Source organism: Pagrus major, chromosome 5 (assembly GCF_040436345.1).
Source record: "Pagrus major chromosome 5, Pma_NU_1.0".
Lineage (NCBI taxonomy): Eukaryota > Metazoa > Chordata > Actinopteri > Spariformes > Sparidae > Pagrus > Pagrus major.
Window position 1 is genome coordinate 6,864,183 of NC_133219.1, and position 144,179 is coordinate 7,008,361.

The 144,179-nt window shown below is 41.0% G+C and overlaps 2 protein-coding genes across 4 annotated transcripts; both read right to left on the minus strand.

Annotated features, from left to right (window-relative positions):
- Positions 1-24,525: 24,525 nt before the first annotated feature.
- Positions 24,526-76,208, minus strand: lmx1bb (LIM homeobox transcription factor 1, beta b). Its single transcript, XM_073466884.1, has 8 exons — positions 76,070-76,208; positions 75,410-75,596; positions 32,142-32,374; positions 28,986-29,161; positions 28,441-28,518; positions 27,999-28,065; positions 25,759-25,920; positions 24,526-24,680 (listed from the first exon to the last, which is right to left on the minus strand). The coding sequence occupies exons 1-8, from the start codon at positions 76,206-76,208 to the stop codon at positions 24,526-24,528; spliced, it is 1,197 nt and encodes a 398-aa protein (XP_073322985.1).
- Positions 76,209-93,157: 16,949 nt separating this feature from the next.
- Positions 93,158-131,883, minus strand: LOC140996117 (multivesicular body subunit 12B-like). 3 transcript variants are annotated; one of them, XM_073466378.1, is made up of 10 exons: positions 131,845-131,883; positions 128,970-129,069; positions 122,717-122,812; positions 120,827-120,917; positions 119,667-119,796; positions 118,813-118,923; positions 112,048-112,106; positions 98,670-98,725; positions 97,980-98,039; positions 93,158-93,459 (listed from the first exon to the last, which is right to left on the minus strand). In XM_073466378.1, the coding sequence occupies exons 2-10, from the start codon at positions 129,060-129,062 to the stop codon at positions 93,418-93,420; spliced, it is 738 nt and encodes a 245-aa protein (XP_073322479.1). In that variant the 5' UTR covers positions 129,063-129,069; positions 131,845-131,883; the 3' UTR covers positions 93,158-93,417. The 3 variants fall into 3 exon arrangements, with proteins under 3 accessions (XP_073322479.1, XP_073322480.1, XP_073322481.1); XM_073466379.1 differs by lacking the exon at positions 131,845-131,883 and adding an exon at positions 131,776-131,794; XM_073466380.1 differs by lacking the exon at positions 118,813-118,923.
- Positions 131,884-144,179: the final 12,296 nt, after the last annotated feature.

The window sequence follows — 144,179 nt, forward strand, 5'->3', positions numbered from 1 at the left end:
GCAAACTCTTGTGGAATTCACAAGCATTCATAGGCGGAGTGCAGGGGGGGCGAGGGTTGCTACGAGAGAGCTGCAGCGTTCTCTGAAGTATTTTTTGGTAATGTAAATTTCATCACAAAATGTCAATAGTAATGATTGAGTACGTTTTGCTGTGGGGAAAATTACATTTCTGGGAAGATCTGAAAGGTTAAATATGCTTTTCAGATGACAAAGTTCTCCAGGGAGCACAACAGATCGCTGACAATCTCTCTCTGGTTTGAACTGTTATGAAATCACGTCCTGCGTGTGTGTGTGTGTGTGTGTGTGTGTGAGTGAGTGTGCGTGTGACCACAAACCCAGAACACCACCAGTCACACCACTGACAACACTGATATTAATACCAAAAATGATGTCTTACAAATTACAGCTTGTGCTCAGGATATTCTTGTGCGTGTGTGTCATATGTCTTTTCTGGTGTTATGGCTGTGCAGGAATGTGCTTTCCAGTGTGTTTCTTCCCCCGCGGATTCTAGCTGTGGTGGTCCCGCGGCACCAGCCATTCGTCCTTCCACAGACACGCTGACTAGGCCAGCCCGGGCTCAGGTATCTCCACTAACCTCCCCTTTGTCCCGCTTTAAAATAGACTCTTTTGTCTGCTGTTTTCTGCAGGTCATTGTGAGGAGCGCTTCTTAGTGTCAGCTTTAATTCACACTGTAACCCAAGCCGTGATGCCTCCCAACTATCCACGCTGCCTGCCTGGCATTCAGCTGCTCCTTGGAGAGCTGAGGCTGCATTACCACCACCCTCCCCTCCCCTCCAATAACTGCACCCAAGGGACGACTTGCAAACTTTGTTGCTTAAATATTTAAATAGCCCTTTAATTGACATCCGTCAGACCTCACCCAGAGCACCACCTGAATGCTGCTCTGTGAACATAAAAGAAAATGCTGGTGCTGTTTTTCAGTCAGTGTCTCTTTGTGCTGTAGAGATTAGATTATACTCCATTTTTTCCCCCAAGATCATAGATCGAATATCCAAAGCTGCAATTTATCACTGCAAATTGATCGTTGTCTGCTTCTTTCTTCTTTTAAGGCAATCGTTTTAAAATGGTAGCGTGCAGAAAAAACTGGCAGTTACACCTACATGTTATTCCTCTGAATGACACTAACTGGGCGCAGCTCAGCAGCCTGCATCGACAGTGTTTCTCTAACCTCTGACCTTAGAATGAACTGGCGTCAAAACAACTGCTTAAATTAAAGGAACCTCAGTCCAAATTACAACAACAAAACCATGTGATGAGAAATGCGCAGTGGATGATGTGAAATAGAGTTGCGATGGAGGAAATGCACCAAAAAAAGTCAACAACGGTGGTATTTTTCTCTTTGGAGCTTAACGTAAGATCCCAGCTGGGGAGATACAGCCCCGGGCTCTGTCTGTCTGTCTACCCTTGAAGAGGAGAAGAAACAACAGGAAAAAAGAGAAAAGAGGCTCATGTTAAAACAGCAAACATCATAACCTGATATCGACACTCAGCTGGGGTTCGCTTCACTTCTGCAGTCTCTGTTTTTCTCTCCTGGGAGGGTGCAATCTATATGGGCTTCCTCAAACTATCTCCATGGCTAAAAATAAATCCGACACACAGTACAGTTGGTGTTAAGAGTTTAAAAAGTGATCTGGTGAAAATACAGACAGTATTATGATATCAGTGGCACAGATGATTAACTGGGCTTTCGATCATACGTATTTTTTCACAGTATAATATATAATATTCTTATCAGCAATATATATAAACAATTTGTTTTTCAATTGACTGATTTATTTATTTTATTTCATCCATTTTATATAACTAGAATTAGTCAAGTTACAACTTCTGTTCAATCTTTAAATGTACCCATATTTCAGAGACTTCATCAGTCTAAACAGGATAAGTCTTGCTATGGTCCAGGGGTGCCCACATTTTTCTCTCTTGGAGAACCAAAACTGAAAGTTAATGGTGGACCAGGGGCCAAGCACCTGTTATGTTGAATTGTTAAGATGCTAAATAGTACTATACAGGTATGTGCTATACAGAAGCACAGAGAGGCAAATGAGGAAAAAAAAAGTCTTATCTTAAGTGTTATCTCTCCTGTGTTTATGACTAAAGAACAGGTGAAAAATAAATGTTTTGCCAGAATAATCTCTTGAAGATCCTTAATTTTTCTCTTTTGCCTTGCATCTCAGAGCTTCTGCAGGAGGATCCCAAGTTCCTTTAAAGGGGCATTATGTGGTTTTGGAGAGGAAGTTCAAACCCAGAATTTGAATATTTACAATATTAATGAAGAAATAATACAAACACAGAAATATTTATTTTCCCATAACTGAATAAACAAGCTGTTCTCAGAGGAAACTAAGGTCCCCAGAACACTGATGAATCTAGAAAGGTGGCAGGGTCCGCCACATATAAAGAAAGTAAAACAGTATGACATTGTGTTGTCCTTAAAGGTCAGTTTGTTTATTCAGTCATGAAAACAAAGAGAGTTTGTTTATTTAGTTTGTTTAGGTATAAAACAAAACAGTCAATGAAGATCTTTCTCTCCTGATTAAAATATCTTCCCCAAAACTACACAGTGCACCTTTAATGGACTGACTTCATGCACAAATTGTCACTCTGGCTGCTTTGGCCTATTTAAAGAGTGTTTTATCAACATACAAAAAATATACAAGCATGAACAGCAGTTAATAGAATATTTTTCTTTTCATTATTTGTACTTTAATTTTTGCTAGAGAACTCTGGACGGCCAAATGACACGGCCCCACTTTGGGCCGCCCTGCAATAGTCTATGTTTTTGTCATTGTCAACAAATTGAGCAACTAACAGTTATTTTCATTTTCCATTAATCTGCTGATTCTTTTCATGGTTAATGGATTAATCTTTTAATCTATAAAATGTCAAAGATTGTGAAAAATGCTCACCAGAGCCCTAAGTGATGTCATCAAAATGCTATTTTTGTCCAACCAACAGTCCAAAACCAAAAGACTCTTCATTTACTGTCTTCAAAGACAAAGAAGAGCAGTAATGTTCATTCCATTTTTTTAGACTAACTATTCTCTGCAGTTGGAGAAGATGTACAGTGGCTATGGAGTCATGACAGAGTCGGCTGATATTAAATGTGCACCAAAAATGTGAAGAAACCATCTTTAAAACAACACAGAAATCGTGACAAAGACGGTAGATTTAGATGTAAATCAGATCCCAACGAGTGACCACAGAAAGGTAGAGTTTCCCTCTGACAAGCGGGAGCTGAGTCTTTCAGACGGGATTGCTGTCTTGAGGAATGGAGCGGAGGTTTGTGGGAGCCCGTCTCGGCCCAGTTCACCCGCTCAGCTCACATTCTCTGGGTGAACCCGTGTCCTGGGGCCAGTTGGGCGGCACAGTCTCATGTCTCAAGTCCTCACAGTTCACTGGGCCCTTTAAAGTGAGCACACCCACCAGGGGCCCTCAGGACTACAAAAACTACAAACACTGGGCTGTCCAGGCTCCTATCTGAGACACACAGATGCACACTTGCATGCACACACGCACACACACACCAACTGTTAACAGCCCATTTATCTTTGATACAATGGAGAGACAATAGCAAAGACAAAGATATTATCTCTGTGTGTTGTTAGTAGCACGGGTTTGTAATTTTGCCCTGAAAGTCAGAGTCAATTCTCTGAAATATTCATCTTTTTTTTTTTTCTGTGCAGTTTTTCCTCACAGAAGAGATATACATCCTGAGATGGTTATGGGAGGGAAATGTCAGAGAGCGGATCACTTTTCAGACACGGCACACTCCGGTGAACATACGCACCGAGATCAAAGCGAGCCCTTTGCCTACCGCAGTGCATCCCCAACAGATCTGACAAAGTGCCCCCATTGTGTGACCCTGACCCATTACTGATAATGGATCGCCTCCAGAACCGCCCCCTCAGAGGCCGAACTGGTCCTGCACACAGAGCTGCGGTCTGCGCTCCGAGGACAGCTGCGGCATGTTGATGAACACACACGATATGACATGTCAACTTTCATGCAGTGTGACAGCCTCAAACAGATTAGGAGCAATGTTAAGTTGTTCTTTCTCTTCAGCGTCTCCCTTCAAGAATGTGCCTGTTAGATCTCCACGTGTGTGAATTTGATCGTACCATGTGTTGTACCTTCATGAGTCATCCTAATCACTCCTCTGCTACAACTACACATTTATTCTAATTCAGGAATATGAAGAAGTTCAAAGACAAAGAACAATTGCCAAGTTTTGGCAGGTTCCTCCCAGTTGTTTGATATTTCTGCTGAAGCAGCAATGCACAGGATTTGGTTTTCAACTGAGCTTTTTCTTTCACTTGCAAGGAAAACTCACATCTGTGACCGCTCAGTGCTTTAAACTCTGCTTTGTTTCATTTGGTAACACAGCAGAGCCACAGATTGTACCAGAGCCAAATGTGGTGTCACTGTGCTGCATTATGTTTTTTTCTTCAAATGAGTCATTAGTTGAAAGAGTGCTGCACCTGGATAAGTCATTACATGACTTAACATTACACTGCAGCGTCAGTATGATCTGGCCCGATGTGTAAAATATTCAAAGGTGTAATTTGTAAGAAATGGCCAGAATTGGACGGTAACTCCAAAACTATAGGGGGCAGCATAACCGCTGACAGCTGCTGTAGCTAGCTTTGGAAATAGCATCCCTCGCTGTTAGCAAGTAGCTCAGTTAGCTGCAGCGCTAAGTGGCCCCGTTAGCTGACGGGAGTCTGCCCACATCGCACACTTGGATAACTGTTAAATAAGGAAAATAGGTGTAAAAATATTTCCTTTCTTGACATTTTGTAGGTTTATTTTATTCATTTGTTGGACAAAAAACTAAGTAACTCACCGCTTTAACATCTCCCAGCTGAAACTACGGGGGCTGTCAGGCTATCACCTCTTGAGGTACAAAGTGGTATTATGAGACAGGATGGGCCGGGGCTAGTTGGTTAGCGTGCTAACTTCAGTAGACATCTCGGCAACACACACTCTGTTGATAATGTTAGTTCATTCTTTGAATGTTTAAAACTAAAATTCTGGCCATATCTTACAAATTGGCCGTTTAAGTAGTGTGTCTGGGTGTTGCTTGTGTTCTGACAGCAAATATGTGCACACACCTACGCCATCCACGCATATAAACATTTACACACACACACACACACACACACACACACAGCCTCAGGCATGTTCTCAGTCCCTCCCTCCATAATTACTTTAGTGATCAAGGTTAGAGCAGTAGTAAAGCACACTAACCCTTTAACCTTCGCTGAACTCTCCCATTAGTCCACCTTGGAAGCTGATGCACGGTGTCAAACTCTGTCGCCCACAACAAGCCTGTGAATTAGTCTTGGCATGAATCTAAGAGACGGGTCTAAATGGCTGCCGATTCCTCCACGTGAATCAGACGCCGTGGCAGAGACAGCGGGAGCGTGAGGGGGTCAAAAATGCAGCGTTATCAAACACCCCCCTCCTCCGACCCCCTGCCTGGGCTTACAGAAACAGGACAGACTCCCACAACGCACCCTGCCATTCTGCCAGCCCCGAGGGCTCCTCCAGACAGCTCAGGAATTCGGGATAGGGATCCGACAAGGTCTACAGCTGGGAGGAGAATTTCTACCATCCTCCGTTTGGCTCTCTTATTGTCTGGGCACTGGCATCCCAGTGTTCCCTGTCTGGCTCAGTTGTCCTCCCAGCTCACTGTTTTGATATTGTTTTTTTCTCAAGGGCAGGGGTCATGTGGGTTGTGACATCTGAGTTTGACGGGAAATGAATTGCAAACAGTGATAATAATAAAGGTGAGAATTTCAACTGCAGTTGACTCCGACAGAAAAAACAGAGCGGATGAAGAGAAGATTTGTGATTAGCAAGAATGCTAATCACAGTGATATCATCCTCACAGTTATTAAAAATAATCTCCACAATGGACACGTGGTTAGTTTAATTCTGGCTTCGCATGTGTGGTCTAACAGACATCTTGATATTATTGTCAAAATGTCCCAAATTAAAGTGTTAACATTGCCGGTCCAGAACTTCATTGGAGGCAGATGGGAGGACTAAATGATCGGTCCAGGGGGCTGCCATCTTTTTACACCATGATCCAGCTTTATTGGCTGCAGTACACAAACTATTTTCCAGGGGGCAGTATTGAACTAAGAGAGAAACACACTTGAGACTGTTGAGCCAGAGAGAAACACTTGAGCTGTGTGGAGGCTGAACACATGGAAGGTTAATATAAGAAGCAAATAATCACACCCTTATTGATAACTCTCAGTCTGGATACTTTTCAAACACTTACACAGAATCTGCAGCTGAACTAAGTGTCAACCTTCACTTTGTCACACAACCTGTCAGTCTTTCATGAAGCACCTTACTTGTTAAATGAAATCCTGGGATGAGTTTGTTTATTTCTTGGACGACCGATCAGACAAACCGCCTTCATTACACAACTTAGGGATGCAAATGTGCGTACTTGAGCTTAATGCGATAATTGCTGTTTTGACAAGCATGTCTAAGTCGCTGTGATGAATTCTTTGGAACAGTTTTAAGCGCGCTGACATTTCTACTCTTTCAAGTTTTATCAGGCTAAAAGAAAAAGGGGCAGGGTTGGTGTTGGTGTTGGAAGACGATCAGATCAGATCCGAATCAGAAATGGCTTATTGTTCACGTACACAGAACTACTAGACATACAGCTAGAAATGAGGACAGCAAAAAAACTGAGCCAATAATGTAAAGAAGGATAAGATAAAGAATAAGAATAAGAATGTTTGGGACTGTACTGTACAATAGCATGTGAAAAGAAAGTAATTGTGTGTACAGTATATTAAAAACACCATTGCTGAAACCATAAAAGTGTACACTGAAGTCTGTGCACAAGTCAACTGTTCTGTGTGCTGTGAGCTGTACACGTGGCGCAGAGAAATACAGAATAATTCCTATATAAATATGTGACATAGTATAGAGAGATTATGTTCTTTATATGCATTTATACATGTCATTTTGTATTATATACAATGTGCAAGATACGTATTGACAGTGACTGTGCAAAATGATATGCACATGTGAAAAAACATGCATTTTAACCTGTAAAAAGGTATCTCTGATGAACAGAAATAAAATAAAATAGCAAAATTAGCCACCAACACCAAATCCTAATTTCTATTAAAATGTGACACGTGCAACAAAACTCTCGAATGTTTAAATTACAACCCGAGAGGAGATAAAAGATGGCACACATCATTGTCACTGCGCGATCTGAAAATCAGCTCGGTGACAGGATGAAAGGAGTGTTCACAGCTGAGGCCATAGTGTTGCTGTCACATAGAATTTAGGCTGCGTGATGGACAGATCAGATGGACTGGGCAGATATAAGGAGTGGGAGTAGGATATGACTGGGATGCAGATGAGGCTTGTCGGAGCAGGAGAGGGGGGTGGTGGAGGCAGGGGGAGAGAGGGGAGGGCGGGGGTTCATATCCAGGGAGACCGGGCCAGCAGCAGTATGCAGGTGGTGGCTGGCTGGTGCTCCTCAGCTGGGCCCGCCGCCAGCTTGGCCCCTGGGTGCCCTGCTTTGAATTCAGCCCTTTGTGCTGCCCCGGGGAGGTCAGACAAATTCACGTCTCATCATACAGCGAGATAGCAATGATACAGGGTAATGACTCAGCTGCAATTTCAACCCTGTCGCCTCTGCTGTAAAAAATGTTCATCAAAACAGCTTATCTCATGTGGCGCGATCAGCTAATATTGATTCTTTTTTCTTCGTGGGTGAAAGACATTTTGGTAACACTTTATAATAACCACCATTAGTAAATGGTACATTTATAGTTCTTTGACTTAAAGTTTATAGTTATTTGACTGTTAACAAACAATGACATGCTTTATAAACCATTTGTTAAGCAATTGTAAAGGTTTATGAACATCAGTTGCAGAATTATAAAGGCCATTCAAATAATATTTATAGATGAACTACACAGATTTATTAACAATTTACAAAGTATAAGTATTATAAACACCAGTTGTAACTTTACAATAAACAGTTGTTTAACAAAGCATTTCATTGTTTGTTAACAGTCAAATAACTCTTAGCTAAAGTTTAATTAACTCTAAATCTACCCTTTATTAATAGTGGTTATTATGTTACTGACATTTAGATGAACTTATCTGTTTAATATATTTGGTGGTTTGAAAACAAAATCTCTTGAATCATGTTACACACATACTGTGGACTCTACGTGTTTGTGTGTACTAGCGGCTTCACGATATACGGGTATTGATGATAACCACAATATTTAAAAATGAATTGATATCATGTTAATAATACACATCTAATAATAATAATATTGTGTAAATAATCTTGCCCTTTAAATCACTTTCATTTCTTTCTGTTCTCGCGTCGTCATAGTAGGTGGCGGTAATGCACCTTGACATGGGGTGCCACTCGTCATAAAGCAGAAAAAAGAAGAAGTGAGACACTCTACCAACAACCCCCCAAAAGTTTGCTAGCCAGTGTGGGAGATTTTTTTGAATTGCGTAAAACAAGCCTATTCAACTACACGTTTTTTAGAGGGGCCAGATTTGAAAAAAAAAAGTGAAGTACCAAGGGGCCAGAGTTTTACTTTCCCTATGTCTGATCTGTGAAGCTTGGAATTTAAAAGAAACTATATACAAAAGTACAGGCCAAAACATTCACCTTTTTAACCTTAGAGGTAATTCTGGTAAATTCCCCTTGCTTAAACGGTCTGGGTTAAAACTCTAATGAAGTAACAAGAATTTTTGTGCTTGGCAACAGGCATAACTGACAAATGGGCTAATTAACCTACCAAAAAAATGATCAAAGGGCCGGAATGAGGTTGTTAAAGGGCCGCTGGTTGAATAGGTCTACTGTGAAAGAAGAATTTGACGGATGGTGTTTTTTTTTTTTTTCTTCTGATTGTCTGTCGATATTGCAATACTATCATTATTGTGCATTCTTTTGGCCACGGTGATCATATAATGAAAATCTGATACATAACCCTTGTCTATACCTTGTCTATGTTATATTTAATGTAAAGTCAAAATGAATGCCATTTGAATCTATTCAGTGCTGTTCTGCTTGAGTTCAACTATTTGACAAATGGATATTTTTTGTATAAAAGCAGTAAAATATAAACTCAGCATTCTAAAGCTGCTGCATGCAAAAGTAAAGGGTTTATTTAAAATAATTCATACAATAAGGTAATTATAGTTTGTTAATTATCATTAATAAATGGCAAATAAATAGTTAATTCAAATTTAGTTTATTGTTATGCCACTGTTGACACAATGGAATGCATTATAAACCATTTATCAAACAATTGATTATTGTACAGTTTTAAGTGATGTTTATAAAACTTTGTATCTAGTTAATAAATACTGTGTTGTTCATCTAATAACATTATTTGGATGGCTATTATAAAGCTGATAAACCTTAACAATTGCTTAATAAATGCTGTATAAAGCATTTTATTGTTTTATTGTTAACAGTGAACATGACTGTTAACTACAGTTTATTCCATCCATTTATTATTGATGTCATTATATAGTGTTACCGACAGTAAATTGAGATTTCTATCAGAGTCAAATGCTGACATCTTAATCACTGATAAACACAGTCATACAGTGACTCTGCACACACACACACACACACACACACACACACACACACACACACACACACACACACACACACACAGTATTTTATGTTTTTTGGAGGTGCGTCAGTGGTCTGGGTGGCGGCCTACTTAGACCCAGTCAGACTAGTGGACATGCTCTAATGAGAAGCAGGAGCAGTGAGGTGGGAGTGGGACTGGCTCTAGGGAAGGGTCACATGGGGTTAACTATCAAAGATGAGTGCAAACCTATCCCTGTGGAAAAGACTCCGAAGAAAACATCACCCTGCACATGCTAAGCTCCCCAAACTGGGAGTTCCTCAGCTTAATTAATCCAAGACACAAACCCCTACACCCCTCCTCGAACCAAACATTTTTGCTTCACTACACAGAGGAGTGAACGCCAACACACTTTAATGTCATGGTCATTTAGCTTGAAGGCTGTGTTGTCCATTTTTATCAACTCTGATTGTGCCGGATTGGAAACAGGCTGCGTTTTAAAGCTTTAAAGTAATTCCATTATTAGCTGATGATAAGCTCATCACTGGTTTCCTGTCAGTGTAATTTATGGCACAAAAACAACTGACGCATATTTGTGTATTTAGATGTTTACTGAAAAAATATCTGGAAGAAAGGCCAGAGTATATATGGTTAACCGCAGAAAAACATATGAAAGTAAATTTCTAATCGGAGTTGGAAAGATTTGTGTGGGTACATTGAGAAACACCCAGCAAATTTTGGAAACCACATTGTGATAGACAGTTGAAACCCCATAGGAAAATAAAGACAGATGTGGAACTGTAGAATTAAGCTTGTCAGAAACAGCGGAGGCAATGAAGTTGTCTAGACGGCCAATTTTTACGATGAAAAACTGTCTACTGTACATTAATTCAGCACCAATTTGCAAAATCTGTACAGCAAGAATTATGCAGTTATTTAATTTTTTTAAGCTTCATCGCAATGACTTAAATCACAATTGGTTCTAGCTGTCAGCAGCTGTCAACCTTAGGCTGAATGTTTCTTCACTAAATTTTAATGCTTACAAGCTACTGAGTCAATCTGTATTCTCCAAAACATTCATCATAGACGCTAACATCTAAAGCACGTCAAACACATCTACGAGTCGTGAGATGTTCATTAGCAGTGCAAATGTTTCTGCAGATTCAGGTTTTTGCGACAAATGTGAACAAACACAGCTGTCGACACAATCTGCTGCATTAATGTGAGAGTAAACCAATTGGCACACACCTACAAAACAACTTTCTATTTTTTTAATGAGGCGAACTGCTGCTTTCTACACTCACAGCTACTAGCTTAATTGATCCTATCTCCCCTGATCGGCTCTTGCTGCAGCCCTCACAATGAGAACCTTTCGTCACAGTAACACATTAGTTTCCCTCCACTTGTCCAGACAAGGATTTCACTAGTAATGGCCCTGTAATGGCCTACGGGTCCTTGGGCATAGGCTGTAAAGGCTATATTATCGAACAGCCACTTCGTGATTGACAATTTGTGTACATCTGTAGAAATTGCCAGGCGGCAACTGGTCTGCTCAATCAGTCAAATTGAACACGAGAATGAAAGTGATGAAAGAGAAAATAAATGCCTCCCAAGGACGTGTCAGGAGGCCAGAACCCGCTCAGCAGACAGGACTCTGTCAGCTCCCACTATCTGGAACATGCAGTTGCCTCGGAGCAACAAGAGCTTTCTGTTCAGACATGCAGGATGTTTTTTACAACTCGTTGCATATCAAAGAAATATAACAGGAGGACAGACAATAATCATTAACTCATCTGATTTGTAAGACAGTATAAAACAGGACAAAATTGCTCAGTAGTTAGAGTTTACAATATACTTAATGATCTATAAGTTCTTCTCTATATCAGATTACTTTATCGTTTGGAAGCAGGCCTCCTCCTGCTGAGATCATTAACTGTTTTAGTTTGTTTTCAGCTGAAGTCGTGCTGAAATTCGACCTCCCAGACATCACGTATTAATCCGGTCTGATCACCGTGATGCCATTTGCTGGAGGATCTTTGTCGTAAACACTAAAGATGGCTGGCACCTGTCTCTGCAGATACAGCACAGCGGCGGCAACCCCTGTGTACTTTGCATATTTATGTTTTAATTGCATTACAACCCGCATGGTCTATTAATGTTGTTCTGTTCCAATTGCTGGAGTGACACAAATATGCCATGTTCGCCGTCAGCTCTGGTGTGTATCTGTTTGTTCAGGCAGGCAGGGTACAAGAGAGTGTCAAAGGCGGGGATAAATAAGATATTAGCAGTGTTTTGCATTGCATCATGTTTATTTTTCACTATGGATTGTGCATCATCTCACTTTGAAGCTCACCTCCAGACGTCAGACAGAAACATTTTTTATGGAGCGGTAATGACTTTGAAGATTAATGACTGCTTATCTCCATTGAAGTGGTTTATATCTCCTGCATCATCCCAGACAGTTTGAACACAAACTGTGGACCAGGAGGACGGGATCCAATCTTCCCAAGGCAAGTTGACAAGAAATGTCAAGAAGAGGCATGTATCTTCAAAGGGCCAGCCACAGGCAAGGGTTTGTGGGTAGGTTTCTGTTCTGCGCAATGGCAGCTCTCTGTCGGGGCTTGCTGCCTCCACCTGAGCCTCCAGTTCCAAAACACCCGAAGAAGAAAATCAGTCTGTTCTGTCAATCTGAAGGTTGACACCACCGCTGCGTGGCTTGAAATCCTCTCTTCCTGCTGGGATTCATATAAATAATGAAAACATTTTATCATCATGTATGCCAGGACACTCAGATCAACAACTTGGGGCAATAGTTTGAGATTTTGGCAATTGCGCTTGTTCGCTTTCTTTTCCAGAGTTTGATGAGAAGATTGATACCACTATCATATCTATCCATTAAATATAATGCAACCAACAGCTAGCTTAGCTTAGCATGAAGACTGGAAAAAAAGGGGAAACAACTAGCTCGGCCATGTCTGAAAGTTAAAAAATCTGCCTACTAGTGCCTGAAGTCGGTGCTGTTTATCTGGCAACCTCACGGTGACGACAACATTTCAGCTCTTGGCCAAGAAACAAACAAACACATAATATGCTAAGCTATGCTAACTGGCTGCTGTAGGTAGCCTTTTATTTACCATAAAGACACAAAACACAAAACGTTATGCCTTTACATCTTCCAGCTGAAACCACGGGGGCTATCAGACTATCTCCTCTTGAGGTACTAACTGGTTGAACGAGACATGACAGGCTGGAGCTAGCTGGTTAGCATGCTAACTTCAGTAAAAATCTCTGACACAGTACATAGACGTCTTTGACATAACATCAACACTGTTGTTTCTTCACACTCTGTTGATAATTGTTCATTTTTTGAATGTTTTAAACTAAAGTTCTGGCCATATCTGAAAAAACTGCCCCTTTGTATATAATGCTACTAGCAGCATGTCAGCCTAGCTTAGCACAAAGAGTGGAAGAGTTGCAGAGCAGCTCACCTTTGCCATGTCCAAAGGTAACAAAATCAGCCTACCAGTGACTGAAGCTTCTACTGATTGTCTGGCAACCTCACAGTGACGACAAGATTTCAAGCTCCTGCTCTTGGCCAAGGAATAGACCGACACATGGAGTTTATGTTTAGTTAAGCTAGCTGGCTGCTAGTGGTAGCCTTTATATTTACTATTAAGATTTAAGAGTGGTATCAATCTTCTCAGAAAATCTCAGAAAGAAAGCAAACAAGCGTATTTGTCCAAAATGTCAAACTATTCCTTGAAAAACACTCATTAAATCATATGAGGATCACTGTCGCACATGAATCAAACATCACTGGCTGCTCTCAAAAAGAGCCTTTTTAATACAGAAAGCCACATCATGAATTTGGCAACGTAAAGTATTTCATAACAGAGTTTTACTTATTCGATTTCAAGGCTCCTGCTCAGTGGTTAGCGCTCAACGCCATGGAGCTGGTCACGTCTCGCTTGTCAGCAGAGGAAGTCAACAGAGAGCTTTCATTGAGGCGGGCACAGCGAATCTGATGACATGTATGGAGGTGGGGGTGGAGAACATGTGAACTCAGATACTGCCGTACCATCTTGGGAGTCAGCCAGTCGGTGCCCCGAGGAAGCCGGAGCTGGAGGACTCAAAGTTTCAGGAGCCTATTCAGACGCACCGCCGCGAAGGTCTGCCTGCACCAAGCAGGAGCTCTGAGAAACCCGAGCCTGGCGCAGAGCCGCACATGCTGATATGCACAGCAGAGAGAAGTGCACCGGCTGGGGCGCGGGCAGGGCTGAGGCTGGGATTAGGCCAGATATTACTCCTTTCAAAAAACACCACAGTACATGGCTGTGTTCTGCTCGGGTGGCTCCACTTAGCTGACTGACTGTAGTGTAATCAATATTTACTCATAACGGCCACACTGGGAGGTCGCGACCTTTGGTGTTCGTGACTGGTTATAATCTTGAGTTAGAGCTCATAATCTGGATCTATTGAAGAGGGGAAAAATACTCTCACTGGACAATTACAGCATTCAATGAAGATCCCACAGGACAGCAAATATTAGGGGTGTGCATCTTTCCCTTACAAGACGATCCGATACGCATTCAGATAGATGAGCTTTGATACGATTCAAGGATGGTACATTCTTAATACGGGATGATTCTGTTTGATTGGATTAAATGCAGTCTTCAATTTTTGATAAATGAAAATAAACCAATTCTATTAAAGTGTCAATACTTGTGATTTTCTGGTCTTTATTGAAGTATATCAGATATCCTTCATAAAAGACCAGGGAAAAAGTATTTTTGTTACTTTACGGCTAAAGAAAAAAGACTTGCTGTTTATATAAACTAAACCTTACACTGTAAAATCTGACAGTGATCTTAATTTTAAAAAATCAAGGACCCCGATTTATCTCAGAATGACATATAAAGTAGACTAATCATTTTACGTTGTTAAAATGTTTTAGCTTGTACAGCGTAAATGTAACAGTCTACTTTACTTGGTAATAATGAGGTAATTGGTATCCTGACCTTTTAAAAGTAAAGTCAACTTTTAAAATGTGTAATGTACCTTGCCAAATTGTGTTGCAAAATGTTTTGGCTGGAGAAAGGGGTTAATATCCATGTCTTTGTCTTGGGTTTTATTGCTTGTGCTAGCTGTACTAGCATCCACATACTCTGTTTTGCTCGCTTGCTACCATTGTTAAGATTTGTCATGCTACCGCTGAACTTAACCGCTGTTCTACAGACTTACAAATTGCCAGTCTTTTGTCCAGTTTTTCTTCTTTCTTCTAAATTCTAATATCTTTAGATCACTGAAAATCGTGCTGGCGTCCTCGGACATGTTGTTCTTCCGGTTTGGCGCCCGGCTAAGTTGAATGGGGATAAGATGATTTAATTGTGCAGCTCTTCTATACTTTCCAAATGTTATTGGACTGAATGTCTCAAATTATGACAGTGAACCGATTCATTTTGAGGGGTTGTGATGCTCAAGATGTATGTATCCATCGTTATACAGTTGCTTCTTTCACAACTATGAAAGTTAACTCCAAAGTCTGGTGCTCTTCCTGAGACGTAAGAGACCCAGGTCAACGTGAGAGTCTCGCTCTGACCTTTTTTTAAGGTTAAAGGTCAGAGCTCAAGGTCAGATCTGTGCAGAAATACCAGCAAAGCTTCAGTCAACTGATTAGTTACTACTGGATCAGGCCATCGACCGGTTTATAGATCATTTAGATCTGCCCAGGGGCTTTCATATCCATGTACTTGTATCTTTAATGTTAAAACAGATTTTTTCGATTCATACTGGTGAATCGACGCCACACAGCAAATAAATGACCGATATATTTTGCTGATAAAATATCTTGTTGCTTCACTCAGTCGAATTCACAATCAGTGCAAACCTGTTCTTGAAGCGTTTCGTTTGTCCGTTCAAACTATCGTTATGTTTTGCTGCTTGTGTCAAGGCCTTAAAGGTCACGCTGTCTTTATTACACCCAACATTTCATCTCTAAATCCATCTTCATTAAACGCAGAAGAAGGACAATGGCCTTCCTTGCACTTTCAACACTTAACCTCGCCGGGCACAACAATATTGTAAAAGTGCAAATCTCTCTCCGAAATGGCCCCACGGTTAATAATTAAGCCATGACATTTGGGAGAGACACCAAAAAAATCCATATGGTGAAATTTACTAACCTTTTGAAAAGCTAGGCTGTTCATCCATGGTTTATTTGGGCCGTTTTAGTCCACATAATAAAACTGTCAGAAACACACAAAGGAAGACTATCTGCTGTTAACCGGAGGAGAGCACCAGGCTAATCAATGCGCTCCAAATCAAAGCTCTATTAGCTCCATCTCCAGGGGGGTTGGACAGAAAGACACGACTGACAAATGATATTCATATGTAACATTATGGATTATAATTGTCATGATGAACTGATCATCATTTTGGTTCTTGCTATAATGAAAAAGGTCACGTCAGGGCAGAGGAGCCGCGACCTCTGTCTTCTGAAAACACTGATTATCAAGTTAGAGCGGGTCACGCAGGAGGTCAGATGTGGCCCAGTGGTCATTAGAAGATCTCTGTGCAATAGCCAGTGTGGCACCCACTAGATTGTGATTTACAGTTTTATAAAGATCCTCAGGAATCACTAAATTGGATCTAATTTATATAAACAAACAAACTGTATATAACAGACTTCTTTTATAACTTTCCACCTGAAGGACAGAGGTCAAGCGTTATTTTCAGAGCAAATGTATGTCTTATAAGTCGTTGATGGCCTCCAGAAAGTCTCACTGGAGTCATTAGGGTATATAATAAATAGAGCATACATGACAGGAAATGTGCCAAATACAGAATTCCTAACAGTTTGGTTAAGCCCTCACCCGCTGTTGACTTTCAGATTTACTGTCCACGCTCGGCTCCGAGTGTACACTCCAGTGATTTATCAGCCTCACAGGTGAGTTCTGTCGAAACATCCAGGGCTTGAATATACGGCTCAGGGCTCACCTTGTCCTGCACCGTATCCCACATCCAGAGGCCATGTTTGCAAGAGCTGCTGTGAACAGCAACACTGAGGAGGCTGCTGCCTCTCCTCTTTAAGTTCATCCAGAGTTACTGTGAATTTAACAAGATTTCAGATTACACCGATAAAATTTCCTTTTTATATGCAAACATGTTTTCGGAAGAGGAGTAACACACATAAAAAGGGATCTTTATTGACACGATTAAATTGCTGAGTAACCTGAACTGCGTTGCGCACTCTCCTGCAACTCTTGTGGTTAACATGATTGCTGCCTTTATCTGCTCCAGTGACAGATTTAATTCTTTGCTGTGCTTTGACAAATGCGCATCCAATGCTCAGACGAACACAACTTTGCTTAGTCAATGCTGGTGTGGTCTGTTTGCCAGAAGGTAACTTAAGTCGAGGACTAATCAGAAATAAGCAGGTATCAGTGAGCTGTGCACGCCATGAAGTGGAAAACAAACCTATAACCAATCCATCACCAAATTATATGACTGAAACTCCAAAATGACATGCGTATGTGAGCCTGAACCATGCTCTGCTTGAGCTAGAGTTCAAGGACAGGATGATGATACTAATCGGCAGCATTACACCACTGCATGGCCTGCAGCAGAGACACTGATTATAAAGCAAAATTACTTTGTGGTCAATTAGAATGTTTGTTTCAACTTTAATTTCTTCCGGGCCTTGATATTACTTTGCTACTAGAAGTTCTGAATCGAGGACTCATCCAGAAACATCCCCCGACTACTTTTACAGGGTTTTTCATGATATTTAGCCGCTAGCATGGCTAGCATGGCTCCAGGGATGGTAATGTCTCTCTGTTGGTCCAGACTGAAATATCTTGAGAACTATTCAATGGATTTCCATCAAATTTGATACAGACATTCATGGTCCCCAGAGGATGAATCCTAATGACTGATGATCCATTGACTTTTCCTCTAGAGCCACTATAGCCCTTTTTTTCATCAAAGTCAAACAGAAAAGGTTGAGGGAAACAATAAAATCTCATAACTCGCTCTTTGCTTTTCTAAATTGTATAGTGGGGATGGGGACACTTTAATGAATATGTTCTGACATAGCTAACATATAACTCTGCTGCAAAGAAATATGGTATAATGTAGTATAATAGTTTTCCAACTGGAGAATTGGAGTGTCCTACTGATTAAATAGATTGAACCAACATACGCTGGTGGATGGTAAACAATTTTGCAATTTGCACTTTTTCTTTTGCACATTTTCTCAAAATTCAGTTCAAATTTGCAAAACATCTGGATGGAAACCAGTCTCATGAGATTTGGAGATGGTGTTTTGGAGATAAAAATCTAGACTATGGGAACAATTGTCATAAAATATACTACACACATTCTTGCTTTTTCCACTGATAAATCATCTCAACTCCAGTGATCCCTTCACTTTTTATAAAGTCACGCTTATTTTTCTCTGATACATTTTGAAAGATTACAAATGGCATGTGTGGTATTTTTATAATGGATCTGACTGAATGATTATGAGACTATAAATATTTAGAGGTTTTTAGCACCGCATCAGAAAATCTCATGACTATGATTTGGCAAAAGAAATGGTGAATTGCAAAGTCCAGGGCGAGGAAGGAGAGAGTGCAGCTCTTGGATTCCAACATCAAGGGAGAGGCTCCTGGAGGTTAGGAGTGCTGGCTTGTGTTAGACCTTAAGGTCATCATTCCTTCAACTAATGCCCCTGGCATCACCTTCCTCCTTGACTTCAAACACCCTGGCTAAATTCCTAGACCATGTACCAATAAGCACTAATAATGCAGAAAAATGAAAACCAAAACAGATGGGCTCCAATAGTGGTGAGGATTACTGAGCCCTATCCAGGGCTCTATCTGCACCCCTGGGCACTGAGAGATGAATCCTACACCATCTTTTTCTCAGCACTGGAACGGAGGAGGGAGGTCAAAAAGCAGTTGCAGCAATATGTTTACATGTCCCAGAAATGTCTACAGAGAGGTTCAAATGGTCATTTCTTTCTTAGACATGAGGAATGAAGGTAATGGATCCCACCTGAAGCTTCCTTTGAATTGTGGCTTTCTTGTATTTTTTTATAAGAATTTGTATACTCTCTCACTGAACAAGCATACATCGAGAACACTGGATGATAACCACCATTAATAAATAATACATTTATAGGTAGTTAAACTTTAGTTAATAGTTTGTTGATATTTGATAGTTAACAGTTAAATGTTATATAAATCATTTACTAAGTGTGTAAATGTTAATAATCATCTGCTGCAACTTTATAATGGCCATCCAAATAATGTTTATAGATGAAACTACACAGTGTTATAAATTAACTATTTACAAATTATTATAAACATCAGTTGCAACTTTACAATAAACAATTGCGTAATAAATGGCTAATAAATCATTTCATTATTTGTGAACAGGGAAAGTTAATTAACTCTGAATGATGACTATTACAAAGTAATGAATAGAACTGAATATTTTTTACAATATATGAAAACAGCAGTACTTGGTGGGATCACGTAACAATAAACCTGTGTTACTACATCTGTGTTGGACCTGTAGCATGCAAATAGTGCCTCATACTGTGCCAGCGGTGTTTTTGTGACTGACACAATAAAGCAACACACTGCTGTGAGGACATGCTTGCATGTTTGGCTGTGACCTCTCCTCTCCTCGGTCAAAACCACAGCATAGTCTCTCATTTGATTATGCACAAGCCCTCAAGGCTCAAAGAATATGTGTCAGACGCTGGTTAAAAGTCTCTCTTAACAATTAACCACACACCATGGAAAATGCCCAACGAAAACACCCAAAAGCTCCCCCCTGTTCCCACTGGGGACCCGCTGTGAACTCCTGTGAACTCTGTGAAATCATGAGAAGAAATCTAGACTGTACTGAAACCACAAACGTCTGAGTGTCTTTGGCTCGGCATAGCAACAATTAATTGGGCTTGGTTTGTTAAAATAAAAAATGTAATATTGGTCTGCTGTTGAGAAATGACAATTTAGGAATGCCAATTACAAGTACAGTAAATCCAAAACAATGGCTATGTCAAAATAAAAGTGTCACATGGTTGGAATGAGTCACTCCCTGACTGATTTAGTGTAATGAAGTGATGGTGGGACATGCAGCCTCGTTGCTTCAGCTACTGTCTTTGGTCACGCTGGGCTTTTATGGGGCAGCTGGTGAGAATCTTGCTTTAAATTACCCCGAATAACAAATCAAGCTCCATATGTTTTCCATGGGCCGGGCAGGAGAAGCTCACGGTTACAAGAGAAAATGAATCACAAACCTCCAATTGTGTCTCAGGTGGAAAATTTCAGGATTTTGGTTATCTAATGAAAATATTGTCACTGGGCTCATTTCCTATGTGGTGCCAGAACGGCAGAAGAGTAAATGTGTGAACAGTTTACTGAAGGCCGACTCTTAACTCTCCGTGAGTTTGTGTGTGCGTGTGTCCACAGCTCAGGTTTCAGCGCCACTGTTTTCATATCGAGGCCGCACTTACCTCAACCTCAAAGTGTCTTCATTGGCCGATTCACGTCCAAGTGCCAGAGAACAAGCAGTGACACAGGTTGTATTCACTCACTGCCTCTTACTGTTTGGCAGACTGGGGGTTGAACCGACGAAAAGTGGAGACAGGAGGTAAGAAAAAAAGCAGGGAGGGCACGAGGACGTAAAATGTGGAGGCAGAAATGGTCAATAAAATGCATCCTGGGCAAGTTGTAGCTCTCCTTTAACCCTTTCTACTCTCACTAATTATAAAGTAATTTCCTACAGTCTTATTCAGTTAAGGTCTATGTAATTCCCCACATATTTACCTAAATGTCCACAAGTCATCAATGAAGTATTTTAATTTCATCAGAGATTTTCATCATTATGAAACAAGACATATCTGAACTAATGTTATTCCTTTAAGCTTGAGGCAAAGATCAACAGACGGAGGGGGTTTCAACTTTAGGTAAAAAATGGTTCATAAGTGGTAAAACTGATCTGTTTGATTGTGAGTGTATTTTAACCTGTGTTACCCGACTTGATGATCTGCATTCTCACCATGAGGAAATCATATCTCGACCCTGATCTTTTTTTCATCTTCAACAATATCATTGTTTGTCAGGACTGCGTGGCTGCAGTCTCGAAATAACATGTTTTATTGTGACGTGTCTTTATTTCTACAGCTCTAACAATGACGTAATTGTGTAGTTTTGAACAGAAATGGTTACAAAGATATTGTAGCAAAATTATCATGTGGGAGAATTTATGGTTTTTGAGGGTTTACGCTCACATTTCCACCACAGTGTCAGCAGCTCCGTGTAAGCTCACCTGGCCTGCCCTGAAAAGGGAGAGGTTCAAACGTACTGTACTGTGTATCCAATGCAAACACAATGTGTGCTTGGCAGCCCCATCCATGTTTACTGTAAATGGAAGCCTTTGTCTTGCTGTTTACTCAGTCTCTCACAATTTAATCAACATACATGCTAGAAACCTGATGCAAACCTGTTCATGATCCACATAAGTCTGACTTATAGTTACATGAACACACACAGGAAGGCAGACAGACAGACAGACAGACTGACAGACTGACAGACAGACAGCGCTTCCTGTTCGACTTGATAATGTTTTCTGCAGTTATGGAGGAAAAGAAACGACAAACTCCTATTATTAGGTCAGTTGGCTTCAATCCACTTTGCACTGATTTGCATACTCGAACAATTTCATCCAATCAGGTTCCAGACTGAGATGATGTCACTGTGCGGTGTTTCCGGGGACGTTGGTCTACTGGTGTGACAAGTGAAGACAAATGGCAGTGTAACCTTGCCAACAAGTCCAACACCTGGCTGTCAGATTGAAGACTTGATAGTGGAGATATATATACACACCACACGGCGCTCACGCTCTAAATCCTCACAGATTTGACAATTTCATGTCCTCCCTCTACTCTGAAATAGCAGCCAGGATTATTAAACCCTGTCAAAAGTATGAGTCTGAATATATTGAGTCATAGTAGCACAGAAAATCATAAATGTACTGTTTATCTGTCTGGTCACATGACTACTCAGACAGTGGGTGGAAGCTTGCCTGACCACATTGAGGAGCTGTCAGAGAGATGAAGGAGCACCCAGGTGGCACTTCCAAGCAACCGCCCGATAAGCCCTGAGGTTGTAGGTGGGGTTCGCTCTCTAGTCTCGCAGCTGGATTGGTATGTCACCTGAACTCTTCTCCGACCTCACCCTCACTACTCGTATGTTTCTGCCTCAGCGTCGTTGTAAACACAATGCTTGCACTGTCTGGTGACATGATGCTTGGGGCCCAAAATACTTTTTTTCCCATTTGCTTATATTGTGCAAGAAGCTGTCGTAAATTTGTCTGAGCTTCACAACCTCCACGAAATGATGTGGAAATGATTGTTTCACTATCAGAATTTGATCCATTTGGTCCAATAACATTTGTAAAGTGTAGAAGAGCTGCATGATTAAATCATTGGAGTCCAATTCTAATTAGCTAGGACTGTAGAAGTCTCTGGTGTGCACTCTCTACTGGCCCCACAATGCAGAAGATCTGGGTTTTTATACTCATTATAGGTCTATATTATAGAGCGGCAGAGACCCTCAGAAGAGAGGTTATTTCAGAATAAAATACACGTCCAGGAGTTTTTTGATCCTGTTTGAATTGTGCCATGAATTACACATATGATGTTTTTCAATTTGGAAGATAATTTTGTAAGTTAATAAAGTCACAGTTGGTCAAGAAACCATTGCAGTAGACCCTTTAAGACATACAATACATAACTTAGACCCCAATAACACACATGCGTCTTGACATTGGCACGAATTACAGTGGAAAATGTAGTTTTGGGAGCATTTGCTGACATCTTGCCAACGTCTTCCCAATTAGCAAACGCTCCCCATGCTACATCTTTCCAAAGTACAATAAATTCTATCCGTCGGGCCAATGTCTTCAAAACGTATGTGTGTATCTGGGGAAAGGCTACACATCCAAAAGTCGCATAAGTGACATTTAACACTCACTGAAGCCTTGTAGAACGCTCCCCTCACATAGCTGCAGCTCTCATCAGGCCCAGCCGTGTTGTGATTTTCACCTCCTTTAATTACTTTTTCTGTGCTGAGGTGACGGCCATGTTTTTGTTGTATGTGACCAATATTGTGCGAGACGAGCGATGTAGTTCACTGAGCGTTGTCACACGAAACTAAATGGTACTTTACCATCTTCACGACTTTCTAGACTTTCATTATCTTTAAAATTGACATCATATGTGTAATCCAATGCACAATTTAAAATAAAAATATTTGTCTCTCACCATTAAATACCGTAGTTTTCCTAAACAAGGTTCCACGGATGATGTTTACCATGTTCACCATCTTAGTTTAGCATATCAGCATATTAACATTTGCTAATTACTGAAGCACTGAACATAATGCTGCGTTCCAGGTGCACAGTGCCAAATGTAAACAGAGAACTTGGCTGACCATAACAAATAGATGTCTCCTTGGCAAGTGCACACGCAATTATAGCCTAAATTTTATTGTACAGCACTTTTAAGCTTGGAAATGTAGCTAAAAATCCCATTCACTAGCCTGATCGAAACACTGTCATCTGCAGATATCCAATCCCTTCCCAATTACAACTGGGAATTATGACTTTGAATGGCGCTCCATTGTACTTTTTCATGTAGGTCACCAATTTTGGAGTTCTGAGTTGTCTGTAACACATCAGAAAAGTAGAGCTAATGGCTAGCATGGCTAAAAAAAATCCAAGTGTGATGAGGGAAGAAAACTTGTCAAAGGCTTGTTCACTGACGCAGCTGAATGTCACCATGTGAATGATCACTGAATGGCATTTATTTAATGTTACCAGGAGAAAGACATTGTTTATTCATCAAACCAGTCAACTTTGGTCAATTAGCAACTTTAACATTTTGAGAATGCACATATGACAATGACAACAAAAAGTTTATGGTTCTGTACGAAATAAATAGCAACATCGCTCATTTACAGCTTGGCTGAAGAAAAAAACGAAACAAAAAGGGTTAATCTTCATATTAAAAAGGCATACAGATGAGTTGTGATAACTCATGAACTCACTAATTGCTCAACAAAAAAAATGCTCTCCTTTTTAAATAAAGCTTTTCAGTTTTAATATGCACCTTCAAGAGCCTGTTATAGTTAAATAAATAGAATGCTTTCCATTTTTAACATGCACATCCAATTTGCCTGGGGAGAGTATTTACACTTCACTGATCCTACCTGTCCGACAAAGTCTCCACTTTTTTCTCCTCTAAACAATTCTTTCTCACCACAAACTCTCATACATACACAAATGTACAGTCACTCTTGCAGACATGCTGCACCTATTTACTATTAACACAATATCTAAACCTATTGAAAGTGATCAAAATGCTAACGGTGAACATGGAAATCCATGTAGTGTAAAGAAGAAACAGTCCAAACACCACATCTTAACCAGGGGGGGCTTACAAAAAGTTTTTAGTTTACAATTGATCATGCACTGTATAAATTCACTGTGTTATTTGGTTTGAGAGTGTGTAATAAGTGGCTTCAATATCTACTTGTTTTCTTTAAGTGAACAAAGAAAAGAGTAATATCTCCTGTGACAGATAAGCAATCCTACCAAATAATCTCTAACAATATTTAAGTCTTTTTCCCCAGGAGGTCTTCACTGTCCTACAACAAGTGGTTTCACTATCTTTGAGTAAGCTTCAGCACATAACCAGGAGCCGTTTCTTCTTCTTTCGTGTCCGTGTTGGTGTAGAAACTCCCGGCCATCGCGCTTCAGGTTGAGATGGGCAGTTTATTCTGTGCTGACGTTTTTTTCACAATCTTCTCTTTCATGACGCAAAGTAAGAGTTCTGCATGGAGTAGAGGCGGTCGATGGGGTTCCCCACGCGGGCCTGCATGGAGACTTCCGATGATGCCATGAAGCAGTCACTGAGGCTGGTTAAGGACGTGTCGCTGTCTATGTCATGGAATGCGGAATCATTACCTGCGGAGAGACGATAACGGAGAAATGCCGTCAGGATTTGGTGGCAGAGGCGTCATTCAAAAACACACCCCGCTCTGAAATCAATGCAATCTTATATTTGAGATTTATAGCAGCATTGGGAAATTATAATTACTAATAGTCACTTTGAGAAATTGCTGTTGTGTGTCATCACAACTGGGAGAAGTGTTTTGTTGGTTATCATCAAAGCTCACTTTTTGCAGCCCTCGCTGGGACAATTGCGGTCTGTGAGGGAGCATGTAAACAAGGGGCATCCTCCTAAAAGATCTGGTTAATAGCAACTGTTTCCGCCTTTCATAAAGCCTCAACATGTTATTTCTCTGGAGGGAATAGTTAACTTTATTACACTCTGGATCTTAATGATAGTGTTGCACAAAATGGGGACAGTGATTTGAGACACATCTTTTAATGCCTTGCCAATATTGTTCTTTTCCCCAAACCAAAGGAGAGTGATGAGACTGGGGATTTGGGTTCTTACTACCGAGAAGAACTAAATGGAGGCAAATTATAAGGAAGTTATGAACTTCAGGAAATGGTCCCTCTGGGGCTTGTTGAGGACATCACTTAGAAATGTGTTATTCCAGTTACATCCTGTGGACCAACACTTGATTGACTGATTTTTTTCCCCCTCCTTTCCTCCTTGTTTGCATTTTAATTCTATGCTGTATCGCACAGAAATCAGAGACTTGTTGTTTTCTCACTCTGATTCATGACCTCACACAACCCTCAATCACTGCATGGACTGCACTTTATCTCCACACTGACCACATGTTTTTACCACCATTGGAAAACATCATCAGTAACAAGACATGTCTCAGAACTGAAGGCGGGGAGTTAAAACCATATTAAACAGATTTGAAAATGGACTTCAAAACGCAGTCGTTTATGAGTGTGCTCGTGTTATCTCATGTGGGAGGAGAAGCTGCTCATACGGCTTAAACCAGACGAGTGTGGCCTGAGCACACGTCCCACACTGGAGAGCTATGAGGTTGATCAAGGGACAGGCATGTGTGTGTGTGTGTTTTAGGGCAGGAGTGGGTGTTTTTTGGTGGATGCTCACCATATGGGTTCATGTGGTCCCCGGGCATCTGTGGGGGGGTGAGCCCCTGTTGGAACGGGTCTGTGCTGTAACCGTTCTGATCCATGGCGACCAGCTGCTGCTGCGGCGGAGCCAGCGGTGTGAAGGAGTTCATCATCCCCTCCATCCGATTGGACATCACCTCTGCAGGGCAAAGAGAGCAAAAGGGGGAAAACTGTTAGAGAAAAGATCGAGAACAGCTCAGGATGAGTGTGCAGAATTGTAAAAAGTAAATGCAGCCACACACAATGAGTGCACACAGAAACATGGGCTCAAGAGGGAAAAACCCTGACTTCTTCCTTGTTCTTCCTTCCATTCATGCCTGGTAATTTTAGATCTTCCCAAGCTCATCTACATCTGACTTTGCACTTTTCTTAGACTCCCCGAGCACCAAATATAATACTGATAAAATTAAAGGGAGCCTGGTTATTGTTACACAGCTCCAAATACCTGGGTTGCCTGCCTGTATCTATTAGTATTTGCATGGAAACCTTACAGTAGTCCTCTCTGCGGCTTCCCCTCACAAACACTGCTCTTGGCTAACCGACTTGTGAGGTCACAAATCTCTTGTGGCTCCGTCGCTGCCGCCCATCCCCCCCTCACTTTCCTTTGCAGTGGCTTTGCAGAATGACGTCGGAATATCTGTCTTGCTTTTGATGTTTGTGTTCTGGTTTACACAGAGACATATTTGTAATCTGTTATCCAATGTAATTATCGAATTTGTGGACTATTTTCTCACAATACATTTGACTATACTGTAACATAAAGTAGAGAAGAGACGAAGATCATATTTTCTGATTCAGTGTTTTCCATGATAAAATGTGCCATACTGAAGCCTTGAATTCTGCATTATGGCCATCACCGTCTTGATTTCTTGGAGTCAGAAGTGACTATATTTGGACTAGATGGTGGAGCTTGGGAAAATACGCATTGCTATGCCTCTGTCCTGATTGGATCCAACTAAGGCCAGTTGTGTACATCCTCAGAAATTAACACTATGCGTTCTCAAAATGCAATAAGCACATGGATAATAGGGGCAGTGTAGGGCCAATATGGGGATGTGACAGGGTCAGGTGTCACTAAGCTCATCAGCAGCAGCAGGGACATCAATAACGGACTGAGTTCTCTGGTATGCCATCTAGTGGTATCCTCCAGTAACACGACAACTATGTGAACAACAACGTTCACGATACAGCCAGTTGTCTACACAAACATGGTGAAAGTTAAGTATGCTGAAGTAGCGACTTGTCATTCACAATGTAGCCAAGTCCTAAGCATACCCTGATTTATTGTCTTTTTTACTGTTAATGGTTTCTTTTTTTATCGTTTATATTCTTCTTACTGTTTTTATTTTCCTCTTGTTATTTATTGTTTTTTATTGATGCTTATCTCTGTTTTGCTATCCCCTTTGCTGCTGTAACAATGCAAATTTCCCCGTTGTGGGACTAATAAAGGATTATCTTATCTTAATTTACAAAATTAACGTCATGCTGTACTGAAGACAACTTGAAACTTGAGACCATAAACTCATTAGGATACTGAGGCAATAAATCAAGTGAGAAGTAGGGTCATTTTCTCATAAGCTTCCATACAATCAGACCTCTTTTAAAACCAGCGGGGTCGCCCCCTGCTGGCACTTTAGCATTGGTTTCACTTTTCAAACCGTGCAGCTCCGTACATATTTATTAATGTACATTTGAAACAGTGTGTTGCTATAATATGAAAAACTCAAAGATCCCTTCCAGACTTGTTTTTATAACATAAAAGTCTCTACATTAAATATTGCAGACAATAAATTCTATTCTATATTTTTTTTTTTCAACAAAAAATTTCATTACTTAAGTCAAAATTCTTTAAATAATGTCTCCGTCACTGAAAATTCTGAATGTTCACTGAACCACATGTTTCCACATAACACTTCTCAATGTATGTTTCATATTGGACCGTGATTGGCTGGTTGCGATGTCACAAAATCATGCTATTTGCACGTTTTAACTGATTCAAGTTGAGCATAGCAGATGAATGTTAAAAAAACCCTCTAGTGTCAAACTCTGCACAGTGAAGCTCTAACAACTAACTAAAGTAACAATAAGCAAACATATTTTTAATGAAAGGGAGCTTGAAAATGTTTAAAAATGTGAATTTATACCGAAACTATTCAAAACCTCCCCAGAGAACGAACTCTGAGACAATGAGCTTCCATTGTGTGTGCAGTATCGTACCTTGGCCCAGTCTCTGAGAATTCTGTTGTTCTTGTTGTTGCTGCTGTCTTCTTGCCAACTTCTTCATCTGAAACGAAGGAGTCAGAGTCGTGAGGAACCCCCAAAACTAACATGCGCTCTTTAATTTAAAAAGGATGCTCCTCGCTGTTCACCCTCGAATGAACTGCACAAAATGTGTGTGTGAGTGCACTTCATTGTCTAGTATCAAAGGTTTTCACAAGATAATGATCAGAAAAGAGGAGGGTGTAGACATTTAATGCAAGAGCAAGCTAGATTTGCAACTCCTCCGGCCTTTTTTTTTCTTTTTAAACATTTGTGAAAGGAATGCAGTGATAAGTTTAACACACATAGTTGTGGTGATTTATTAGCTGGACTCTGAGATGGAACAAGGCTGTTGTATGCGGACACTAAACCTAATTCATCCCGTGTTAGCCGCTCTCACCTTGGCTCTCTGGTTCTGAAACCACACCTGCACCACCCGAACACTGAGTCCCGTCTCTGCAGCCAGCGTCTCCCTCACCTGAAACCATCGAGACAAAAGATTTCCAGCATCGCACGAGGAAACTTCACAGCACACTGAAATACTTTGCCTCCTGAACAGATCTTCCACATTTTCCAAACGGCACACTGCCTCTTTGATTTTACTGAAGGTTGAATAAATGCAGTGGTCTTTTTGGACCTCTTGGTTATTGCCTCTTCAAAGCCTTGGCGCGGGTGCAGCGCCGGCAGTTTTCCTATCTCAGTATGACATTTGGTGCAGGCGGACTGCGTTACACCAGCCTGCTTCGGTTAACACAGAACAGAATGCTGCTCGCCACTTCAAAGCTCAGCTCTGAGGTGGGGGAGATTTTTTTAATTTGAGAATTTTATTTGTGAAACTACTGTAGGGCTCGTGGTCGGCATCTAAATATCCATTACTCCACATGCAGACCGGGGAAAATAACAAAGGGTTAGTTTTTTCCTCTCTTTACTTAAGCTTTCTCTTACCTTTCTGCAGGGTTTTGAGGACACCTCAAAGGAGGCCTTGAAGGCCCGTCTCTGTTGAGTGGTCAGGATGGTTCGTGGTCTTTTGGGCCTCCTGGGATCCTTCCCGTCATCCCCCTTCCCCTGGCCTCCTATTCCTTTCTCCGGCTTGATGTCCAACTCCTCATCGTCACTTTTCTCTGCAGAAAGAGTCATTTCTCTTTATCGTCAGCGCGAGCTTGAACTGACTACACCCTTTTAGTCAGTGACAGTCTGCTGATAAATATATTTTCGTTCTTCCCTATGCCGAGAGATTCACACACCACAAGTGCATAATCAAAGGAGACACATGTGTTTTTGATACTTTGTTATCGATTTATTACAAAAGGAAAAGGCCACATGTACGATTAGACTTACAGAAGTCTATGGTTGCTCTTGGAGAGCACAGTGAAATATGCACATTTGTCATTGAACTGGACACTGCGTCACTTGTAAGTTATTGCTCTCAGCTTTGTCTGATTTACACTAAATCAATCTCTGATAAGAATACTACATCCAGCGCAACATGAAAAAGGAAACACGAGTACATATGGGAAATGCATCTCACATGACACAGCAAGAAAGTCCAATTTTTAGCTCCGTTTCAGAGCTTATATTAATGACAACTTTCATATGGATTGCTAGATTTTTACTGTCAGCAGCAGGATATTACAATTCTGGGTAGTAAAATCGGTGTAATTTTTATGCTTCTATCCTTCACTGTGCCATTAAAACAAAATAATAACTTGGTTTTATTAGATTTCCGTTATTAAGAAAATGCCTGTTAGTTTATTTTTTTGCATTTAAGTCAGCTTGCTGTTTGCAGCTATTACACATGATAACGACATACTCAATACTCTCAGACAAAAAAAATCATTACTTAAAGGAACAGTTCAGCCAAAAACTTAAACTCAGTCATTGTCTTCTCACCCCCACGCTAATGGGAAATCAGGTGACATTTCGTAATTTAGAAAACATTTGTGGATCTTCACAGCAAAACAGAGTTGCAGCATTCTCCTAAACAACTGAAGTAGCTGGGGACTCGTTTTAAAACGTAAAAACACAACCAAACATAAACCAAAAACGAGTCCATACAGCTCATCCGGCGCAATCCGTATCTCCAGAGGCCTTGAGATCCTATATTAATTTAATTAATTTGAAAAGACATTATTTACACCATCAACGTGTGGTCGAGCTCTTGTACACACTTCAGACACAGTGTGTGCTAACATTTTTAGCTTAGCAGCTACAGAGAAGATTTCGGTTTGAAAAGTCGTAAATAACGTCTTGTTGAATCAATTGGAAACTTGGATTAGTCAGGATGTGTTTTTTTCAGTTGTTTTATATTTTTTAAAACAAGTCCCCAGTTACATTGATTGTTTAGGATAATGCTGCAATGCTCTTTTGCTGTGAAGTTTAAGAAACTTTTTGTGGACGAAACTTCATCTAACTTTTTATTGGCATGGTAGTGAGCAGATAATGACTACATTTTCATTTTTGGGTGAACTGTTCCTTTAAAAGTAATTATAACAAAGTGAAAAAGGCATCATCAAAATTTCTCCTCTATTATGTGTAAAAATAAAGAATTCATAATTAATTTTGCTTCTGGTTTTAAAATAGTTTAAAGTGTTGTTTTTAGCAGAGTATACTGCGGCGTGACATATAGTATGAAATACGTTACCTAATTCAATGTTAGCGGTGGAGAATGACTCATGCATTTCAGTTTCACCTGCCATAAAAAGGCCACAAAGCTATGTAAACATAACATGAAAAATAAATGAATGAATAAAAAACATCAATTATTCTTCTACGCGGGGCTGAAGACACGTGTTTCCAAATCTAAACCAGCCGTGGTGCTAATGAATCCTGATGAGTTTGGGCTGGAGACGCACACATGATGTCTCAGTGTCTCCTGTTATCTGATAAGTATCTACATTTCTCCACCATGAAAACCTACATTTCATCTTCCACATGCTGAGGTTAACCTCTGTTCATGTCAACATTTTCTCCATCTTGAAACTGGGAGACATGCACAAAAGACCTGCCTGCGTGATACGACGGGACACAAGCGAACGAGGAAGACGCAGAGCAAATATTCCCACAAGTTGACAAAAGTTGACACAGGCACAGATGTATTTGACAAATTCCCCGCTTTTGTGCATGTCTAAATGTGAGCCAGATGGTAGTGAACAGTGAGGCTTGGCGAGATGCCTCATTGTGTGTGCAGGCTATAGGCGAGGAACACTAGAGCTGATAAGAGCGGAGGAGCAGGCTTTCTGCAGAAAGGCCCCAAATCCCTCTGTCACTCACCATGATACAGTGATTTAATTCTTTCCAGCACCAGACCCTGCCCACGCATGGAGAGCCATTAATACAGGGTGGCTTGGCTTCGTCCTGTTTCCACTTCCTACTGTATCATAAACCTACGCCCCCTGCTTGAATTAGAACGTCATCAGCCATTGAAAAGCTGCAGATGGAGCCATGTTAGAAGTTTTACTGCCTGGGCTGCATGCAAGATCTCTGAAAAATATCAGATGTTCCAGCAAATGATCTGGCAGCTAGTTTAAAGACAAATCATTTTCTTATAGTTCTATCTAGTTAGATTTAGTTTAGATTCATGATGTTGTCTTATCTGCTAACATTTAGCAGTTGTTTTAACACTGTGTTTCAACTGGATTCACCAATTACACTAAATTTATGAAAGAAGACATTTAATCGATGGTAAATACGGCAGAATTTACAAATACAACAAACAGTAGCCAATGAGGGCTTCTTTTTTGTTGTCTTTGGAGAATGTCCCCAGACCCCCTTTAGAAATCACTAAAGTTTGTGAGTTGTTGAGTTATAAGAGACTTTATAAACAATTTAAAATGATGTCTCTGACAAATTCTCAATTATTTGGGCCTTCTTGAGAATTCGGCAAATGTTATACACATAAATATTATATTGTGTCCGATTATGAGAGCTGTCCACTTGTGATTGAATCACTCAGGACGGATGTTAATACAAAGTCTGAAAAGGGCCTATGCTGGCTCTCCCTGTGATGGAACAGAGCATACAGAATACAACACCCGGGTGCCATGTGATGATAGCACCATGGTGTTGTTCTCACTCTTGTGCGAGAGGGTGCAGAGGGCTCACCTGAGTCTGAGTCATCCGGGCTAACCGAGCTGAGTAAATCTTTCTCCCTCTCGTAGTCGATCTTGCACAGCAGCTGGCCCTCCTTCAGGACAAACTCGTCGCCCTTCCTCAGCTGCCGGTCGCACACGCAGCAGCAGAAGCAGTTCAGGTGGTAGACGCACTCCAGAGCGCGCATCACAAACTCCGTGGGGGCGATTTTCTCCATGCAGCCACTGCACTTGGTCGCAAACAACCTACAGAACAAAAGAAAAACAGATGATTGTAGATGAGCTGACAGCAGAGAAAATGTAGTTGTTTAAAGCCATACTGCGTGTGTTGCTGTTCAGCAAAAATGACACTCTCACTTTAAACACAAAGTATGTTTCTTTCTTCCCTCCTCACTCTCTGACTCTCTCATGTAAGATAAAACGACAGGTGACCAAATGAAACGCAATGTTAGTTGAATAAAATAACTTTTTGGGATTGAGCACACAACTTGCTTTTCTTTGGCTTTATTCTGTCCTCTCTGGAGTTGCCCATCAAGGCTTTTTGATTAAGAGTCCAGTTGGCTTGCTGGTCCTGTGGGCAGCCAAGGAGGTGACTCCTTTGGCAGCAGCTCATCTGTTAAAATTTCTAGGGTGGGCCCAGCCCCGCGTCATTCCAAGTGAGCTCACTCATGGGCACCCAGACCTCCTCACAAATCTGAAAAAGAGGCTGGATCCTGTTCTAGTGCAGCGGTCACCAAATCCTGATGATCCCAATCAAACCATCGCTGACATTTCTTTCATAACCCTGATACTCTGTATGCATCAGATATCAGAGGCCATGATTCATCGCTGACTACTGGGCTGGCCTCTGGTCTGTTCATATTTCATCTTACTGTCTAATATCACGTCTCTGTGGTGCAACACTGCCTCTATCACCATTTCCTAGACAACGCCTCCATCTTCTTTTATATCCTTTCAGGAAGATGTTTGCATTGTTTTATTGGTGACTGAGAGGCATTTAATTCGTTCTCTGTTGTACAGAAGAAGCCACATTAAATGGAGCAAGAAGGCAGGGAGTGTGGTTGATCTTGTCCAGCCGTAAAGCTGGATTTATTAGTGGCCTCTTTGTTTGCCCTGGTCTGGAAGACAGCTGGCAACCGCCTATCTATTTGTGGTGAACATCTATTTCATTGTGCAAGGCAGGGAGGCAGCAAGAGGAGCGTTTGACATCATCGGCTGGTTCGGGACAGGGATGAGCGATAGTGATGAATATAATGTGTAAATATGAGCGGAGGGAAACCAAAGGATGGTTTTGTTATGGTAATGTTGTTATAGGTGCTGATTGAGTACTGATATGGTGCGTGTGTGTGTGTGTGTTCACACGTGTATGAGCAGCTGTACGCACGCTGGAAACAAGTAAGTGTGCTTTTTTTTGTTGTCTATGCAGCTTTCTGAAATAATTGCCTCACATCTGCTCATCAGATTAAAATCATGAGGGCAGAATTTGATGTTATCATAATCACATCACAGCAGTTGATAGGTTATTATACCAGTTTCATCCATTATGATCAAAATCCCCACCTGTATCTGGCACCGAAAACGGCAGTTAGAGCGTCTTATTTTCTTTTAAACCATCACGCAGCAGCAAAACAACAGAGATATCAGAAACTGGCACTCACAGGGTTCATAAAATCCTTTAATCTTTCATTTATTACAATAAGTTAAGAAGATTATTATTCAGCTATGGAAAAACCTCAAGGATAATCCCATGAAAAAGAAATTTTGGCATGTTTCTCAAACAAGCGGGGTTCTAGTTTAAGTGACCTGCCAACCTGGATCTGTCTTCTAAACAAACCTCCAAGTTTGGACACTAAAAAACAAAAGGCAAGAACAACACGACCAAAAACTTTTTTTTTTTAAATCATAGAAATAAAAAATAAAAGGAAATCTTACATCGACACACTCCTGCACAGACAAACTGAATATTCAGGGACTTGATTTGAGATTTCAGAGGGATTAACGTGTTACATGCTGGGATCAGGGAATAGAGGTGATGAATCTGTCAAGATGAGTTCCCAGCTCTAACTCTAATGTTTAGCTAATGATTGCCGGCTTAGGCTTAGAAAGAGAGCAAAAAGTTGAGGAAATGACTTGTTAGCGCGGTTTTGATACGTCCACGACTCCGCATTCACCTACGACCGCTCTCTCAAATCTTCTCATCTAGATGAAAACATTCTCATTCAGCCCTCTTTCCTTTCTTCTTTCTTCCTCGCCGAGTCTAATCTTGTAAGCCATTATTTTTCTATTTCCCCTCTCTGTCACTTTGCATTATTTTTGCTGCTGTAATTCCTATTCGTCCCTTCTGGAATCTTCCTGTCCTGCTTTGTCCTCGGGTCTAATCCGGACTTTCTGCCTGTTTTCAGTCCCCGGTCCCCATTCTCAGCGGGGTTCAGATGGAATAGCCATGCATGACGCCCCTTCTATGGCAACCACACCTCCACAGGAAGGCAACGGCGACTTTTCGGATGGGCAGAGAAGGCCTTTGAGAAGCTGGCAGCAGAAGTAAATCCTTCTCTAAGGAACAAGGAGAATTAGCAGGGAGCAGTGGACTAGGGATTTAACCCTACCCCTCTCCTTTGAAAGGCACAGTCAGTCCCACTCCTGCGGCTAGCCACAATCAAACAGAGGAGGAGTGGGGAGGTGGCAGTGGGGAGAGGAGAACACAAACTCCCTGAATGACACAAGCAGTGGATTGTGGAGGAGCCTAATCCCACTTTAATACCTTTCCAAGTTCAGCTGCTAAAGAATGCTCTTTAAAACAACACCACTGTGTGAGCAGTGAAGGTTGACCAGGGGGAGGCACGCCATTCAACCTCCCCGACATTACCTGATTAGTGGTTTGAGCACCAGCATGCCAACAGGAGACAGAGGGGAAGATGTAAATGATGATTTTATATATAGAAAAACACCTCGACAGGGGCTGTTGATAACGTTAGCTCTCTGTGAAGCTCCACTGGGATATTAAAGATATCAAAGTGCTGTAGGTGTGAGAGGAATCAGACTTAAAGTGATTTAGCTTATCATTTACCACGTTCTGCCTCTGCTTGATCCCACTGACCCGTCACACTAAGACTCAGAAATCCACTTTCTGGACGTTTCAGCTGCCGCTCGGGTAACACGACTCCCGGTGTCGCAGAAGCAGCCCGATCAGCACTCTTAAGCTAGTTTGTGTTTAAAAGACACCACAAAGAAGACCACCAGCATGACAAGCCGCGTCCCAGCTCTCGCTCTCCCCTCCTCCCACACCTGAGCGCACAGATCAAGCGATGAGACCCTCCTGTGTGGATCAATGGCCGCATCTCAAGCAGAGAGGAACTGTCAATATTTACCCAGGCCTCCCCAGAACTGGACTCATAAATGAAAAAAAGAGCCCGTCTCAGCACATTGCTGTGTCCCAGAGGAATCATTACATCCCTCTTTTTAATCCTGTGTCCACATACCTGTAATCCCTTGTCTGTTCTTTCTTACGTTATCTATGTCTCTCTCCTCCTCTCCGTGACAGATTATCACACTGTTGAGGCTTGTAACACCACAAGTTGTGTTTTTAGCAAAAAAAAGGAAAGAAAAAAAAAGAGCATTATGAGGAAGACAAAAGCCAACAGGGACCGACGGTTATTTTGTCTGATGAACATTTCAGCTGAGCCAAGTGCAGCCGAGAGACACCGGCCTCTTCTTCCCCCCTTTTCCAGGCACTTTGGAGAACTATGCACACTCCCTTTGAACAGATTATAGGCAACTTAAAGTGTGACAACATCTTAAGCTCTCACCACATGTTGCCAATGATTTCCCTTCTACAGACATTACATTTAATGCTTCTGCCGCAGTGATAAGCATCAGGAGGACTGGGCGGGATAAAAGAAACTCCAGAAGAATAAGAGAGAGAAGAGGGGGGAGGGGAGTATGGAGCTGCTTATGGCTGCTTGATAATCATGCTACATTTAGCAACACGTGCAACAGTATTACCTACTCCCCTTTTGCTATTGAACAACACTCGCAGAAACACCATAACAATTTAGAGAAGAATGGCCCGGGCCATTATGTCACCGCATCCCTTCAAAGACAGCCGGGATGAGGATTAGCCAGGCAGCAGCTGTAAGCTATTACTTTGAAGATGGGCTCTCGTGTTGGAGCAGGAAACCTGTGGCCACGCCAATCATTGCCGAGGTGAGAGATGAGGCCTGGGAGGCAGGTCAGACAAGGGCCGCCGGGCAGGACCGAGGGCATATGGAGTGACCGGTCGAACGCGCTCGCTTGATATTTCCTTATTTAGCTGCTTTATCTGATCAGTCTTCTCTCGGCAGCCAAACAAAGCTGACTGGAATATTTTATTTCTCGGGGTAATGTGCTCATTAACATTCTTGCGGAGATTAGATAGTAAGATTGACGCCAATGTCATATCCGTCGGCTAAATATGCGGCTAAAGCCAGAAGTTGGTTAGCTTAACCGAGCATAAAAATGAAGACAGGGCAAAACAGGTGTGTGGAAACTTGAAGGTGGTGTTTTGAGATTTACAATTATGTGTTTTTTTTGCCAGGAGGTTGATTAGAAGATTGACTCATTATTTCGAGCCCCATGATACCTTGCACAAATTATGGGCGCAAGTGCGGACGTGTCCTTCACTAGCATTTTCCATTATGCTAGTATGCTAATCCTCTTTTTTTTAAGAGCGACTGGTACGCCGTATTATTCATTCACCAAGATATAGGTCAGCGACTTTATCAAGTGAATACTGCTACTACTATTGTTTAGCCCAATTAGCTTACACCGCTAAAGCCTTGAACATGCTGGTGCATCAGTTTTTATGATACTGTCTTACATATGCTAGCATTGACGAGGACCAGAGATGTCAGCTGTAATCGTTTCCCCTGTGACGTCCCTAGGAGGGGCCAGGCTAGTACAGAGCCAGGCTAGCTGTTTCCCTGTTTTGTTCGTCAGGCTAAGCCTCTTTTTAACTGGCTGCTGACAAATATAAGGCGTCATTGAGACCAAATTAGGTGTTGCAGTGATTAGTTAGTGCCCATTTTCCGGCTGCAGGTCAGCACCGACGCAGCCTAAACGCAGGACTGGGATTTGGTCTGAATTGGGCCTACAAGCAGAATTGTCCTTCACATCTAAAAGAAAGCATATTTCTTGGAGTGTCAAACTGTCGCTTTAAAGATTGCAAATACCTCATAGAAATGTTTATCCAAAATCTGAATGTACAAATGGTTAATTTCTCGTCCTTTTTTTTTGGTGGAATCTTGTTCTGTTTGTTGTCTGGAAACACAACACACATATCTGTCTCAAAGAGGCCGCAGAGGCCTCTGATCCGTTAAACAGCCACTTCTCAGCTCCTCAGAAGACACGCCTTGCTATGTGAAAAGTGGTTCTTAGCAACAGTATCAAGAGCTTCAGCTAAAGAGGAAAACATTTGATGCCCAGATGTTGGAGGCAAACCTTTTCAACTTTGTCTCAACATGATGAAAATTACTTTGCTATGTACGGTCCTGTTGTCCTCTTAAAGCAGCAGACAGTAGATGGTGACCACAATGGGTTCAAAATAGTAACCTGAATTTAGCTAATACAAGTATTTGATTGCTTGCAGAGGGGCCGACGGGTGTGCATGTGTAAATAAAAGCAGCCAAAGCAGATCCTGATTCATTCTGTCTCTGTGAGAAGGAGGTTAAAACAAACTTTCAGTCTGCGTGAGTACAAAAAAGTGGGGCCGATAATGTTGCCTCCATAAAAGATCTCAATAGCTGACCTTGTTTCATAGTATCAGCATTTCTCTTTGGAGCATAGATTCATGGAGAGTAATGAAGCCAAATAAAAAGTGCCATCCTTCTGTTCCCAAGGGCCAGCTCCAGTCAGCTCTAAAAGCTGCTTAATCACCATCCCGTGCTTACTACATTAGCATAATAATGGCCTTTAAATTGAGGCTCTTTGTTTTTTAATTAAACTCCCAGCAGGTAAAAGTAAAACACATTAACGGGAGATGTGTACACCACTAATGGCCCAAAGGTGCCTTCTTCATCACACGGCTCTGGCCACAGGGTTTGCTTGTTCCCCGCACTGAAGCACAGCAGCGGCTGCCTGCGAGCTCACAGGGGAGGAATGAGACGAGCTGATTGCACTTGGCACAGCAAAGATAATAGCGGAGACGTGTTCGATGTGTTAGCGTATGCATATGCACCTGCCCTACATCTCAGAGGGAGCACACTTAGTAATAGCTGCTGAACAGAACTATGGTGGATCTGTAAAAAGACACTGCTTACAGTTAGTCTGGAGTGAAGTGTTTCCAGGATCGTCTAACCCACACGTCCGCTATTGGGAAAATAAATATGGCCACTTTATTTCTACGGCAGAATGAGCTCCTATGTGCAGGAATGCGACGGGTCCCCGGCCAGACAGACATCTCAGGCATATCTGTGCATAACGCTATACCGCACAGCTGCACAAAGAAATCCTAACCCTTACGTCGTTATTCAAATGATCTCACTCCATCCAGCGGCTGTGTGTTTCACAGATTACTCAACACTTGAGTTTGGAGTGGATGACTGACTGCAAGAGCGTAAAAAACATGCAAATAGTGCACGTATATCTTTCACATTTCTGACTTGTCAACATGCTGGTGTCAAACTCTATCAGATATGAGAAATATATTAAGATAAGGCTGCGTGTTCATGCAAAGCTCCAAAGGCAACAGCGGTATGCCGAGAATTGTCTTGCAGCATCAGGCTTCTCCTCCACATGTATCTGCTAATGAGTCACCAGGAAAACAGCGTGGAAATAATCCTCCGCAGCCACACAGGTAGAACAAAGCTCATGGAGTGAAAAGGACAGTGTATTTGGCTGCAGAGGAGGCTAAGTACACATCTAAATACAAGAGTAAGCAGACAGGCACACATGATGCTGTTTGGACAGCTGGTGTTCCTGAGTATGTAAAATGAGTGCAACATCACATTAAGGCTCAGTTTTTAGAGCTCCGAACAAACAATACTCTGAGCGACAGCATCAGAGGAGATGATGACTGTAAAGATGTGTTTTTTTGCATTCTGGCTTTTTTCATGCTTATTTTTTCTTTACCTGTTCTCAAAGTGGAGTCGATCCTTAAACAAATAAATGAAAAGACTGTGAATTACAGGCTGGTATAAAGTGCTGTGCTCTGGCTTTTGTCACTCCAGTGAGAGCCATCAATGCTGGAGATGTGACATGTTTACAACACAGTCTCTCCAAGAGCAAGACGCCCAACAGAAATACCCGAACAGCTCCCATTAAAAGCACCTGTAAAATCATCTGCACCCATTTTATATATTTTTTATAATTCCATCGCTGGGTCTCTGTTCATGCGCCCCTTCCAAGCTAATCTGTGTGAGGTGGAGCAGAGCCCACTATTAAGGGCTCGGCCTGCTCGACGAGCCACTGCGAGTGATTGCCACTTCTGAAAGAGCTGGGAGAGCAGAGAGAGTGATGGCTACAATAAGTGTAATGGCTATCACATGGCTGTGTGTAACTGCCCACAGATACACAAGGTTTATTTATTTATTTTTATTTTTCTTAATATGCGGTTGATCCAGGAGTTAATAAGAAGTCTTGTATCAAAGATAAAAAAAAGCTATCATGATCTTATGTCGAAATAACAAAAGGTTCTCAAGGATTAAAGGAAAAGTGAAAATTCAGTCATTATCAACTCATTTCCATGCCGATGGAAAGTCGAGTGAGGTTTCGTAGTCCACAAAACATTTCTGGAGCTTCACAGCAAAACAGCGTTGTAGCTGAAGTAGATGGGGACTTGTTTTAAAAAATAAAAATAAAAAACGAAAAAATTACATAAAATGGCTCCATACAGCTCCAAGTCTCCAGAAGCCCAGAGAGCCCAAATTGATTTGAAAAGCTGTTATAAACACCCCGTTTTTCAGCCGAAATTTTCACTCTAGCTGCTAAGCTAAAAAAGTTAGCGCACATATAGTGGGTCAATGAAGGTTGAGGGTGTAAATAATGTCATTTCAAATCCATTTGGGATCTCAGGGCTTCCAGAGACTAGGTTTATACAACACAAGCTGTTCTTTGGTCCCCAGCTAAAAGAACAGCCGTTATTTAGCAGAATGCTACAACGCTGTTTTGCTGTGAAGCTCCAGAAATGATTTGTGGACTGAGAAACAACGAGCAGTGAGGAGAAAATTGACTGAATTTCCATTTTTGGTTGAACTTTTCCTTCTTTAAGACGACTGGAGCAGCTAAGCTAAAAGCATTAGTGGGTAAAAAAAAGCTGTGCAACCGTACGTCAAGGGTGAACATTTGGGATCTCTGGTCTTTCAGGGACTTGGATTGCGCTTGACTGTAATGAGATATTTAATGCTTTTTGTTGTTGTTGTTGTTTTTTTTTACATTTTAAAACTAGTCTCCGCGGCTTTCCATCAGCATGGGGGTGAGCAGATAATGACTGAATTTTCATTTTTGGGTGAACTGTTCCTTTAAATCATGACATGAAAAAAGTAGGAAAAGCCTCGACCAGGGCTGAGATACTTTACTTTCTTTATTGTAAAAAAATAAATGGACTCATCTTACAGATTCAGCACTGGAATGGTTAAAAAACAACATTTGGATTGGAGGGCTTTATAATTACTATTGACCCAGAGGTTCTGGGTCTAAGAAATAAAACAAACAGTAATATGAGGTGTTCTAAAGCACAAGTCTGCAAATATGCAAAGACAGGGTCTGGTGGAGAGCATCACGCTTTGGCTTCTTTTCTCCGCTCCTAATCTGTGGGCCTACACAATATTAAGACGGCTTTGGAGCCACTTGTGACCCAGCTGTGCACTAATGAAAAATTCCACAGCTCTGTGCAGAGGCCAGTGGAGCTTGACCCCTTTCCACCCTGAACCAAGCAATGTCCATCTTGAGGAGTTTACCAGGGCTGAAAGATACTGGATTAAATGGTAGCAAAGGAGAAAGAGAGACAATCTGGGAAAGATGGAAAAAAAGCCCTTGTGTGTTTCCCCTCCAATCTTTAGTATATTGGTGTGAAGTAAAGTGTTTGCTCTGGTTTTAATGGGAAGAGATGATCTGGACATCATTGTGATGGAGGCTGGCTGTATGAAGGGGGCTCTGTTTACTTAACAGAGATTCAGTCTAAGCCCAAAATGAGTTTGGTGGGAGAGAATGTGAGGCGAGCAGGAATTAGACGTTGTTCACAAGATCCGGATTCATGTGTTTGTGATCGCGCTGCTCTTGATTCGCAGGACAAGACAAAAGTCAGCGCTATAGAAACAGATATCAAAAGAACACCGAGAGTCTGCTGGCTGGATGAGGATGTACAGTCAGCAATTATAGGCTAATGTACACCACGTCAACTACTCACGTAAGTCAATAAGCAGGAGTAGTTTTTATACGGATGTATATGTTTGGTCTGGTCTGTCTTTTCATTATCTCCTCCTTTTATTTCTCAGCATTTATTTATCCGAATTAAAACATAATTTAAAGGAGACCCGGATCAGCCGCCCACTCATCTCCTTTAGTGGCCCAACAGATACATCATCACGCAGATAAGATCGAGGAAAAAAGCAATGGAATCGAGAGGAAAATAAACAAGAAGTATAATGAAAATAGTGCAAAAATAAAAGAATAAACGCGCAGGGTATCAGAGAACGACTGGTATATCACAGATATATCGGCAGTGTATGTTGTCTAATATGTGCAGTATGAAAACTATTTTTAGAGATTATTATGCAGAAAAAGATGATTTTGAATTGTAACATTTCCAGTTTCTGTGCACTGATGTCATTTTAGGCGATAAACTGTGTTGTTATTCTGCAAAAAAAATATTATTAAATTAATCGTAGCTGAGATTAAATCTTGAAAATTAGAAGATGGCGGTGTCTGACTGACTGTGGTAGGATACATCAATTAAGCCAGATCAATACCAAGCATTCCACCCAGAGCAATATTCACTGTCAACCTAAATTCTCCTCATAATGAACGATAATAATCAAATGTCTATCGGAGCACCCAAATCTTAAATTTCCACACAGTTTAAAAGATGAGTCCACCGTCAGTATTCTTGAGGGAATAGACGACAGAGCTAAACAAGGGGCGGGAGGGCGGGCGTGAGAGAAAATGAAAAAGGCAAAGCAAATGAAAAATAAACATTGTTATTGAAAGACAGGATGCTTTAAGACCCGGGGGCCAGGGATTAACATTCAGATTAGCATTCAAATAATATATTTGAATTTCTGATCAGCAATCCTCTTCAAAGAGCTAAATCCCAAGATTAGCAGGTGTTATGCTAAAAAGCTGTGTTTTTTTGTCAGGAACGTAGCTACACTAGCCAAACAAATATGTCTTTGAGTGTGAAGGGCTGGCATGGATGTATGGCTGTAACCATGGCGACTGACTGGTAGTTAGGAGCCTTGGAGAGGGGTGCAGTGTTGGAATGTGTCAAACAGACAGAGGGGCGCACACACACCGCAGAGCAAACCCAAAACCTGCTGTTTCACTAAAGACCATCAGCTACATTATTGAGACCACCTACAAATTCCAGAGATCTTTAGGTCGAGAGGGAAAAAAAAGGTCATTTTGCATCATCATTATAATTTTTTTTTTTAGATACATTCTTTCCCAGTTGGTCTGAGTGCCTGGCTGAGGGAGTGAAGCATTAAAGTGATGAATTTATATTAGCAGAATAATATAAAACAAAAAATGATGTAAAGCTCTATTAAAGAATCACGTGTTATCCAAAAAATGCCAACCATTTTATCTCCCATGGGTCACTCAGTTGCTTCTGGACCGATGAAATGAAGGTAGAGGTTTAAAAAATAGATCTGCCAGGATACATGTTGTTAAAAGTAATCCAAGTAAATTTACTGCAACTGACTTGACTGTCTCTTTTTGTCTCTTTGTGTATTATGTGTCAAGTCTATCTGCAACGACAGTAATATTTATTTCTGATTAAAATTAGACGCTGATTTCTGCTACTTCAAATTGATGTTATTCAACTCTTGCATAAATATGGTTTCCATTCATATATTCACAAATACTCACAGATGCAAGATCAATAATTGTCATATCTAAAAGATATCTTCAACAATGGGGTTTTTCACCAAACTTTATTTTACTATAAATGATCATGGAAATGTGACTAAATACATTTACAAGCAGTGTTAACCCAAGTTAAATTTGAGGTAGGCATACAGGTACTTGACTTGAACACTTACACCTAATGCAACTATATATTTGTATTCCACTGCAATTCAGACTGAAAATGTTACTTTTTAAGATGAAACAATTGCTTTTGAATAGGCCACTGTACATTGTATGACTGTATGTCATAGATAAATATTCTTCTTCTTCTTTTTCTTTATTAGAAGGGCCAGATTTTAAAAAAAAGTGCAGTGCCAAGTTTTCAGACATTTACATTCTCTATGTCTGACCTGTAAAGCTCGGAATTTAAATGTGTTAAAAACAATGCATTTTGATTTTTACTCTGATTTTACTCTGTTTTTGTAAGTTTTCACAAATGTAAAAGAAACATTATGTTTACAGGAAAAACACAATGCACCATTTTAATCTCAGACGCAGGTTGTCACTTTTCCTCAATTCTCTCTGCTTAAACATGCCGGGTTAAAACTTTTTAATGAAATAAGAGTAATTCTGAGATCAGTAACAGACACAACTAATGAATGGGCCAATTAGCCTCTAATAAAACGATCAAGGGGACCAGAATGAGGTTGTTAAAGGGCCACAGCAGTATATAAAATTTGCTCCACCATGATAAAGTATAGTAAAATACTACTAATAATGTACAACATAATACTGCATTTAACCCTCAGGAACCATATTTCCAAAAAATAAGCACTTTGATTTTTGATACTTAAAAAAAAAAAAGATTCACATAGCATTTTCAAAACAGAAACAGAGTATTTTTACATTGCAGTATTGCTACTTTTACCAAAGGATATGAATACTTCACTCCACAGCACACATGCATGTATACTTAACAAATTTACTGCAAAATCCACTGCCTTCATATATATTTCTGATGCTACTTGTCATTTATTTCTTGCAAAAGTGTGATTTTATTGTTATGATAATGCACAGATTTGCACAGAGTGTTAGCTTTGACAAAAACACCTGCAGTACATAATGTTTCTGTTGTTAATGTCACCTTCCTAACCATGATATACATTCCACACAAGGTACAAATAACGCTAAAAGAACAATAAATGAATTGTCTGGACTTGTTACAACCTGCATTGTGTATGTGCGTGTTTGTGTGTTTAATCATGAAAGGGAAATTCTCTCTCCACCGTAGCAGCTAATGTTACTGCGAAAGTATTCTGTTCACGTCTTAAAGTATTCAAGCATGCATTTTGCCCCAGGTGGTCTGGCAGGAGCTGCCTCTGATGCCCTCTCTGCTCCTTCTCTCGACTCTCCTCTGTCTTTCCCACACAGCCTCACCGAGCACACCGAGCATTTCTCTGTCATGTGTTTGGCGGAGTGTTAAATCTCATCTCTCCAGCTGGAAGAGAACAGGTTCGACAAAATTCCCTTTTCTCCACGTGGAGCCTTTAAGGCACAGAATGGAATGGTGAAGCATGGCACGGCACGTCTGGTCTCCCTACGAGTCCGACTGTATCTGCATGGCCCTGCGGCGCTTACCTTGAGTCATCTCAGTGGACTTAGTGACTGCATTATGACCCCTAACAGAGCACTGACAGGGTTTGTTTTCCCTTTGCTTCAGCTTCGGACTCAATAAATTGACATTGTGTTGTAGGGAAGCTGACAGAGATACAGGTGTCTCAGATGAGTCATACATATAAGGCCTGATCAAAGTGCCTCATATGAATTCTCAAGAGAGTGTCACGCGGCAGCAGCTGTAGTTATGCATATTTGGCTGTGAACAAGGCCGATCTCGCTGGTGCCCCTGCCACTCATTGTACACATGATCGGGCCGATATGGATGCTTATTTGTCTTCAGACGCGATGACAATGTCTCCCGCCGCAGTGACACCCGCGGTCAGCCCTCTCAGCAAGAAAAAAGGTTTGTATTCACCCCCCAATTTTACACTCTCTTTAGGTCCAGGAGAGTCTTTGTGTGGCAGGGAGCAGCCCATTCTGTGTGGCTGTCTGAAAAAAGCAGCTGTTTCTATAATGCTGTGGCAGCACTTTATGTTGCAGAATGATAAATGAAGGGGAAGAAGCAGAGCTGAGGTGCAGCTGAAGCACACACACACACGCAGAAACAATGGCATAGGAGGGTCTGCGCGCTGCACGGATATGCTCTCTACGCCTCTCTCTTTCAGCTCATGACTCTCTGTTGCTCACACACACTCCCTCTGCAGGTTAGACTGCTGGAGCTCAACCATAGCCAGGGGTTATGAGAGCGTGTTGAAGCAGGGGGGGCTAACAGACTGACACGTCCCACCAGTCCCAGCTCAGACCCAGGGGAATGAGAGGTTGCGGTCGCTGTCCCACCGGGACCTGTCGCTCCTCTGTCCTCGGGGCAGTCATCTTCCTTTCCACCACCAACCTAATGACAGAGCCCCGAGGCCTCATCGCTCCACCCCCACCTTCCAGCAGCTCCACGCTCCTCTCTCTTCCCGTTGTCCTACCCAGGTGCCTGTCAGAGGGGTGTCTGCTCTGCGACTGGTGTAGCCGTCCACATAAAGGCCCCCCGCTCCCTCCGTGCCTCCTCCCCATGGCCCCGGGCTCAGCCCTTTCATTTTGAAGTGGCGCAGGCCGGCTCTGCACCAGCCTGGGCCCTCGGCCTGCAGCCTGCTCCATTGTTTGGCCTCAGAGAAAGACTATTATTTCAACTCAATTTACTGTGAGTAAACACTGAGTGATAAGGCCCCCTGTCCTATCCCTCACACACACACACACTTCTCTGATCCCTCCCTCCCTGACCGTGGGCTGTAATATACACCGCCAACAAATCACTGCTCTCAGCCCATTGCTATCACCGGCTTTAGAATGGAGCTTACTAATTCACTTTCCAACACAGATCAGAGGACAGGCCTCATGTGTTTCAGAATATGGCTCCACCACCGCGCAGCATTGTGGCCCGATGGTGGACTGTTGTAAATTTTAAGCAGCAGCATTCTCACATCTTCTAGCAGACAGTTCACATGCTAAACCCGCACTAATCAGATATAAATATGCAAAGATCTGAGCGGTGAAACAGTGCTGCGACAGTTTATTAAAATACAGCTTTTTAATCATTTTTGGCATCAGCGATATCAAAGACGAGCCATATGATGAATGACTCGTGTGTTCAGATAGATCAGTCGAGCTCAGAATAATCATGATGGTGGCTTTTTGTGTTTCAGAGACAATGGCCGCAGAGCGAATCACAGCTGCAGGAATCAGACTTTGCGGCCAAGTGTTTAGTTAACGGCAGAGAGTGAAATTCTTCTCATAAAAGTGATTTTTTTTTTACTCTAGAGCACCTTCTCTTGCTTTAAAAGAAAGCTTAAATACAGAGCTGTTTGTTGTGTTTTTCATTGTTTCACCGCAGAAAAAGCCCTCGATCCCTCTTCTGCGTGAAGAACTGTACTATGTCTTAATTATACAGAATTATCAGCCAGCTTTAAATAGCAGTCGTTTGCACCGTCTCTGCCTTATGTGGCTAATATAATTATTGGGAGCCTACTTTATCTTAGGCAGAAAGAGGCTGACACAGTAGCACAAACTAATGTGATAAAAGCTTAGCATATCACGGCTTGATTCGAGGACTTTAAAGGTAAGTGTTTATGACAAGGTAATAATGCCTCATGCAAAAGGCTGGCCTGTAAATTGGTTAGTTAGGGCATGATGGATGAGGGGGAGCCTAACCTTATTTCCAATAGAGCCTCTTGATTTCTAGAGCTGAGGATAATGAATTTGATTTAATTAGGCCATCCCTCATCTAATTAAGAGTGGGAGAAATCTGACCCGGTGTGTAGTCTTAAAAACAGGCACTTCTTTGAACCATATGGACATATCCGAACAAAGATGGCACATTAAGGGCACTGAAAGAAAGGAGTGCTTTGTTAAAGCGTCGTCACATTAGCCACAGTTACCATTTATCTGACCCATCCTTCATGAAATAAGTAACAAAAACTTAATCAATTAAAATGATTATTATTGTGTGAAATAAAAACAAACTACCGGCCCGTTAAGAATAGAGTTGAGAAGATGGGACTAGGGATTAGGCAACAGCTATAAAGGTCCAATTAAAGTGATTCATCATCAGATTATTAATGAAGCTTTTGAGGCTCCTCTGCAGTATTGGTAATGGGCTACTTGGCCTATCTCCTCCTCAACCCTCTGCTCCTTACAATGCCAAGGTAATCTCTTTAAAGGCCACGGAGATGCAGCCCACCAGGCCCCCAAAGGCACCCTTGCGTTGCCTCCACTGCCTGCGCTTCACCTCACAGGCTTGACAACTCTCATTATGGCTCCAACTTTTCTAGGCTTCACCTTGGAGGAAAAAAAAACCTCTCTCAACTTGATCATTCTGACAGCCCCGGGTGTTGTATTTGTCATCCTCCGACTAACTGGACGTGCTCGCGAGAGCCGGGGATGTGAGGAGAAATGATGTAAAGTCTGCCTCGTCCAAAGCCAGATATCTGAAGCCAGTTCTGATTTGCTTCGGGCTCCGATGACGTCCGTGGGTGGATAGAACATCTCAAATCAGCCGTTATTACTGCATATGCTAGGAAGCCTTACAATACTTATCATTGACAGTCCATCTCTTCTTGCCCCTTGTAAACTAAAGAACCAGCTCACAATACACAACCCCATATATGCTTAGGTAGCCAACACAGATCCAATTACCTGTAATACACACTTCAGTTTATCTCACTCCCAGTCATTATCTAAATTGCAGACATATTATTAGGGTACCTGCTTGAGAAGTGTGTGTTTCTCTTTGTCTCCTAATAGGGCCCAAAGGGAGTGTTGCTTTGTTCTTAACCCTCTGTAGGCCGTGAAGGAATGGGCTCTATAACCGTTTTCTAAAACAGAGGCATGCGGGAAGCACAGAACACTTCACCATTATGCACCAAACACAAACGTATCTGTCATGACATGGTGAGTGGTGGAATCAGGAGATTAATTATGTGATTGTGGAGAGAGGAGGCCGGCCCTCAGTCAGAGTGGTCCCTCATTACATTACCTCGGCCTCCAGAGAAACCCAATTGACTTCAGAGGCACTCGGCTCCTCCACAGAAGACCTACACTGATTGAGAAGTGTGACAACTATTAACGCTTGATTTTGAACGGCTGCTCTTGTGTAATTCCAGCAGGTACAGATCAAACCGCCGAGGTTGAAAGCATCTTTTTTGTGGTGGTTTGGGAGTTAGTTTCACACCCAGCCAGTCGCCAGAATAAAATGTTGGCAGTTAACGTTTCTGCACACCGCTGACGCGTTCACATTTTTATGTGTCATAGGCTACGTACCATCCAACATGTCATATCACGTTCACAATACATGCCTATGACCTGACTTTCATATCAGGGGGTGGAATGGTATGGTGGAGGAGTTAGAGGCGAGAAGGCTGCCGTGTTTGTGGCAACAAAAGACGGATAATTTGACGGGAAGTTCTGACATGTCCAGCTGTGTTTGTGATGATAAAACTATGTGTTTGTAACGAGACATTGGGACATCTCTGGCTGTGTTTTTTGGCGACCAGTACATGGTTGATTTAAATCAAATCCTGATCTTTTCCTAACCTCAACCAAGTCGTTTTTGTGCCTACAACGTTCTCTGTCTTGACTTTGTTTTCCAGTGAAATACAGAGCCTAAGTGAAAAAACGCAAATTCCTTAAAAACCATGGCTAATCCTGTTGCATTTTATTTCAAATGGAACTGCTTTTAAGAGCAGCAGAGTGCATTGCTTTTGACCGCCAACATTCCTCTTAAGATCGTAGATATTAAGTAAAAAATGAGACAACCTGGAGCTGCAATCACTGCTTTGCCGTCGCATCTACAGTTTGTGGAAAGACTCTCCTCCTATCTTTGCTTAACAGCCACTATGTTTTGTTTGATGTTGGCACTTATTTAATGAGCAGACCAGCACTGAGACTGCCACAGAGCCCACAAAGGGAGAACTGAAGGCCAATCGCACATCCCATCATTCAAATCATGTCCATGCAAGTGAGATGTACTCCTGACACTGGCCGCTCCTTGGAGAGCTATATATGCAATTGCAGAATAGCTGCGGCTGAAAATGTCTCATCCATAGGGACGCTCACAAGCAATAACACACCATATGAGAGACAGACAGCTAGATTGAATAGAGAGACAGCTAGACAGGCAGAGATCAAGTCCAATCCTGCTCCCGTCATCTGGCTGTACGCTCACAGGTCAGGCTTAGCTAATCTAATTCCTGGGCTTTTCCCACAAAAAGCCAAGTGCCACTCAGGAGAAGTGGCAGGGAGAGGGGTTGGGAAGTGGATGTGGAGTGGGCTGGTGGTGGCGGTGGTGGGCTTGAATAATTATGAATCAGGGAGCTTAACCTTCTGGGGAGTTAATTTGAAGAGCACTGGGGATAGGGGAGTGGGACTCTTTATTTCCCTGGGGTGCCCCTAATGCCATTGTGAGGGAATGGAGAGATCAGGACACGCAGCAATATCGTGTCTGTTAGCCACCATATGACGAGCTGACCCCAGAGCTGCGCTCACAATCACACCTGCCGTCATCGCGGCTAATTTGTTAAACATATCAATAGCGCTCTGCTGGCCTTTTCTCTGCCACACCGGACCATTGATTCAGCCGCTCCGCTGAGTGACAACACCCGACCCCCTCATCCCCTCCACCAGCAGACACATCAAATCACTAGTGATCTATGGTGTTGTACTTCTTCAACAAGAAATGGACAAGAAACGTTTATCATTAAAGGAACCGTTCACCCAAAAATGAAAAATTAACCCCTCTCCCCATGCCATTTCTGGAGCTTAAGTGGCTGGGAACATGTTTTAAAATAAATACATATTAAAAAAAAACAACAACAAAAATAAATAATGGCTCCATACAGCTTTTCCTGCATAATCCACGTCCAACTTGGACTCCAACTGATTTGAAAAAACATTGTGCACACCCTTTATTTAGCCAAAACCTTCACTGTAGCTGCTTAGCTGACAGTGTTAGCGTGCAACTCGTCTAAAGTGGCTGAACTCTGAAACGTCTTTTCAAATCAATTTGGGACCTTGGTGGCTTCTGGAGACTTTGATTATGCTGGATCAGCTCTATGGAGCCATTTTGTGGGTTTTTTATTGTTGTTTTTTTACGTTTTAAAACAAGTTCCCAGCCACTTCAGTTGTTTAGCAGAATGCTGCAACATTGTTTTGCAGTGAAGCTCCAGAAATGTTTTGTGGACTACAAACCTGGGGATAAGTACATAACAACTGAATTTTCATCTTTAGATGAACTGGTTCTTTAAGAGGCGGGCTTAGGAGCATGATTTGTGACATCACAAATAGTTTGGAACCAGTCCTAGTCCAATAATCAGCAAACACAAGTGTGGTGAGGAAAGATGAAGCCTCTAGTGCAGTAACGTTCAGAATCAAGTGAAGTAGGACACATCTTGTGTCTGGCAGGAACATTTTTATAATGATATTTATTTGCATATTTATTTATCTGGATTTTTTTCAATGAGGAAAAATACAATTCATTTTGGTCGAACTGTTCCTTTAAAGGTGCACTGTGTAGTTTTGGGGAAGAAATTTTATTGACAGATTTGTTATGCCTAAACAAACTTAGAATCTCTCTTTGTTTTCGTGACTGAATAAAAAAACTGACCTGAAAGAACAACACAATTTCATGCTAACTTTGTTTATATTTGGCGGACCCTGCCACCTCTCTAGCTTCAAACAGTGTTCTGGGTGTTCTTTACTTTAGCTTGTTTATTCAGTAATGGAAAAAATAAATATTTCTGAATTTGTTTTATAACCTCACTAATATTCTAAATATTAAAATTCTGACTTTGAATTTCTTCTTCAAAACTACACAGAGCCTCTTTAAAGTACTATTAAATATACCATTTTTATATCTGTCGGCACTACTGCAACATTTACATGTCAATCTGCAAATATATTACACCTGCTAAAAGCCTACTTACATCCATAACATTATTTTGCCTCCACCAGCAGACCCAGATGCACAGAGCTCAGGAAGAGTCACAAACTAAAGGACGAGTGAAGACAAAGAGTGGATAGAGACACAAAGCGAGGGTAAGATAAATCACAGCATGCAAAGAAATGATACTTTAGGCTCTGTGAGGGTCACAAGCTGGAATTCTTTTATTTGGAGCGGGGCCTCTGTCCCAAGCTCTCACCAGGAGAGTCTCCTGTCATGTTTGCGAGCACGGAGGTTGAGAGATTGGCTGGCTGAGTGGCCGGCTGGCTGGCAGAAAGAGCCTGTTGTGTGGCAGCGGCAGCAGCAGCAGCCTGTATGGCAGCACAGAGCCCGACATCTGGATCCAGTTTGCTGGGAGCACACTCAGACAGGCCTGACTCTGCCAAGGGGAATCTCAGCCCTTTGATTCCTACTCCCATGGCCCGCTCTAATTGTCATCCCTCATTATTTAGTCAAAGGTGGAGGGATGAATCATAAACTATTACAGAGAAATGACATTTCCTGCTCCGAGAGAAATCCTCCTCGGCCTCGCTCCCCCTCTCATCTCAGCTGATAAGAACGATGAATTTTATACACGGCCGGAGTACAAACATCTCTCATCACAGCTCATGTCATTAAATTTTGGCTGATAGGTCCTGTTTTCATGTGAAACCACGTGATGCAAGAGGGGAAGGTTGCAGCTGATTTGATGACAGCCCTCAATTACAGAGGGGATCTTTGCTGTCAGGAAAATCTTTACAAAATAAGAGTTTTGTTGAAACTGGGCCCTCACAGTAGCAGGGATTACTGCAAATAAAAGCAACATGCTGTCTGTTGTGGAGGACATATGGTAACCTGGCAGAGAGCTTCAGTCTTTCTAAGAAAATCATCAGATATGGAAATAGTCTTAATTAAGATTCACAATTTAAAGCTAGTAGACAGATTTACAGCATCTCACACTGTCTCTTATCTTGTAGAGGTGATCTCTAAACCATAAACACTTAAACCAGTTTAATAGTTTGGTTTAATACTCTGCCCCAACTGATAAATCATCATGCTCTTCATACTATAAACTGCAATAACTTATTTGTACATCATTTGGAAAGGCACCAAGGTAATTAGCTGATTGATTGAAGAGCAATGAAGAGAAAGCAGTCATAAAAACAAATTAATAACATCATTCTAATTCAATAATCTTGAGCAATTTCCAACCCGATTTCTACTTAAGACGTCAATTTACCATTAGATCAAGGCACAGTGATTGTGATAGTACAAACACACAATAATTTAATTTGCGGTTTTGCTCTCGTCACCGTGACAGGCGAGTGTATGTGTCTGTGCAGGGCGTCGGGGCGGATTAGAACAGGTTTGATTGAGGATGAACGAGGCTTCAGCACCTCTGCCTTTGATATTTCCTGTTTGTTTTGGAAACCCAACGATGCGTGAAAATGTCCCGTGCTCTCTTGTTGAAGTGTGAGATGCTGCCCTGTTCATTACCTCTGAGGAGGAATGTGAATTCTGCTTTCTGACACACGACAGCGCCACTCTGTCACTCAGCAACACTGAGCTGCGGCGATGACGGATCAGTCGATCCTTTCAAAGGACATTTTTAATGGTAATTTATATTTCTGAAACCTAGAGGAAGTTGTGTTGGGGGATAAAGTTCTCAAAATAAAGCTCTCCTCTATCGATGCTTTCTCAACCAAGACCAAGTCCCAGCATCATGTACGACTTACTGTACATTTTCTGGAACACTGAATGAGAAAGATGTGTATCAGCCCCTTCTCTCTTACACCGCTTTGACTCGTCTTTTTATAGCGCCCATCATTCACTCACCACCGGCTAGATGAGCCATTTTTCCTACTGAATGCTAAGCCTACCATCAGATTAAGCAGTCTCTGATTTCGGCGCTAATTGTGCACGTCCACTTAAGAAGCTGACAGCCTGGCGAATGAGGAGGCTTGCAGGCCTCCGCGGCACGACACTCATCCATCACAGCCTAACCGATTGCATCCCTCTGAAGGCTCAACACGCTAACACCATTAGCTCTACTGCTGGGCATCTAACTAGCACATCACTCACACGGCTACATGCTAACAGCATTACAGCTAATGCTGCCCCTCTAACTAACACATCCGTCATAGGGCTAGAAATCCTACGGCTCTACAGAAACACGTGGAGCCACGCTGCCTCTCTCGGAGACAATCACCCACATTATTTTGCCTCTGTTACTTTTGTTGCTCTGTTGCTAATACCCTCATTTGTCTCCGAAGCTGCCGAATGCCACTGAAAGAAAGTTGTTTTGATTCAGTTCCGTCCTGCCCACAATGGTTGAATACACATGCCTCTGTGAAGGGAGCCATTCAAATCCGATTATGATTTCATATTTCACAAAGACAGTACACCACTAGGATGATTTTTAATTAGAACCAGAATCAGTAAAAAGAATGGGGCATGGAGACAATAAAATGAGGAATGCATTCATCCATGCGATGATTCTCGAGCTTTATTTAAGATCTGTGCCAATGTGCTAACAGCATTAATGAAGTTATAAAGAATTATGAGGGGAAATCAAATTTGCCTCGCCACTTGAGCGCCACTAAAATGCCAAACAATAAACTACCAGATTGCAAATTAGATCAGTAAAAATATCAAACACATTGCGGTGCAGGAAAATCCATAATTGCATTTAGTGCCTGGCCTCTCCTGGGGGAAGAGACACTAAAGATCATCAGCAGGCTACACGGGAGCCGCTATTGACAGAGCGGTAAAAATCGACAGGCTAACTAAATAAACACTCCAGGCTCCATTAAATATTCAACGGCTGAGATTTGACAGTCTAGCGTGCCTGCCTCTCCCCATCGCCTCCATTGGCTTCTCTCTGCAGCACATCTTCTCCCTGTCTCCCCTCCTCCTGCACTCCCCCCCCTCTCCTCTTCCCCCTCCTCTCCCCTGTGACTCCTGACAGCAATAAATGATGCGGTGCCTGAGGGCGCTGCTCCAGTGGGAGACCTGGAAGGATAGAGCAGGAGAGCAAAAGAAATAAAGGGGAGACAGCCTATGACCAATGGCCATTAACCAAGGACTGAGACAGGGCCCTATGACATCCGCTGACACCCCACCCCCTCAACACACTCTCATTCTCTCAGGCAGACTCACACATGCACACACACGGTTACAAACCTGATACACCGCAGCCTCCTCTCTCCATCTTGTTGTTTATGTTCTAATACCACAAAGACAGCTGAGCCGGAAAGTATATAGAGAACATATGAAAGGTGGTTTCCTCTTTCATTCTGCTAATTTAATCATAATCAAACAGTTTATCCTGCGTGTTTGAAACAAAAGTGGCACCTAGAAGGAGGTGAAAAACCCCTCCACTCATACACCATCGAAACTCCTGCAGCCTCTTGACAAGATCATATGCATTCATCTGCTGTGGCGAGCCGAGCGGGGTTATGCAAATGAGAGATGACAGTGTTATTGTGTGAGGAATATCAATGGAGTAATTACTGTTCCATGTCGGGCTATTGGCCCTCCGCTGCCGCGCCCAGCCAGCGCGCTTCATTTCTCAGCCGCCCTCTCAGGGGAGAGATGAGCGGTGTGCTCTGGAGAGCAGAGCTAATAATGGCAGCACGGATACAGGCAGGGCTTAGACGAGCCCCGGGGTCCTGAGCCGCAGACTGCTAAACGTTGCAGGGGTCTCTGGAGAGCCCCCCAGCAAAGATGAAATGATTAAAAAACCACCCAACCTGACTGACAAGCTGACCGGCCACCTATAACTCCACTTTGTGTGGTGGGTCAAACCACCAGTGCTCGCTTCAATCATAACAGCGGGTGACCTTTTTGGACATTAGCTGGCTGCCTGACAATGACTCTTAGTGGAGAGCTTTAGAAAAGAAGAAGAGGAAGAAGAAGAAAAAAAAAAGCAATACTGGCAGATGAGAGGAAATGTTCCAGGTAGCTAACCACCAATAATGTGCAAGTTTTAAAAAACGGATTGAAGAGATTTGTAAATGAAAGAAGCGATCGAGATAAGTAAATACAGAATGATCCTGTAGGTACTTTGCTTCACTGACACTGTAAGATCATAATGATCTGGTCTGGCTTCTTTTTAGCGTCTTGGCAGCCGTCCAATGAGCAAACTCCTTTGGCATGTAAGTGTCATGAAATTTGTTTGGGTGTTGCTGAACAAAGCGCTCTGCTCAACGTGCAAAACCGACGGCTGCCTGTAACGTGTCAACTTTATCATCTTTTACATGCGAGGGATTGTCAAATAAATAAAAATGCAAAGAGGCCACAAGTTCGGCTGATGGGGAGACGTCAACGCGAGGAGCTACTTCAAAGACCGACCGAAGGCTGGTACAGGCCCCGGAGCTGTGAATTAACATACCAAGCAGGAGGAATGTTTCTCCCACACACCTTAGAGGAGCAGCCACCTAATCAATTTTCTGTTCTGAAAACAAAAAGAAATCTCCAATTCCTTTATTGTGCTTTTGTTCATAATTTACAGCAATTTCATGATTCAGATTTCATTATTTAACAGTTTTTAGACAAGAGCACTGAATTCCATTTGCATTTAGTGCAGCTAAAGATGCTAAATGTTCAAAAGTAAACTAATAAAGCATTTAGGAAGGGAACTAACGATTATGTACACTGTTGATTTGGTCTACAAATGTGAGAATACGGTAAAAAAATGTCGATCAGTGTTTCCGAAGCCCAAGACGACATCGTCAAATGTCTTGTTTTGTCCACAACCCAAAGATAATTCAGTTTATTGTCACAGACGAGGAAAGAAACCAGGAAATATTCACATTTGGAAGCTGAAATCAGTTTTTTTTTTCTTAGAAATGACTCAGACTGATAAACTGATTATCAAAATAGTTGGCGATTATAGTTGAAAATTTATCGTTTAATAAATGAATCATTGTTTTTTTTGCTGAATGGATTCTGCTGTGACTTTTTTAGGGAGAGCAGGGGGGAGCTTTGGATTTTTTTCTTACCCAAGATTAACATTTCATTTGATCATTTATGTTCCCTTGCAGATTAATTATAAAACCTTCAACATTTAGTCAATTGAAAAAAAATTAAGAAAATTAATACGCCAACTATTTTCATACCTGATTTATGTTTTTCAAGCAGAAATGTCGAACATTGTCTGGTTCCAGCTTCTTTAATGTGAAGATTTGCTGCTTTTCTTTGTCATATATGACAGTAAATGAAGAGTCTTTGGGTTTTGGCAATTTTACGACATCATGCTGGGCTCTGGGAAAAATTTTTTTTGAGCATTTCTCTTACATTTTTGACTTTATAAAGAGCAAGCAATTACCTGCAAAAATAATCAGCAGACTAAATGTTAAGGTTATGGCACACCATCTTAATTTATTATCTGCTTATTTTAGCAACTGGAGATGAACCAATACTGTTGTATTATTGTGAGGTATTACAGGGGCCTTGCAGTCAAGGCAAGGGTATATACAATACATTTCATATGGTCCCTTACAGTAACAGCTTTCGTGCCACAATAGAAAAACATTACAACTGCAACAATTAGTCATTTTTCAAGAAAAATTGTTGCTTTGAAAACGCAAGGATTTTTTTTGCTTTTCTTTGTCATTTATGGCAGTACATGAAGAGTCTTTGGGTTTTGGACTGTTGTTTGGACAAAAGAAGCAATTTTGAGATGTTTTGGGAAATTGTGATCAGAATTTTTTTCACAACATTTTAAAGATTAATTGCAAAAATAATTGGCAGATTAAGTGGTCAGAAAAATAATCACTAGTTGCAGCATCAATTACGTATTAGGTGTTTATATTTGGCCCACTGTCTTAAATTCTTTCCTTATTGTAGTTATTAATGGTGAATCGAGTTGTACCAGTATTGTTCCCTCTGAGTCGAGGACGCCTGACGTCTATACGTGAGAGAAAGTGAAACAAACAGTTCAACCCCCCCTTCTTAGATATAGATATTTTAATCTTAACAGTTGATAAAATCCAATAATCCCCATATGCCCCTTCTAATATCTGTGTAATGATCTGCGGCCATGAGCTTACAAGACAGGGTGAAAAAGGAGGTTCATGCGCTGCACTTGCACCTTCACACCATTCATTTCCAGGTCAGGTGCACCTCTCCCAGTGTCGACACACCTCATACATCTTGCAGGCAAGGACTGCCTTATCTCCATACTTATCTCCCAAGTAATAATTCCCACTTAAAGCTGTAGCCTGGAGCAAATGACTGGACAGGACGGGAATGGCAGGTCCCGGGTGGTGTGCACACTCCCACTCCTACAGACTAACTCCTAAAACCTGATTTCAGCGTGAAAACACAAGAAAAGAAAACAAAAACAAACGTTTTAAGTTCCCTGAGGTCTAAAAAGTGAAATGTATTTATTACCTTTGCCCTCAGTGTAATCTGGCCCTGTTGGGGTGGGGGGATTCAGGGGGCATTTGTGAACATACACAGCTAAAACAGTCAACTCAATCAGCCGTTCCCGGTCGACGAGCGCCAGAGAGAAGCCAAGCTGAGCCATACACAAGGCTCTTGTCTGACGCTGAAATACTTTTTCCTTGTGAGACAGACAGAGGGCTGCTGAGCATTTCCCCCACAAACCCAGAAATTCACAGAGAACGAAAAAAAAGTCAAACACGATTTTCATCCTCTACAAGAGGGAGAAAATAACACAAGAGCAATATTAAGTGCCAAAAAAAGATCTGCTGTATATTTGTGGTGTGAAATCTCAAATGCCTCCCTCCCCTCCCTCGCTGCTATTGTTCTTTTGACTTAACTGGCCTGTTTTTTCGGACTTGGAGGCTGTTTTTCCTTACAGCCATAAAAAACAGCCAGCCTCTCCCTGACATGGTTTTCTAGATGTCATAAATCGGATTGTATGACTAACTGGCTGTTTTGTTTATTATTCCTGTTTCTTTGCTTAATGCCCTTTCAACAGAGCTTTGATCCTGCTAACCTTATGGATCCTCACCATAAACACTTACCTTCTGAAGACGTTTTTATCACCTCGAGGCTCGATGCCAGGCATCTGCGCGGAAGTGCAGCAACAGATAAACTTGCCAGTTACCAGCGAGGGCAAAGAGGACAACAGACTCTGACTGAAAAGTTTTAAAACTCCTCCATCACCCTCGGGTTGTGGGTCTGGACTGTTATGGGCTTTGGAGTGATATCATGCATGTCTGTTTTTTTAATCTTTTTAATCTATTCTGCTATTTAAAGATCCCCTCCAGACATGTTTAATGATGTATAAAACGCTCTACTTTGGCTAATAATTGACTTCAGATATGTTTCTTATGTCTTCTTTCCTGTTAAAATTCTTAAAATCTTTTTCCTTATTACAATTAAGTCTAGAATCTATGAACATGCTGGATGTCTCCTACTTCATTGTACATATTCTCAGTGTTTATGCACTGAAGGCTTCGACTTTCCACATCACACTTGTGTAAGCTAAATATTGGACCAGGTTAGGCTCCGAACTATTTGTGATGTCACTAATCATGCTCGTAGGCCCCGCCTCTTAAAGGAGAAGGTTACCCAAAAATGAAAATTCTGTCAGTATCTACTCATGGATGGAGAGTCAGGTGAAGTTTTGTAGTCCACAAAACATTTCTGGAGCTTCCCAGCAAAACAGCGTTGCAGCATTCTGCTAAACCTACTGAAGTAGCTGGGGACTTGATTTAAAATGTAAAAAAGCAACTGAAAAAACAGGCTCCATACAGCTGGTACAGTGTAATCCAAGTCGCTGGAAACCCAGAGATCCCACATTGATTTAAAAAGATGTTATTTACAGCCTTGACATGTTGTTGAGCTAATGCATCCACTTGCATGCATGCTAGCACTTCTAGCTTAGCAGCTAAAGTGAAGATTTCAATTTAAAAAATGGTGTAAATTATGTTTTTTCACATCAATACAGGCCTTTCATAGACTTATTACGCCGGGCGAGCTGTGCAGAGCCATTTTAAGATGTTTAACGTTTTAAAAGAAGTCCCCAGCTAATTCAGTTATCTAGGAGAATGCTGCAACACTGTTTAGCTGTGAAGCTCCAGAAATGTTTTGTGGACTATGAAACTTCACTTCCACTTTCCTATCTGAATGATGGTGAGTAGATAATGACTGAATTTTCATTTTTGGGTGAACTTCTCCTTTAAAATCAGATGAGCACAGAGAAAATGTACAAATTTATCATACGAATGTAAAAAACAGCCTTCTCCTGTCAAACATCATCATTCTCCACAGCGGGGCTCAAACATTTAACTGTAGGAACACAAAGAAAAACACATTTTGACTGGAGGGGGACTTTAAGCATGTGTCTGTGTGACTAAGTTAGTACGTAAGTTAATAAAATCACCACAAACCCTCATGTTTTGGCTTGCAAATTACAACTCTGGTGTCACTCTAGAACATAAGAACATCACATTATTCTATTTCAAGCTTGCACAAATACAACTGGGGTCCATGTTTGACCAGATAAATCAGAATTAATGCTATTTTTTGTGAGATACTGATGATTTTTGGATATATTCTCAAGCACACTCTCAAACCCTGCATGTCTGAGCATACATACAAACACCCAAACCACCCGTGAACGCTCAGTCGCTGCCAGTGATGTTTCTGTGAGCAGGAGACCACAGGAATTGTTTATCACTGTGGATCAGAGTCACTAATCAGAAGCAGGCTGTTTCTTCTTGAACCTGTGCGAGGTCGAGATGTTTCCTCATCCCACACTGAGACATGCCACGGCATGACCCACCCCTCTCCTCCTCCTCCTCCTCCTCTCGAGGACCTCGCCAACCCTGGTCCCAGCTCCACATCCAAAGGGACACTCTGTGATGTTCTGCTATCCCAGCGAGACAAACATCCACCCTGTGGGGTAGCAGAACGCAGGGAACCGTGCCTGACTCGAGACAAATGTTCCCTTTCGTTCTGGTTTATTTATCCCAGTCTTAATCTTAATAATTAGCAGATAATGCATATTCTTTCCGCTCTTCTTTCATACCTAAGTATATCAAAGAGGCAAATGAATAATTATGGTAAATAAAAGAAAGAGAGAAACCAGAGAGAAGGGAATGAAATGTGATTGCTAGGCAAAGTAAGAGTTTCCATTAGCATTTGCCAAAGTACCATTAAATGTTATGGGCACATCAAGGCCCACAGAGCATGTTGGTCAGCACAGTGGGAGTATGACATCTTACACTGTGCAGGGCCTCATTCTGGACCATGCAGACAGCTTCAAAAGAACTTAACCGTCAGGAAAAACAGTCTGACGGCCTAAACCACACGGCAACAGCACCGCTCGCTACAAGATAAATGCTGAACCGACTTACCCTTTGGGAGAACATAGTGCCTGATGTATTAGAGTTAGTTGCGCAACATTTCTTTGATATAAACAACAACAAGCTGATGGTAATATCCAGGAGAGGCCAAATGCTGCTAACAGAGAGAAACAGGCTGACTCGCACAGGAATAACGATCCGGAGCCGAGGCACCGTGATACAAGTGATGGAGCTCTGTTGCCCATGAGGGATGTTTCAGAGCCACTCGAACGCTTGTCAGTGCAGTTTATTACTTCCTTGAAATATCTGTAAAAGAGGAACCATTGAGCAAAAGAAAACTGTTTAAGAGCTCGGGGTGTAAATCTCTTTTAATGCTGCTGATCCCTGTGTTAGTGCCGCTTCCACAAACCGCTCGCTGTTTCTCCTTCCCTACGGTTCCCTCATTACGCATCGTCTGAGAGAAATGGCTAACTTTTCACTTCGCCTTCTCAAATATTGCAAACTATAAGCGGTTTTCTAAGCTATACTGTAGCTGCAGGGGCTGTGTCTGCCAAGAGTCTGTCGCTTGTACTTAGCCCCCCACCCCTCCTTTATTTCTGTGGCTGTTGGTTAGGAGAAACCATGTCACAAAGCCAAAGTTGTGACATACAGAGGCATGCTGTTGTAGTATAAACTCGATATGGATATTTGTGACACCACAAGAACATCTAACAGCCGATTCTGAAGGCTACTGGATGTCTAACGCTCCCAGAAACAGTGATTTTCTGTGTGTATTTCCTTCCAGTGAGGATAGATTCTGACAAGAGTCCTGCAGCCCTCCACGTCTCCCCCAGGTTAAGTTAGTTCCTGGTGGGATGTTTTTGTGCGGAGAGGCCACCTCTCTTTCTTATCTTCCTGTCATCTCTGTGGGACGGCGGGGCACGACTCCTTCTCTGGCTCCAGAACCACAGGCTTCCCCTGGACACCAAACCGCCGCTCCACACTCGACGTGCTCTTTGAGAGGGTGGTTGTTTAGGGTGTGTCAGAGCTTATTAGCGCCAGAATGTGTGAAAAAACCAGAGCTGGGTCAAACTGTATTTGCAAAATACGCTTTTATGGGTTGTTTCGCTCGTCTTAAGTGCCAGCAGCGCCGGGTTTACCACATGAGGCAGAGCAGGCGGACTGTGTATTTGGACAATCACAAGCAAGTATGTGAATGTTAATTCGGTCTTTTCGTGATTGACAGCTTACCTAACACTATCTGATTTTTGCTGATTTGGTAGACCACAACTCACTGCTATTTAGAGATGGATAAAATAAACAACTCTAAACAAAATTCATACAATCATTCTTCTGCCATTATTTTTAGGAGGGAGTTAGTTTGAGAGCATAAATATCATGTTTCCCCTCCTTAAACTACTGGTTCCCAAACTTTTTTTTTGTCAGATGCACTCACACAGCAATCAGATGAACTCAAGTACATTTTGATTGACCTCATGTTCTAAATGTGCTTTGAATTGATTATTACAGTGTTTTTTGTGATACAATCAGTTAATTTGAAAATGCAATGCTTTGGTTCCTTCTTCTGTCTGTTGTCAACACTCTGTGGTTTCACTCAGTGTCCCGCCCACAACACTATCTGATTGGCTACGTGTCACAGGTAATAGCCCATCAACACTCAGTATTTTATGAATCTGCAAAGTAACCAGTAACTGAAGTTTCAAAATAAATGTAGTGCAGTGGAAGCATAAAGTAACAGAAACAGAAACCTCAAAAGAGTACATAAGTACGGTACTTGAGTAAATTGTACTTATTGGCAATCGTTCACTGGTTATTGTAGATTTTGATGCACAAGATTTAATATTTCACTGTAAGTGTGTATCGTTTCCAAAAGTCGTTTATCTGTCTCCTTCATTGCTAATAATTGGTATCGGCTTTGAAAAAACCATATCAGTCAATTCTTAACAAAAGTGAACATAATAGTGGATATTACAACAATTGTTTCATACTATTGAACTGTTAATGTTTAGGTTGGTTTGCTTAAGTTCCTGCCACCACTTGGAGTAGCAGAGGCTGGGCGTTTCAGCCATTTGTCCGTTAGCATTTTTGAGTATTCATATGTTGGTTTTAGCTGGAGCTGCAACGATTAATGTCAACTGTTAATTAAATATTCTGATAATTTATTAATCGGCTTAAGAAGAAAATTATCTGATTCCAGCTTCTTAAATGTGAATATTGTATAGTTTCTTTGCTCCTCCATGACAATAAACTGAATATCTTTGGGTTGTGGACAAAACAAGATATTTGAGGACGTCGTCTGACGCTTTGAGAAACATGGATCGACATTCCTTATCTTTTTCTGACATTTATAGAACAACAGATTCGACAGTCTTACTTTTAGCTGCAACTGTTTCAACCTCTCGGCCATTAGTTTCCATGCACTCTTAGTTGCAAAATGTGGTGTTCAATTATAGTCGCTGACTCAATATGTGGATATATTTTTTCATTTCTTAAACCATTCGTAATTTCTATTTTATCAAATGACTTTGGCTACACCTGACAGCGGCAGACGCACCACATGTGTATAAGAATCCCTGGTTGAAAAATCACTGATGCACCATTACATGACCCTTAATAAAGACTCAACACATAATACTACTAACATACAGACAAACAGAAGTATAAGTAGTCAAGAAGAGATCAGACAATTTAAAAAGGAGACAGGAAGACAGGCAGCAGAACTCGTTCCTGTCTACAAGTTGTGGTGAGGCTCAAACCTATAATAAAATCATGAATGGCAGCATGTGTGTAGATAGTCCCTCACATAGACATACTTGTGGGCAACAAGAAAAACATACGTTTGCGGCTCTGAACCTGCATGCAGCTTGGAGAATGTTAATAAGGATTATGGTTAATGCACTTATAATATTCATCGCAAAGGCCAAGCGTGTTTTGCCGCTTCCTTTGAAGAGGCAGCAGCTTCTGCCAAGCAACACCAACTCTCGTGTTTACGTTGTGTGGCGAAAAGAGTGTCTCTGTGTCAAATTTAACTAAAGCGGCTTAAATACACCGGAACTCTCAGGAGGAGCACATAGAAATTCCTCCTCTGTCAGAGCGAACGAGGCTGTAATAATTTTTCTAACATGTAAGCCATAAGGAGATGCTGATGCCAGAGAGCGTGCTGTGACCCGGCCGACCCTGCGCCTGCTGCCTGGCCTCTGGTTAGTGTAAGCAGCATCCAGCTGAACGCTACCAGAGGCCTTCATGTGTATATGTGATGTTTCCAAGGAGAGATGGACCAATTAATCTGATTATAGTCGCAAATCCTTCGACATGTGTAAGCCTGTCTGCGAGCATGTGCACGACAGATGTGTGTGTAAGCATGTATGTACCTGTGTGTATCAGATAATGTGGTCCGCACACAGGTTTCATGTATGTACACAAAACCAGAATCTCGGAGGATAAAAATGTAATAAGACTGACATTTTGTAAAATCAACAGTCTAATAAATGAGAATGGGTCATCCAAAATAAAAAAAAGGTTGCATGGGAGCTGTAACTGTATGCAAATACACACTGTGGGTGAGTGGTCGTTCCTCGGAAGTCAGAGAGTGACAGTTAAACTACCTGAAATGAAATACAGGGTGAAATAGTAAACCGTCTGTCAAAGCTTTCGTGGTCTGTTTAAAAACACAACACCCGAGCACTTAAGGGTTTTAAACAGCCCCTTTTCATTGGCATGGCTATGAATATGCCTATTCTGAGGGCGATCCTTTCATTTTCAAGCCAGAGATGTGAGTCAGTCGCAGCTCGGCCGGCGTGTGTTTGTGCCACTGACTGCAGCGTGCGCTGAGGGGCGGGAGGAAGTGGAACGAGGAGCTGACAGACAGGGCCAGATACTGCACTTCCACCACAGGCCAATCCCCAGCTAACCCCTGTGCTGACAGCCAGGATGTAGCACTCATCCACAGGCCACAGCCCAGGCTCTGGGGCCCAGGAAAAGGAGAGCAAGGAGAGCAGGGAGCGGGCCGGTCTGCTGATGATAGAGGGGGGGGGTGGGGGTGGGGGGGGGTGGCTGGTGGTTTGGGTGGCACGCACCGCTCTCAGCCTCCAGAGCAGCACGACCAAGAGGAGAATCCACAGACTGTGTCGCCTGCCAACAGCATGTCCAATGCTTGGCCGAGTGACAGACCAAATTCAAACACACACACACACACACACACACACACAAAGGGGCACGCAACACACACATGCGAGCGCGTTCACACAGGAATGCGAAAAACCTGATTAAATAAAAGCTAAGCTGGAACCTATAAGATACCAGGAGATAAACATGCTGGAGTAAGAAACTGTGAAAACACAGACATGAAGACACATTCACACCACAAACACTCAGTTTTCCCGAACCCAGATTTTCTGGTTACTTTACAGATTAAAGTGCAAAAGTGAGACTGTCCAACATAGACATAACAGATGACGCTGTCGTTGTGTTTTCACTGACAGAGTGCTATTACTGACAGCATAAGTCATGCGAAACATTCATCTCGAAAATTGCTTAGGCATAACCAACATTTTGTGTAGTTTAACCTCCCGAGCCAGATGTAATTGATAACATGACCTCATCAAAACTTCACTTCTCTGATATTTGTTGCGAGTCTTAGAAGAAGCGAAGACTGCGGTTCAATAAATAATGCAGTCCGAGTCGGTGCTTTCGCAGGAGCACAGTGGAGTGATGAAGGTTGAGAGGCCACCGGTGACCCCGGCTGCACGCTGCGAGAGGGCTCCGCTCAGAGCCAGAGCTGTCTCTCCAGCTGGGATCACAACACAACTTTGGAGCTCTGGTTTCAGAGCACGACTCCGGCCCGGGGCTGGCGCTCCCCTGTGAGGCCGGGCCTGCAGGGCCAACGTTAAGGCAGACAGACACCCTGGGGGTCAGTCAACCCACCCACTCTCAGGAGGAGGCAGCGACAGGCATAGAAGCCAAAGAATGATTGAGGTAGCCTCAGACCACAGCTTTGATTTTCTAAATGCTGAGTTTGGGTTTGCATCAAGCCTCAGCCTACTACAGCTATTTCTGTTCAGTGGGGTTTCCATTGAACTGGCCCCAGAGGCAGACTCTCTGCATAAATAATGTGCTATGAGGCCATGAGGTTGAATCAAAAAATACTATCAGCTAGAGGAGAAAATTTAGATGAATAGAGCAAACAACTCAGCCTTCACCTGCAGCAACACATTTTTCTTATCAAGGCAACCGGATAGAAATCTCCATCCAGAGAGCACTATGAAATCACATAAGCACAGAAAACACTTTGAAAAATCTTTATGTTTTATCCCCTTATCCATCCCTTTCAGAGACACCAGATCATTTTGCAGCGTTCAGGAGTCGTGGAATTTCCCGAGAAGACGTATTGTGGAAGCTTTCTGGGAAATATTAATATCCAGCCAGCAGAGGAAAGGTAAGAGAGAGGAGAAGGGATCGGGGGTGTACAGCAGGGGGGTGAGGTACAGACGATCAGTATCATGGCATGGTACCTGATGATTAAATGCCTCTTCTATTGCAACCCTTTCCAACCCCCTGTGCACAGTTTCTTCTACTGTTTGCCACCTTTTTTATGCAGGACATAATGTCTGTGTTACAGCTGTCCTCAGAGACGATTACAATGTTGGTGGTGGTGGTGGTGGGTGTATGGGTAAGAGTCCAAGATGGGCACTCATCTCCTCCACGCACACACTCCCCTGTCATCACGGGCTGCACTGCAGATTCTCCACATCTGCATTGCCTTACACTGCTTAGCCCCGCTCTAACCAAGCCCCCATCATCTCTGCCTCCCTCCCACGTCTCCACTCCCCCATCAGGATCATCCAAATATTTCCCCTCGCTGCTTTTTGAAGCTTCCATGGGTCACGGGACCTCATGCACAAATCATGCTGGCCTGCTGTGGGGGGGCCGGTCAGAGAGGACGGGAGTGAGTCAGACGCATAGAAACCCAATCTGCACTGTTTTCATACAGGGTTGTTTTTCTTGCCAAGACAGCCATCACCAATCAGCGGCTGGTCCTAAACAGCGAGTTTAGGGAGCTCACGCCGTAGATGCCGGTCCTGGCAGCTGATTTCAGCCATATTCCCCAGCCACACCAGGGGAAGAGACGGAGAGTAAATTCAGAGAGCCTGACAGCCTGCAACGGTTTAACATGAGGGTTAGCCCCAAATACATAGCTCTGGGTTTATGTTGATGGATGGATAACCAAATCCATCTCATTGTTTGCAATAAAACATAGATGTTAGTTTTTACACTGTGACACCACACTTGCTATGGTGCTGAATTATGATCTGCTGTGAGAGAGACCTGACAAATGCCAGCCACCAAATTTGGAACTTGTATTTTTGAGATGCAAGGGGGGGAAATAACAAACTCAAACAAACAAGGATAATAAAAGAATCAAGTCAGCTCTACAGTGTGTGGGCACAGGAGGTTCAATAACTAATGCAGAATTTTCATAACAGAGAATATTGGACGGGCCCTTGAAGCAGGCCGGTAAACAGGACAGACAGAGAGGGATGAGTCAGTGCAGGTTCACGTACATGGGCAACCCCCCGCCAGGTAGACAAAAGTCCCATACCTGCCAACACTCAGGGAGTCCCCTTTTATTAACCCTTTCTCCCACTGCACTACCCCGACTGGTAATTTCTCCTGTTAATCTCCTGAATTCAGCGGTGAGCGTGAGCAAGGGTCGACCATTTTACCCCATTTTTACAGCCTAATAGTATGAAGTCCGCTCGGGTAGATAAAATATTAATTCTCACTCTTTTTTCAATCAAAATGCACAATTGTGATTTCATTATGCACACAGATCTGTAGACCTTCATGATCAAAGTTGTCAAATTTAAGGTGGGCTGATTGATTCACAACGTCAACTCATGCATTGAGTAGAGCGCAATAAATCAGTCTACCTAAAAGTTGATTTCTGTAGCTTCGGTTCCCATACACCACCTAGGTTCAGTGTAGTATGAACAGAATGGAACCACAAAACTATGTCAGCGAGTCTTGACAGACGCCGGGTGACACTGTGGAGCGCAGACCTGCCGCCGGACAGCAAAAATGGAACTCAGATGAATCGGTGAAAACGTGATGTAACTCAACCGCTGTCAAATCAGAACATAACATCCTGTACTTTGTTGTCGGTATGTGCAGTTTCAGTTCTAGAGTCTGTTGGGGCCAAAGGCAAAAATTCCCAGGGAGCCCCTCCAACCAGCATTCATCACCATGGTGTTATAAATTATCTGACACCTAGAGAAAATGTGTCATTTTCGAACATAAAATAAAAACCAGAAAGTTACCCAATACTAAGTTGTATCAGAAATGAACTGGTTGTAGAGGTTATTTGAAGTATGTTGTTTACATTATATGTAAATATTCAACACGCTCTCTGTCCCAACTCGTCAAATTTGGCAATTTGGTCAGAGGCCTTAAGCTTCAAGACGATCTACCTACCCCTCTAGCTTCAGTTTGCACGTGAAGGGCTCCAAAGCCACGTTAACAGTAATACGTAATATTCAACATCTGGTTATACCTTCAAAATAAAGCTTGCTGACAAACAGTTCATGTATTTTAACATAGTATGACTTTCGGACTGATATAAACGTGAAAATGACACAGTTTGATTAGGTTTACGTACCAAATCTAATTGGTTAGGTTTAGAAAAAGACCAAATTTGCTTCAAGAATTGATGCTAGAGGTTATCCCTCTATAGCGTCAAACATAGAAATGTAGGCCACAGACTAAGCGGCTGTATTTGATATGTTTGGAGTGAGAATGGGCAGATATATTTTGCTAAAGTAATAGTTAAAAAAATGAACAATTCCTAAAAAATCAGAAAGTCATTTTTTAAAATGACGTGATTAATGAATAACTCTGGCCATCTCAATGACTTCAGGTCCGGATTTTTGAGTTGAGTTTGATTTTGAGTTGAGGTCTCAACCTCCTTGATCTGGAGGTTGAGACCTCCAGATCCCTGAACTGAAGAGCCCAGAGCCAAGAAAAGCCGTCCCGACCCCCCCCCTCCTGCCACTGTGGTAGGGTAAACACCATAACTGTACATCACCCGGCACCTTATAGGCCAAAAAGAGTTATTGATAAACCTTTATTTGACTAGTTAATTATTGAACTTCGCCGTCACACGTCGCACTGTCACCAGTAAATTCTCCACCTGTGGGAAACACTGCAGTGTGGACCTTCCCTCCCACCTGCAGAGCACACCAGCTCAGGGTGAGAGGAGATGCTGGGCAGGAATCTGGAAGTGCTGGTTAAAGTAATCACATTGGTTTCACTGCATCTGATCTGCAGTCTAACAGACTTCCAAACAGTTGAATGAGTAAATAAAGTGCCCCAGGGGACTCCCGCTGGAGATGGATTACCACAAGGGTGCACACACAAAAGGAGCTGAAGCCCCACAACCCGATGTGAGCCGCAGACAAAAGCCTAGCGTTGGACCTCGACCAGGGAACCGGCAAACTTTATTAATCTCATCCTAGATTGAACCTCCCGCTACCGCAATCCATGCACTCACAGACCGATGCATGCTCCGCTGTGAGCAGGTACACACTCGAAAAATGACTGTGTGATTGGACGCAGAAGTAGGTGAACATATGCACGTGTACATGAGGCAGTGTATCTATGACCGTGTGCATGTGCTTGAGCAAACATTTCAACATACTGTAGATGCACAAATGTGTGCCTGTGTGCGCATGAGTGTGTATGCGTCCGCTCGAGTGCATAGACCACATAAGATGAGTCTCATGCTCACTTGGCTGTGGAGGCCGGGTCTGGAGGGGACTAAGGGCCGTGGCATTCTGCAGCCCCATCCCACCCCGGCCCCATTCTTCCCCCTTTCTGGGCCTGACACAAATAAAAGGATTAGGAGCCCCCGTTTCCGTCAGACCCTCCATTCAAGACAAAGCTCCGACCAGCTTAGTGTCACACTTAATGATAAAAGTGCAAATCTCTGTCAGTCACTTTGGGCAGGAATACCGGTATTTGGGGGCTAATCTCATTTGATGAAGATTAAAAGGGGTAAAAAAAAAAAAAAAAGACAAAGAAACGTGTTTTCCCGCATGTACAAAAATCTATACTGCTGAAATCTGGACGTGCAGCAGCTACGATGAGGTGCTGAAATGTATCTTTAAACTACACAGAGTGAATGTGAGGCAGTGCGAGGAGCTTAGATTAGAGACAAAGAAAGAAAGGAGCAGAGAGAGGAAGCAAGTGTACACACACATACACATGCGCCCACACCCTCTCAAAAACCTGGGGTGTATGTAGACAAACACACTGCTCTGCCCATTCCCATGTAGAGCTAGAATGTGTGACGTGAGTGTGAGAGTAAGCCTTGGGCACACAACAGTCTGAATGCAGCACTTGCCACTATGATGCCAGTCCTCTCTAGTGTATCTGTGAAAAGCCTACGTGTTGGAAAAACATTCCAGAGTGGGATCACATATACACAGTTGGGGCCAGCAGCGATACTTCGAGCCAGCAGCAGAGGCCATGTCTCAATTTCTCATGCACGTTCGACCAGGCTGCCCGGAGAAACAAGTGCGGGCCACCTCCAAACTATGGAAGCATAATGAGACAAAACATGTGTGAAATGTAATTAAAAATGCTGGGAGATAATTTTTTTAAACGCTACACTTTCGCTGACACACCATAAATGATATTTGAAATGAATTATTTCAGCACAGCCACGTAAAAACGCTTCATTCCTCTGATTTAAACATGTAATCTGGCAAATTGAAATCGAAAACATTTGCTGAGTGTGTGTATTCCTCGGCTGCCTACTTTAAGAAGCCTATAACGGTATTTTGCAGATTTAGCCAAAATCTAATTTGTAAATTGCATTTAATGGTTTGTGGTAGCCTTCCTTTTTGTTATGAAGAGTTGTCATGCTGTGAAAATAAACCTGAAGGCCCGAGGACTCGGAGCCAGTAATGAAAATCAGGACGTTGCCGAGCAGAGGCTTTCTCTCTCCACCGTCACTGATTAGCATTCCCGATTGACTGACATGTCCCACTGGCTGCCTAACAGCCGGCTTTAGGAGATGAGGTTAAATTGTGGCTACCAACAAATTGCATGCTTGAGTTCCTCTGCACCCCTCTGCTATCATCCAGTGTAATGTGAGCACACCAGGCAGATCCCTCCGCAGATCCTTCTCCTCCCCTGCACTCCAGCTCCCCCACACAAAGCCACAGAGACCTCGCTCCACATCCCTCGCCACCAGTCTGGCCTCTAAAGTGGTGATGGGCATTACCGTGGCTGAGCCTCTGTGGCTTCCCATAGCGTCCTGCAAAGTGCTTTGTGTTCCAACTGCTGCTACGTACACATACACACCAGTATGCTTAATACCCCCCATCCTCCATCTACACACACAAACACACAAACACTCTGCGCCCACTCATTTGTAGTAAAACAGAGTAGAAAGTGAAATCACCTGATTTCATAAAATAATACTTAAGATTTACTGACGGCATCACAAAAAACATTCAAACAGCAGACTGCTGAGGCCTTTATAGATATAGTCGGTGTAAAAATTTATAGCAGCACTATTATATATACACAAGAGTTCTTGTAAAACGATATGCTTAAATTAAATATTTATCACTCAAGGAGCTATTTGTGGGAACCGGAAAGAGCAAAAAACAGTCCAAGATGTAGCTAGTGATGCAAATAAATACAGCTCCAACAGGTCCTTTATTTAATGGGTCTAAATGCGTTGGGAGGGGGGCAGTTAGCAAACCATGAGATGACAGATGATGCATCCTAGTATGCTGCAGGGACAGGCCGAGCCATGTTGACATAAAACCCAATACTTCCTTACAGAGGAACGGGGCCAGCTTCAGCTAGCTCCTTGCCGAGCACTAAAAAATCCCAGCAAGCTGAAGCAATATTATCTGGCTTAGTGTTTCTAACATTAGATTTGTCTCTCTGTAGAGGTCCACTTTTATTTACCCAAGAGCAGTGGCTAAAGATGCGTTTTTATCCTTTTTAGGGAGAATAAAAATAAAAAAAAGAAAGAAAGTATAGCTGAAAGTTCCTGCACAAAAGGAGCATGCACCCACAGATCAGAGCTGCTGCTGAAATACCTCAGCAGGATTGAAGACACTCTTTAATTAACTGCAAAACTACCCAGCTGGGTTGACAACACAAAGTACATCCTAGTTATTTTTTTTCTTTTTCCTGTAGTGCATATGAGTGTTCACAAAGTGCCAGGCCACGCGGGAGTGTCCTAGAGTGAGTAAAACACACACTCTGTGAGCTAACACAGAAACCCAGCCGTCAGCATCTCTCCTCCGGCACACACACACACACACACTGCCGCAGCGTCCCAAGCACAGCTAATTAAAAAACAACAATTTCACAGGAGGGCACTCCAAACAGTTCTAAAAAGCAGCTCTCAGCACACCGGGGGATCGTCCAGCATACATGGGAGGTGAGACAGGTTCCCGGAGCTCGGCTTTTATGGCTTCATCACTGCTCTGTTTTTCTACAACTCATAGCACCGTGACCTAAATTTCATTTTTGCTTACAGCACGCAAATTAGATAATTTGGAAAAAAATCTGTACGTATTTGGACGAGTTACAAATGAAACATTCTAAAATAACATTTTGCTAGACAGTAAAACTTTATAGAGCAGAAAGGGGGGAAAAAAAATCCACACTGGAATGTTTTTTATGCATCAGCAGCACGACCCAAAAAGTCGGCAGCATGGTGTGTAATATAGTTAATGTTATGTTTTGTGGATGGAGCCCATTGGCAGTTTTCTAACAAGGCAGTCCATTACAGGGGTGTTGTCCAACACTCGGGTCAGTGATAGGCCTTATTACACGGCTCCCTTCAAAGCATCTGCTTGGTTAGAGGAAAGGTCTCCCTGGGGAAAAGATCTCCCTCTTTCTAATGATGTATAATTGACCTCCAAACACCGGGGCACAACAAACTCTCTCGGGGTGGTGTAATTCCACTCTACCTTTTACATACCGCCCCTCTCGTTCAAGCTTGTTCCTCCTCTACGGCGATGGCTGCTGTCCAACTGACAGCTCTGCGTTTTTTCCTTCAATTCTTTTTATCAAACTTGCTCTGAAATATTCTTGCGAAAGGCAGCACCGCATTATCATGTTTAGTCTCTTCTAGGATATATTTCATTTTATTTCCCCCTCTGGAAATTATACTTCACATCTGTGCATTTGATTTTTTTTCTCGAACCGTCAAAAATATTACGGATTCACCTAGAATCGAGACGAGGACGCAGGTCAGCTGCATAGCATAAAAAGAGGCAAACATATGGGATAATGGCTAATAAAATCCAATCTTGTTACTATATAACTGCGCTGTATGGAGCGAGATGTGTTGAACAGTGTTGGTGGGAGTTTTAATAACACAGTACACAATTGTTTTCCCCCGTCTGCACTTAAACCTGTTCCAAAGGTGCCAAAAAGGACTGCTTGCCAATTCCTTGATTTATTATAGCAAGTGAGAGCTGATTACGGGGCATGAATCAGTTGCTGTAGGAATGTAATTAGGCACGGAGACCTCTGTAAGGCGAGGAGCTCTCCTCACAGCCCAAAGCAGTTTGTGGGCTGACAAATGCATCTTAAATGGGTGTCATAAAAGTCAAAAAGGTGCCAATTACATCTTTAAGTATCCCATCAATGAAAATGGAATAAACAAGAAAAAAAAAAAGGAGATGGTCTGTGTGATGGACGGACCCTCCAGCTAGTTTTTAACCTGGGAGGGAGGAGCAAAAAAATAAATAAAAAAAGGTGGGTGAAGAATTAAAAGATGTGATGAATAACAGCGTGTGAGAGCAGGACGTCGCCCAGCAGGTTGTTGTGTTTGGCTGGGTCGGTCGGATTTGCCACACAAGCTCAACGTAGCAGAAGAAAGAGGGGAAACGGTCAGATAGACACCAAATATGGTACTTCAGAAGCACAGCAGAAACAAAATGCCAGGAAGGAGCATTATTCGGAAGCAAAACAGATCTTGTCTCTGTGTGTTTATGTCTGACTTCTTCTATTCACGCACACCGAAAAAGAAAAAAAAAACTACAAGTGGACAAGAAGAAGAAGAAGAAGCAGGAGAAAGAGATCCTTCTCCCGGCTGGGCTGTCTCAGTTTCCAGCCACCTCTGAGCCGTGACGCCGTGACTCCGGTCTCCCATAGTTACTGCTATGAATTTGCTATTGTTATCAGCCGACTACACTCCTGTCACAAAGCTGGATGAATGGCACACATGGCAATACATGTAACTCTTTGTTGCCTCGCAAAGGTGTCTAGCAGAGAGCCATAATGTCCCGGTAATCGAAGTAGAATTGTTAAAAAGGCCGCGCACAAAAAGCTGAAAATTTAGTGACAAGCATGAAAAGCGCTCATGCGATGAGAAACACACACAGGGCACCCCGGGGTCCTCCCAGGGCCAAACAGCAACCCCTCAGCATTGTTGTTGCTTCTCCTCTCAATATTTACCTCAGCACAGATCTGCTGCTTTTATGTGATAATTTAATAATTCAATTTACTAATTTATTTTGCTCAAGAGCTGATGGCTGACATTCTACTTCCTGTCAGACTGGATTTAGAAAGTAAAACTTTAATGTGATTCACTTTCAAAGCAATAAACACAATGGGGAAATTCTTATAGCCTATTATTATTGTTATAATTTATACTACCATTTTTATTTTTAGTAAATAAAATATTTATCATGCCGTTTTTTATTTATTGTGTTGCTTTAAATTTAACAGAGCAAAGTATCAAATTAACAATCTGGATTGAATCACATTAGTCTGCAGCTGTAAACACACTCCAGCATTTAAACAAGTCACTTTTTTTTTTTTACCGTGTTTTCAAACTGTGAAATTTACAATTTAACACTAAACCATTAACGCTTTTAAAACTGTGGCTGTGTTGTTGGGGTGTGCGCGCGTTTTCATTCTAATCTAAATTGACGTTATCGCGTGTGTAGCTCGCAGGTACGGTATAAAAAGCGCAGATAGATTTTTTTATTATTATTAAATCCGTGAAATGGTTAAAAAAAAATCTCTTATCAACGCAGTAAAATTAAACAGCCTGAAATTAAATAGAATAAAAATAACTTGAAATTAAATAATAAGAATATGAGTGAAAAAAAACATGATAACCTTTTACGGGTCAAATAAATAACGCTCATTTTATTTATTTATTTTAAATGGTAAATTTAAGGCATCCGATTTTCAAAATAAAAGATCATGAGCTGATGGGAAAATACATCTACACTGCGCTGTGGGCTCTGTGAAGAAACCCCCACTGAAATGTACTTTTACATATTTTGAATGCATGTGAAGCGGCTGGTGGTGATGGGGACAGGCCACGCGATGCAAACCAGGAAATAAATGACAGAGATCGAGAGTAATAATAAAAACCTCCGCCTGCACATTCTCGGGCCTGCACATCTTTTTGTTCAGAGACCAAATGTGGAAAAAAATCGTGGGCCACTGTGACATTAATGAAGCGAACATGACCGCAAATATGAGCGTCCCCTTTCCATTCCTCTGATTCATTACCACAGCTCATATTTAATTCCACTTGCTCCTGTTGCTCTTTCGTTTATTTTTATCATTTCATAGGAAGCAAATCAACGTCATTCTTCTGCAGAAGGAGCAACGACAACAGGTTAATGTGTGCCAAACCGCCATGATGGTAGATATTTCTTGTGCGTGAATTAAATATAATAATAATTCACGCCATGTGAGCGACTTTTCTCTGTATTTCTGAGACAAACACGGAGGCCTCCACGCCGGCCAAAGACACCACAATGTCTTTAAAAAAAATCAGTGCACACCAACCAAAGCAACCTGAGGAGAGCAGAGAAAATTCGTGCTTACTGCTGGTAGTCGTGTTTGCAGTAAAGTTTCCTTTCTCTGAAGTAACAGCTGGTGGTGAGGGGCTGTTGACACACGGTGCACTGCAAACACTCCTCGTGCCATGAGGAGTCGTTGACCCTCATCAAGAAGCGGTCGGAGATGGGACGCTGGCATCCTTCACACACGGATGGATGATGACAGTCAGACCCTGGAAAAAGGGGAAGGAGAGAGAAGGCCTGAACAAGGGGCTGCAAAAAAAACCTGTGAAGGCCTGCGCTCCGAGTGCTTCAAGAAATCAATTAACGTGCGTGGCGTTAAATCAAATAAAAAGCTTGGTTTTAGTGGATGAATTTGATATTTTCTCCCCAACTCGGCCTGCAGATTACATCACTCATACAGCCGTTACGTGTCTGGGTCGCTCAGGATGGATTTTCTTCACAATCACATGAGAATAAAACCACATTTTCCAACATCAATTCTCATATTTTTTTATCCATTTGCGCGCGTAAAGGTGAACTTTTTCTCGGTTTTCATGATCCTGTATGCGTCAGGAAACAAAGCAGCGGTGGGCATGCATTCACAGTAATGGCATCCAGACAGGGGATAAGAGTCTGGTGTCTGACCTGTGCTCGCGGTTCAACGGTAATTTGCTGATTTATAGAGTAACAGAAGAGGACTCACCGAGCATGACTCCCAGCGTGGCCTGTCCCGATCGCAGGGGATGATCTTCGATTTTTATGCCGTCCAGCATGATGCACGTCTCGGACTGTTCTCCCGCGGAGAGGCGCTCCAGTGACACCAGACCTGTTGCAATATCCATAAGAATACGGTCAGACTGGGCAAGAAAAATCCTGCGGGCACACACTGAGCTTTTTTCTGGAAGGAGAGCGAAGAACCTGTTGAAAACCGTTTTCGAGTTCCGTGTGACACACACTCACACTGCCTGCAGCTCGGGAGGAGGAAAAAGAGAAAATGTGCTTAAGTGGAAGAAATCTAAAGGAGACGACTCTGATGCTCGCAATGGTTACAAGGTAAAGGGCAGTCTAAGCAAATCCCCGATGTGTCAGAGAGGACAGAAAGCACACAATAAAGGTGGGAAAGTCTCTGAACAGTCACCTGTTAGGATCTCAACACCGAGGAGGCTTTATCTTCACGTCCACAAGCCGACGGGAGAATTTCTTCTCGGGATAACACTTCGGTTAAAGATGAAGAAAAACAAGACAAAGTTGACAACAAATCCCCATAAAAAAAACAGGAGAGTGTGTGTAGATGTCCCGGCAGTAACTCTTCTTCTTTTTGGAGTTAACGCAGACGGTCGGTCGGTCGGTCGGTCGGTTGGTTGTGCCCCTGTCGCTGCAAAAGTCTGAGATCGAGATTGAAGCGAAGTGGATCCTCCCACTCCTCCTGCATGCATGGCTACACTTTTTTTTCATTCCCCCCATTCACTGCCATTGGGATGCTATTGGAGCAGAGTACAGTGCGCTGCACACAGTCCAATAACAACACACACACACACACACTTTCTCTCACACACACTTTCTCTCACACACACAGTCACAGAAGAGTAGAAAGAGAAAAATGATATTTTACGCATGAAGCCCGGATGGACACTGACACAACAGGAGTATAATAATAATAATAATAATAATAATAATAATAATAATAATGATAATAATAATAATACTACACTCCAATTTAATTCTGCGCGTATTTCTATAATAAAGCCTTCTCTGGATTTTTTTAATTTTTACCTCGCTTTATTATTTTTGGAGCGAGATAAAAGAAAGACAAACTCTACATATTCATGTTGAATTATTACTGTTATTATTATTATCATCATGTTGTTGTTTCTCTTTCTCTCAGTGGTGATGAGACAGATGAGCATCACGTGCTTTCTCTGCTCTTTGTGTATTGTTTCCAGTGGAAGCTGCTGTCTCCTTTCAGCTGATGCACCTGGCGATGAGCGGTGATAAGAGCGCTGAGGACCACACCGAGCCACGGCTCCCCGGTCAAGAGCAAAAAAAAATAAAAATAATAGTAACAGTGTATTTCATTTTTTGCAGGAACAGCAGCTTTAACCCAGAGTAAAATCAACCCAATCTGAATACTTGTAAACACCACCATTGTGAACATATCTATGTATCGCTTGTGGCTGTTGGCCTGCAGGGTCAGAACGTGAACACAACTCAGGAGTGATGTGTACATTTCTTTATCAGGACGGGATCAAGACGTTTTTGGAAGGTGCGCAGGGCTGCCGCAGCACCGAGGCCTGTCTCAAACTGCTAATGGGATTGTGAGCTGCTCCTCACGTCGCGCTGCGTGAGAGGCTCATTGTTATCTTTGGAAAAAATCTTACAGGCTCAGGCAGGATGATGCAGGGAGAGTGGACACATGGAGGAAACGTATTGTGCATGTCTATATGCTCAGATCAGCTCAGGTGGAATTTATTATAACTATACAACTGAGTCAAATAATAATAAAAAAACAACTACCTGCTCAATTGAAGATAATACAGACATGATGGAAAATGTAATAATAATAATAATAAAATTAATAGTTGCTGCACATTATCTAAAGAGAAAATAAGTCATTTTTTTTTATACGAGGCTACCTTTTGCAAGAAAAACACAAAAAACAAACCAAAAAAGTAGATCCACAATATTTTTTACTCAATGCTCCATCGTCTCTCTGCAGTGTTTACCTTCACATCCACAGGCCTATAGCTGCGTGTTGTTCCTGGTGTCCTTTGTGAAGCATCAAGGCGATGACCTGTAGCCCAGTTTGGAAAACAGAGAGCAGACTGTTGGCGTTGCCCTCTGCCGTTCAGAGAGAGAACAGCTGCAGTCATCTGAAAAGATTCAGGAGAGTCAAACACACTCAGTACTTTCACATATTGTCACATTTTTCAGACATCAGTGCATCACACACACGTTTAAAGCAGAGATGAATATGTTATAAACACTGAAGTTTTAATATTTCTCATTAAAAGACATATTTACACGGTTTCTGTTCAAATCAGTCCACTCATGAAGTCATTTTCCCCCTTTTCCCCCCAGCGCTTCTAACAGCGTGGGGTCAATCACCGCCTCGCAGCATATTGGATTATTTTAGCAGCATTATGAGCAATACAATATAATCAATACATTTTTAGAAACATGTATAAAGCCTGTGTTATCCCCTTCCTCCTCCTCCTCCTCCTCCACCCGCTCTGCGGTTATCGGCCAGGTCACTTGTGTGAATGAGGACATCAAACATTCATTCAATAAATCAATCCGCCAACTTTTTAGCCGGCGGTGTTTTAATGAGCCTCTGCGTGCGTGCGTGACAGGCCCTCCCTTCTCGCCTTCCATAAGGCAGCAGGTGTGCACCAGCACAAAGCTCCCCTAAACTTTAGCAATTGACTTTTAAAGTAAGCAGAAGTGTTGCATCCATCGGAAAAGGTAAGAAAGAGATCATTATACAGCAATGCGCATTCCTGCAGGCTCTCCAGTCTGCTGTGATTTCGATTAGTGAGTGTACAGACTGTGGATATTGAGGCAGAAATGGTGAGGATTACACGCTTTGAATGCAGGAGAAGGAGAAATGATTGAGGGAGAAGCGAAAAATGTGTCTGAGCGGGAGAGAAGTTTAAAATAGCGAAAATCTGAATGGGGTTTGGTGCAGTGAAATCAAAGTCGGCAGATTTGAACAGAACGCAAAGTTTTTAAGAAAACGAAGAAATTTGACTGATCACAATTATAAGTGCTAATTATTTCAATTTAAATAAATGTGTCATTAATGTGAGTCTGCTCTGAAGGTATTTTAAAAACGCCAGTTGAATAAAACTGACCTTAAATCAACAAATATCAAAAATAAATGAAATGATATCACGACTTCGTTAAATCCAGATCTCATCCAAACAAACGCATCAATCAAATTATAATGCAGGCATCAACGTATAGACAATTTGTCTACTTTAATTACATTTACATCACGCTGTTTATAAGCCACGCAGGATCCATTCATTTTCCAACCCAGTCAGAGAATAACTCACACCACCCCAACGGTGTCAGGCCGCGGCCCCGCAGGCTAATCAGACTGTTTCCAAATGACTTAAAATAATCACCCTCAACGCAAAAACACATATTAAATTGAATATGCGTGCTGCAATAAAACACTGCATCTGTGTCATATTTTATTTTATTTCACTTACAATACTTGAAATGTGATTTTTTTTTAATTACGCATCAACCAAAACGCACCGATGCGCATTTTAAAGTGAGTGTAAATGAGAAGAATTCGCTCCACATCCTCAGAGGAGGAACAGGAGGAGAAAGACATAATGGCTCCCTAAATTGCACGACTGGAGGACTTTGATAGTTAACTCACTTTGATCTTTTAATGAGTCTCTCTAAGCTCTCCATGATGCTCTTTTTAAAAGCTCGAATGAAAGAAAGAAAAAAAAAAGAAAAAAAAAAAGACGCAGGCTCCTTTAATTTGTTTGCATCTTAAAATCAGAGTGACACTGTGCAGCAGCAGCAGCAGCAGCAGCAGCAGCAGCACGGAGTCTGATGCTAAATACAATGCTGTTTGAGATTGCTCTTTCATACTGGACGCTTCTCTGTGAAATCATCTCTGTGGCTGGAGTCACCGAGCCGGCTGAGCTGAGCTGAGCTGAGCAGAGCGCGCCTGGATCAACAGTGAGGGCTTTGACTGAAGGTTTGCACGGCGACGACTCGACTGTCATTTAACCTGTCTCTGCTGGCTCTTCGTGTTTTCTGCAGTGTTTTAAGTCGCTTTTACGCGTAAAAAAATGAAGGTTGCTTAACTCTAAAATTTCACCCAGCGAGCCAACAGCTGTAATAACAAAATAAGGTACGAGACAGAGGGCCCCACAGGCCCGAGGGCCCCTGAATACTAAAGTAGCCAATAACTACTCGTTTTTGATTTCACGTTTTTAATTTGAGTCACAAACTGGCTCCGTTTGATTTTGTATAATTTTTAGATTTCCTATAATCTCTTATTCACACGCACTAAATGCTTAATTTCACAGAGGCACAGCAGGATAAATAAATAATTATTTACACCACATCTTCTTCCTTTCACTCACTCACTCACTCACTCACTCACTCACTCACATTTCTCTGCTCTTATTCGCCTGAACAACATTTTACTGAGACAGGCCAAAAAAAATGATACTGCAGGATAATCCCAACTCCCCGGAGGATTAAGCCAAAGTATAATACAGCTCTGTCAACCCGTGGCTAGATTTGTTTATGTTATGATTTATTGGATTCAGCCTTTTTTTTTTCTTTCTTTTTTTTTCCCACTGACAAATTTATTGAGTTCTTGACAGATGGCCTGACAGAGCCCGGTGTGACAGCCAGCTGACATACAAGTCTGAAATGTGAGTCTGAAAATTGTTTAGCTGCATTTGTGTAGTTCTTTAAAATATGAAGAAAATCTGATCTGAAGTTTAATTTAAAATCTAATCTAATCATTTGGTCATAATCCCAACCTGCTATACATGATATAATGCTTAAAAATACAGATGCAATGATGCAAATGGTTCTACCTGCAGTTAGAATCATTACTGATATAATCTAAAGAAAGCATGGCCATATATACTTTTAATTGAAAACCATAATGCATGTAATTTGTTAGATTTAATAATAGCAAAGTAGCCTAAAAGCAAGAAATTAGAACAGACAGATGGTTTTGGAAATCTAAGAATCATGTAATGATTTTAAAGGTGTATTAACAGTTTACTTTTGCTGTCTTTTGTGTAAATAATTAATCAAACTGTTTTAATTTACATGCAGTCGAGGTAGGGATGGGCAATATGGCCTTTAAATAATATCCATATATTTTTAGGCTGTATCGAGAGACACAATATATATCTCAGTTAGGGGTGTCTCGATATTCACGATAACCGCGATAATAAAAAATGAAAAATTGATCGTGTTAATGATGCACGCGTGATATGATCCTGTGAGTAATCCAGGAAAACATGTTAGGCTTCATGCATCTTTTGTTCGTGAGGTCATGTGGTTGCTTATTCACCAGTAATTGAGTGTAATTTTTCTTTTCGTTGACTTTTTTTTTTTACACTTTCTCTCCACCTCCCTATACTCATATTTCGTGGGTAATTAATTTGTCAAAAAAGAGACAAAGCAAGTAAAAAATGTAAAGATAGGTTTGACTGCAGGCATTTTTTTCCCTTATTTATAAAGATATCGTGATAATATTGTCGTCATGAATTTCTAAATGATAATTGTGTGGTGAAAAACTGATACGGCGAGAACTCAAATCTCGATATTCTAGAATCTCGTCAGAAGCACTTAATAAATTCTAGGACTGGGCGACAAAATGAAGTATCACGTTATTTTTGATCAAATCCTTTGATATCAATATTGTGATGATATTGTAGGAAAGACTATTGGTTGTTCCACAAAATATTAAAGGGGCACTATGTAACAATTTGCTGCAAGTTGCATGTACCAACCAATTATTTATTGGCCGCATGTGAGGAGATTTTAACGTGACGTGAAAAATGAGACCTTCCCCGTCTCTCTCCATTGCCTGTAAGTCTGTGGACGATTTGCTGAATGCTGCCGGACTGTGGATTTCTTTGTGAAGGACTCGGGTCGGATTTTCCATGACAGTCCAGAGGATGTGACTTTATGCATGTTCTCAAGTGCCTCGTCTCAGAGCCTCTCTCAAGAGAGCAAGAGCAGCTAACATTAGTTTAGAAATGGAGCCGGCTAACATAAAGTAACGACCGGCTTCCAGCACAACACAGTAGATCCACAGAGCTCCTTTAACACCGTGAGATTCTCTGATAAATAATCATCGGTAACGTGGGCAGAATGACTGAGTGGGTATAGGCAAGTATCAGAACAAGTAGAACAGTGTGGTGGGTTCAGAAAATGACATCACTTTAGTGTTATGCAACCTTTACAAAACCAGGAAAAGAAAACACTTACGTCATTTCACCATATAATGATATCAAAAAATCTAAGACAATATACAGTCTCAATTCATCGATCGTGATATTATATCATTATATTGCCCCGCCCTGAGCTGAGTTATGAATGCATGTGAAGTATTAACTTACAAAAACTACTGTTTAAAGTCCTCCATCCCCTGTTTGCTAAGTTTATTTACATTATTCCGTGTAATAATTAAGACTCTTACTAAGTAATATGACACTTTTATTATAACAAAAAAGAAAACAGAATATTTCCCATAACAAGTGAATTAAAATCTCTGAAAAGTCAAACAAGCTAGAAGACATTTTTGTTGAATTCATTCAGATTTTTGTCCATTCCGTTCCTCCGTATCATCATTCGTCACTTTGTCCTCAGAAACAGCGCGGTGTGGTTTTAGTGACGCAGCAGCTCCTCTGATGACACTGATCCAGGATGAAGTCAGATTTATGCACCTGGTCCTCTGACTCAGTCTAAACACACATATCACCTAACAGTTACATCCAATGCCGATATTACCTGAAGCCCCTCAAAGCAGCTATCTGAATTACAACACCTCCCCCTGCTGGACACAACTAACCAGTACAACTTACTCTGCTCCTCCTAACTATTCTAACTAACAGACACGCTGATCTAAACTAAAAATTGTAAACAGGTGGAGGAAGGAGAATTACATGCAACTCACATAAACAACGTGTTATTGTTTGTCAAACATTCAATGTAGTACAAAATACTGGATTTGTGTTCTTGCTGTTGTATTTCATGTCTCTGTGGTCATACAACTAAGGTCAGTTTCATCATTCATATCAGACTTAATTTAGTTTAATCCCTCTTAGGGAAAATATTGTTATTTTAAATAGTGTTATTTTATGACAAATATGTACATGCAGAATTTCAGCTCATCTGTATTTCATATCTTTATTTTCCAGTTTAATTCCTCTGTAATTGTGTTTTTTAGATGAGAGTAATAACAGAACATTAATATAAACACTATGTCTGATGTTTCTACCCCTGGTTTATGATTTAAAAAAAAGAGTGATATATAGAAACTCATCCAATGTTGTCTCATTAAAAGAAAATATAAGTAAGAAATCCATATGGAAAGCAAGGATTTTCTCTCAAACCTATTAATCGAAGCACTTTTACTTTAAAATGCCAAATGATGTTACTTTACCATAAACTGAATATATTAAATATAACTTGAAAACATGTTCCTTAACAAATTATTTGTATTTTCGCTTTTTCAGTTTTGTCCGCTCTTCTTTTATACTGTTGATGTGACATATTAATGTTTATCGTCAAAAAGTTGTTCTTGTATTGTTCTTGTGATGTGTTGCACTTAACCTTTTTGTTCTGTGATAAAAAGTATTATATATCACAAAACCAGAATAATATATACCTAGATTTTTGTTTCAAGTTTGTAGATGAAAATATGTCAGTATGAACATTCAGTATCATTTTTGCAGTAATAACTTACAATGGTTCAATGTTCTGCATCTGCGATGAGAAACATTTATAAAGAACAACGTATTAAAGTTACAATAAAAATACACATTGTTATCTTGTAAACAAACATGAACAATATGTTTTTTTAAATTCATTTTTCATTTCATTAATTCATTTAACCTGCCAAAGTAATGTGCTATACAAAACATTTTTTTAAATATAATTGTATTTTTTGCAGTGTTGTATAAAGTACCTAAAAGTCATACTTGAATAAAAGTAACAATATGGTAAATGTAAATGTACTTAAGTATCAATAGTACAAGTAAAAGTAAGTTATACATATATTTACATGTATGTATATACTTTATACTATGGGTTGACCGATTAGTGGCCTTGTCGATTATCGGATTTATAATCCTAATTTTTTTTACCTGATTGTTGATAAATAAAGTAATTTAAAAATAGGCAACTTTGACTCTGTTGCAACATGTAATCTACAAAGTAATCAGTAACTAAAGCTATTAAGTAAATGTAGAGGGAGAAAAGTACAACAGAACAATACAAGAAAATAGAAATACTCAAGTTAAGTACAAGTACCCCAAAATTGTTTTGGATACATATCTAGTATACTTAGTTACATCCATCACTGATTTCTTGTTATATTTTTGTAATAATGGGTCATGTTTTAAATATTCCCAGTTCAACAGACAAAAGAATGAAATAGAAAGAAAGAAATAACATATTTTTCATGTTATCATAATTAATTTGATATGATTTGCAGCGTGTTGTATTAATGCAAGTTTTTTTTTCTCCATAGTTTTTCATTGTAAAGTCATGAAAACTAAAATGTAAAGTGAATGAGATCTGCATTGTGTCATATAATAATAATAAAAAAAACAAATGAGTATGTCTCTTTTTTCCGAGGGATTATTTTCAAAACATTTTTTAAAACGTCTTTTCAAAGTTGGGTCCCAGATGGCAACAAATGATACGTTATGAAAGCCAGCAATAACAAAATCTTTTTACTCTGTGATGTGGGGATCTCCCCTTCCCTTCTGTTTTCCTTCACACACAGGCGATGACCAAACAAGTCTTCATGTGAGCTTAAGCTGTTCAGACACATGAGGAACAACTTACTGCACGGTCATTTTAAACTAAATTACACCGTGGTCTCTGAATGTCTGCAGGAGACACACGCCCACATGTATCTGTGACTCTCTAACTATTGATGAGCGCCAAAAGAATCCTAAATCTTTCTCCAATGAGGACCATTTAAAATCCATCACAGAGGTGCTGAGTGGAGCAAAGATACAGAAACAAAACAAAAGACTTTCGCAAAACTTTGGCTCATGTGCATCTGAGGAACTAATATTATACCGTCATGTCACGGCGGGATACATGGCATTTGACTGTTTTCATCATTAGCAAAAAAAAGGGGTCTCAGCCCAGGCAAGATTTGCAGCGCCTTTCGTCAGACGATCATGTTATTCAGTGGATTTGTCTCTGCAAAAATAATGTTTCCTCTGACACAAGAAGACGGAGGCTGCAGGAGGCCAGGAGCATGATTTTAGGATGTGTGCCATTAACAATAAGCGGAGGCCTTCGCTACCCGCTCCTCATGTGGAATGCATAAATTCTGTGCCTGCTGAATAAATCGCATGTGCTCGCAGACTTTGTGGCTGAAGTAGTGAAAGATATTCTAAATACAACTACATATATACTGGCTGTGATGCAGAGCTGGAATTGAATGGCTCAAACACATATCTGTAGAAGTTGGTTCCAATCCATGAACATTGATAGAGACAAAACAAAAAAAGACAAATAAGAAATTAATCATCGCCGTTGAAACAAAATATGCAGAACATTCAGCTTCCTAGGCCAGCAGCAATAAACCATCCTTATAATCAGACATCTGTGTATGTGTGATTCTTTTTTCTCTGTCTCAATAAAACATGCTGGATGTGTTTTGTGTGTGCCGAATGTGCACATATATGATTGTGGGTGTGTCATTAATAGGCTGCACATCAGAGAGAAAGGTAGAAAATCCACCAGATGTTTTGCAGCTGGGTGGATCTGGTAGTGAAGATCTAGACAGCATCTGTCACAGGCGAACATTTCTAATCTGTCCTGAACATTAGGCAGAGAGCACTAAAAACCCATCACTGGCCGCGTGTGCTGCTCAGTTCACAGTGTGCAAACCACGGGCTCCGAGAAAGTTCAAAATTAAACAAGAAAAAAGTCATATTTATCAAGCGGGGCAGTAAAATTTTAACTACGCTATTCCTGTATGATTTCTTCTCAGCTCGTCTCCTTCAAGTAGAACGTGGCTGCTAAACTTTAAGAAATCATAACAAGGGCTAACGGGCTAACTGAAGTTATTAGGGCAGAGTGCCTGAGGCTAAAGACCAGCGCTTTGAACTAGAGGTCCAGCAGAGCTTAGTGAGGTCAAGATCTGTCAAGCAGCGAGCAGAACTAACATCACAATGTTCTGGACAGACTTTTGCTTCAAAGAACTTCAGCTGTGCATTAAAAAGAAAGAAACAACTATGCACTACAGCTACAGTACCCACTTCCATTTAAATTTAAGCCCCATTCAATAAATCTTTGGTGTTAGATGTTAGATTGTTGTTGTTGCTGCTTCTACAAGATGTTTCAATAGAAATTCAGACAATTACATTTCTGAACCACATTTCTGAGCTAATTAGAACGTGTTTAGCTAACATTCTCAGTCTGGAAACTGTGGGAATTGCTCCAAGCTGACCTAGATGGTCTCGAGATATTCCCCTTCCTGGGTTCATGTGCCTAGTTACCAGTTGGTCAACCTCGTGCCCTGTGAACTGACCCTGTCCTCCCTCCGAGGTTTGAAAGGAAAAGAAACCCAATCCTCCGGGGAGCGCTCCGACTAACAAGAAAACTGCTGGCCTGAATCTCTCAGAAGTACTGTGTTTTCCCACTGGACCACTTTCAGCTTAATAAACATCTTAACTAGCCAGAGGTCCCACGGGAGCTGCTGGGAAATCCTCTGGGCAGCCAGAGCTCAGGAGCTGGCCCTTTATTGCATCCAGGTGGCTGTTAAAAAATGCTGGCCGGCCCTAAATGTCCAATAAAATGCAAGTGGCACCTTCAGGGGTGGACAGGGTCAGTGCACCTGTCTGTGGACGAAAGCTGCACTCGCTCCCCCTTGTCCAATCAGTTTGATGTCACACTCCTATGTTGTGCCACCGCTGTGCCCAGGGAAGCATTACTGAATAGGCCTATCGGACACAGGCACCATGACCCCTAGGGCTTAGGTCAGAGCCAAACAGATCACAAAGAGATGGGAAAGAGCGCAAAAAATCTCAAAACAACTATAAGGACACTCAAAACGACTATACAGAGACGCAGAATGACTACAAAGAGATGTAAAACCACCACAAAGAGTTACAAAATGACCATATAGAGTCACAAAAAGTCTATAAAGACACTCTATATTACTAAAAACAGACTCAAATTGACCACAAAGACATGCAAACAGACTACGAAGTTGGGCTGCAACTATTGATTATTACCATTATCAATTAATCTGTCAATGAGTTGTTGGATCGATGTTTGCCAAAGACCAGGATGATTTCCTCAAATACCTTTTTTTGCCCACAACCCAAAGATATTCAGTTTACTCCTATAGAAGAGTGAGGAAACCAGAAATATTCACATTAAGCTGGAATCAGACATTTTTTGTCTTAAAAAGTACTCAAACCAATTAATCGATTATCGAAATAGTTGGTAATTAACAGTTGGCAACTAATTGTTAGTTTGATTCATTGGCACTTTACAAAAAAATTTAAAAGAATCCCCAAAAGATACACTATGACTACATAGAGACACAAAACAACTACCAAGGGAGAGAAAATAATTGCAGAGAGATGAAAACATAACTGTAGAGAAGCAAAAACAACACAAAAATATGAAAAAGAGCATTAAGAGACAAATCCAAACAGCAAAGACAGAAAAAAGGCTCAAAAGAGACACAAAAGGATGCAAAATGACTGCAAAGAGCCACAAAGCAACTTCGAGGAGAGAAAAAACGACTTATAAGAGACACAAAATCACCACAAAGAGACATAAACAAAACTACAAAGAAGCAAAGACCACAAAGATGCAAAACAACATCAAAGAAAGACAAAATGACACTAAAGACACACAAAACAATGTAAAACAACATCAAAGAGTCACACAACAACTTCAAAGTAAGGAAAAAGGACTTGAAAGAGACACAAAATGATACAAACAAAACCCCAGCAAAGAAAAGACCACAAAAATGCAAAACCCCAGCAAAGAAAAGACCACAAAAATGCAAAACAACAGCAAAGAAAAACTAAATGACTCGAAAGAGACACAAAACTACACAAAATGATACAGAGTCACAAACAAAACTACAGCGAAGCAAAAAGACCACAAAGATACAAAACAACAGCAAAGACTCACAAAACAACTTCAAAGACAGACTGGAAAGAGATACAAAATGACCGCAAAGAGACACAAACAAAACTACAGTGAAGCAAAAAGACCAAGAAGATACAAAACGACAGCAAAGAAAGACAACACGACTCTGATGTGACACAAAACGATGCAAAATAACAGCAAAGACGCAAAAAAACAACTTCAAAGAGAGATAAAATGACCATAAAGAGACACAAACAATTAGTAAGTAAAGCCAAATGATCACAAAGATGCAAAACAACAGCTTACAGACACATAACAACTACAAATGATGCAGCCATGGTGTTTGTAGTCTTTTTGTGTCTCTTTCAGTCTCAGTGTCTTGCTTCTACGTGGGGAGGGGGACATGTCTTGGCCCAGGGGCCCGTTGTCTCATAATTCGTCGTGTTAGCCCCATGGCGGCTTATATCCCAAAAACATCCTCTAAAATATCTGAATGCGTCGAGGCCCTTTTCTTTTTACCAAGATGTCATCCTGTTGTTTTAACGCACGACTAAGTGGTAAATTAGGGCGATGCTGGTTGAAATCATGTCCAATCACCTCCTGTTTGTTTACGACTACTTCACACGTATGTGAACGGTGGCAGCAGCCTCCCTTCATCTGTCCAGCCTGGTCGCTGTCCACAGGAAGACTTAATTGTCCCACAGGTTTGGACGGTGTATCGGGCCTTTGATCTGACTTGAAAGGAGTTAATTGATTTCTGTGTTACGGGCAGTGTTAGAGGGACGGGAAAAAAAAGATGCATGCTGGTCATTTCACAACATGTGCAGGAATATCTGAGAGAGAGAACGAGAGGGAGAAAGAGGAGGGAGGGAGGGGATGAAGAGAGAGATCACCTCACACCCGACTCCATCCCTGCTCAATTACAATAATTTGACTCACATGGGCTGGCCGCCGTGGCAGCGAGAGAGGGGAGGAGAGCCGCTGTGTGGGGGAGGAGAGGGGATCCCTGTTCTGGGAGATCACTCATCTTACCTCTAGCTGAGGTACGAAAAGACAGATTTGATGAGCGACTCCCCTCGGAGTGCAGCCTGGGGGCTTGTTAAGGTGGTGGTACGGAGAAGACCACACGTCCAACCTCCCACTTTACATCTCCAACGTTCGATGACATCAACATGGAATGAAGAGACAAGAGACTGGTGGAGGTCACTGGTAAATGTTAGTGTTTCACTGCCTACAACTTGTGTGTCTCTGTACAAGCTTATTCATAAATTGTACTTTCAAAGCCTTTCCTGCTTAAGGTCATGGAAGGTTTAAGCTGTCCCAGCATGCACCAGGCTGAAGGAATCACATTAGAGAGCAAGATTTCTGTTTCCTGTTTTTTCTTGTTATAAAAAATTAGACATGGTTTTACATCTTCTGACAATGTGATTTGCTGCATCACCTGCCTGTGAGTCTGTTCACCATGGGTCCAGGTCTGGTCTGGACCTGCTTTGACAGGCTTCCTGCCTTCACTCCTTCACCTCTCTCTGTCTCTGGTCACCCCAGCTCAGGGGGAAACAGGGCTGTCAGAGGGAGAGTGGCAGGCTAAGCCTGTCTTAACACAGCACCTCAAACCACCTCATAAATACAGGCTTCCTTTTCCAATTTCCAAGCAGCCCATCCACCTCTGTCTACATGCTTACACACTGCTCCATGTCATGTGCCGGGGTGTGAGTTTAAAAATGACCACGGGACATCTGGCGGACCCACAGAGGGTGGGGCTTTGATGTGCTGCTCTGCAGTTCAGCTCAACTTCGGCAGAGCCAAAACCTCCGAGCAACACTGCAGAGAGACTGAGGAGCATAAAGTGGGCCCGGTAGGCTAGAGATAGCAAGGGAGTTAAAAAGATTCTCCATATGTGAAATGCTTAGAGACACACAACAGCCCTCGGTTACTCCTCTTGCCTTTAAACTGCTGTGCAGCTTACAGACAAAAAAGCTTGTTTCCATTTTAATTTTAAATTGTGGTCTCTGAAAATCATCATTATTTTCCCTATCATAAAGCGCAGTGAAAGGAAAAGTGAAACCATGTGAGGCAGCTGTTTGATGGGCGATGCTGGGCAGGGCTCATGAGGGAGCTGTGGTTCTGAAAGCAAAGATTGCTCGCTGCCCATCTGGAGGGTTTGGCCGCACTGCTTCTCTTAGCATGAATGCAAAACCAGCGATTAGCTTCATCTAAACACTCACATCTGACCTGCAGAGCTAACGTCACGCTCTACCTGCTGTCCATATCTGATAGAAGCAACACTTTGACTGCTGGTCACACTGAACACAATACTGACGTGTTATAATGGAGGTTCTGCAGACAAAGGGCCACATTCTGAAAGGATTAAACACTTTTCATGAAAAGACCAAAAGCAACACAGCAGTTGTTCATATTACTACTTTTCAAGCTCAGCTGAAGTAAATCTTTTTAAAAAAGACCAACAACATACACACTTATTTAAAAGTAATTTAACTAAAGAAGCTTGGTTCTGTTTTTAGCAAACAATACACAAACAGGTAGAGTTGTATTGATTAATCAATTAGTTGTCAGCTTTTAACGATTTTTGATAACCCATTAATCACTTTGAGTCATTCCTTTCAGAAAAAATGTGACAATTCTGATTTCTTTCCTCCTCTATGACTTAATATCTTTTGGGTTGTGGACAAAACAAGACATTATTCTCTAATTTCTGACATTTTATAGACCAAACAACAAACCGATTAATCAAGAGAAACAAACAACAGATGAATCAACAATGAAAATAATCGTCAGTTGACCTACTTTAAGCTAACTGTTTCAACTTCAGTTGTGCATTTGTACAAACTATTTTCAGCTGCTGATTTGGCCCAAGTGAGAATTTACAGCAGCAGGAGTAAGTACGTGGAATGGAAAAGAAGCGACCTGCTACTCTGTGTAGTGGTGCAGCACTTTGATGTGATTTTAATAGTTTTTGGGCAACAATCGAGCCTGTATGGCTGTTTCTTATGTCAGATATACAACGGCTAAGATACATTCATTGTGGTTTTGGACTCAATGGGATTTGTCGATAATAGTGCTGAAATGTACATTTAAGTACAAGTACATTTACTTGAGTACAATTTTGAGTTACTTTACTTGAGTAATTCCATTTTCTGCTACTTCATTCTTCCACTCAGTTACATTTGGGAAGCAAATATTGTACTTTTTACTCCACTACACTTATTTGATAATTTTAGTAACTAGTTACTTTCCAGATTGCATCCTGCATTAGAGCCAGAGGAGCACATTTTTACACTAATTTATTTTTTCTGCAATCGGATTAAAATAAAATGCTGTTTCCTTTTGAATGCTGTACTTTTGAAACTTAAAACATTTCATATCAGAAACTTAAGGACTTTTACTCAAGTACTATTCATATGGGTGAGTGTCACTTTTACCAAAGTAATGTTTTAACATGATGTCTTTACTTTTACTCAAATATGACATTTGGATTTATTTTACAACACTTTTAATGACAAGAAAAGTATGAAAAATTCCCTTTCCTTTATGATACACTTGATTTTTGTGATTCTACTTTTAGATTATTTTTAATCTATATTGTTTTCGATGTAAAGCACTTTGTTACAAAGGTTTAGAAAAGTTGCCATTTCAATAAAGTTTTACTTACCTACTTTCTTGTGCACCACTTAAATAAATATTGTTTTAATTTCACACATCACTCAAAATGACATCATACACTCTCTGCTGGGTATTACATCCAGTCTAAACACTTGAAGCTGTGAAAACATTTGAAACTTATTAGTGATATTATTAGTAGTCAGAGTTTTTCAAAAGAGCAATGGTGCAAAATGAAGAGCTAGCACAGCGCCACCTTCTTCTTGTACGGTCTCTGTGCGTGAATCTGGATACATATGGAATACTGTATATATGCACTTTCTGCACAGCAGGGAGGAGGGCTGTCGGAGCCTGTCGCTGTGCTCTAGGGCATCACTGACATGAGTGTCACCTTCATGAAGGAGCGTGAAAGCTGTTCCCTCTGCACAGGATGCTTCAGACCGTCGCTCTGATTCCAGCAGCAGAACAGAGGAGTTAACGCAAGCGCTTGCAGAGGGTTGTCATCTGCTGTACGCTTCATTTAACACCTGTGAATGCCGAGAGCCATTAGGAACTTTGGTCAGGAAAAAAAAAATACCTGCACTGTTAGCTGAATCTGTAAGTTCACAAACTTAGCAGGAGGAGAGTCTAATTAACAATGAGGACATTAATCCGTTAATGAGTTTCTGATACTAATTACACCTGCAAAAATGTGCAAATGGATTCTGACAATTTAATTAGTTGCAAATGACACATGTGAGCAGGAGTGAGAACACAGTGATGTTTTGGTATCCAAGTGTAAATTCTGCTCCTGGATGTGGCAGCAAAGTGGCAGCAGGGTGTTGTTTGTTTGTTTGTTTGTTTGCTAAAGACAAACATATTCATTTTAATAAATAAAGATTTATTATATTTTAGATTATCAGAAATTTTGGGGTTTGTGGATATTAAAATACAAACAAAAACTTCAGGAAATAGCCACATTTTCTGCATTTTTTCTCCAAAATCATTTACCATACAGCCACAGTATATATAGAAATAACATTAAAACTGAAATGTAATGGTGTGTGTTTTTTCTTAAAGACCAGACCCACTGGAGGAGTCACTGCTGACATGGGTGGGCGTCTGGGGTAAAAGGCTCCTGTGTCTCAAAGCTCTGCTCGTTCTTGCTGCACGCTGCTCATGATGAACTCTGTGATGGAAAGATGCTTCTTCCTGGAAAATGAACGTCAGAGGGGCCCGTGTGATGAGGCTGCTCCTCTGTTCACTTTTGTCCTCCCTGACTGCTACTCACTGTCAGCACGGCCCTGATGAGCAAAGTGTGAGTCACAGCGAGGGATATGAGTCCAATTACTTTAATTTATTCTGAGCACAACTTGAGCAACACTTCCTGAGATAAACAAGAAAAAAACACAAATTTAACACATTATATCTAAAATTTAATGTCCTTCATTAATTACATAATATACAGCTGCAGTCTATCTGGAGTTTTTTCTTCATTTCATTAGTTCACTATTTTACATATTATCCCTTTAGTTCATCTGTACTGTTCCAGTCGTTGTGGTTCTCTCTTCCAGGTTGTGAAGGCTGGGTGGAAAGTTACACAGCAATGCTTCGCTCTGTGGTGAAGTTGTATTGAAACTGCAGGAGATGAAGGAGAAGAAGAAGTACACAGTGATGAATATAAAACATTTTGTGAAAACAGAACAAAAACATCACCAACCTGCACTATTTTAATAATCAAACCCAAAGCAATAAAGCATAAAATGCAACAATGAAAATGTACATTTCATTGTAGATTATCATAAAGCACCAAAATAACAAATACAATAAAAAATAATATAATTTAATGTTTTTCCCCCACTATGAAACTAACAGCCAACATGTAATATTACAGCAGAGTGATTAGTTGGTCGTCCACAATGAAGTTTGAGAAAATACAAACAAACACTCCCCCCTTCTGGCACACCATGGACATGACTCTTTAGCAAGAGGGTTTAAACATTCTTGACTTCTGTGGCAAAGCCTGTATTTTTTGTTCTGTTACACTGACTCTATAAATCATTATTTTATATAGTCCAACTGCTGGTAACCTGCTGGGTAGAAATTTCAAATGTTGATTTCAGACGTAGAGCTGTAACAGTTAGTTGATCAAAAAGGAAATTAGTTCCCATCTATTTTGCCAATTGATTTATCGTTGTAGTCAAAAACATTTGCTGGTTCCAGCTTCTTAAATATAAAGATCTGCTGCTTGTCTTTGTCAATTATGATAGTGAATGCGTGAGTCCAGATTTTAGGACTGTTGGCTGGACAAAAGAAGCAATTTAAAGACATCACTAGGCGTCATTAGGCTCTGGGAAAACTGTTATGAGCATTTGTTTTGACATTTTGATGGCACAAACTCAAACATGAAAAATTGGGGTTAAATCACTTTGAGCCCAGATAAAGACCTACAGACCAAAACATGATCCAAATTAATAGTGATTTCTTTTAATGAAATAAAACTCGAGTTCCTTGCAGTAACATATCCAGATGTTACATTTGGGAAAAAGAGAGGACTGGTATCAGATTGGTATTTGCTATCAGCACATACCCTGACTAAGGGTATTGGAATGTTTGAAGAGAGAAAGTTGGATGGGTGCATCCTGAAAGCATCATCAGTTATCAGACTACTACCGAAAAAGGAAAGCTAACGTAAAAGAAATCAACACTGCATTTGAATCTTAACAGCAAACGACTTTATACTTGTGAATTTATCCGTCCATGCAGCAAGATCATTTAACTTGACAGGACATCTTGACATAACTTGGCTCAGTCTAGAAATAAGTAGGCTGTAATTAATGTTGAAGGATGTGAAACAAGTGGACAGTGGTGTGTTTAAGATCAGTTACTTCAAAACAGACTTGTTATAGTACATTAATTATTAATTATTACTAATATTAATTATTACTTAATATATAATTTTATTTTTTGCATGACTATGGGACAAGACAATAATTAAGCCCATACATACTTGATACTAGTGGAATGTAATTATGATTTTACATGAAACAAGCTTTTTGTGAAAGAAAATGGCTTCATTTTATCTAATGTAACATAATTTACCAGCAAATTACTCAGATTTCCTGACTTATTGAGGCACAAAAGATATATTCACGACCAATTGAAGAATATATTATAAATCTGACTTTTACAGCAAGATGATTATTTATTTTTCCAGATCTAAGATTTTAAATCTTGGCAGGCACAGAACTTTTTGCAGCGTTTGACTAAATACAATGAATTTTCCAAATTTGAGTGTTTAAATCCAAATTAAAATAACTGTTTAAAAGAAAGACAAAGAAAAGTGTCTAAAGCAATTAAATCATCTAGAGTAATAACCAGTAAAAGTGATTAGCTGACTATCAAACTAGGATTTTGTTGTGGGTGTTGTTCATGGTTTACTGCTCACTTCAGCAGTTAGACACTTGTATTACTGCCACACAGCACTAGGTGATGCTGTATGATCACTAAAATAAGTTTCCAAATCTCCCACAGAAGCCACGGAGCCACAATGGCTCAAACCGGGTTCTCTCAAAATACCACCTTCCCCGATTTTCATCTAGTTGGGGAAGCTGCAAGTTACCCAAAACCTGTCACATCTCACAAGCCTGTTAGTTGTGAAGAAATTCAGGCCCCCCACCACACAAAAATCCAGTCTCAACATCTGGCACAGTAAATAAATAATCCTGTGTGTACGTGTGCGTGTGTGTGTGTGGATGTGTGTGTGTGTGTGGATGATGGATGGGGGAATGGGGTGTTATCAGGGAGAGCATGTATCAATGTCTGCCAGTTTTACACACAGGCTGACAGGACAGTGACACACTAGAACATGGGCGGCAGTCACCCAGACGAGCCGAGCTTCATTTCCTGTCCCTGCTCCACTGCCAAAAATATGTGACATGTTGTCTTCATTAATTCCACCTCTATTTGGAGCTCTCCCTCTCACACCTTTCACATACCCCTGTACACTACTGTCCCTCCATACATTCAACACACACACACACACAGGCGCAGAAGCACACACACACACAGATAACTTCTTACTAACACTGAAAGCCCATCATACATAGGTGCTAATGAAAATCTTGTCATGTGTGCACACACACACTTCTCTCCACCCTAGCATACTCCCTCTGAAAATCATTAGCCAGCCGCCAACAACATTTTTCAGCAGAGCAAACTACATAAAGATGTCACTTTAAATCGCTTACTAATTAACACTTAAAAAGACACAAATTAGATATGCGTGGCTAAAAGCAATTATAATATCCGCAAGTTTTGTGAGTCATTTGGGAAATGAAAAGAATGCCTAATTGCTGGAACCAACATCATCCGAGACACGGCTTAAGTGATGCCTGTTAGGAAATGGGTCTTATCTACAACTGTGGCTGTGATTACAACAGTTTTCCTCAATTACATGTGCATATGTATAATTCTAGAAAGTACATCTCTTTCATGAATCTATATTTTTTAATGGGTTTAGAAACGAGGCAATTAGATTCTGAGCAGAAAGCGCCTCTAGTTTCTGAAGAGGGAAAGAAAAAAAAAAAGTCCCACAGTCACGCACAGACAGTGACCTCTTCTGGACAACAGAGGGAGAAAATGCTTAACAACATTTAGAAAACTGCGGTCCAGTCTCAAACTAAAAACTACTTTTGCTGAATTTTAATTTGGTCGCTCTTTTGTGTTATATTACAAAGAATGAACTGTCACTTCTGCAGAAGTCTTGAGTACAGAAAACATGGTGGGTATTATATTTATAGTGTACAAATGAAACCAGACAAAGAAAAGAAAAAGACAATACTACAGACACGCATCATTTTCTAAAAGAAACACCTCCGCTGTCCAACGTCCGACGTGTTTGCAAGAACATCACCGACTGTATTTCCTCTCTTGTTCTGCAGATATCATCGGGGTATAATAATAAGAGGAGAGAAGTAAAAATAACACAATGGTGAGGGATGTTTCCACTTGGAAACTAATTATCAAGCTAAGCTGTGACTTCATCCTCATCAGCCTGGCCCCACCATTAATCTTGTGCTGTCGTCCACTTCACTAAATCCTGTGTGTTACACTATCTCACATTTACTTCATCAGCTCCAGCGCGGCTGTAATTAATGATTTCTCATGCCCCTTCCCTTCCCTTCCCTTCCCCAGCTCAGCTCACCATGTGTCCTCCTGCTAATCACACTCTCGGAGAAGAAAGGAAGGAGGAGAGGAGAGGAGAGGAGAGGAGAGGAGAGGAGAGGAAGGAGGAAAAAAAAGACAAGAGCATATAGGATGAGCAGCCAGCCTGTCTCCACCCTGGAAAAACACACACATACACGCCATTAATACCTTCGCTGACAATGAGCTTCATTCAGATGACCATATGACAAGATGGCGACTCTGTGTGATTTGGATAGTATGTGACAGAAGACAGAGGCAGAGTGCAGAACAGACACCCGGTTTGATGAGGGAGTGTTTGCTCTGTAACACATCTCAAACCCAACAGCACCTGTTCTTTTACAGTGGTCTGTCACTTCCTGGCAGTTCTGATACCAAGATACCGTGCTAATGAGAGAGAAGGGGGGTTGTCACTCTCTTTAAAGCGCACACACACACACACACATGCACACACATGCGCACACACACACTGACTCCCTTTCTTTCTCTTCCTCTCACAAACACATGGGCTCTGAAGAAGGAGCTGCACACAGATGATTTTCTTCCTACGAATGCCTGCAGGCTACAGTGTTTCATCAGAAATGGGGAGGACTTTGTAGTGCTTTTATTTGCTCTAAATGATCTCTAACTTTTTCACCACTGAAGATGAAGCTGATTGGAAAAAAGTTAAACATGCAGAGAAGCTCCTCGAGATCTACAGCACTGTGCGAGATGCTAGATTGAGCTGTTTGAGAGGAGAATTGGGGGAATAAAAGTCAAGTGTTTTGGAACAGGAGACGAAGCTTTTAAGAGAGAATGGCTGCCTAGCCTGGCCATGCTTTTATTCAATTGGGGCTTAGTGGAGCCAACAGGGCCTCGCTGTCTCAGACACTTAATTACAACCCCAAGACCGTTTGCTTTGCATTCTGGGCCAGCGGCGTCAGCGGCAGCCGAGCGTTGCAGCCTCTACTCACTTCCTCCTCGATCTCTGCCAGGGATTTGATCGTAATGCCCATTAAATTGACTTGCTGCATCTGAAATCAAAAGCAGGGAGAGGAGGGGGAGGGGGGAGAGGAAGAAGAAGAAGAAGAAGAAAAAAACACACAAGAAACATGGCGGTTAGGCTCATGGCTAAGTAAGCATGCTTAAAATCTTTAATCCTCTCCCTCTTGGTGTCAATACAAACGGGGCTATAGTGACAACCGCCGCCAGCCAGCCAAATGGACTGCATTGAGCCAGCTCTGCCTGACTGCACGCATTCATCACTCAGTCTGAAGGAAAGGAAAGGAAAGGAGAGGAGTGGAAAGGAAAGGAAAGGAAAGGAGAGGAAAGGAAAGGAAAGGAAAGGAAAGGAAAGGAAAGGAAATTAAAGACAAGGAAGGAGAATAAATGAAAAGAAATGAGGAATCGGAAACAAAGACAGGACAGGCAGGGAAAGGAAAAGAAGGGAGAGGAAAGAGAAGACAAAGATAGTAAGGGAAAGACAAGGAATGGAGAGCGAGAAAAGGAGAGAAAAGAAAAAAAAAGATAGGAAAGGGCAGAGAGAAAAGGAGAGGAAATGAAAGGAAAGAGGAGGAAAAGGGACTCATGGCCACATACTGTAAAAAAGGACCAACTATTGTGACCATAACAAGCAATAATTTACACTTTGTCACAACTTTTACCTCTTTGGGGTTTTGAAAGAACTTCTCAGGGACCACAAAGGGCACATCATCCAGAGCTGCAAAAGTAAGTAAAAACAAAGTTTTAGGTTTACTTTCATACAAAAAAAAAGAAATATTACTCCCTATTCTTGATCCTGTGTACTTCCACAAGACTAAACGTGGGTTTATAAAACAGCAAAGCTATCAACATCCCCAGCCACCCTGACACCTCCCCTCCTTCCGTCTATGGAGAGAAGATGAAAGGCTTTTTTATTCTCCGCTGTATCTGAGCACCTCCACTCTCTCCTCCAACCCAGCCCTTTCCCAACCCTCTTCCAGTTTAATTACTCTTGATTATTCCCGATTCCGTCTTGTCTGAGAGATGTTCACCTCCGAAACAAAGACACACTCACACTAGGCACAGAAAAGCGGAAAGAAGAGAGACAAAACATTCACCAGATATCAAATTTGCATGAAAATAAGCCACACTGTTCAGCCGGCAAAAAGTGGATTGAAATGAGGACTTGCCAAGAGCGTGGTGGTATAATTAGCATTTGACCAAACAAACGAGCTTCAACAGAGCTATAATTAAGCAGGCCTGTAATTAAGTGTATGCCCTTTATCATAATGATCGTGGTTAAAATGGTGTGATGGCTGCCAGTTGATTATTAATGGTGTAACCCCGTACTGCATGCATCCTGCACTGGAATCAAGGTGTCACGACTGTCAGGCTAGAGAGCAGCCCTTTGTTTATAAAATACATTAGGGCCCAAATTAACACAGGGTGACAAGGGACACAAAGCCTCCCGTTTCCAGACTGAAGGGAAAACTGCAGCTGCTCAGCTTCATTAAAAAACTCCCAAATCTGGAGGCACAAAACTTGCTGCCGTTGGCTTCGACAGGAGCCCCAAATATCAAGAGGCCAAGCTTCCAACTGGTGTTCTTTTACCCACAGTCCATCAGGCCGCTGGCACAGGAAAAGGAACTCATAAATGTAAGCCGAAGCTGTTCATGAGTCATCGTTTTGGAGCTGACACTCCTTTTGGTCTTTCCTGTTCACAGCAATATTTAAAAGTATGAAATTCTAAAGTATCCCTCACTTTGACACTTATGTGACTTGCTTTCCTTTCTTGGTTATGGCACAGATCTACAGTTTGGCACTTTCCGCACAAGTACAGTACAATGTGATCTTTGTAATCAAGCCATGACCCTCGTGACCACAGGAAAAGCTTATTTAGTTCCTCAGCTTGCTAGTTGCTGTAAGAGTCTGTACTTTGAATTTAGTTCAAATAACTGCTAATTTCAGCATGCTAACATGCTCGCTGTAACAGTGCTTACAAGCTGATGTTGAAAGAAAAGTTCACCCAAAAAAATCTAAATTCAGTCATTATCTACACATTCATTATCATTTATCTATTTATGTTTTATTCATCGTCATTCATTTTAAGCCATTATCTATTCACCCTCATGTCAAGGAGAGAAATTTAATGATCTAAACTGATTTGAAAAGACATTATTTACATCCTTGACAATGGTCAAACCCACTTCAAACGGGCTGTGTGCTAAAACTTTTAGCTTAGCAGCAGTATTTCAGCCTAAAAAAAGGTGTAAATAACATCTTTTCAAATCAATTTGGGACTCTGAGCTACCGGAGCTACCTGAGCTGTATGGAGCCATTTTTTGTTTTGTGTATTTTTTTTTCGAATGTACTTTACTCTACATTTTAAAACAAGTTACCCCAGCTACTTTAGTTGTTTAGGGAAAGCTGCAACACTGTTTTGCTGTGAAGCTCCAGAAATGTGTAGTGGACTAACAAACTTCGCCTGATTTTCCATCTACATGGGAGTGAAACGGCCACAAAATCATTTTCATGGTAAGCTGACTTGTAATAGGGAGAATGGCCCCACCTAAGCAGTAAGATCTACCCCAAGAGGTGCGTAACTCTTTGCAGCACTACATCACACACCACCAACTATGGGTCTTCAGCTAGCAATGAAAGAAAGCTAGCTTGGCATTCAGAGAATGGACATTATTGCAAAAGTAAACAAAGGACGTTGACAAGAAGCAAGAGGATGGCAAGAGTACATTTCAGACTGGCTCTTAGTCATTGGCGAGAGCTTTGCGAATTAAAAGGCTGCGAGACAGACTAGCTTGCTAGTTTTTGATCATAAGCCCTTTCAGTTGACATGGTTCTTTGGTTTTTGACGCCATCTTTGCCGGTCAACAAATGCATGTTTAGAGCTAACCATTTAAAGCTGTGGTGTAAAAGTGAATTACACTACAAAACTTTAGAGGTGCTAAGTCGCAAAAATATTGATTCTTGTATGATGTTGCTTTAACTTTGCAAGTGTATAGCCAAAGTATTGAGGAAATTGAAAGTTTGGCTTGACGGATGAAAAATGAAGATATCACTAATGTTACAACAATTTATTCTGAGGGGGACATGAGGCAATGCCACATTCAATGAGAATCCATCCAATATTGAGATAATTCACTCAAAATGACAAATATCAACATCATGGCACTTGAGGAAAAGTCAAGAAATCACCTAAGTCATTAGGATTCATCGTCTGGGAACCATTAATCTGTGAATGTCCAAGTTTTCTATCAATTCCTCAAATAGCTGTTGAGATATTTCAGTCTGGGTCAATGTGGTGGATCAACCAACAGACGGACCTGAAGACCAACACTGCCATGGCTACAGGGGAGTGCAAGGAGAGAAAGCTTTAATTCTGGCTCCTTTGGCACTCACCAAAGGCCTGTTCGTTGCCTTGGAGCAGCAAGCAAACCAAGGCAACTGGGTGGTCAGAATGACTTGTTCAAGCTCATAAAAACAAGTGAATAAACACGCACCACTGTGTCGCTGGGAGCACCAACACCAGGCACAGATAGGCCAGGAGAATACATTTGAATCAATAGCCAGCAATGGGAAGCCAAGATTGTAGCTGCTGATGGATCTGCGTGGCCAGGACAGATGAATGCACACAGCTGAAGGCCAGAGAGTTTCTTTATTGCTCAAGGATTACATTTAAAACCAGATCTCACTTTGTATTCCTCCACCATCTATACTGGAGAGGCTATCTTACAACCAGACAAATGGAGAGGCACGGCAGATGACTTGGTGGTAAGAAATGGATACCATGGAGAAACAAAAAGGTGCAAAGGGCAAAAATAATGTAAATCCAATCTTCTGACCAAGAATCCCACTATGAAGCATGTTCTAGCCGCTCAAATGGCCAGGCTACAGTCCATTAACTCATGAGTGTATTGCAGTGTAGGGAATTGGGTACTTATTTGGCATAGTATGTGAGCGCAGCCAATATGAAAACATCTGGCAGGAATTTTGGTACAATGACTATGATTATGATGATGATGATGATGATGATGATGATGGCGGTGAGCGCAGAGGTGGCGTTAAGTAAGGAGGACCCTGTGGCTTGAGTGATTGTAGTGTAAAGAACGGAGTCAGCACAGGGCCCGTGTGGATCATTGCCTTATTAATGGCTCCGTCAGGTGCGATGAGCAATGGCTGCATTGTCATCTCCAGCCCCTGGGCACAGATGAATGGCTGTTTCAGGGCGGGAAGGGCTCCCTCGTACGCTGGGCTGAGCACTAATCCCTCACTCTTCCATTGTTGGATGCACTGTCACCCAGGACTTCAGCAGCGCCATACATTGCATTTCCAGGGATCCAGCAGACATGGCCATGCACACAGGCATACATACACACACATAAACCACACCGAGTTGTGCTCCGACACTGACTGATGGAAAAATATGCGTGGGTGATCGAGCATACCCCATATTACCTGAACCACAACTCAAGAGTAACACTTTAGGAATGTTGATGAACTTTTATTTTACACTTCACTAATTCAGCAGAATTGCATTGATCTCTGTCTAGTATGATTACTTGGGTGAATCTGTTTCGCACCTGAATTAAGTGAGAATGTCGCAGTCAGGGCAATAACCTCTAAGTGCGACTGAGAATCTACTACAACTTTTTACTCACTGATAGAGCTGATTTCTATTGTTTAATACCATAAAACAATAAGAAATAATAAGTAAAGCTGCTTTCAAACTTAGAGCTTGTTGTGGAACCTGCTGTATTTCATACTCCAAACAATTGGATGTTGCATTTTCTTTTTGTGTAGCCAGGCTAGACATTGCAATACCTTTCCTGTCGGTGTGACTCTCAATTTGAGGCGGATTCTTTATGCAGACCATGGAGATGCTATTCTAGTTGCAGACCCCGCTCTCTGTCACCTCTGCAGATAATGGTGAGTAGATGAACAGAGAGCTGGAGGAGGACCCCCTATGCCCACTCACAGCCCTTAGCCCCGCTCTGACATGAGAAATAGTGCCCAGGCCTGACAGCATCTCGGAGACATATTGTAGTTTATTTTGTCGCCCGGGCATGCCATCTGTGCCATTCCAATAGAGGGTGTGTGTTCAGGCTGCTGCAAGAGAGAGGGCGCGAGGCTCCGGGTCCCTCAGTAGCTCTGCAGCCACGGCAGGTCATTAGTCAAATTGCCTAATGAGAGAGAATACAAATGGCCCCCTACCCTGACAGGAGGAATTTTGGAGGTGTCAGAGCTCCTGACCCGTGCTATGAGAACAGATGATAGCGAGTTGCTATTTTCAGATTCTTTTAATGACTATGGCTCTATGAAACCCATTCTTTTTCTTTTATCTTTTCACTGCTTTTTCAAGCCCTCTAGACAGACGACTGAAAAGGAAAAAAAACTTTTTAATGCATTAAAAATCTCACTTGCAAAAGTGGAAGTGTAACTTTTGAATTATTTAAATGTTTACTGGGGAGTCAATTAACATCCTAAAAAGCGTATAGCATTGATACTAAAATAGATCACGCAGTAAAATGATGTTGAGGGGTTCTGATCATCTATTTTTATTTGTTTCTGCCAGCTGTGTGCAGCTCGTTTCCCCAGTCTCACTGTAGTGTGTGCAAGCTTCCGTTGCAATTCTCCTGACAGCAACTCGCTTAGTTTATACTAAAATATTAATTTCATCTCACCCAAATTTAAATAAAAAATGTAAACAAATTCAAATGTTTCTTAATGCTTAGAGTGGTATGCAAGACATCCAGTAGATGAATGTGCTAAACACACTACAGGCTGGTTTATAGAGAGAAACTGTGGAAAAACAGAAGAGAACACCAGGGAAGTGGAGAGAAGCTGAATCATTTTACACAGGCTTGCTGTTTGTCCTCTTTGATGAACATTTTCAAAAGATGTTTTCATCATTTTAGCTTGAAAAGGTTGTACGTCATCTCACGATAGATAAACTAATTTTGAAAGATTTAAAATACATTAAATGCAACATCAAACAAAAGCAATACCTGTATAAAACAACCTTTATAGTCTACTTTCAATTAATGTCGAACAGTCTCACATGAAAATCGGCAAAATGAGTACCCACCCTCTCAAAAAAATCGAAAATATACAAACAAAAACAAAACACTCCGGACGCCATCTGCAGCAAACGGTTAATTTACAAAGATAACATTAAAATTCAAGTTTTTTTGGTTACCAGAGGGATGCAAAATAGCAAGCTTATGTAGAATGACCCACTTACTTTTCCATCTGTGACAAGCAGTCCTTGAAATCTGGTTGTGGGTAGGGAGCCAGGAGGCAGTCCCAGTCGGGCGCTGGTCCATCAGTCTTCCAGAAAGTGGGCAGAGCCAGCAACACCTACGGTGAGTTGGCCACAAACACCGCTGCATAACAGCGACTGCTCTGAGGAGGTGTGTATGTGTTTGACAAGTTCTCCAATACGAGCACTGTATATATGTTATACATATAAGTGCAATTTAATGTAAAGTAGATACCAGAGGTCTTCAATGATTTGGTATTATTACAAACCTGTATTCTAAAAAGCAGTGGAAAAGTACTGAGGGAGCCCTTTCTCGCTGGCTAGCTATTGAGGGCTCTCATGAAATTAAATGGACAATCAGACTTTAATCAGCAGCACAGTGTCTTTTAAGACACTGCCATGGCACTGGCATTGATCCCCAGCTGTGGCTGCTGGTAAATGTGCAGCAGAATGTGTGTATAAATGGGGTACGCCTCTCTGGACAAGTGTAAAAGCTGGCAGAGGGCTGACAGTAAATTGCATGTGCCGGATGGGACACAGCAGAAGGCACAATTACACAAATCCCCTCTTAATTAGCGGTTCTGTGGGCAAACTAACCCGTAATGATGCGAGGGATGTGGCGAGCCCCAGAAATCCTAACAAGAAACACTCACCAGCACTGGAGACTGGGTCATATGGCCCCGGTTCCCCTCAAGTAGTGACTGACGCGTGATCTGTTTTGATCAGTGCAGCTGCATGACATGATTCCCATGTTGCCCTGCTCCCCACAACCCCTAGCCCTCGCTGAGCTACTTGCCCTCTGGACTGTGGGTAAAGCAGCAGGCCCTGTGTGGTTATGGGTGGCATTATTAAGTTCTCCATGCTCACAGTACCAGGCAATGTAAAGTGGCATCTCACACGGTGAGTAATGAACTGTGCCAGGGTGGAAGCAGGAGGGATGACAGCCAAAGAGGCCTCCTTGGCAGCCACTAACCTGGGCATCCACCAATTTATCATCCCCTAGAACCAATCCACCAATGCTGCGCTGCCATTTGTCATTAATTATGCTAATAAGGACACCATTACTCTCCTGATGAAACAGGCGACTGTTATTAGTATAATGCATTTACAGTTTGATACATATGCATTTGCTTATTAGTTTCACTGTGTGTGGATTAGCGGACTTTGAAGAGAGGTGCCTTCCATTACTTAAATAAAGCTGTTAGACTGTGCACTTTCAAAATGTGGCGCCCAGGACTTTTCTGTACACACTAATTGACTATTACGAAATGACAAAGCAACTGTTTCATAATCACGCACCCGAACATAAGAATGGCCTCATCTATGGAAAGAGCCTGATGTGTTTGAACTTTTTCACAGCAGACTTCATGGCTCTAAGCAAACCAGCCTGAGCAGAACTATTTAATATAGCTTCTGGGAGCCCCAGATGCCCTTTTCCAAAACGACTTCATTCCCAGAATCTCATTGTGCTTTCTAAATCACACCACAGTATGTATTAGACCATCATTAATTACAAACTTAACAAGTCAGCAGAGCCATTAAAAGATCTTTAAGGCATATTTGACCATAAATCTCCTTAAACTATATTTAATGACTGGATTTTTGCGAAATATTTTTTATCAAGTTCTAATTAGATGTGTGATAACAAACCCTGCTGTACATGGGGCAAATGAGGGAGCCGTGACAGGCCCATCCATTGAGGCTGTCCACGTCTGGACACTGAAACTAATGGAGCACTGCTTCTATCTCAGGGATGGATAGAAAGCAATGAGGGATGAGACTCCAGAGTCCAGTCTGGCCTGCAAATGCAAAGCCATTTAAAGTCTCTTATTTGACTGTAATAAAGGTCCAAAAATGCCCGAGGGCCTCAAGGCACCAGTCAAAAATTCCATTACGAGTCATTCAGGATTGATCCCCAAATATCTAATGGCACCATTGCACAGGAATCGATCATGTTTTGAAAATAACCTGGATGGTCCGATAGGATTTTGACATATTAGCAGGCTGAGCATCAACAGGAATTTATTGAAAGAGTGTTTTACCTGTTAAAATCCTAAAGTGGTTTTTGACTAAGGAGATATATAGTCCACAGGAGATAAAAGCCTTTGATTTTTTTATGGTGTTTGGTGAGACTTTGAAGGTTTTTTGGTGAGATGATAAAGGACAGTGTTTCTGAAGTTTTTCTCATGTTTTACTTTCAGATAAAGAGTTCTATATCAGACCAGAGACCACATGGGCTAAGCTGATTTTTGTGATAGTTTGCTTATAAAACAAAATCAAACACATGCAAAAAACTAGAAACAGAATCGCAAAAAAAACGTCTGGACAAATGTTTCCAATTTAACATTAACTGTCCAAACTACTTTCTCCACAAGGAAACAAAGCTTGTGTTGGGACCAGAACATTATTTTGAGTAATTTTTGTTGTTGTTGTTGTTGATCCGGAGTAATTTACACATAAAGAGAATTACAAACATTCTCTCAGCAATTTCTGAATGATTTTCGACAATCGCTCAATGTATCTGTTCTGCACGTGCAAGCAAAGACAGATGTGAAAGTAGTAATGCACGAGATGGTGAAAAAAGTAATACTGTGATTAGATGTTGCCAGATGATTCAAGATTGTTGATAATGACATTTTTTTCGGTTTTCATTTTCACTCAAAAATTAAAAATTTGAATTTACAGCCCGACATATACTAGATTGGGGCTGATACCTATATGGGGAGTAAAAAAATGTGGACATGGATATATCGGCTGATATTCTTATTACACATACAAAGGCTGTATACGTACAAACACGTGTTTTGCAAGGATCCCTCAAATGTGGTTTTGTGAAAAAGATATGTATGCAATGGAGGAAGGATATTTTACAGCTTAACAATAAACTTCACTTGGAATTTAATGATTATAAATTACCCAGAGCATCTTTATCTGCGTTTTGTTCCTGTAGAACGGTTTTCATATCTGACAGCATACATGCCGATACCGATATTAGTCAGTATCTGCTGATTGTATTGGCCAACGGATGTATCGGTCGGATCCAATTACAATCATGATGATGTGAAAAACTGTTGCAGACTGTACCAAACAAACATTCTCTCACATCTGGAGCACAAGATTTGCAGGCCAGTGCATCTCTGCAGCACTACAGTAGTACATTATAATGCTGTTTCGTCACACATTTTACCTTTATCAAAAAAAAAACAATTTCATGCAATTAATAGTGCAGCCCGACAATAAAGTATTTTCTCTATTCTATTCTAATAACTCTCCTCACATCTCTCCTATCTTCTTGTTTTTGTCTTTGTAGCATAGATTTCTGTTCATAGCACACAGGCGTTGATTACTGGCCAGTTGTTTCATTCACTTGTGCAGTATTCATCCCCAAACGTTGAAACTATATTGCTATTTCAATATGGAAAATGCTAACTATGGAACAGCTCAAACTTAAATATGGATTAAGGCAGATTTAAACAGTGTGTAATTTACAAGCCATCAAATTATTAACAAGAAATCCAACACTCCTTTAGACCATTAGCTGCTGGGAGTAGTAAACACATTGAGGACGTGTATGTGTGTGTGTGTGAGTATACATTAGGTGTAAATACTGTTCTCCCTGCTGAACCCCCCTCTCTCCCTCTTCTGTTTCGCCTTTTGCTGACCAGGAGAATTAAGAAGCAAAACGTGGGTTTTAAGAGCGTTCCTTTCATGTCTTGATGTAAGCTTTGGCATTACTTCAGACATCAGGATCGGTTTCATAGAAATCCCATTCCATCTAAAGTAAAAGCTCGGCAGTAAATCTGCCCTCTACTCCCCCATAACACTTCCATAAATGATTCATTCAGCTCAGTTTAGCTGATGCAAAACAGAATGTTAGTGAGTTGTGGACTGAGCCCGAGCTGCAAGTGGAGGACCAACCCCGCTGCTTAGTAATTTCATCAATCTCTGGGAGAGAAAGAGAGGAGAAAGGAGAAAGAAGAGAACGGCGTACACTAATAATAACTTTTGTGTCACTATCCAGAGGTCATGTTTTTTAATCCCTCAGCCTAAAGAATTGTGTTATTCTAAAATATAACCCCAGCGGTGCAGAAGCAGTTGAGATCCATCACGGTTTGAGATAAGAGGCGGCAGATCTCCTCCCTCTGCACAGCCTCGCCCAGAACTACACAGGGAGATAAGATGGAACTTTTGTTTGAAACCTGATGAGAACCCTCTTAATGAAAGTGCTGCGCCAAAAATAATCTTTTTTCTCCATGTTAGTCAATCAAGAAATGGTGTAGTTGGGGGAAAAAAGAGGAGAAAGAAAGTAATTTTGCATAATCAGTGAGCACCATCTGGAACAATTAACCAAATTCCACAGAACTCAGAGGATCAGTCATATTGGCTTATTAAAGATCCAGAATTATACAAGTAATAAATCCTTGGAAAAACGAAGCGTACCCCTGCCTGTCACGACTATTTTAACTTCAAATACAGTGGAATACTTGATAAGGCTGAAAAGAGGAGATTAATATATGCAAATTATGTCGAGCATTTAAAAGCCCCCCAACAACTGTCTCGTTTTTTTTTCTTTTTTTTCTGTCTCTTATTACAGGGCTTTATGTTTTATTCATACACCAACTCACCTGTCATTTTATAAGCTATAATATTATGAGGGTATTATTAAACAGCATAAAGTGGAGCTTTAATTGGAAAGCTCCATTGCATTTTCCAATTATTTGCAGCAAATTAAAAGCAGATGCACATAGTTTAATAAGAATTCTAATATTGTTTCCTGAAAATCAAAAATCACTGTCATCCTGCCAAGATATTTTGCAAACCCAAGTTAATTTTGAGCCTCCTATTTTTTTCCCTCCTCCTCTGAAGGATGAACTGTCTCGTGTCTGTTAATTGAAGTTCCTCTAATGGATAGGGAAATAATTGCTCTCCATATTACGTTAGATCAGGGCCAATGTCGGGATTTATTTTTGATTAATGCAATAGATATGTAAATGTATTACTTTTTATTACGTTTACCTTTTTATCAGGTGGATGTCTGTTGAATACTATATGTTGTTCTGTAGGTAATGGGGAAAGATTGAATGTCACATAAGGTTTATTTTAGAGTTTTTTTCCTCTCTAACATCTTTACATTTATTTTTATCAAACATATGCTTTTTAGACACATTTCATCAATGTGGGTCTAATTACCTTTAAAAATGTCCTGCTTTTCTGTCAACGTATGAATAACAGACCTAATTGGCAAAGGGATTTGGCGTGGATCAAAGCAACGTGGTGAAGAAAAGCAAAAAGGTTCAGAGCTGCGATGAAAACTTGATAACTTTTCAAATGAGCTTGAACTGTCAAGTGAAAGAGGGCTGCAAAATAAATGTGAATTAGTTTTTAATATTCTGGTAATAAATGTCAAAGCGCCGGCACATCACATCTGTACATGATGTGACTGCAGATGACAGATTTCCCAGACATGTTACCTCTCCTCCCCTCAACTCGCTCTTTTTTTTGTGTTGGGCTTTTTGTTTTGTTGGGAAGTGACGGAGGGTTTAATCAAGAAAGCAGGCAATTCATCAATCCTAAAGAAGGCGCCTGTACAACCCTGACAGAGCGCACATGGTTTTAGACCAACTCGAACCTGGCCAGCTGTCAGCCCACACACACACGTGCACACACAGGCACCCACGCACCCACACACACACACACCCCAGCTACCACGGCTAACAATTAACACAAATAGGCTGTCGGCTACGACCTCACACTTGGTCTGCAGGCTATCACATTGTTAATGAAGGGAAGTTGCGTTCTCTCACATTCACAGTGTGGTGCTGTGAGGCTGACAAGTACACAGTCTCAAGAAATAAAGCCAAGAACCATCTCAGGCTAACTCCATTATCCTCCTTTCTTTAAAATCTCACCAGCTCATGAAGGGACACATAACGGCAGAAGAAAGAGCGAGTCTGTACAGCTGCAAAGGACAGCTTCCCGGAGATAAATGATGACTGCTGGCAGCGTACTGTACAGTATGTGCATGTTCTTCACTGTCACTCAAACCCCGTCCCAGTGGAGGAATCGCACACCCAAACGCCACAACCCACTCAGCTGTGTGTTAATGTCTGCTCCTTCAGGGCTGCACTTTGCACAGTTGTCTTGACTAACTTATAATATGACTGTCATACCAACACAATGATGTATTAATCATTTTTAGTCAATTACTCACTGAAGAAGACAAACAAAAGGAAAAAAAGCTTTTCATTTTGAGATACTTTCAAGTTAAAATGTTTTTTTTATTATTATTTAAACATTTCCTTATGCAATTCTGTAATGTGCATGTCTGAATTTGTTTAAAAGCCGGATTAGTATTAAAAAATCAGGGTGTAACGTGGCCACAGCCTGGCTGTGCCTCTGCCTGAGAAGCAGGAGGAATCCTCACCACATGGTGTCTCTCTCCAGCTGGATAAAAACCTGCCTGCCTCATTCACCTCCTCGGGTGGATCACACGCTCTTTAAGGCTGGAGCGTCTCAGCCGCCTCTGACTCTGTGGCTCTGAGGCTGTCATTGCTAAGCTCTGCTTCCTAACGAATTAGCCTTTCTTCTGTTTTAGTCCCGGAGCATTGTACTATAGTTGAGTTTCTCCCTGACAAAAGAGAGGGGAATTCGTCCAGTGCATGCACGGTACAGATGTAAGTATGGCATGTGATGGATCATCTTTGACAGCTGTTAAATGTTCTCTTGAGTGTAATGCGCAGCTCCTCTGGGAAGTCACGTTCACTCAGATAAGCAAAGCTCTGTACAGTATCCATCAGTGAGGAGATCTAGACGTAGAGCGTTTGTAGATCAAGTACCAGAGAAGCTGCCTTTATTGTACAGGAGGAGATGAGGCAAGACTTACAGTGCACTTAGACAGCACAACTATTGAACCTTTTCCTCTAAAACAAAGAGCGTTTTTGAGTTTTTTGGAGTAAAATGACTTAAGGTGTGGTTTAACAACCCAATGTATCTTGGGCAAACTATGAAATTCCTCTAATTGTATATAGTGACTGTCATATATGGTACTGACTTGCAGACAGGTCACTCCATACCAGCTGACCGAGGCCCTCTGAAGTCATGGATTTTATTGACAAAAATTCATGTTGAAGCTTCAACTAAATACTTCTATAGTTATGAATGTTTGAAGTTTGGCACTCAGAGCTAAATTTAATCATATTTGCAATTTCCGTACGTTCCTTTCACTGTATTTTAAATTCATCGGTTTTATATCATCCGTAGATATTTGCTCTTTGTTGACTTCAAGGTTTTCTATCTTTTTGTGATACCTATTGTGGCCCTTTTTCATTAGGTAATTAGGAAATTTGCAAGTAACAGCTTGTAATGGCTTGGTTAATTGCATACTAGATGATTTAATCTTGTTCCCTGCGTCTGGACCAAATATTCAAGCTGATAATTGCAAATTTCCTGAATCAAATGAAAAACAGGCTCATTACAGTGGGTATCACATAAAGACCATGAAGTCAACACAGTACAACTATCTACCTATGAAACAAAACCACTGAATGTAAATTACAGCAAGTGGAAAGTGCGAAAATCACAAAAATGATGACATTTTGCTCTGAGGGCCAAACTTAAAAAAATCTAGCTAAAAAAGTATTTGGCTTTCACAAGGTCTCATGAATTTAACATATGTTTTAGCATGATTTTTACTTTTAAGAAAATGCATGACTTGAGCTGCAAAAAGTTCTGAATTCTGTGTGAGTTGGTGTGGAATGACCCATACATTGAGGAGTAGGAGCATTTACCTGTCATGGTGTAGTTCCCACTGTTTTGGTGCTCATCTTCCGGCCTGCTCATGGTCCTCCTGTTGGCAGATACAAAGCTAAAATGTCCCAATTGCTCAGTTGATCAATGCTATTTTAATGACCATCATGTTAAAAACATATAAAATGCATGTACACTTTGTATTTGACCATGACAGTTATGTTCCAAGACACTGCTCAGACATTAAAATATAATGCAAGTTTATTGAGCATGGAAGTGTGGAAAGTCCTCCCTTACAGAAAGAGTTTTTCATCTGTCTGAAGGAAAAACAGAGCTCTGAAATTAAAAGAGGATGAATCTGAAGAGGAGAAATATGGTAAAAGTTAAACCGTGCCTCAGCTGCCCAGGGGCTCGAACAGACCTTTAACGGGGGTTTGGAGCAGGATCTTGTTAATTCTGGAGGAACTGAGAGATTCCATTATTCAAGGGAAGTCTGTTTTTTTTTTCCGTTTCATGGCCTTGTATTACAGAAAACAGCACAGAATGCACTTTGTGGGCAGTTGAAGTTAACAAACCATATAAGATTGAAATCCTCATCAATCAAGCTATCATGAATCACACCCTGTGACTCACCCCTACGGATCGATAAATCCACAGCAAGCAGGAAAAAAAATACACAGCTTCAAGAGAGCTGCATAACATGACATGCTCTGGAGGTAAAATGAGCTCCAGGATGGCATTATAAAACAAATGATCTTATAATGATAATGCAAAGTAGTCTGCGATATCATTAAAAAGGGAATTGCTTTGATTAGAGGACACGCAGGCGTACGAGTTTGTTGTTCGAGCTCAGCAAGAAGAATAAGACGGTACTGAATTATAAGAGGACAAGACAGATTTTGGGGGTGAGCAGGTGTGAAGTTGTGTGTTTTGTGTATCATGTCCTGTATTAGGTCTGTTTATGAATAACATAATCATTCTTCACTCGCGCGGGGGGTGTAAAATCAAAATTCCTAAAATTTAAGACTAAAGGCAGATCTGCATATTCCAGGGATGCTATGCATGAGTTGTGGCTTCCAAAGCCTTATCTCTTCGGATGAGATAAATAAATGCAATAATTTCCATCAAGAGCAATAAAACAAGACTTCTGACAGGCTGTGGTATTTATGAGCTGAAGCCTGCAACTCAGATTTATTTGCAATGAAAGGGTCGACTTTTCTCCTCCTCATTTACATCAGCATTTGGCCATGTTAAATCCAGGCCAATGGTGAATTTTTAAAAGGTTGGCATCAATCTTGTGGGAACGATTGCCATATTCAACGCAGACTTCTTTTACCTTTCAAAGGTTGATTCCACTGCTGAGGAAGAAAGGTACACATCTTTCAAAGCACAGAGACACCCAATGGAGTGATAAAGTGGGGGGAAATGGTTTAAATGTCTTTTTAGGGCGTCTGTGTTTGCGCTGTTAAATTAGCACTAAGAGGAAACAAAGAGAACAGAGAAAGTATCAAGATGGGCTATTTATCCATGTATGTATGTGGAAAAGAGAAAGAGGTACTTAAATCCAAAAGACTCGGCATGAAACCAAGTAAATATGCTCATGAAATGCTTTTCTACAGGCAACCTCCAGGGCTGCCTTTCCCATCTGTTTGAAACACAAAACTGTCTCAATCCAAATTGGTGATTTCTAAATACAATTTTAGGTGCATTGGAGAGGGTAACATATGGCAAATCAATTAGACAACTAATTTTTAAAACAAAAACATGGCAAGTGCATTCGCTAATCAACAGCAGTGTTGGGGCTCGTATTATGTCGGCCACTGGAGTTTTGACAACAATTAATCCTCATTTCAGGCAAGGAGAGCCATATTGACACATATTCCTAATTTGAATATTCAATTATAGTGTAGTTCCTCATCAAATTATAGTAAAACTGGGAACAGAGCCTGAAAGATTTTACGCAATTACAACGCAGATCAAGAGTCTTGCGTTCCCATGAAATCTGCCGGAGTTAAAATCATATTAGTGCGGCGAAGCAAACCACCACACCGTGGATTACTTGACAACCTGAATTACAGTTCAACAGATTTTTTTGGTGTGGTGATCTTTAAGTTGTTCCATGTGGAATAAGGAAAAGAGCTGTCTGTGTTAAAAATAAAGAGAAGGAGAAGAGAAAGTGGGAGAGACAGTGGGGACAGACAAGCGGTAGTCAGAGGAGAGGTAAGATGAGGATGAGAGTAATATCACTGAAGAGCCAGAGCTGCGATACAGAGAGCTGGAAGCTCTTGTTTTGACACACATCCAGCCTTCCCCGTGACAACATCTCCACACCTTCCTCTGTGCGCCGACAGTGCTGCTTTGTGGGAGCTGCTTCCTCACCCATCATTATCCTCCTTTAAGCTCGGTGTCAGGTATCGAAAAGAGGATCTCTCTGAATTTGGCGGCAAATCACCGAACAGTCTGAGCCCATCAGATCTCGGCTGATCATTCGATCATTCCTGGCACCGCTCCGCATCCCTCCGCTTGATCTCCACTACTTTTTGCAACTTTTCTTAACACAACAAAGTAATGAGTGAGATTGAGCTGCAATGATTGTTCTCCAGCACTTCAGATGGGAGATGTGTCAGGCGACACACTGACAGTCATGGTGTCTCTCTTTCTCTCAAGAGTCGCATGCAGTGGGAAGTCTTGGTTAACCAGCGAGCAATGAAAGCTGATACAATACTCCTGCAGAGCTGCAGCAATGCGTGGAGTGTCACAGGTAGATGACAGAGCAATCCAAAACGTATTGATATGCATGCCAATTCTGACACTGATGACTCTCTAGGCTTCACGTGTTAAAGCCAACTACAGTATGCGATGGAAAGAAAAGATACTCGGCCTTGACATTTTTATCGCTGTACAGGTTGATTTAAAAAGTGTCCGTGTGTACAATAGCCTATTATTCTAAGAGAAATGTCAAAAACCTTGATTCTGAGTGAAGCGAAAGAAATTGCAATATTAGGACAAGGCTAATTTATGCTAGCAGTCAGTGTAGAGGTCAGATATCAGCCTCAGCAATGACAGTTTTATCAGGAGAACAAATGGCAGCGTTGGCCAGGAGAAGGAAGGAGGGGGATACTTTACTGGACATATTAAAAGGCTGACCGGATGGTGCAGGTTTTTCGCATTATAAAGTCAGGGAGCGGCCGATATGGTCTGTCTTGACAGAGAACAAGCCAAAGTGGCTGACATAAAGCTGCAGCTATGAATCAAAGCAGAAGACTGTTGAAGCTCTTTAGACGAACTTGATAAAGAGACATTTAACAGACAAGGTTCAAATGCATTTGCATGGCAGACTGGTTAAGAGGCCTGTGCCCTAACAGTTTTAGTGGCTCAATATGGTGCGACAGCCTGAGCCATTAAGAAATAACTATTTCCTGTTTAGTGTTTAGTGTTGATTCTGCCTGAACTGATAAAACTGAGAAAATAATTATTCCTTTACAATTCCTAAGATTCCCTTTCACAGGTTTTGCTGGGTTCACCAGGTTAAATCAGACTTTGTTAATACCCCATGGAATTCAATTCAATAACTGTTTTACAATCATGCCAAGAATGACTGAAAAGCAGACAATGTCGCCCAGAAGGACGTGGATAAGTAGCAGAAAATGGATGGATGGATTAACCAATTACATTTTAGTCATTATTTTAAGAGCTGCTAATCAATTAGTTGATTAAAAGAAAATTAACTGTCAACTATCTTGATATCTGATCAGTCATTTTCTCTACAGCGCTGTGTCAGCAATGGAGAAAGGTCTGGCTGCACTAATTCCAACACATCCTCATACCTATACAACTACATATGTAAATTGTTTCATTCTCCCATAGTCTCCCTTAAATCATTGTTGCATTGCTGTAAAATAACGTTAGTGTCTGGGTTAAAATCACTATGTTACTTCTGTAACTTCTGGAACGTAACTCATATTAACTTATGTATGTGGTGTTACTTCACTTCAGTCCAAAGAACTCACCATTGACTTCTGGTTTCACACTGGACAACATCAGCGGTCCCATGGATGAAAGTCCTGTGCTTGTTTAACCTGACCGTCCATCCCCGACCTCCTCCCTATACAAACCTTTTACTCTTTAAACTACATCTCCTCACTTCCTCCTTTGCAGCTGCAATATTTAATATGGCCACTAGAAGAAGCCGCTTAACAAGAAAAGTTAATTTGGGTTGTAATAAGCTGCTTTCATTTTTTCCCTATATGGTTGCTTCAAAATAGCTAAAGCCCACAAAATAAAAGGTAAGAGCTTCGAGCCTGTTTAGGTTGGTATCATTAGCGACCAGGTTAGGGTTAGGGTAACATTGTTGTTGTTTCCCATTGGCCAATGGCAGGCTTCTACCAGCATTGTATATCCAATGAGTAAAAAAGCCAAACATTTGCTGGTTTTAGATTCTCAATTGAAAGGATTTACAGATTTTTTTGTCATATATGATAGGAAATTATAAAATATCTTTGGAGTTTTGGAATGTTGGATGAGTAAAACAAGCAATGTGAAGATGTCCCTTTGGGCTGTGGGAAGATTTCATAGGTTTTCTTTTTATTTATTTATTTATTTTTTTACAATTTTCAAGAAAAAGCATGAGACTTATCAATAATGAAAATAATCACTGAGTTGTAGCCATATATGATAAAATGATGAGTCTCCTAGCTACTGTGGCTACTAGTAGTGACAGTGCTGATGGGTATAGGTCTGATGATGCGGACTGAAACTTTAACTTCGACACTAACAGCCTCCTGTGTTCACAATTTACTGTTGCAATCTCGCTTTTAGTTTATAAGTGTGTAACGTCTCCTGACAGCCCACGATCTGATGCAGAAACATTTTATTACTAACATTGCCGCCTACAGCAAACACGAGACAATATTTCAGACTTGAATAAAAAAAGCCTTATTTTGAGGAAACTGATTCAAAGCTTTTAGAAACTTTAAGACCCTGGATACCCAACGATTAGCTGACAAAATGACACAAAAACAATTCAAATACTACACCTCAACCTTGATGCAATAACTGTGTGCATCCCATAATGATGCAACACCCTGCAGTTACTGTGTACTGCAGCTCTGTGCGGCTGGAAAAAAAAACCTGATTTGCAGTTTACGTTTGTACACAACTCTAACAAGCTCCCACTGCCTGAGGCAACTTAACATTTGAGAGGGATCACTGCAGCTTTCAAAATTATAAGGGTCATTAAAAATTTACACATTATTGACTGTATTTAAAACATCTTTTCCACTGACTGTAAAGAGCACTTAAATTTAAGAGGTGCTATTCTCCAAAGGCCATAAAGTTGTTATAGATAGCCCGAAGGAGGCATGGAGGAGAGAATTTTCTCTTGCTGAATATGAATAAAGTATAGTGGGGTGATACTACACAGACAGTTACACTGTAGTACTGTGCTTACTTAAGCAATCAGTAGGTGTTGAAGTGCTGTGTATAAATCACTGTGTCAAACTATCTAATCTGCGACTTTAAAGAAACTACAGAAATATTCATAGATGTACGTATGGTTGTCTAAAGTGCATGTAACTACACAGAAAGGATGCCAGATAAATAGTCAAAGGACTGCCGCTGTCTAAATTGCCCACAGTGCCGTCCTTATGTGTCAGTGCATTATGGATGGAAATACTCTCAAAAGAAGACTCTCTGACTGTGGAATGAATTTTAATGTTAATACAAAAACAGCAGCCTGTGATCTCAGCAGGCATCAGGAGGGGGTGTGAGTCGCTTCGAGGTGCAATTTATTCCAACCTCTGAGCCTCACTAACTTGAAAGTGGGCTTCAAAAGAACGGAGGATTACCGGTAAGAGTTGCGAAGGCGTACACACGAGCCCGAGCGCCCACCATCGCTTCAACACATCAAAGATTATTGACCATCCACTTCCAAAATATGGACGATTCGCAAAACTCTGCCCAGTTTGAACTTGGGTTTTGAATTTCAGGGTTGTCCATTTTATTGTTCCCATCCCACTGAGTGGCCATGTGAACAGAAGCTCTGTTTTGAATACGCCTGCTGGCATCCGCCGCTCTGGCCTGTTGTGGCTTTTAAGTGGCTTTTACTCAGCCCAGCACAGGATGGCAAAGTATAGCACTTCAAGCTGGCAAACCCATCAGCCCTCCCTGCCAAGCTTCCCTCTCCACAGCACCGCCACGCCGAAGGAGTCTCAATTGTTTATTTACAATTTGCTGTGGAAATCCCCAGTTCTTCATTGCGATAAATAATTGAGCTGTTTGATCTGGACACAGTACAAAGGGTTGCTCCATTCACTCTGAGGCCTGAGGCGGAGGAAGCCCGAGCAGCATGAGCAGAGGAGGGGACACACACACTCCAGCATGGTGGAGATCTTGGATCTCTCCTCCCTTCCTCTGCAGCTGTCGCTCGCTCTCGGGGCTACATCTCCTCCTCTTTGTCTGCACAGTACAACACTCCTGTCACCACAGTCAGAGGAGCGACCTGCCTCTGCCTCCTGGGACACACCACAAATAGCAGGAGTTTAGCCCTCATTGAACTCATGTTCTTGTTCAGGGGATCCTGTCTAGTTAGCCTGTCTCTCCGGTTCACCCTCGCTACCTTGTTGTCCAGCCACAACCTTTACGGCAGATTGCCCGGGAGTGATCAATTGCTTGTGTCTTCATTGTCGTACATACGGCGCGGGAGCGTGACAACAGCTAAATAGTAGACTGAGCATGAAATACAAAAGAGAGGAAGCAGCAAAGTTAAACTTCATGAGGCCTTGCAGAATATTGTGACCTGATGTTACCTTGCTGTGTGGGATGGCGCCTCGCTGTTAGCTGTACTGGCCGTTTCCGGGGACGACTGAAGCTTAGGAACATCTCCTATTCGATACCACACCCCCATACTGTTTATCTCACTGTGTGAAGATGAAGAAGAGACATACAGAGTGTTTCTCTTCATTTTAAACAGCTAGGTTAGTCACTCTTCATGCAAATTAGAAGATATGGTGACTGACACAAGATACAAAACTTCATTAATCAGCGCAGTCAACAGGATTAACTGTTGGCAGTCAACGTTTTTTCAAACCAATTTCTACAATATGTGTCACATGACGTTCACATTACGTTTATGACCTGACTTTCATATTGCGAGGCGGAGGGAATGGTGGTGAAGTCACAGGCGAGAAAGCTGCCAAGCCAGTAACTGCAGGTTGAGATTACGTTTCAACGCTTGAAATCTCTGCTAACCTCCCATAAAGAAGCTGAATAGTCAATTGATTGCCAGGGATTTATCATAATTTTTGACCCAATAACAATGATCAAGTCTCGCAAAAAGGTCTTGAATACAAGAGAGTTAACTAATTAACTACTTAACTAATGTAGACAGGACCAACTTGAGGGTGAGTACAAAAAAAACCCTTGATTGGCCCTGAGAGGCTGATTTGATTGGACTAAAACCCCTGCAATCTTGTCTGAGCTGGAAATACTATTTGACCTCTTGATAGTCGACTAGTGTATTATTATGTGAAAACCCCTTGTTGCAACATCAAAAAATGTAAAGTTTCAACATATCTGTGGTTTGCAGAAACATCCATTGCCAACTTCTATTCCCAAGTTTGGGTTGCATGGATTGATTTATTTCCGGTGCCAAACAACTCACCCTATACAGACGTAGTTAACAAGATGGTACTTGGTCTTGGCGATGATCTGGATGTCATATACAGCCGTCTCGGCAGCCGCACGAGGGCTGATTTTCACACAGAGCCTCCTCTTCCTCATGGCAGTTTCCTCTGATGAGTCAGGTACACATGAGGGTGTCAGATGGGAATTCATGGTCACATATTCATTTCTGCCATCTCTGACTTTCAAGCTAAAAAAAAAATACCTATGGATATTTTTGAACCTCTAGGAGAAATATATATTCACAAATCCCACTTATACTTCACTATTTGGTCATTACCAGCCTGAGAATAAGAGATGAGCTAATATCAGTTTCTGGGTGACTTGCTGTGCTCAAAGGGAAATGACTGGACAGAGCAAAGCAACAAAATCCACATGCGTTATTATCATTTTTATCATTTTAGTCGGTGAAATGACAGAAGCAAGTGAATCCTCCATCAGCTTTAGTGCACAGAGGGGATTTAAACTGGATGTTCCAGATAGAAACGCACACATAATGTCACATGTATACATTAAACATGGATTCACATAAAGTAATAAAACATTAAATTACAACGTAGCCAAACAAACATAATCTCTTTTCTTCATTCTGGGAACAAAAAAAAAAAAGCCTTTGCCATGCTCCCCTATATTGCATCTGTGCCTCGCTCATTTATTTCCCCTGCAACACTAGAAAGTGCAGTGTAAATGCAATGATAATAAAAATAATAAACAAGCTGTCCTCACTCCCCACACCAAAATATTATTACATTTCCAAGGCATGGATAGTGAGGGGGGAAATACATAGCACTCAAAAGGCACTAAAGCATTGGGGAATGCATTTCATTAATATTAGATAACCCCCATCCACTCGTCCTATCCCCAAATAAATACATAAATAAATAAGCCCCTCATAAAGAAAAGCACAGCTCCAGCTGAGATAAACAATGACTCATGATTCTCTTCTCTTGTACCTCCAGGGCAAAATGTTTATTTTATTCCCACAGTCTGCCATAAATTAAGCTAACCTGCACCCATAAAACATTCACTATCTCAAGCAAAGCTGCCCCTGAGGACCTCCGTGTAAGCTGGTCGGAGAGCGAAAAAAAAACAAGAAGAGGAGGGGAGCGAGCCTTCGGTCGGTATTGACTGTTTACTTACTTGTGTCCATTGTTTCTTCCACAGGTGTGTAGCCCTCTGGCAAGGCATCCTTAATGTCAATCACCTTTATGTCCACAACAACGTCAGGTCCCTAAGAGACAGAGCAGGAAATGTAAAGTATGCAAATTCAACTTTTAAAAGGACAGAGAGCAAGAGAGAGAAAAGGTTAGTCATTTTTTGGAGGAAAGAAAATGTAGAGATAATAAGAGCCGATGATTTACTAAAAGCTCAGGAAGTCTCTAAAGAGAAGGGTTGACAAAATAGCTGAAGTAATTACTCTCTAATAGCTTTTTTTTTTTTACAATGAGAGAATGCATCTGTGAACTCGTAATCATTCGCAACCTTTCGGCGAGAAGCTGTGGGATGATGGGAGACAGAGTAGGCAGCCTAATCAACAGAATGGGACTGGTTAAAAACAATCAGGCACTGTGTAGTTGACATTTTCAAGCATGACTCTTCCCTGCCTCCCATTACATTTTCATTTTTTGCCATAATAAATTGCAATAATACACAGCGGCGGTAGAGAGTGGGGCGAGCCAGGCGTGACTTGATGCGTCCGAAAAGGCTGGATTTCACTGCTACTGTTGCCCGACAGTCATTACCATTAGAGACATTTTTTATTCATAGTTTTTATACTGACTTAAGGAGGAATATGGATGAATGTTATTACTATGCATGGAACCTTTTTTTTAGTGTTTTCCCCTTTTTGCTGGAGAGATTTCTGCCATCAGGGTCTGACAAAAGGGGCTTTCTACCTCCTGCATAGAGTATGATAAATCACAAACTATTTACTTCCCCCCACGTAATTCAGGGGCTAATTTTACAGAATCTGTTTTTGTCATAGACAATTACAGTGTGAGCACCATTGACTGGCAGACAAAATAGCCTTTGTTGATGGCTCTGTCATGTTTTATTTGCGTCAAAATCTTTAAAACAATGTGGACACACATTTTAAGATAATATACAGGAACTAGGAGGAGGCTATTTGTATGCTATATACTAAACCGAGGAGCAGATTGAGCTCAGGCACCAGGCAGCCGGTGCCAAGTTGCCTGGCTTTTAGAGGACATACTGTAAAAAAAAAAAAGAAAAAAGAGAGGGAGAGACTTGATTAAGTCCTGAAATTGAGCTGATGCAAAATAATAATAAAAATGCAGGTTTTTGTTTACAATACTGTCTGCATTATCCACCTGCAGCCCATGGAAACAAATGAATAGACAGACAATAGTGAGCTGTATGAGCTGAGGTGAGACAGGTTGATAATCCCAGATGTAAACAGGTGTATTTATGGCAACAGAGCAGCTGACAGCCATGCAACGACACATCAGCTATAGGCTGCAGGCCGGAGACCAGTCCAAAAATGACCCAACAGCATTATGAGAACTATTCAAAGACCATTTCAGCCCCAGAGGAGTCAATGCTGTGCAAATTGGGAGCGCTATATATAGCACCACCATACTTTTTGTAGAGTAATTTCTTGCATAAAAAGAGTGCTTTCATATTCACAATTATATGTGCTTCGGCTTTCAAGAATCACTGGTTGGTAACCACTTTCTCTACAGGGACGCTGTTGATTGAATAAATTGGAATAGTTAAAATACAGCTCATTGTTATTTCATGAATAAACATAAATAATATCCTCAGGAGGACGCACAACATGAAAAATATCTCACCAAGGTATTATTCATCTGGAATATGCATGCAAATTCATTATATATAAAAGTTCAAAACTGCACAGCCAACGCTGGACGTTTTTTCAAATGGGACTTTCACCGATCAAAGCGCACAAAGATATTCTGGCGGCAACCTCTGGCAAACAAAAAAGGGGCTGCAGATGAGGTGTTAGAGCCAAACGCACAGGAGAAGGGAGAAGTTTACATTCACACTTACAGGTTTTCTGGTGAAACAGAGGTAACGGGTGACCTTGGATTTGAATAAACCGTCCTTCCACAGGTCGGCGTCAGAGCCATCTGTTGTTTGTGCAACCTACGAGAAAAAAAAAGAGAGGAAAAAAAACAAGGAGAGGAAAGAAAAACATGCAGGAGGTGGGATAAAGTTAATGTATGTATGCCATGAGCGTGTTGCTTTTGCCTCTTCCCTTGCATACTAGCCTTAATTAACGCTTGCCAACACTAGCGCTCCATCTCATTAGTGCTCTGCGTGGGTAAAGGAGTCTTAGCCTCCAAAAAGGTGGCTAAAAATATCATCCCTCGGGACCGGGCTGATTAAAGATGCCCTGACAAGGATCTGCTCTAATAAGGAAACCAAACTTCAGTGTGCTTCTGTGGGAAAGCAGGCATTATATTTGGGGTAAATGTGGATTGTATCTTTTTTTAAAAACCTACTGTAGTATCCCTTGAGCAAGACACAGGTGAGCTGAGAACACCTTAAATACTTCTGCCAATTTATCTCCTGTGTGGATCATTCTATTATTTAATGAGACAAGTCTTCTAAGAATAAATTAGATGAGGAGGATTTAAAGCAATTTCATGTGCATGTCTAAATAAGTCTAAATCCAAAAACCTAAGCAGCTTGCCCTTGTACAATAAGCTCATTCCTGGTTGTAAATGATCAGTGGAGTCAGTAAAAATAATAGATTGCAGCATATTGACAGCATGTAGGCACCACAAGTCAAGCTCAAGGTCCAACACTACATTGCTATGTAAATGTAGGTATGCAGGGCTGAATGATAAAGCAAAATATAACCTGCAGACTGCATCACAGAGACTCTTCCATCCTTCCTGCAAATATGCTTGGCTGACGCGTCATGTTCCATTGGCCATCATGTGAGAATCACCTAAATAACTGCCAGAGCTATTTTCTAAAGGGATCCTTTACAAAGAAGAGTCAATCTAATGAGGTTCATTCAAATGAAGAAGTCATAGATCTCTGCACCCACCCACACACATTACCCCCCTGACAATAATGATGAATGACCCCGGTGACTGGGTGGGGGAAACATGGCATGGGGAGATTCATGAAAAACCACCACTGACTAGATGGGATGAGAGCGGCGACTAGACTGGGGAACAGAGATAGATAGTGGGATGAGAGAGAGAGAAAGAGCAGAGGATGAGCGGAGAGAGGGATTGCGGGGCGTCTCCAACAGCAGTTCCATGAAAGGTCCCAGAAGGAGCCTATACATCACCAGCCTCCCTCTTCTTTACAAGACAACCCGTCTTGGCCACTTTTTCCAGGTCAGTAGCCAGCGCATCCTGTCAGCGTAAACAAAGGGCTCGCTTTGTGAAACCCAAAGTCAAGTTGAGGAGTAACGAGGGCACGGTCCTCCTCGGAGGCACCTCAGGCATCATCCTGCCACAGCCGCCGGCAGCAAGGATGCGACGCAGCTTGAATGTGAAACGCCGACTGCTGAGCTACGGCAGAGGAGGCATGTGTAAAGTTGCGATGGCTCTTCTCTGATACTTTCAAGTCTGCCACTGTACGGCTCCATCATTACACAGACTTCAATGACAAGAATGCCACATGTCTGATAAGACACGTCATGGCTCTGATATTGAAATATGGTTGTATCATTTGATTTAAAATGCAATGACAGATTCAACTGCCACTTCCTAAAATCTAGAGCTCGCAGTGATCTAAAAGCCCACCTGTGAAAAAGTCTTTAGGGGGTGCTGAATGCTCCTATGAAGGATCTCTGGAGACAGACACCACCAGCAATATACTATGAAGCACTGAGAGGCACAGCTGTGATTCAAAAGATATAAAGGCATACAATCAAAAATCTCTGGGGAGTGAAACCAGGTGGAGAAGACATAAGAGAGGTACAGAGAATAAACCAGTCACTTCAAAGAAGAACAGAAAAACTGAAGAGAACTGAAAAAGGTAATAAAATAGATAAACTGTCGACTGACTATACAGTATATTAAATAACTAAAGCAGATGTTAGTGTTGAAAAAGCTCTTTCAGGAACGGTTTGAAATTCTGTGAAGCTCATTTGCTTAGATTGGAAAATTGGAAGAGTAATGTAACTCTCAATTCTGTGTGCGTAGTGTGGAGCTAACATTTGAGCTAGGGGTGAGTAGCCTAGCTGAGCTAAAGACTGGAAGCAGGGGAAACAGCTAGATAGTTGTCTAGAAATATCAAGGTAATGACAACACAAACAGTCAATTTTACGTTTCTGTGTATGAATTAAAAGATGTTGGTGGTCGCCTTGCGCATTAAAAAAACAAACCACTCTTGTTGGCATCACAAAAAAGCTGTGCCATGTGCCTCGCGCTCCGTCTGATCAGGCCTTACCGCACAGACATAAGAGTGTTATCTATCTTTTCTTCTAATTCCTGTCGAGACAGTGAATATAAGCGTATTTCTCAAAATGTCAAACTATACCTTTATAGTACAGATGCTCACTCAAAAACACATGCAGCTGTTGGGTTTGTAAACCCAGGCATCCTAGCTAATCATAAGCTAGTACTTGGCATCCTCAAATAAATGCACATTACATTAATGAGTTTATGAGCGTAACATGTCAAATGCTCAGGTGAATCTGAAACACACGTGTATCCCCTTTGCAACCCCTGCACAGTGTGCGTGAGTCTAGCCCTGGTGTTTGATGTTGGGTGGCTGCTGGTGCTTCGGCAAAGCTCCTGATCCCAGTGGAGCGGTGTTTGATCTGGGCCGGTGCTCTCTTGTGTTGGAACAACCTGCTCAAGTTCAGAGATGTGAGCGCATCGTATCAGAGAGCAAAAGAGTTAATCAGCCCTTTGATCTGCCGTATAAAAGTATGGTAAGTATGGTAAGCAGTCAGTATTAAGGAGGAATTCTAATAGAAGTCTGGTATGAAAGGAGAGAAAAAAATCAATACAGTGTAATATCTTGAGACTTACCCTTTCTTAGCGATGCATTAGCACACTGATGCCGAGCTCGCGCTGATATTTTTGTTTGTTTTTCAAGTGTGCAGATGAAAGACCACATAGTGATGTTCAAAAGATGTTCTTGAAGATGGGACAAGTGCATTTGAAATAGTGCTTCAGAGTCTGGAAGGCCTTGAATGTTATGTTGGAGGCTAACTCCTACTTGACTTTTTCTTCATAGGTAGGATTTGATATTTTATTACCTTGAAGGATGTGCTTCATATTCTATTTTATTTACACAGAAGGAAAACTAACACAGACTGAAATATATCACTGAAAATGATATAAGATAGTGATATTAGTATTAAAGATAGGCTTTAAACTATCTTGAGTGAAACCTTGTTTTCTCTCAAACATGTGCCTGATCAGGAACAGACATGTCACGCAGACCGGATGCAACGCCACATTCACATCTTAAAAGCACAAGACTACAAGTCTATAGCCATGCTAATGGCTATGTGAGGCTGTGCTGTGCGCTATGAGCTAAATGCTAATGACAGCAAGCTAAGATGCTCACAGTGACAATGTTAAATTGTTGATGTTTAGCATGTATCATTTATACCATGCTGACTATCTTTCTGTTTGGATTCATTCAGTATGATCTGAGCACAATGGAGATCTGCACTCGATTTCATGGCCTCCCAGCCAATCGTTTTTGAGACATTTCACTAAAAACAAAAAATGTAGCTCTAAAGGCATTAAATTGTTGAGACACTCACAGTTCAGTCGAGACAAAGGTGGTGGAGCGACCAACCGAGTTACTGACTACAGCTGCAACGATGACTCAATTTATCAATTAGTCGCAGGAAAGAAAATTAACAGCAAGCTATTTTGATAATCGCTGGACTGTTTCTGTCACTTTTCATGCAAAAATGTCAAATATTTGCTGGTTCAAGCTTCTTAAATGTAAGGATTTGCTGCTCAAAACATCACCATAATAACCTATCAGGTTGAAATACTGCACGTGGTATTTGAAATTGATTTAGTTTTATAAATCAACGGCCATTTTGGTATTTTTTGCAGTGCTTTAGAGTACTAACACAATATGACACAAAATGTTTCATTGCTTGTATTTGATTGCAGTTTCTTGATTTTCATTATTATGCCTACACTTTTATTATCTTAAGTCATCGCTATTTCCAAATTTCAAACTGCTGGTGTAATACTAGGATCGGCAATTCTCCCAGAATATTAATTTCTCTCTTCCTTCGCCTACTTTTGCATCCAACACTTCTAAAAGACACAGCTAGCTTACCACTACCTTGCAGCTGCACTTCCAGACACTTATCCTGAGTGGCACAAGGACAATCAACTAACAGATACCAGGGGGAACTCAGAGACCCTCAGAGATGATGGGTTTATTTTCTTTTTTTTATTTAGAGATCCTTTATTGTTTTGTATAGTTAGAGGGCTTACTCGGCACAGATTTGAGAAACCCGACTAAATCTTTGTTTGTTCACTGTTGAATTCCTGAAAGGTGGCGTTTTTGTTGAATCTTTATTTTTGAGTAATATTGAATGAGCTAAACCTTTCTTGCAAAAAGCCGGCAAGATAAAGTCAAACTGTTGCTTTAAATATCCTTGTCTTTTTAAAGAAGAATTTGAAAAGGGACAGGGAATACAATCAACGAGTTGTTGATTTTTACATATCAAGATACAATAGTCTGCAAATGGCAAAGCTGTTAGTTCTGGAAAAAAAAAAGTTTAATTAGAAATTGAAATCAAATCGTGACACCCCTATCCATTACAAAGATAAACCAGTGTCATTAACAGCCAGTCTCAAGCTTTTAGCCCCACAGAACACGCTCGGTATTTGCACATCAACTGAAAAGTACTGGCGCACCGGAGCAGCAGAGGAGGAAGTCTGACGGGGCTCTCTCTGTTTGTCACTACCGTGTGGTGTGTATACAGTTTCCCTGCCAGTGGCTCCGTTCTGATGCCAACCCACCATCATCTGCCAGAGATTAAAACAAGCTGGGTGTGCAGGGTGGAGCAGGAAGAGATAGAAACTGGGGAACAGGGAGGGTTTGGGGGCGTAGGGTGAAAGCAAGAACAAGAAGTCTGAATAGGAAGAGAGTCAGAGGAAGAGAGCTCTGCCCTTGAGCTTGTTTTGTACTGAATTCAACTCACACAGTCACTTCTCTTTTTTACCCACTCCAACTCTTTCACAACTAAGAAAGGTTCACATAAACCAACTGATCCTGCACTGCACCCTCACACATTCCTATTATTGTTGAGGTTGTTGTGGTAGTTGAATATAAGGGAAACATGGGGGTAAACTTAAATGACTCTGGTGGGCACCAACCAAACATCATTAAACCTTTGCCTCCGGTCTGTCTGCAGTACTGGTGGTATCCAACAACAATGTCAGGAAGGGAATCTTCCTAATCATCAAAGTAAACTTTATGAATAAGTCATCTAACAGATCTGACAAAAAAACATCTTGGAAGGCTGCCAACATCCTGGCAGAAAGTTATGCTATACAATTAGATACAACAGTTACATGTACTGTACAACTGGCAGTAGACGGCATGAACACAGAACTAATGATTATTTTCATTATCAATTATTCTGCTGATTTTCACGATTAATCTATTAGTTGTTTGGTCTATAAAATGCCAGAAAATGTGACAAATGGTCATCATAATTTCTTCATTTAATATAAATGACAAAGAAAATCCTCACATTTAAGAAGCTGGCACCGGCAAACTGAAACAATTAACTGTAACTGTAACAATAGCAATTTATTTTCTTTCAATTGAATAATCCATTAATCGACTAATGCCAATTTGCAGCTCTAGCCAAAAAAATAGGTTCCAGATTGGACTTGAGAGCTACAACAATCAAAACTATTCAATCAATTGATATTCATTATAAAACCATTTAATCGGGTTGAGTAATCTTTTAAGAAACAAAAGTCAAAATTCTGATTCAAACTTCTTAAATGTATGGACCAAATATTTTTTGTTTCTAGACAAAAGACATTTTCAGACATTTTACAGACCAAACAACTGATCGATTAATGGAGAAAAATAATGAACAGATTGAATGACAATGAAAATAACCATTAGTTGCAGCCCTATATCATATCAAAGACATTTAGGCCATGTAACAACACTGTTTTAGTCTCACAAGGGTAAATAAACAATCATTTCTCTTATTTTTGTATTTTATTTTTACACTAAAGGAGATAACTTTTTAGGCTTAATCCTAGTTTATTAAATCGTGTGTTTCAAGACCAATAGTCTGCTACAGTTCAAAATGAATACTCACAACAGTGTAGTCGTCTGGGGCCTTGCTGAATGAAGTGATTACACCAACTGCAGAGATGGGGTCTGAAGGCAGCTTGTTGCTCAGTTCAGACATGTCGAACCTGCGTTAGATAAACAGAAGAGCCTCATCACATCTTTGGTATTTCACCTGAGAAAAAATACTGGAATGATCTACAGGTTCATCATACAATTCAAAGCAATATTTGCTTATACAATGCATTTAAACATTCCTGCACTTTCGGACAACAGTGCATTTACCTAAAGGGTGAATTTTGAATCTGGAAACTTTGAATAAATACACAAAATGCAGATAGTGAAAGAAAATTAGCACTGCACCCTTCAGGGTCATTACATGGAGAACAGACAGGGTTTGTCTTGGCTAAAATGGCCACATTATTGACTTCTTGATGAGGCTTATTAGGATCTAGAAGAAAAAGTGGCCTCCTAATCCAGGATTAAATGACAAGTGAGACCAACGACAAAACAGCATTTGGAGACCACCCAATGACTTCACCAAATCACAAATTAGAGGGAGTGATCACATATTTTCAAGGAAGTCGCAATCAATTGCTATCTATTCCTGTCTAAGGGAATTTTTGCCTAATGGGTATGCAAGCCTTTTACAGTCTAAGTGGCTTTGCAATGGTTCCCTTACGCAATTTTATTAGATTAGGTTTAAAGCATTCTTGTACTAACTGACAAAGTTGCTGCATTCAATCTTGATGTTTACGAAATCTATCGCAATTAAGATGATCAAATTAGGGGATTTAGTCCAGAAACAGCTGTCTCTTTAACAAATGTTAGATAGCCGTACTTATTCAAATGAAACAGGATAGCAAATTAGCTAATAGAATGAAGGATCTTTGTGTAACATTAATTTGTTCAAAATGAGCTTTGTTTTCCAGCACAACATTAAGGCTTAGAGACCCGTCCAGGCAGACCAAAGAAAAATCCATCCAAACTTATTTCCAGCTCCGGAGAAGGAAAATATCACTGTGTGCTTCTACACAAACTTAAATAGAGTGTCTGTGATGTTCAATGCTGGGTTTATAATGACTACAGTGCACATGTTTTATTTAAGGCAGCACAGGCATTAGTCTACTCTATATTACAGAATGTGTGGATGATAATATTGTTACATGTGTGAAGGATTTTAATTTGGCTGTCGCTCTGATAGTTGTCTAAAATGTGACTGTGAGCAGCAGCCATCACAGCAGTGGTGAAAAGCTGGAATAAATACAAGTTGCTGAAAACAAGTTAACACAACATGCGTGAGTATGGATCTACACCTTGTCAAGATATATATAGAGCCGCAACAATTACACAATTTAATGATTAGTCGCTTGAAAGAAAATTAATTGCAAACTATTCTGGTGAACTCATTCATTTTAAGAACTCATTTTAAGCTAAATGTATTTGTTTAGTTGGTTCCAGCCTCTTCAGTGTAAGGATTTGCTGCTTTTCTTTGTCCTTTGTGATGGTAAGTGGAGACTCTTTTCATTTTGAACACTTTGTTTGACAAAAGAAGTGATCTGAAGACAAATTTACTAGATGTACTGTGCTTGCTAGCAAACATCTATTATGGCCATGTAATAGAGAGGCAAAATCCTGCCCCTTCCGGTGTGGTAAAAAAAAAAAAAAAATGTACTCAGTAGTCAATGGCAAGAGACAAATACATTTTGATCCCTTTTGAATTGTGTCATGAATCACACATATGTTTTTCAATTAAAATAAATAGTTTTATAAGTCACAAAAGTTGCAGTTTGCTGTAACGATAGTACAATATAATTTAGTTTTGTATCCATTGTTTCGCACAATAAACGTCACCTTCACCAACAGGCCGTCATAAGATCACCAAAATTCTTCTTAAAAAGATGTAAGCCAACTAAAATACAGGCCCAGCTCTGGGTTTTGTGGAGCATTTAATGAGACAACATCACATATGCGACAATGTTGGGTGTTTAGTCTTTCTATTTATGTATTTTCAGTCTTATACTTACTTATACTCTCAACTGTTACATGACAAACTGTGACTTTCCCAAGTTGAAAAAATATATTTTGAATTGACAAACAGCATGTGTGTAATTCATGGCACAATTCAAACCGTATCAAACAATTATTTGTTTCTCACTATTATCTGCTGTACATATTTTTCCTGAAATAAGGTCCTGTGGTGGTTCACCAGAAGGGGACAGACTTCACCTGTCTATATACAGAACATATGGCTGTGAATGTTATTGTAAGTTTGCTGGAATTACACTTTTTTTGAATTCCTGTGTCATTCGCGAACTAATGACTAATTAATCAATAGCCATTTAATCATAAAATAAGATGTACAATTGAAGTTGCCACATAAATAGTTGCTAATAGTTTATTATAATTCAGTGCTAAACATGAGCACCTGTGGTTTATGTTTAGAATCTATACTGATTTAGTGGAACACTATCTTTCTCTTTATTCAGCTATTTAGGAACTGAGCTTACGTTTTCTCACTCATGAGCAGTAAGTGCCTCAGTCCTTCCTTGGTAACTACATAGGATTGTGGTTATGTAGCCTACATGAACAGTACATCCTTCACACTTTCATTATTTCTAATTTAAATGTTAGCAAAGCTTTATCAAACTGATCAGAAAACTTCCTCACTACATGACATTTTGATGGTACGTGCTTCATAGAGATCCCTATGGGGAGTCGAGGGAGCTAACTCAGCTACAACACCTGCTCATTTGGCTTAAAAATGTAGCCTATATTTGTGTAACCTACCGACCAGCAGATATATAAGTAAATATTAGTTACTAGAAACCCACCAGAAATGGTCTGAGACCTTAGGAGGTGAAACTGATATCCACAATAGTTGTCTTTTGGTCTTTATTTACCTGTCTTAAATGCCTCCGTGTGCTGAGTGCTGCTATCACCTTTTAAACTTTGGACCTCACCCGGCGTGAGCCTGCAGGAAGTAAACGCTTCCGGGTGCGACTGATAATAAATTATTAACAGCCATGTCAACACCCTCCCTCCTAGGCAGAATCTCCCTCATTGTCTTTTTCATGCCATTATTTTCTGGAAAATAAAAACCTATTACTAAATAAAAAAGCGCCATTTTACATTATTTTTGCTGATTTCAGCAATTTTTTAATTACACATTATTCTAACTTATGCCCACTTTCAGATACAGGATAAGGTCAGATACACTATACACATATACATGCATACATACATACACACATACAGTTCATTCTTCTCTCCATTGATATGGGTTTTACCTTTAAATATTTGCATCCATGTCTGCCCACTTCATTGTTTGTTAGTCTGTTTGTATTGTCTGTTTTGTTATAAACTGTGGTAAAGTAATTTAACATTTTTCATTCATGCTTATAGCTATCGAGTTGGTGATAAAAATCCTCAGATGCTGTGCTGAGTCAATGAGTGCAGCACTGGATTCTTGACATTTAATCCAAAAGATGAGAACATCTTATGAAAACACCATCAGAAAGCTATATGAATGCTAAATGTGCCAATTTACTTTGTCAGTATGAGATGTGTACTCATAGAATATAAAGGCCTGGGCCAACAATACCACACTGACTCGTGGGTGTATTTCTTTGCAATAACTTTTGAGATCCAATTTGGCTTTGGTAACTAAATTAAGGTTGTGCTTCACTAAACGACTATCATTACATGGATGTATCTACGGGTCACGCCTTCTGACAGTTGGTTGTCTCTCTAATCATCACATGTCATTACTGTAATCAGATAAAAGTAAGATAAAGAGCAATGTATTAGCTTAGTGGTAACATTAGGATGTACATCTCCCAGAGCACAAAACTTGAAAGCCTCTTTGTAGACTGTCCAAAACACCAAGGGGCGACAGATGCTTCCCCATCAACCAGTTTATTATTTCTACCCCCATCATGGCAATCAAATAAATTATTTCATTGTGCAACTATTATCCTAATTTATTCAAATCAAAGACTTGTTGCTCTGTTTTCTGACATGGCACCATATGCCAGCATGGTGTCTTCATTGGGGCCACACACTGTGAAATGTATTTATCGGCTTACATGGCTGCACATGATGTGATCAGTTTTCTCTTTTTTCATATTTTTTATAACGCTTCTATAATTAGAGGAGAGACGTTCAGTGGAAAACTGCCACCTTATATGACCAGCAACTATCACCACCTCCACACTTACAGTTGACGTTGTTGATGTGGTAAAATCTTGTCCGTGTTTGCTGAAGTGTTTGGGTTAGTTTCTAAATTTAATTTTGGAAATTCTAAATAGCAATCATGGCACTGCCTGCTTTCCCAGCTCCCATCTATTCTGATTTTCTCACCAGTATGGGTGGGTTCATAAATACTTAGGCTATACTCCAGGTGCCAGAGCGCTCCTTGCCGCACACTGGACTGTTTGCAAACTTTGATTGCTGTTGGAATATACTACTTGGTCTTCAGAGCACTGCAGTCTTGGAGCGGCAGAGCGCATTCTGGGCATCTCTGAGGAGACGGAGTAGCAGAGTGCCAAGAGCAGTCAGTATTTCATGAAGTACAGCTGAAGTGGAACTCCTAATGAAATGCAGCAACTGCAGGATGAATTAACTGAAATCATTCAACACATATAGACTATGAATCAAAGAGGTAATTTTGTTTTTCTGAAGTTGGTATGGATGCATGCATTTAGCTAATTTGTTTGAGTTGAGTTGTAGATTAACACAACTGATAAAACAGTAAAACTTGGATGTTAATTTCGTGGCTAACGTCGATAATGTTGATTGTTAAACATTAACGTAAGCCTCAAAGTCGGACACAAACAGTGGCTACTGACCCATTTCATAATTCATATAGGAAGAGCACCCTCTACTTTTTGAACAGCCATGCTCTCGTTTTAGTGTTGAGGGTGATTGAATTTAGGAACATAACCTGCATGAAACCAGCTAGCTTGCCTTCTAGCTGTGTATGTTCCTGCTGTTATGTTATGATTACGACCTTCCACTTGGCAAATACACCTATTGGCTTTCTTGCAGAGATTTAGATCAGAAGATGGCCACCACTCTCATGTCTGTACCTAAATATAAAGCTAGCTTAGCGTAGCACAAAGCTAGCCTAGCTAGCCTGGCTCTGTCCGAAGCTAATGATACTGCTACCAGCATGCCTAAAGCTTACTAACGAACTGGTTGTTTGTTAAATCTGTACAAGTGTAAAAATTACAATTTGTGGGGGCAAGGGTTTTGCAATCGTTACAAATTTCGGTTTTGATGTCATGAATTAAAAAAATCCTTGTATTTACGTACATTCTTTCTGTAGGTAACTGTAGGTACATCTGTCTTTTACTTGTAACAGTCATTACATGCTTTTACAAGCAATGTTTGAGCCCCAGTATTGACTGAAACACTAGAAGTCAAAAAGGTTGTTGGTAATGGTAGTTGTTGTCAACACCATGCGTAACACCTTCATATGAATACCAAGTACCACAATAAACTTCCAACATTATACTGTATGCTGTATATACAGTACTTAGTTAAAATGATTTATTTGTAGCTTTCTCTGTGTTTATATCAGGGACAAATAATTGTGGCAGAGAAATTTGCACAGTGGATGATCATTTCTTTAAAAAAAATAATCGTACTCCGTCAGCTACTGTAACACCCCCCATCATCACCATCACCCACCTCACACATGCACAATCCTACACATGCTTCCACATCAAGGTGATGACAGCCCACGGAAACAGGCTTGCTCATTTTATGTAGAATTTGTGGAAGTGCTGAAGTTGATAAGATAAAATCTCAGGTGTCAGTGAAAAAGAAAAATACACAACACATGCTCCGGCTGAGAAGAGGTACACCTGCTAAAGTAATGGTCTAATTATGGAATATGTGATGAAACACTCGTCGAGAGTCTGGAGATATCAGCAACACATGCTAACTGTGAAAGCCATCAGCTATTACAGTGTTTTAATGTGCGGCACATTGCATGCTGAGGATTGTGGGGTAAGATGAATGATGGCTGTGGCAGATTTCTGTGGGGGAGCAGCCAGTGTAGGATGCATAGCATTACAGCTGGCATTTTGAAAAGGTTCATTAAAACTGTGATTTCTTTGTTCATGCTTTGTTTCCTGTATACTTTATGACACATCTCAGTTAAAAGTCGAGCCCATTAACACTGGATCATCCTTTCACGTGCAAAATATCATACACATAGTCTGGTAAGTCTTAACAATGTTGTTAGTGGTAATCAGTGGGTGACTGAAGAGCCCCTGGACCAAAATTATACCTCAGTGAACGACTTTGCACCCAAATGATAAAAAACAGCAAAGGTTTTCTTTTCATGTGTAAAGGTCATTCACTGTGTTTTGTAATTTGCTGACACTAGTCTGGGGACTGAAGATGGAGATTTCTGTGTTGCCACCCTGAGAGTAATAATATCCCTATCTCAACTTGGGAAATCTACTGCGCCCCAATGTCCCCGTCACCCTCGTGAACCCATTATGGGCTGTGTGGAAATCTGCAGGTCTCATTTCATAAATGACCCTCAGCCCCCCCCCTCCTCCTCTGTGTTCTGTCTACACATAAAAAAAAATCCCTGTGTCTCCTGAATAGCTTATAATAACAAGCTTTAAGAAGCCTACCCTTAGTGGCCCCAAAGGATACAGCCTTGCAAGGCTCTATAATATCATGCTTTTTTTTCTAATTAAAGGTCAGTTTGGTCCAGTCTCATTGTTGCCTTGGCTGAAAAATCTCCTGAAACATGATGGCTTTGCCAAATCTGATTTAATTTTCCATTTATGCCATCTGTTTTCTTGGCCCAAGCACTGAATTGCACAAGTTGAAAATGTAAGAACTGTCAGATTCATTTTGTAATTCTTCACATTTGTGGCTAAAGATGAATCAAATCTAAAAAAGAGGATATTTCTTAAAATCTCTAACTTATTGGACATGTATGGTGCATGTGCCCGTGTCACGCATCTAAAAACGGTCAGTCTAGCTTAAGTAATTTCCCTTGGTTTTACATACACTCATCTCTTACCAACTCACACTTTATCACTCAACTTATCATTAAACACACACCCATACACTCACATGAATCCGTGCATGCGCACCCTACACACACACACACACACACACACACACACACACACACATGCATGCATACACACATATACTTTCCTCCGTCTGGTGGGGAGTCTGGACTGCTCCGACTGACTGCGCCTCACTGCCCTTGTGCAGTGGTGTGCCAGTTGTGCCTTCCCCCATCGCTGTGAATGCCACCATCTGGTGTGCCACGTGGACATCATAATCTCCCCTTAATTACATTAGCAGTGCAATCAGTTACTGCATTACAAGGCCGGGCGAAGAGCTTTTAAATCTTGGAGGAAATCATAAATAATTGCACTAAGTACCCAGCGCCAGATGTGCGTGCCAACTTGGCTGGCATGAGATAAATAGTAACCTCAACAACGGTGTTCAATATCGACTCTGCAAACATTTTTGGGCAGTATGATCCCCTTGTCTTCTGCTCTCGTCCCCGTCCTCGTCCTTCCCCCTTTGCATTCCTTGCACTTTGTGTGTGAAAGCACACAGAGAGGTTTGGGTCCAGTGACTGTACCGTCAGCTACCTGTTGCTGCGGTATTTCCCGGCTGCGGTGTGACTGATGGCATCCAGGAAACAGTTAGTAACAAGGTGTTTCACAGCGTCACCATTCAGTCCATTACTACACCCTTCAGTCATTCTTCAGTCATGTAATTAGATGTTTCTTGGGTATCTCGTGTTGGAGATTGAAATTCTTTATGGATTCTGAGTAGACGGGTCAGGTGTGCGAGTGTGTGAGCAGGGTAACAAGACATTACACATTATGAGCCACCGTCACATCTTTCTCCTTGGAGGGGATGTTGCGTTGTGTTGCATAGTGCTTTTCACTCATCTTCCTGTCATGTTCTCAGTTCCCAGGGCTGCTCATACTGACACACATCTCACTCAGTTCACTGCCAGCTTGGAGCACTTCCTGGCTACTGGCTGGACGGGGCCAGTATCCATTGTCAATAAACGTCTGGTGACCAAAGTTTTGAACGACACAAATGTAATTTACGAGGCTTTAATGGATGTTTTTTAAGTAAAACATTCCAAACCATCATAGCTGGAGAAGCACATGTGTAACTAATAACACTAGTGAATGGGCCAGCAGGAATGAATCAGGCTTGAGAGATTGTCAGGTTTTGTTCTACAACATAAAATACATCACTAAATACCTCACACATGAATTGATAAGCATTTATGTGTCTTAAAAATCGTTAGATGAGCCTACAGAGGTTGTCGAGGACATTAAACACCATCTACTAACTAGTCTGTCTTTCTGCGACTTTAGTTGCAAACTCTTCTAATTCTAACTTTCCAACTTATATATTGATCAGTTTAAAGTAAAGTGTGTATAGTAGGAGCGTATGAAGATGCTTGGTGGTCATGACATTGAAGTCATGTGACTACAATGTACTGTAGTTCCTTTATAGCGTTGTAAGGTTGTCAGCTTTTAACTTCTGGCGATTGCATTCACCCTTCAAAAATCCTAAAAGTGTTGTCCAGTTGTGAAATATCATAAACTTGTGTTTACAACAGAGCATCTTTTAGCATAATCTGAAATCCAGTTGAAAATCCTCTGGGCTTTTTGCTGAGCGAACCAGAGCGCTGCTAACTTTCAGGTTAGCCAACAGAAATACGTCATCCATGCCGCTCTATTTACCACAGCACACCTGAAAAGGCTAAATTAAATTGTATGCAGCCATTGTTATTAAATACACTGGCACTTCTTTCCCTGCTTTAATAAGTCAAAGTGTCTTTCTAAAATGACACAAGTCCAAGGCTGCAATAAACTCAGTTTGGGATCCCTGCTAAGAGTCTTTAGAAGCTTCACTATATTCAGAACAGTGCTGCTAGGATCCTTCTGAGAGTGAAGAAACATCACCATATTAGCCCTGTCCTTTACAAACATCACTAGCAGCACAGCAGCTCCATTTCAGAATCTTTCATCTAGGGCTCCAGATTTAACTTCACTTTATATACCTCAGCAGTGCAGTTCATATTATGTTTACATATTTGTCATGGAGGTGTTCCTGAAAAAGAGATGATTGCTCTCACTGAAACTGTTCTGGTAAATAGAACTGACCTAGAATCTCAAAGTGAATTGATTTTAAACTTCTGAGGGAGTGAACAGTATTTTGCAAAGTATAATCTCTATCTTCAGTCTGCCATTAGTGGTGCAGGCAAGAGAATTTTTGAGCTTCATAATGGGATGTTTCTCCCTGCCACGATCCTTGAGCGATGTCTCGGAGGTGTATTTAATTGCTTGTTTATAAGGCGAGTGTATACACTATTGTACCCTTGACCCTTGCCTTTTTTTAAAGAAACTGATTTTTCAATCTTTCTCAAGGTTCTCAATTTTTTTCAGATGATTAAAGTCAGAAAGTTTTAAGCCCATCCAAGTTTCGGAAGTGCTACAAAGGATACAATCTCTTACTTCTGTCTGAAGCCTCTGTATAAAGTACTCAGCTGTGAAAATACTATCTGACAAATGTGCCTGAAATTATTGTGAATTATATGTCACAGATGCAGACATCTTATGATCAGTTAGTCAGTACTGAAACTTTTAATTTTTCATTTTAAAATCCACTTAATACTTTGGTATGCTGACACACAATGCAGGTGGTCCACATTTGTGTTCTCTTCAAAGCTGGGTTCAAAGAAACACCTACAGCATGTAGCATCAAGATATACTCCCCTCACTGTGTAAATAAGATATGAATTCACAAGAAGGCACCTTGACAATCTATCTCCCGGATGGAGATATTGATATTAACATGTACGATGCCCATTTCAATTTGATCACAATCTGGCCTTCAAAGTGCTATTTAAATGAACCGGTGTCTTTTCAACTAAACAATGTGAGGATAAAAACACCGCAGAGTGAAGAAAAGAGAATTACAGATATTGACTAAATACGTCTTATCATTTATCATAATTTCTCCATCCACTTTGTCACGGCTTCAGCGTTTAAGGAAGATAGATGATACAAGATGTTGTCCTCTCTTTCATACTTTCCGTGCTCTGGGAAGTGTGTCCAATATGGACTTACTTTACCTCTTTGCAATTCAGTTGGCATGCGTTTGTCACTATCTCGACATACTGTGCATTTCCTGCATGTTTTTTCTACTTGCTGTGCTGTGGGACATCTGGCATTTGGACCTCTAACCTGTATGATAAAGGATGCGTTTCATGAGCAGTAATATATCTCACTAATAACAAATATTTAGAGGGCAGCATGTCAAATTACTACATGGGTGTTTTAGTTGAGTAAGCGGTTGATATATGTTATTCAGGGAGTTTTTGAAGGCGCCACAATGTCAGTGTAGTGTCATTAAGAGGCAAAGCTTTTGAAAGGTGTGGCATTTGCTATTCTGCTTCCCAGTGGGCTTTATGCTGAGGTGGTCGGCTCGGCAAGGGCGACCATTAATATCTGAGAGGGAATATTCCCTCGGTGAGAGGTGACTGGTAGGAGAAGGTCCTGCTCCAGCGCAGACACCTACAACATGAAAGTTCACAAAAGTGCTGAGCGCGAGCTCGGCGAGGAGCAGCCATCTGCTCCCCTGCTAACTAATGCAAAACATCCAGTGTGGACAAAATCTCCAGGAGGGATGTGATCTACTGTCCAATTTTACTTACAAGACAGAGCTTCAGTGCAACAACTCAAATTAAACCCGGGTAATTTGTCTAATTTCTAGTCAAGAATATCTTATGACACTTTAAGCAAAATTCCAGTATTTTTAAACCCAGTCAATCCGTGTATCATTCGTTCATTCGTTTTTCAAAATAAAACCAAAAATAAGAAAACGAAAAAACAATTCCTTTTCTCAGTATTCGTTTCCTAAACTAAAATGAACAAACGGATAACGACTCGTTTTTTTTCAGTTTTCGATTTTATGCTCAAATGAATAATGGAAAAAAACGGATAACGAGCGTTTCCCCGTTTCATGTTGCAAGCATTTGGTACCTACACCGGAAATTACCGTCACCCGGAAGTGGCCTGGAGCAAAGCTAACGTTAGCAGAGCCAGTCAATTCTCTGACGTTACCAGAGCGTGGTAGAAATCTCGGCATGCGTTTTACCATCCCCCAAAAAGCTGTCCAATTATATCTGCATGATCCTCAAGTCCTGCCATTATTTTTGTTTTGCGCGCCCTCGCAGTACAGAGACAGAGACGGTCACTTCCGCTTCCGGCTCATTGACTTTTTTCAGATCAAAATGGGATAAAACATGAACGTGAAACGCTCGTTATCCGTTTTTTCCATTATTCATTTGAGCATAAAATCGAAAACTGAAAAAAAACGAGTCGTTATCCGTTTTTTTCATTTTAGTTTAGGAAACGAATACTGAGAAAAGGAATTGTTTTTTCGTTTTCTTATTTTTGGTTTTATTTTGAAAAACGATAATGAACGAATGATACACGGATTCCAGTCCCTATATTTACATGTTTTGGTGTTTAAATGATTCATACTTACCAAAAGTTTTGTAATCAGTCCAGCAGATCGCCTCAGCTAGCAGCCTTGACATAATGTAATCGTTAGGGGCAACCCCGACGGTCAAAGTTCCGTAAGGTCCTTTTGTAACTAGAAACACAAGTCTCCCTCAAGAAGTCTCGCTCTGAAATCTCACAGATTTCGTCCTTGATTGTCCTCCTCAGGAAATGAACATATAGGTTAAAAATTCAAGCAGTTCACTACGAACCATAGTTATGTTTGTTGTTAGGCAGCGCTTTCTACTGGCTGTAGTGGTTAACACAGCTGTGGAGGAGGACGTAAAGACATAGCCTATAGGAAAGGGGTCAGGGATGGTGGGACGGATTAAACAAGCTTTAATTCAGGAGACGACTGTTCCTGCCCAATGTGAAGACAATGGTGAGTTCTCTTTAGTTACTAACGTAGTGAAGTAACGTTGATACATAACACAATGTAAGCTACGTAGGTACATTAGTAATTTGAACCCAAACCATGATGTTTATTTCTAAACCTAACCAGGTATTGTTCTTGCCCCTAACCAAGTTATCTTGCTCCACCTTAGCCAAGTATTTTCTTGGGAAAACCTAACCAAACTGTGAGAGTACAAGGAAGGTCCTGTACAAGTTTTGCTGTTACGCTGCAAAGGTCATGTGGCCATGTTGTTTTGGGAGATGCTGACAATCAGCCTAATCGGTTGTTTTATGAGGTGTGAGGTGTGTTGGAGTTTACCTGGAGGAACAGCCAGCAAGAATTTATTTCCAAAGTCATGGCTGAATATTGAGCTGATTTTGACAATGTAGATGAGGCTACAACTGTCACAACTTACATCTCACAAGACTTCTCCTTGAACGAGACTTGTGTTTCTGGTTACTAAAAGGACCTTATTATATAACAAAGACGTCTTTCCCCGGAATAGTTTCCGTAATGACACTTAGAATAACAACCTCAGCCTGTCAGTGGCAAAAACAAACACTTTTAATGGCTGTAACTTGATGGTTGCAGTTGCACCAAAGGATTACGTAGCAGCCATTGGAGCGGCGTCGCAGCTGCCAGCTGAAGCGGACCAATTCCAAAACTTTTAATAAGAATGAGTCATTTACATACCAAAACATGTAATATAAGGCCAACCCTAACCCTGGTTCTCCCCCTTTGATATAAGACACAATCGGCTAGACAGTAACATTTTTTTGGATAAACAGGGTTGTATTTAGACAATTTCCTTTAAGTTTTTCTTTTTTTTTCTTATACAGCCAGAAACACCTTGTATTCATAGGTTGTTTTTTAAAATGTATTTTTATAGTGGCATTTTTTCCAGTGTTCCTCCATGCAAAATTAATCAAACCAGGCATACACATAAAAAACAGGCAGCACAAAGAGTTATTAGTTTAATAAGATGTAGCGATGGGCTTTAGCTATCACAACAGTTTCTTTATTTCTTCTTCTTGATACAGTGATCTTCACATCTATTATACACGCAGGACTTTGTCACTCAGCTTTCTCATGTATTTGAATGTGTTGTTTGCCCTGGTGTGGTGATTTAGAGGGAACATTTTATCAGAGCTAGCCAAGCAAGCCCGGTCCACCAGGGAGCCAGGCATTTTATAAGGGTATAAATAATCAATGACACTGCATCTGTAATGGCCTGTAATGCAGTTTGTTAACTCCTCCACTTCACCCCGCCCCCACCCAGAATGCCGCGTTTGTTGCTCAAACAATAGAAACGGATTGCCACGGCTAATTGACAAGGCAGGGGAATCTCTCTTTAGCCGTCTCTCTGTCTCTCTATGTTACTCGTCCTTATGTCAGGCAACAAGATGCCTTTTCGTTTGGTTTTCCATCATTTTAAGCTTTGAGCCACGAGTGAATGTTTGCTGTTTGTGCAATATACTGATAATTTCTCAATAGAAGTGTATATGGAGTGGACACATGGCAAATAAAGGTAATTAAATTCATATTAAAGAATAATTTATGCATAAATCAAAGTCAGATTGAGTTAATTTGATTTCTCTTGTGTCATTTCAGCTGTTGCTTATTATGAGCATCAATCTGGAAGGAACTTTTATTGATCGATAAGATGCCAAACCCACAAGGGGCTTAAACTTGTGCCAAAAAGTTCAGTTTTGTGACTTGAAACATCATTAAACAACAACACATATAAACCGTTTTATTGATTGTGGTAAGTGAATGTTTCTAATAAGTACAAAAATAAATAAAAAACACAGCATCGTTGCCAATGCTGCTCATGTAAGATTACTTTTTTGCATTCATGTCTGATATTTCACATATTTCCATAGGAAAAAAAACAACAACAAAATTCCAAGTATACTCCCCTCCACCCCCCTACCCACATGCACACACCCTCAGCCAAGCACGATACATATTTTGAGTTTCACCCCTCCCCCCGATCTCACCCATGAGCCTCTGATTTCCATTATTATTAATATCTGCCTGTTTAATTTTCAGCTCTGTCATAATGTGTCGACCTAAACTACAAGAGACAATCCCTTATTGATTACTTTCCCAGCAGCCCCGGCGCATGCCCCAGCTGATCACGCCTCTCATGCACAGACATCTCATGCATTTCAGATAATAAGCTGCTGCTCCGGAGTTGAAACAAATTGGATGTGCAGTCAGTCACTGTCCAAGTGAATCATGTTGCAGTCTGTCAGTGAACTAGGCTTGGATTATCATCTTACCCAAGCGAGGCAAAAAAAAAGAAAAGGGAGAGAAAAAAAATGCTGTGAGCACCTGCCATGATGGCACGGTGGTATATGTGAGCATGACTCCCACATTGCTGCAGAGATGTATATTGGGTCTATTGATCACACTGCATGCTGTTATATATCATAAACATTCATATTCACAAAGTTATGTACAAACATGAAGGCACAGTTAACATTTTCTCTTAAGATGAAGGAAGACACACTATGACTCAGATAAAAGAGTCGAATTGGGCATATTTGACATCTGTATCATTTGTGTAGTTACTCAACTTAGCTAGAAACATGATGCAAACTTTGACTCACAATTTGTTTTCATTTTTACTCTTTTTACTCTGCATTTTAACTCTTTTGAGTACATTTCCTGCTTGTATAGTGGACTTTAGACTAAGACCCATGGGGTAGGTTTATGTCAGGGGGTAACACTAATGACCATCATTCATAAATGGTAAATTTATAGTTAAGTAAACTTCAGTTAATAGTTATTTCACTGTTAACAGAGAATGAAATGCTTTAGAAACAATTTACTAAACAACAATTGTTTAATACATGGTTTACAAAGCATTTCATGGGATAAGATAAGATAAGATAAGATAGTACTTTATTAATCTGGAAGGAAATTCTTGTGATAGAGAATGCTCAATACTACAGTTACATAAAAAATTTAAAAAAATGTAAAAACACAATAGACTAATTATAGACTAATAATAAAAGTGTAGAAGGAGTAAATGCTTACATAAGTGCCAAATAGAAAAAAAACAAACAAATTAGATACATTTAGGAAAATAGGTAAACTACAATAAAGCTAAAATAGAAAAAGGTACTATATACAAAGATATCCAAAAGTAATATAAGGTGATATTGCACATGATATCGGAAATATTGCACCTGTTATTGTAAAAGCAGTATTGTAAATGAAATGAACAGTGGAAAAGTAATATTGCATATGT

Coding starts and splice junctions, on each gene's coding strand:
- lmx1bb (XM_073466884.1), bottom strand. CDS start 76,208: ATGGATATTGCAACAGGTCTGGTGTCACTGGAGCGCCTCTCCGCGGGA. Junction 75,597..76,069: donor CACGCTGGGAGTCATGCTCG/GTGAGTCCTCTT, acceptor CCCTTTTTCCAG/GGTCTGACTGTCATCATCCA. Junction 32,375..75,409: donor TGCAAACACGACTACCAGCA/GTAAGCACGAAT, acceptor TTTGTTCTGTAG/GTTGTTTGCGACCAAGTGCA.
- LOC140996117 (XM_073466378.1), bottom strand. CDS start 129,062: ATGTCTGAACTGAGCAACAAGCTGCCTTCAGACCCCATCTCTGCAGTT. Junction 119,797..120,826: donor GGAAGAAACAATGGACACAA/GTAAGTAAACAG, acceptor CTGACTCATCAG/AGGAAACTGCCATGAGGAAG. Junction 112,107..118,812: donor GCGCCATCCCACACAGCAAG/GTAACATCAGGT, acceptor ATCTGCCAACAG/GAGGACCATGAGCAGGCCGG.